The 143,951-nt window shown below is 37.2% G+C and overlaps 4 protein-coding genes across 4 annotated transcripts in view; 2 read left to right on the forward strand and 2 right to left on the reverse strand.

Moving 5' to 3' along the window:
* Nucleotides 1–2,023, reverse strand: part of LOC127627349 (proteinase-activated receptor 1-like) — an 8,924-nt gene extending 6,901 nt beyond the window's left edge. Inside the window, exon 1 of the mRNA XM_052103695.1 lies at nt 1,895–2,023. Coding sequence (XP_051959655.1) covers nt 1,895–2,023 — 129 coding nt within the window. The remainder of the gene's footprint in view (nt 1–1,894) is intronic.
* A 49,503-nt stretch (nt 2,024–51,526) lies between these two features.
* On the reverse strand, nt 51,527–80,133 carry LOC127627626 (olfactomedin-like protein 2A). Its single transcript, XM_052104087.1, has 8 exons — nt 80,014–80,133; nt 73,923–74,183; nt 67,808–67,915; nt 64,866–65,054; nt 63,192–63,444; nt 56,723–56,965; nt 54,312–54,497; nt 51,527–53,813 (listed from the first exon to the last, which is right to left on the reverse strand). The coding sequence occupies exons 1-8, from the start codon at nt 80,071–80,073 to the stop codon at nt 53,191–53,193; spliced, it is 1,923 nt and encodes a 640-aa protein (XP_051960047.1). The 5' UTR covers nt 80,074–80,133; the 3' UTR covers nt 51,527–53,190.
* Nucleotides 80,134–82,388: 2,255 nt separating this feature from the next.
* nr6a1b (nuclear receptor subfamily 6, group A, member 1b) lies at nt 82,389–121,612 on the forward strand. Its single transcript, XM_052104099.1, has 10 exons — nt 82,389–82,496; nt 95,155–95,190; nt 110,542–110,772; nt 112,832–112,887; nt 114,808–114,968; nt 115,783–115,989; nt 118,876–119,130; nt 119,335–119,456; nt 119,603–119,755; nt 120,640–121,612. Exons 1-10 carry the CDS (start codon nt 82,433–82,435, stop codon nt 120,753–120,755), a joined length of 1,401 nt encoding a protein of 466 aa, XP_051960059.1. The 5' UTR covers nt 82,389–82,432; the 3' UTR covers nt 120,756–121,612.
* An 11,911-nt stretch (nt 121,613–133,523) lies between these two features.
* The window catches only part of nr5a1b (nuclear receptor subfamily 5, group A, member 1b), an 18,413-nt gene continuing 7,985 nt past the window's right edge, over nt 133,524–143,951 (forward strand). The window contains exons 1-4 of the mRNA XM_052104097.1: nt 133,524–133,634; nt 134,569–134,698; nt 135,108–135,249; nt 136,479–137,221. Of these exons, the coding sequence (XP_051960057.1) occupies nt 134,597–134,698; nt 135,108–135,249; nt 136,479–137,221 (987 nt within the window). The 5' untranslated portion in view covers nt 133,524–133,634; nt 134,569–134,596. The remainder of the gene's footprint in view (nt 133,635–134,568; nt 134,699–135,107; nt 135,250–136,478; nt 137,222–143,951) is intronic.

Raw genomic sequence — 143,951 nt, forward strand, 5'->3', positions numbered from 1 at the left:
AACAGTGTATTTGAATGACTTTATAATCCAGTTTTGTTAATGTCCATGAGTCCATTACATTACTGAATGACCTGTAAGAAAAAGAGTTTAAATTTGTCTTTGTATTTATATGTGATAGTTTGTTGTACTGTTTGTATTCAAATATTGTCACCATTGATCATGTTGTCTAATGAGATCGGCATAGTACACACTGTAAAAAATAAATAAAAACAAAAACAATATATGGGAGAGTGCAAATGTCATTAGCAATAGTACAAAGTGGAAATTTGTTGTAGTTTTGTCTGCCATTCTCACAATGCAATGCAGGGTTTTATGGTCTGATTTTCAGTCCATACAGTGATAAATATGGTTAGGGTGCATATAATGTTTCCTCCGAAGGGAATGTGTGGGGGGAGGATATCCGTACTCAGTCACCACAGAAAGTGGAGGTGTGATTTCTTGGCTTGTGAGGTGGCAATGAGGTACAAGGTGTGGTCATCTGTGATGTGCAGACCAAGACACATTGTACTCCTGACTGTCTTTACAAATCAATATATGTGTAGTGGGAGAAGAATAGTGTGGGACCACTGTCAGCAAGTGTGACAGAAGGTCAGGTTTGCTGAGTTGAGGCACTTTTACTTCACTACATTATATATATATATACCACAGTTAGTTCCGGTCCTCGAATCTGATTGGACGAGAGACGTTCCATGAGCACTGATGGTGTGACAGCATCAGTACTCAGACGCTTCACTGTGTGTATCACTCCACTTGTGTTCTTACCTTTCTAAACTAAAGTGTAGCGCATATGTGTCAAGAGTCTTTATTTTTTAAATTACATATGTTCAACATATGTACATATGGCAAAAGATCATTTTTGTGTGTAATATGAGCCAGTTGGTGACGTAAAGTGAATCCGTTTGTCATTGTTTACATAGAACAGTACTCTGTGAGTTTCCACATTGGATTCACACTTTTTAAAATGGACATCACTGTTTCTATAGTGAATGACATTTGCACAACGGCTACACACAAAATAGAGAGGAATACCCCGCTTGGTCGTCTATATTCCACTGAGAAAGCTGACCTTCAGAAAGCTGTAAGCATCTCTTATTGGGTGTGGCAACAAGTGATCGCACACGCTCCATCTCTCTCTCTCTCTCTCTCTCTCTCTCTCTCTCTCTCTACACACACACACACACACACACACACACACACACACACACACACACACACACACACACATATATATATATATAAATAAAAAAATTCAGATAATTAAAATGCTTTACATTCTTGTGGCAGAAGAGTTAATCATTGATAAGACAATACAAAAAGTGGCTTTAGAATACAATGTATTGTTTACTACCATATTATTTATCATAAGTCAATCATTGGCATACAGTTCACAGCAATCCATTTCACAAGTGAATTTGTCAATCAGTTTGAGATTTATTATGAGGGCTTGTTTAAGAGTCCGTCAATTTACACCTGAATCAGACATGCTTGTGTAGCATCTCGGGTGCGTTGCATCATGTACATAAAATGTTTAGTTTTCTGTTTCAAGTTAAATATAGTTTAATACTCAATCTTTAAACACATCTTGAGATCCCTTAGTTTGCATTTGTTTTGAACACAAGTAAGTAAAGCATATCTGATTTGTGGGTTGTTTTCTACACTTTATAAACTGTGCGTTGCTCATACAGCTGAAATTTCACTTACTGCCCTCTGGAGTAAACAGGTGGTACTACAAGCTTGCATTTCTCAGGAATCTTCCTTATTATGGTGCGATTAATTGCGTAATTTTTTTTTTAATTGACAGCCCTAATATATATATATTTCATACATTGGTCTGTCTGTTTGTTGGTCTCTTTTGCTTTCTACAGTTTCAGCTTCGGTCCCTCAGATTACTCACCTGCTGCCTGATTACTCTTGGTGCTCCGCTGATTTCTTCTGCTTCAAGCTCAATTTCACACTGCCAGTCAACTTCATCCTTACACTGCCAGTCAGGCTCATCCTTGCTCCAGGTCAAGTTCTTTCCCATGCTCCTGGTCAAGTTCTTTCCCACGCTCCTGGTCAAGTTCAACTTCACCCCATTGCAGTTTGTTACCACCACTGACTTCCAGTTTTACAGTTTCATGGACCGGTTATCATATTATTAATTAACTGTTTTGGTCTCCCCACATCTTGGGTCCTCAATCATTACCAGTGATACTTCCATTGTAAGTACACAAAATCTGTTGATTGAGCTCAACTTGTAATGAACCTGGAAAATTCTTTTAAGTTGAGCTAACAGATATGAAATAAATTGATATATATATATATATATATTATTCCTTTTCACACAAATTATGTTGATTCATCAATATTCATTAATAATACAAAAAAAAATAGCAAAATGTTCTTGTAGCCTACAATAATGTACTTTTCACTTAATATTTTTCAGTCAGTAAGCTACATTATTCACATATGTGTAATCCTATTATTGCATAGTTCTACAAATTATTACGGAAATAGTCATAATAAAGAATGAAGGTGTATACAGACTTTTGACTGGTATATTGGCAGAAAGATCACCATTCTAAAAAACTAACAAACACACAAGAATCAATTTTAAAGCATTGAGCAGTGGCATATAATATACAGCACTAGCACTAACTTTGATTACTGTAATAATATTTATTAAATTACAGCAGTACCTAATACCATTATATATTAGCCGGTTAATCTTATAATACAACTTGAAAAAATATTGAATTCACTTTGTATTAAGTTTATGCGAATCGGCAAAATACAGTGACATGTAAAAAATAATGACATCACTTTTCATATTGTTTAATTTCCGTTAAAAGCGCCAGTGCATGTATTCCCAACTATAAGTGAAAGGATGATCGTTTTAACCCCCACGAGTAGCTTTTACAACTTTCGAAAACAATAAATTTTAGTAAGACATCAAATCGACAACCATGCAGTGCCCATGAGAAAGTATGCGACAGACAGACAGACAGATAGATAGATGGATAGATAGATAGATCATATTTATATTCAATAACATTAGATCTAAATTAATTTGGTAATGATGAATAACTAATGATGAATAACTACTACTCTGCAAGGCTAGTCACATATATAGGGGAATATAGTTTAAGAATCAGCCACTGGGAAAACTACATCAACATCTATAACAGTTATGGCCCTGATACTTTGGGCCTGAGGTGGGCAAATAAGTTTTCAAAGTTCAGCAGTAAAGAAATTATAAATTGCAAAGCATTAGTTTGCTGAGAATGCCCCATATACACTAAAGTATTGCAATATAAAGACATATGCTCAGAGATGTATTGCATGGTTGAACAACAGAATAAAATGGACAGAATTAATACAAGGACAAATATAAATCGTATATATATTTGAGAACATTTAGGGTTGGCTGGTTTGGGCGTGTGCCCAAAAGCCTGGCAATTTTTCATAACATGATTTCCTGACCTGTTTTACAGCTCTGCTTTATCTACTGTTTTCACTTTCTCCAAGATAAACAAGAGTGCATATTTGCTTGTACATGTTTCTGTGGATCTCTGACTGCTCACTTATTAAGATAACACAAATACACACAAGCACACACACACACACACACACACACACACACACACACACACACACACACACACACACACACACACACACACACACACACACACACACACACACACACCATGGCTGTTTCCTACTTCTATACAGGAAATCAGTGCTGGACAGGCAATTTCATTTTGCAAAGGGCTGTGAAAAAAGGAAAAAAGATTGCCTAACTCTGTTATCTCTGTGTGTTTAGATCAAGTTTGAAATTGCTGCCTACTTCCAGTAAACTACCTAACTTCTAATTCTGTAAATAGAGCTATTTTATGTGCTGTGCTTAATCCTCTAAATTTGAGACTTTCATCAAGTTCAAAATGCTGAGAAAGGTAACTGGAATGACAGTCAAAAAGGTCCCAATTTTCCTGATTTCATCTTTTCTGCTTGTTTTTGCTGACATTTTTGTTTTGTTTTGGAACTCTTTGTACTTAATGACAAATTGAAAGGAAACCCAGCTAAAACCAGCTTCTAAGATGTTTTTTCTTGGTTTCAAGCTGGTCAATTCGGTGCCAGGTGGGACTCAAGTTGACCTGGTAGACCACCTTGGTCAAATTAGCTAAGCCTTGTAGACTGCCTTGGCCCAATAAGTCAAGTCATTTTTATTTGTATAGTGCCTTTCATAACACACATTGTTTCAAAGCAGCTTTACAGAGGATCAGGCATTAACAGACGCTAAAACTTTAATGTCTATAATGTCGATGAATCATCATTGTGTAATTAGATAAAATACGATTGTTAATCATGTTTAAAAATAAGTAATTAAATAATAATTGTATTAGTAACCCCAGTGAGCAAGCTGAAGGCGACTGTGGCAATGAACACAAAACTCCATAAGATTAATGGAGAAAAATAACCTTGGGAGAAACCAGACTCACTATGGGGGCCAGTTCCCTTTCTGGCTAACATCATGAATATAATGTAAATATTACTTATATATAGTTAAAGTCATGGTTTAAAATGATTAAACTAAATAAATGTTAAGGGTCAGTGTTTAAACATCGATTTTGTTTGAACTGTAAGATTAATAACTAATGTCTTTGAAGTCCATCTTGATTAACTGCAGAAGTTCACATAGATGCAATTGTCCTTGTTAATTGGCTGATGAAGGCTTTTGATGGCACTTGTTAGTCTATGCATTCCATTTCAAGATCGTAGTCCATCAATAGGTGATGCAGGCAGAGATCAGGGACTAACTTGAACGCCTTAAAGGGATAGTTCACCCAAAATGAAAATTCTCTCATCTTTTACTCACCCTCATGACATCCCAGATGTGTATGACTTTCTTTCATCTGCTGAACACAAATTAAGATTTTTAGAAGAATATCTCAACTCTGTTAAACTATACAATGCAAGTGAATAGGTAGAATCATTTTGAAGCTCCAAAATGCACACAAAGTCAGCATAAAAGTGATCCATAAGACTCCAGTGATTAAATCCATATCTTTAGAAGTGATATGATAAGTGTGAATGAGAAACAGATCAATATTTAAGACAGTTGTTACCATAAATTCTCCTTTCTGCCCAGTAAGTGGTGAATGCATGAAGTATTCAAATATCTAAAAACAAAAGAAGATAAATGTTAAAGTAAAAGTGGAGATTTATAGGAAAAACAGTAGTAAATACTAAGATTTAGTATCTATTCATGTGCTTTTTTTCTCACAAACTTGGCTTAATTGGACCCACATTTAATCACCTACCATCTGTCCAGGGTTATACTAGTCTTATTTGAAGATTAAATAGTCACATTCCACACGTCACATACATAGTTCCTACAATATTACCCTCAAAGAAACTGTTGAGATTATTAGAATAATGAGAATAAAATGTATAATAATATGGAATAATGCAAATAAAAGGAACATTTCTTATTAACATTATACAAAAAAAATGATATGGTAGAAAAATAATACAATTGATATCAAAATTATATTGAAATCAGAGTAGGTAATGTGTCAGCAGAAAAACAAGTTAAAGACTACTGTTGAGCATATGAAATACATTTACCACTGATGCTTTACAAAGTGCCTAAGATAATATGAACCAATAACACGATGATGCAAAACATGCCATTTCTTATCATTATTCTGAATCTGAACAGAAAACAGTATGTTTTATGACAACACTCAAGCTTAACTGAACATGTAAATGAAGCATATGTATAAGCTCATTCAGTAATGCTTAAAGAAACAGAAACATGAATCCTAATATAAATTAAATACCTTTTAGGGTCACTTTTAAAGATCACACATGGAGATCTGCACACACTCACATTTGAGGCATTTTATTTGCCATACTTGCTTTAGATATCCACAAGAGGACAGTGTATCTCTATTCCAGAACTGAAGGCTTTACAATTCATCTAGATTAGAATGATAGGATTACAGTAGGACAAAAGAAACATTTACTGACTGTACCTTATACTGTAATTGTGTATGCCATTTGATAAATGTTTGGTTGATTCCCTTGTCATCAGAAAATTATTTTTTAACCAGATGCATATGTATTCACAAAGGACAATGTGAGAGAAATGGTTTTCGAAAGCATAGCAGTATGTTTAAACCTGGGGACATGAAACTGATTCATAAAACACTAAACCAAAATGGCAACATAATTAAAATATATATATATATTTGTAGGGGGCCTGGGTAGCTCAGCGAGTATTGACTCTGACTACCACCCCTGGAGTCGCGAGGTCGAATCCAGGGTATGCTGAGTGATTCCAGCCAGGTCTCCTAAGCAACCAAATTGGCCCATTTGCTAGGGAGGGTAGAGTCACATGGGGTAATCTATTCGTGGTCGCGATTAGTGGTTCTCACACTCAATGGGTCGCATGGTAAGTTGTGTGTGGATCGCAGAGAGTAGCATGAGCCTCCACATGCTGTGAGTCTCTGCGGTGTCATGCACAATGAGTCACGTGATAAGATGCGCGGATTGACTGTCTCAGAAGCGGAGTCAACCGAGACTTGTCCTCCGCCACCCGGATTGAGGTGAGTAACCATACCACCACAAGGACCTACTAAGTAGTGGGAATTGGGCATGCCAAATAGGGGAGAAAAGGAGATAAAAATAAATAAACAAAATGATTTGTAAAACAAAAGAAGCATTCTAATGAATTAATTTAATAAATATAGTTGAATCTTAGGGCAGTTGTATATTATTGAATTGTTTACTCAAGAGCTGTTACAACATTGGATGATATTAGATTTTTGATTTGGAGGATAAAATTCACAAATATGTAATAATTTAAGACAGTTTTGAACTACATGTTTGAAATCCACATTCAAAACCACATCTAGAGAAAATATCCAAACAATTTATGCAATTGGACTTTTGACTCAAAACATTATAGTTAATGAGATACAGTTCTTTGTAGAACTTCCCCGTGTGACAACATGCCCTGTTTGTCTTACATATCTGTTACATACAGATATCATGAAACAAAATCCCCCAAGTGTTCTTGTAGAGAGATACAGAATCTGTTTGATGTTTGGTGACAAATTAGACTGCTTTGTTCCAATGTTCAGCATAAGCATTTGTGTTTATCACATTTTGTCTAATATCAATTTGGTTGAGAGCAGAACTGCTTAGAGCTTGGAGATAGAACTAGTAAATAATTGCCAAAGCTGACCTCATGTGTTCATAAAGCATTTAAATAAAGTGTACCAGATAAACTTGTTCTTATATTTCAGGGCTGCTCTTCTTCTTCATAAAAATGTGTTGTGTGTACTGTGCACATTTTAGGCTTGTTAGTTTTTTTATGTCTCATTCTGAGATGTCTGACTCTTGAACTTTGCTGAGATTTTCTGTTTCTTCAGTAAAGTTACTGACAGACTAAGGCTTTCAATTTAATTGTGAATGTGTCAAGTTCCATTAGTCATACTGAATTAGAGCGCAAGTCATACAATATTCTGTGATTCAATAAACCATAAAAATTACATTGAACCAATTTAACAAAAGCCTCAAATTATTTTCTTGCTTGCAGGTCCTTTGAAGTGTAAAATATTGTTCAGTTCTGCTTAGATTTCAGTGATAATGAATAGATCTATTACTCTGCTAACAGAATTTGTATACCTCATTTGAAAATTAAATTATTGGATGTTCAATGTAAATGTAAGGATGTTGTTTGTTTTGGATTGCTGTAGAGATATCTAAAATACCTTTCCATACTTTTTTATAATCCTAATGCAAATAAAAGTACTCCACAATTAAATCTAAGCCAACAACCCCTTAGAACAGTGTTTCTCAACTGGACCCAAATTTTACATTGGATATTAATTACTGTTTATCTTGTAAAGAGGGAAAAATGAGCATAAAATCAAACATTGAAATACATTAATATTACCATTAAGTGCATAGGTCTAATTACTATAGCACACACCACATAGAAAATAATGACAATTTTGTTTACTTATTGTCTCTTGAATTTCGATGGTTTGCTCACTGCAGCCAATGATTCGCCTCACTGCAAGTCTACCAAGGCGCAGATGCATTTGTGCCAATATACCGTAAAGTTTGACTGGACGCACAGCTTTAGGAAGTGGTTACTCCTCCCATATAACACCTGATAAGTCTATTTATTTCACTATCTTAACTAACCACAAATAATTGCATTTTATTATTTGCGTGTAGTATTGTTTTTTGTCTGTGGTCTGCCACTTACAAAAATGGGTCACACCACTGATATATAATATATACTGGATTGCTCAAGACATCATATTATTGCCACTGCGCTGCCATCTTGCAATTGCCATATAACTTCATTAGCGAAAAGATCAGCTGAATGTAAACAAGTTCACTGAAACTGAGGTAAGATACAAACAGACATTTTCAGACTTATTTATTTTGAACATTGTGGTGTTTGATCAGAGTTACTTGTTTATGTTTTCATAAAAAGTGCCTTTTTCTCGCAGCCACTTGAATAACAGTCCACACTCTCTCTCCCTCATATGCACAAAGGTGGTTCAAATTAAACTGATACGCTAGATTAAAATGGCAAACAAATGCATATTTATGACATTGTGACAAGGAGACTGGGGCCGGGCCGTGAGTGCGCATGACCGGCCCCCAATCAGTCTTGTACGGAGGCAGGAATATTATCACCCTAAACAAGCAGATACTTTTCTTACTTACAAAACTTTTGGACAGTTTTGCCGCTTCCTTTGCTGATCGTTGTGCTGCACTGATAGGCTGAACACCAGGATAGATGAATGCTCTGGCATCGCGATCTGTGTACACTGGCAGCCAAAAGTTTGGAATAATGTACAGATTATGCTGTTTTGGAAGGAAATTTGTACTTTAATTCACCATAGTGGCATTCAACTGATCACAAAGTATAGTCAGGACATTACTGATATAAAACAGCACCATCACTATTTTAAAAAGTGATTTTTTTTTTATCAAATCTAGACAGGCCCCATTTCCAGTAGCCATCACTCCAACACTTATCCTTGAGTAATCATGCTAAATTGGTAATTTAGAATACTAGAAAATCACTAGCCATTATATCAAACACAGTTGAAATCTATTCGGTTTGTTAAATGAAGCTAAACATTGTCTTTGGGTTTGTTTTTGAGTTGCAACAGTATGCAATAGACTGGCATGTCTTAAGGTCAATATTAGGTCAAAAATGGCAAATAAATAAAATAAAAAGAGACTGCTTTCTCTAGAAACTCATCAGTCAATCATTGTTTTGAGAAATGAAGTCGACACAATGCTTGAAATTGCACTGAAGATTTCATACAAAGGTGTAACTACAGTCTTCAACAAAGGACAACTGGCTCTAACAAGGACAGAAAGAGATGTGGAAGACCAGATGTGCAACTAAACAAGAGGATAAGTACATCAGAGTCTCTTGTTTGAGAAATAGATGCCTCACATGTGCTCAGCTGACAGCTTCATTGAATTCTACCTGCTCAACACCAGTTTCATGTACAACAGTAAAGAGAAGACTCAGGAGTGCAGACCTTATGGGAAGAACTGCAAAGAAAAACCCACTTTTAATATAGAAAAACAAAAACAGAATGTAAGAGAGGGCAAAGAAACACAGACATTGGACAACAGTTAATTGGAAGAATGTTATGGATCTTAACCGCATTGCGCTTTTGTGGGATCAGCTAGACTGTAAGGTCTAGGTTTTTCTCACCTTTCTCCCCAATTTGGAATTCCCAATGCGCTGTAGGCCCCCGTGATGGCATAGTGACTCACCTCAATCCGGGTGGCAGAGGACGAATTTTATCACGTGGCTTGTTGAGCGAGTTACCATGGCGCTTTTGGAGGCTTCACGCTGTTCTGCGACATCCACACACAACTCACCCACGCCCAACCGAGAGCGAGAACCACATTATAGTGACAACGTGGAGGTTAACCTATGTGACTCTACCCTCCCTACAATGGGCCAATTTGGTTGTTTAGGAGATCTGGCTGGAGTCACTCAGCACACCCTGGATTCTAACTCGTGACTCCAGGGATGGTAGTAAGCGTCAATACTCGCTGAGCTACTCCGGCCCCCTACATGAAGGATTTTTTGAAGAGAACTCTGATGAGAAGTAGTTTAAAAAGTTCAGATTTTTTATTTTTTTTTAATTGTAATGGTAATTGTTCACGTTATTAATGTCCTGACTACATATAGTGATCAGTTGAATGCCACTTTGGTGAATAAAGTACCAATTTCTTTTCATATGACAAAAATCTGTACATTATTCCAAACTTTTGGCCACCACAGTATATCTTCTCCCTCATAAAGAATATTATCCATAACAAGCTAATTAAACATAAACATGATTGCTAAAGGGTGAAATGGGACTGTCCTATCTGCAGCTCAGAGATGGTGAAACGGGTGTTTTTGCCTATTAGTCATTGATGCTCTATGACAGTTTGGACATACCAAGATGGCCGCTCGAACAGTTACCGTGGCTTCAACTCCTGCTGGCAGTTTACCGTTGCATCAGCGATCCAGTTCTATATCAGTGGTCGCTACCCACCAGTTAAGACTCACTGCCATAGCCTAACTTATAAAACTCAAATCAATACATTTTACTGAACTCAATTTATAGTCTCTTTGTTGTCAGCATTTAACACCAGCACAAGTGACACACAGATGTGCAGGAAGCCCACACATCCTGATTTCTAACAAACAGACATTCAGTTCTTTTGATGGTGCTCAGACATTCAGATGGAGCTCACTGTTATGATCAAATTTAAAGTGATGTGTTTGCATGTGCATGGGAGAGCATAAAGCTCGCAAGTGGTGGTTTTATTTTCTACATGGATAGCAAAACCTGAATTCACCTACACTGAGGTGACCAGCCAACGAATGCCATGAGGAAAACAGCTTAATAAACAGAAAAAAATTATGTCTTAATCAAATATAAAAATGCAAAAATGTTTACGTAAGGGACAGATAATTAATTAGGCTCAGTATAAAAACAATAGAAGTCAACTGAAACAGTTGTGTGGGTGTGTTTGATTATTAGCACAAAAGAGAGACCTGTTTGTGGCTTCATTTATTAATTTTAAATACATTATCATGAGTGTGATTGATGTTCACAGAGCCTGTTTGTAGTCTCTGAACAAAATGCAACCTTTATTGAGACCATTTTCTGGTTTTGAACTGATACCCCACAGAATTTTGTATTTGTTTTCACATAATAATCAGGGCATTACGTTTTACAAATCTTAAACTTTTTGTGTCTTCTGCTGGTCATCTCTTTGTTTATGTTGTCTCTAATTAGATGTTGTTATCTCACAGTCTGGAAACATTATCTTTGCTAAATTGCTTCCTGAGAAATTGACTGTAATACTATCCAACCATATCCCCCCTGCATGGCAATTTAGTGCACGCCCTGGGCAGAACATTTCACCGGAATAATTAGCTGTCGAGTTCAGAGTGCTAAAACCGGTCATTCGAAGATAAGCTAGCGTTTGCTTCCTATTAACCTATCAACCTGGTGCACAAAACGACCAGAGCTCAGAGTGCCTTATGAAGCCATCTTTATGACATCATAATGAGCTTTTCCTGTTTCCAAACTCTTTTAATGCCCAACAAACAAACACACACACACACACACCCTGAAAACACACTCCTGGGTCAATCTGTGTAACCACTACAGATAGGGAAACCATTATATGAGTATAGCCAATTCAATGGTCATTTCTTATACTATTAAAAGGTATTTGGGAGGACAGCAGGGGGTGCTCACCCTGCGGTCTTTGTGGGTCCTAATACCCCAGTATAGTAACAGGGACACTATACAATCTATACACAATCATAAAAAAGGCACTGTTCTTTGGATGAGACCTTAAACCAAGGTCCTGACACTCTGTGGTCTTTAAAAATCCCAGGGCACTTCTCGTAAAGCGTATTGGTTCAAGCCAAATTTCCCCCATCGGCCCTTCTCAGTCATGGCCTCCTAATAATCCCCTTCCATTTATTGGCTCTATAACTCTACTCTCTCCTCTCCATAAATAGCTGGTATGTGGTGAGCATATTGGTTCACTATGGCTGCTGTCGCATCATCCAGGTGGAGCTGAGGAGAGTTCCTTGTTCACTGTTAAAAGCACTTAGAGTTTAGTGTCAGAAAAGCGCTATATAAATATAACATTCAACATTCATATTTAGAGTTGGGCTATTCGAGTTCGGACTCTGACTTTTTCCGAGTTCAGCCGAGTCCATGGCATTTGATTTGTGATGCAATGAACAAAATAAATAAATAAAAATAATGAAACAGAAATCAATGGACACTCTGTCTGCAAGCAGTTGTAGCACCCCTTGATGTCGTAGACGTAGCCAGAGTTTGTTTCACCATGTTGAGCAAACACACAGCAGAGCAGCACACTCAGTCAACCAATACCCTTGAATGTTACTATGGAGATTGCTGTATAACATCGATTACTGAGGTGCCTGGCACGACAAACACATAAAGACAATTTATTGATTTTTCTATGTTAAAAGCATTGACAAGCTGCTTAAAATATGTACTTATATAGTTTTTTTTTCACAATAAAATGCACAATGAAATATGAAGTTACTTTGGGCAGCTAAATGTTTTGTTCATAATTTATTTATAGATTGGTGGCCAGACGTCCTGGTTTATTACACAGGACAGTCCCGGTTTTTGGTAGGGTCACTGTTTGTTTTCTTCTTAAATTAAATCTCGACATTGTCCTTCTTGCTATTGACTCTGAATCATTTGCAGAGAAGAAAATAAATTTTGTTGCGTTGCACGTTGATTTGCAGATACAATCATACAGCAAATCAGCTGATGTGTCTGGTTACTGTGGCAATGATGTCATGTGATCTTTGTCATCATGTCAGTCAGCCCAAATGCCCAAAATAATGCAAAAAAGAGTTTTCAACAATGAGCTGAAAGAAGCCAATCCATGTCTTGTCCAACATGTGAAAATGTAAGTGGGGTGTTTTCTGAATGTTAATTTTCCCCACCAGCACCAAGGTACATCAGACAAGTGTCACATTCAGACAGATGCACTGCACTTTTTACATAGTATAAGTACTTAAAGGAATATTCCGGGCTCAATACAAGTTAAGCTCAATCTACAGCATTTGTGGCATAATGTTTATGACACACAAAATACTTTTTGACTTATCCCTCCTTTTCTTTAAAAAAAAGCAAAAATCGAGGTTACAGTGAGAAAGTGAATGGGGGGCCAATTTGTGAACGTTAAAATACTCACTGTTTCAAAAATATAGACTTCAAACGTAAACAGTATGGGGCGGTTCCCAAGGTAGGGATTAAATTAAATCAGAATTGAGCTAATTCAATTTAAATTAATCCAGACTAAAAAAAATGGCTTTTTGAGACATTTCTTAATTTGAGGTTAGTTACTTCTAGACTAGGGAGTCACAGACTAAGATAAAAAAGTACTAATCAGCTACTCTTTGAAGCCTGATTAGTTTAATGATGTGCACATAGTGCTGCCGTGAGGACACTTGAAAAACCAGGGATGGAACCCAAACAAACAGTAGCGTTGTGTGGAACTGGAGTAAATCACCCAACCAAACCATGGACAAAGGTAAAAGAAAACTATCAAAGAATTTCTGTGAATTTGAAAAAAATATCTTGAAGCAAATTGTGTCAAAACACCCAATTATTGAGGAAAAACAGCATGACTCATCAATTGATAACAAGAAAAAGAATGCCTAGAGTAAAATTTGCAATGAATTTAACTCAAATGAAAAAGTAAGCGAAAGGACAGTCCAACAACTTCAGGTAAGATACTGTATTTACTATGTTGGCCCACTTTTACAAATCAGTCACCTTGAAAAGTTTGTTTTGTGTAACACATCACGGAACCTAAATATATTTGTGCTCCATAAATGTAACAAACAGTATAATAAGTACTAACATGATTTCAAAATTGTCATCTTTTTAAGATCCTCTGGAAAAACATAAAAATACAGTCAAAGAAGACAAATGCTGTTGCTCGTAGGGAGCATTTCAAGACTGGTGGTGGACCTCCAGAAAGACCAGAGACTGATGACCTAGGAGACTTGTTGACTGTGCACATCGATTGCCAGCAACCCCTGAAAGGTATCCACGATGGTGGCCATCTGGACAGTTCAGATGGGGCGACTGTCCAGTCCTCATTTGGTAGGCAACATTAATTCAACATGTGCCATCCTCACACTTCAGGGAATATGTAATGCTCTCCATTATCTCTTATACTCCCATAGCAAAAATATGTAATAAACACAACTTAAATATTGTTCTTTAATGCATCAATACAATGGTTTCCAGTTGATCACCAGAGCATGGATGGCCTGAGTCAGGATGGTCTGCACTTAAATGGTCTGCACTTACATAGCACTTTTTTTAACCTTAGAGGTTACCAAAGCGCTTTACACTGTGTCCCAATCACCCATTCACACACACACTCATACACCAATGACGGCAGAGCTGCCATGCAAGGCGCTAGCCTGCCATTGGGAGCAACTTGGGGTTCAGTGTCTTGCCCAAGGACACTTCGGCATGTGGAGTCATGTGGGCTGCGATTGGCAGCCGACCCGCTCTACCAACTGAGCCACAGCCGCCCCTACACTACATCTGAAGCAGCCAGAGGGAAGATGGGGTCACTAATCCAGGCTAAAGGACCAAGATGCTGACCATACATGAGAAACTGGCCAACTGGAGGACAAATTAAAGTATTTAAAAGAAGAACTTTAAATGAAGATGAAAATACTTCATTTTGAGTTAGCTATGAAGGAGGAGGAGAGAAACATGAAGCAGCACCAGTGTCAATGCGGTTTCTGAAATAAGAAATACAACATCTTTTTTTTTCAATTATTTGAGTTCTTTAGTGAGAAATGCTGTAAAGCAAAAGGATCTCTGCAGGCAAGTCCATATCTGTCATTGTTGGCCTCAACTATGGGAATCTCTGGGTCATTGTCATCTTCTACTTCAGGATCTGGCCAGCCACGCTGTTTGATGTAATTTTGAAGCACTGCTGTTGCAATTATCACAATACAGCATCTTCTTGGTTCAAAGCGCAATGTGTTTCTGAGACATTGGAAACGGCTCTTCCATACACCAAACATGCGCTCCATTAGACCTCTAGTGTGAATGTGAGCTTGGTTGTACCGCTGTTGCTCTGGTGTGACTGCATGAAGATAGGGGGTGAACAAGAAGTTGGTCTGTGCATACCCACTGTCACCAAGTATGATTCCATTATATTGGCCTCCTTTCAACTGAGCATACAAAGAGGAGTTTTGTAAAATCCTTGAGTCATGAGTTGCACCTAATCCAACATGCAACAATGTTGAACAACTGCATAGTGGGAGTGCACACACCTTAAACATTTATTGAGAACCAGTTTTTACGATTTCTGTACTCTTCAGCATCTGGTGTAGAGGGACACTTTATGGGAACAAGACATCCCTCAATACAGCCAATGACTCCAGGGAATTTACCATATTCATAGAACTCCACCTTGTAGACTTTGTGGACTATTTTGCACACAGTTGGTTCACTTATGCCACACAAATCTCCTGTTTCACGATGGAATGCTCCACATGCCAAATACCTCAAGGTGATCAGTACTTGCAGGGAAGGAGGAATAGGCCTTCCCCTAAAAGAGTGAGATGAAACATTTGGTTCAAGCAAACAAATTATATCAGCTGCATTTTGTTTGTACATACGATAACGGTCACAAAAGTTGATTTCCTCAAAATCATTCAGTGGGTTGATCCTGTCTTTGGTGGTGCTCTTTCATCATCATTGAAATAGTACAGATAATCCATTTTCCTCTGTTGCCAAGGTCAACCTGGAGGCCAACATCAGTTAATCTGGCCAGAGGCAGGTTTAAATTATTCCTTCACTTAGACCTAGACTAGCTCTGATCCTCCTTCTGGAAATCAGACTTTAAAAATCAAGATTAGGGAAATTCTGAGACTATTTTAAACCATGTCTGAGAAATGCTTTTTTAATTAGTCCAGTTTAAATGCGCATTTTTGTCTAAGACTAATGTTAATCCCTGTCCGGAAAACTGCAAACTGCCCCTATGTGTGTAAACATGATTTCAGAGTGATACAATCACTTACAAACCTTTTCTGTGAAAGGTTATAGCCAATTTTACAACTTCTTTGTTGCACGTAAACCGTAAAACGACTGTAAATATGACTATTTAAACAGCTTTACAGCTCAAATAATACATATGTTTTAACAGAAGAATTAACGAAAGTGCTTTATAAAATTATAAACTCCACATTTCTTTGTTTAAACCCTCCAAAAATTGGCTACATTCACTTTCATTTTCCCCATTGACTTCCATTGTAAGTGCCTCACTGTAACCTCGATTTCTTTTCTTTTTTTAAAGTAAAGGAGGTACGAGTCGAAATACATTTTTGTGATAATCAATATTATACCACAAATGCTGCTGATTGAGATTAACTTGTATTGAACCTGGAACATTCCTTTAAATGTTGAGATGTGGGGATTGTATTTAGAATTTTATGTTCCAGTGTTGTGAATTTTGTTAAAATGTGTACCTGACATGACAAGTCTACTCATAATTACACATGCTGTATGAAATTATATGGATAGAATAGGCTATGTGGAATTTCTTAATTAAAGAAAGCTAAGAGATGAGATCATATATTTTATGTAGTTCAGCCCTTCAAAAGCTACATTACACAAAATGTACTGTAATTTACACAAATCCTCCTGTTCAAAAGTTTTCATCCCCTTGGTTCTTGTGTTGCCTTCTTGAGCATCAATGAGCATTTACACCTTTTGTGTCCATCAATTGTCCTAAGTGTGAAAAGCTGGATGTCTATATCATTTATTCACTGTTGGGAAGAAATTAAATTTGCAGAAGATGCTGGGAAACCAAAGAATGTACAGAAATTTTTCTTAAGAAAAGAGGGCAGCTTCACAGCTCAGGACAAACCAGGGACTTATGAACAATTATAACACAAACAGTCATTAATCATATAGAAGGCAACACACCATATTAAAGGGGTTGCTCTCGTGCCATTAGCTCCAAAGCTCGCGTGCAGTCTGTCTCATGAACGCAAGGCCGCTGCTAGTGGGGTGAAAAGTGGTAACGATTCTAGGGGCCCAAAGGTACAGAAGGTCCCACCAAAAATTCAAAACTGTGTTTTTTAATATGAAATGGGCCCAGAGCAATATACACTCAGGGGCCCCAGATTACCTTGCTACGGCCATGCATGAACGGTCGGTGATGAGTTTCACTTAATAACACATCAGATTTCAGTTTGTGTCTCAAAAAACCTTACCACATTCCTTCAGAACAAGACATGAGTCACATACAAGAATTTGATAGACTTCTGAATTATACTTTTGTGTCCTTTTGAAGCTTGAAGAAGTGGTCACCATAAACTGCCATTGTGTGACATGACTGAGCACCATTTTTTGATTTTCACAATTTCTCCCTTTGTGTTAAGAAAATCATATGGAGTTATAACAACACAGGGATGAGTAAACAATGACAAAAATTTCTTTTTTGGGTGAACTAATCCTTTTCAAGTTTCAAGTTTTATTTGTCACAAACATAACCATACACAGTACGACATATAGTGAAATTTGTGATACGACTTTTCTCCCCTCAGTTTACGATAAAGATATATATATATATATATATTAGGGCTGTCGATTTAACGCATTAATTCAGTGCGATTAATTTGACAAAAAATAACTCGTTAAAATAATTTACGCATTTAATCGCACCGTAATAAGGAAGATTCCTGAGAAATGCACGCTTGTAGTACCACCTGTTTACTCCAGATGGCAGTAAGTGAAATTTCAGCTGTATGAGCAACGTGCAGTTTATACAGTGAAGAAAACACTTCAGTAGGCAGAACAACGCAAATATATGTTACATTCTTGCATTCAAAACACAACGCAAATGCGAACTAATGGATCTCAAGATGTGTTTAAAGATTAAAGATGAGAGGGAAAGAGAAATATACTATATGTACAAAGTATGCTGTGGCAGCGGGGGCGTGGTCAAGCGCCCGTCCGGGAGAGGAAAGCGGTAAGGGCGCTTACACCTGCGCTAAATTATGCCTAACACCTGTCTCTAATTCCAGTGAGCACGAGGAGAGCGGCATAAAAGCAGAGACAGAGCCTCCAGTCGGGGAGACGACAAGCCAACTCAGTGCGCTTGTGTTACATTGTGCGTTGTAAATAAAGAGAATTTAAAGCTTACCTTGTGCTGAACACGTGTTTCCTGTCCTCCTTCCTGTGGGAAGTGTTACACTGGTGCCGAAACCCGGGATTTGTTCAGCACAAGGTAAGCTTTAAATTCTCTTTATTTACAACGCACAATGTAACACAAGCGCACTGAGTTGGCTTGTCGCCTCCCGACTGGAGGCTCTGTCTCTGCTTTTATGCCGCTCCTCGTGCTCACTGGAATTAGAGACAGGTGTTAGGCATAATTTAGCTCAGGTGTAGCGCCCTTACCGCTCTCTCCCGGACGGCGCTTGACTGCCCGCTGCCACATATGCATATGAATATGAAATAGTGCATTGTGACAGATGTAGAGTAGCAGCAACAGTTTGACTTACAATATATATATATATATATATATATATATATATATATATATATATATATATATATATATACACTCACCTAAAGGATTATTAGGAACACCATACTAATACTGTGTTTGACCCCTTTCAGCCTTCAGAACTGCCTTAATTCTACCTGGCACTGATTCAACAAGGTGCTGAAAGCATTCTTTAGAAATGTTGGCCCATATTGATAGGATAGCATCTTGCAGTTGATGGAGATTTGTGGGATGCACATCCAGGGCACGAAGCTCCAGTTCCACCACATCCCAAAGATGCTCTATTGGGTTGAGATCTGGTGACTGTGGGGGCCATTTTAGTACAGTGAACTCATTGTCATGTTCAAGAAACCAATTTGAAATGATTCGAGCTTTGTGACATGGTGCATTATCCTGCTGGAAGTAGCCATCAAAGGATGGGTACATGGTGGCCATAAAGGGATGGACATGGTCAGAAACAATGCCCAGGTAGGCCGTGGCATTTAAACGATGCCCAATTGGCACTAAGGGGCCTAAAGTGTGCCAAGAAAACATCCCCCACACCATTACACCACCACCAACAGCTTGCACAGTGGTAACAAGGCATGATGGATCCATGTTCTCATTCTGTTTACGCCAAATTCTGACTCTACCATCTGAATGTCTCAACAGAAATCGAGACTCATCAGACCAGGCAACATTTTTCCAGTCTTCAACTGTCCAATTTTGGTGAGCTCTTGCAAATTGTAGCCTCTTTTTCCTATTTGTAGTGGAGATGAGTGGTACCCGGTGGGGTCTTCTGCTGTTGTAGCCCATCCGCCTCAAGGTTGTGCATGTTGTGGCTTCACAAATGCTTTGCTGCATACCTCGGTTGTAACGAGTGGTTATTTCAGGCAAAGTTGCTCTTCTATCAGCTTGAATCAGTCGGCCCATTCTCCTCTGACCTCTAGCATCAACAAGGCATTTTCGGCCACAGGACTGCCGCATACTGGATGTTTTTTCCTTTTCACACCATTCTTTGTAAACCCTAGAAATGGTTGTGTGTGAAAATCCCAGTAACTGAGCAGATTGTGAAATACTCAGACCGGCCCGTCTGGCACCAACAACCATGCCACGCTCAAAATTGCTTAAATCACCTTTCTTTCCCATTCTGACATTCAGTTTGGAGTTCAGGAGATTGTCTTGACCAGGACCACACCCCTAAATGCATTGAAGCAACTGCCATGTGATTGGTTGATTAGATAATTGCATTAATGAGAAATTGAACAGGTGTTCCTAATAATCCTTTAGGTGAGTGTATATATATTGTGCAGGGTAAAGTGCAATTTGTGTGCTGTAATGTTCAGTATGTAGTAATGTAGACCTGCAACAGGTCAAAATATTGCTGAAGAATATTGCTTCAAAACCAAGGGAATGTAAATTTTTGAACTGGATCATTTGTTTAAATCCAGTTACCATTTTGTCTTGTGGAATATACAGTATTTGAATATCTGTTGTCAAATATAGCTTCTTCAAGGTAGCACTAAATTTATCTTTATGATTCCTCTTTAAAATTATAATACATGGACGCATCAGGGTTTTAGGTGCACAAGCAGAGCGTAGAACTGCCCCAAGTTTTCCACAAATTAACAATCATGTCCGTGTTAAATGGCACTAATATTAGCAGTGGGCTTAACCAGTGTTTTAGGATGTAGCATCTGCAGTCAAGTGGTGAGATGTAACTTCTCAGCGAGTGCTAATTACTACTGTGTTAACACATTATTTTCCGAACCAGTCGGCAGATAGTGACAAAAAGAAATCTCAGTATATATTATTTCTTTAGATAGGGGTCATTTTAAGTAGAAATTCAAAACTAAATTAAAATAGTAATTGAAATAATAATAACTTGGGTTGTAATGACTATGCTGTCACTTCCATTACCGTGCATTCAGACGAGAGGCTGTGAGAGCTGCAAAATTTGCTCTGGCTGCCCTTCCAACAGCGCTGACGAAGATTCGTGGACGCTCTGACGTAGTTGATATAGGCGGCAACGTTCGTTCAGAATGTTTGGTTTTGTGAACTATATTTAAAGGGCTACAAACATCCAGACATGTCGACCGGTATCTTTTTGCCGACCTATCACAAGTAGCGTATATCCTCATGAAATTTACATTTTTACATTTACATTTATGAATTTGGCAGACGCTTTTATCCAAAGTGAATTACAGAGCACTTATTACAGGGACAATCCCCTGGAGCAACCTGGAGTTAAGTGCCATGCTCAAGGACACAATGGTGGTGGCTGTGGGGATCTTTTAAATGTGAAAGTAAGAAATTGATTGATGGCAGAAAGTAATTAAAATGATGGTTGTTTATAAAATAAACAAAATAAAATACATATATCCCTGTAAGCAAACAGGGACAGATCGTATATTACAGGGGAACCCGCCACGGCAGTAATCAGTTTCTCCTCCATTTTGTCTATGGTGGGAATCAAAGTTTACACTGTTGTGTTCTCTAGACTTTGCTAGAGTGGAGCACTTCTATATTCCAATAGGTTGCTTCCAAATCGCATCAAAGCTCATTACCATAATGTTGCACGCACTTTAAATTTACTCTGACGCCCACAACGCCCAAGATGCACTGGCCATATTGATTTGACGCTCTCGATGCCTCTGGTCTGAACGCACCATTAGTCTATGTTTGAGAGGAGGTCTATGTTTTACTGTGTTCTGAAATGTCAACAGAACACAGTAAGTGTGAAGGACAGTTTTGTCTTCAAAATTTGTTCAGCAGAAAACTAATCATAAGATATATATAGTATATGGAATGCAACGGAGGTGTTTTTGTTACATTTATATTGACAATTGTTTTTCTTAGTTGTGAAAGTAAAAATACACTTAAAATATTGATGTTGAGTTTGCGGTTACAATCTGAATTCAGATACATGAACAGATTCATTCGGACACCGAATCATACTCGGCCTGTTATAGACTCGGTCTTGAGTCCAACTCGGCCCCTTTTGGAGTCCCTGGTCTCTAAAGACCCAAGGTATGTGTTTAAGAGTTAATATTTATAATTTTATATATATTAATATCATTACAATAAACAAACAAATAAATAATTGAGTCTGAGTCAATATATATATATATATATATATATATATATATATATTAGTAAATTGCATTAATGAACATGCATGGTATTTTACCGTGGGCACTTAAAAATACTGTGAATACTTCTAAATATCATTCAGATGTATAACATTACATGTATGCTGTGTAAAAATGTGGTCAGATTTTTACATTGATCTACCAAAAACGTCAGACGGGCTGAATGAAAATGCAAATTCGCTCTCTGACAGTAGGTGGAGCTTATGGAACAGCAGAAATGTAGCTGTTACCCTGGTAACGCCTGTACACAAAGCAGCCCTGTGGTTATAAACAATACTTTATCAGGCATTATACAGAGGTAAGATGAAAAGAAAATGCCATCAAAGCTTTTCTGAAGACAGTCAGTTCCCTTCAGAGATACATTTATATAAAATAGTCATAAAGATTTTGCATTCAAGGGCTTTAGTTAAAGTCTTCAGAAGTGATAATCACTATCGAGAGCCATTCTAAATATTTTATACTACTTGTCATGTTTTAAAATAAAGTGTTGTGACTGCAAATCTGCATGTAATCTGCAAGAATCTTTCTGGATAATGAAATGATAACGAAATTATTTACTTACCTTTCCTTGTGGTTATTGAAATTCTTGGTTGTGGTGGTTGTGTTGGATATTTTTGCATTGCATATTTTCATACTTTTTTTATTCACATGGTCCAATTTGAAATATTTATATCCAAAGGAGATTTTTTGGGGAACTCGACAATCATCTATCATTTTGGCACGTTGTGAGAGCAGCGCTAACTGTGCAGACGCAGATCAGTGGTGCTGGCTGGCTTACATTTTTGCATATTTTTTAAAACACATTTCATTACTGTTTACAATAAGTTATTGAAAATAAAAAAAAAATCAAGTCAAGTCTCGAGTCGCTGGTTCTCGAGTCAAAGTCAAGTCAAGTCATTTTCTTAATTTAGTCAAGCAAGGCACAAGTCCATATATTTGTGTTCAGACTGGAGTCAAGTCATGTAACTCGAGTCCCCCACCTCTGGTGTGTAGGTGGTTAGTTGTGGAGTTCTTGAGTGTTTAAATGACTGGCAGAGAAGCAGTGTAGCAGATCACACAGTGACTGTTATGTGGAAAGATGAGAGTTGGCCTTTGTGGAATGTGTTGACATTAAAGTCTCTGTTTTGCTGATCAGCGCTATACAGCACTACAAGAGTGGCCTTATTCAACAGGACATTCTAGAATTCCATTCGAGATAATTATACACAGTACAAGATTAAATAATATATACAACACTTATAAAAACAATAGTCATTTTCCACTCCTGCACGCTCAAAATACAACCTGATGCAATAAGAGCACCATTTTCACATTTTCCAATATTTTTCTTCAGGTCTTTTGAAAACCATTTGTTTTTTTGTTGCTGTTGTTGTTGCTGTTGTTTGTCTTTTCTCCCCAATTTGGAATGCTCAATTCCTACTACTTAATAGGTCCCCGTGGTGGCTTGGTTACTCACTGCAATCTGGGTGGCGGAAGACAAGTCTCTGTTGTCTCCGCTTCTGAGACTGTCAATCTGCTCATCTTATCATGTGACTCGCTGTGCATGACACCGCGGAGACTCACAGCATGTGGAGGCTCATACTATTCTCCATGAGGAGGTTACCCTATGTGACTCTACCCTTCCTAGCAACCAGGCCAATTTAGTTGCTTAGGAGACCTGTCTGGAGCACACCCTGGATTCAAACTCGTGACTCCAGGGGTTATTTTAAAGTTTAAAATTTAATTATTAGTTAATTCTTTCATTACTTGTTTAAATTCACTTCTATTAAAACGTAATCATGACAGTTTGCCTGAGAGAACACAACACATTTGGATTTACAAGTGGTAGGGACCAGATGTACATTTCGTTTATACCTGCTAACATTTTGAAAACTTTCATGAATCTGAGAATTTACATCAGAACAGCTATACGAAGAATTTACACAAATATTCAATCTGCTCATGTTTCATGAATGATGCCGATTGCATGGAAAAATATGCCATGAAATTGAATGGTGACTGAGGCTAACATACTGCCTAACATCTCTTTTTGTGTTCCACAAAAGAAAGTCATACAGGTTTGGAAACACATTGGGAGTATGACAGTTTTTAAAACATTTTATGATATCAATACACATTTAGTGCATGACTTGTCAGGCAATCATTTTTTACTTTTCACATAATCTACTTCATTTACTTGAAGAGTACTTGAAGAACACACAAGTCGAAAGTCACTTTCCTGTACATAAATCCCTCAAACTTCTTGTACTGCTACATGGAAATAATTCTTGCTCCTGTGGAAAACATGGCCTGCCATCCAAAAACCTGTGCTAAATAAAGTGTCTTTCAACCATAGCACATCCTAGTGTGTGTAACTGCGATGACAGTTTGCCAGCAGGGCCTAAACTTTCATACATTTACAATTTAATGGCATGGCAACTGTTCTTTTATTGTGTTTATATTCCATCACACTTGCAAGTGATTGTTCCTTTTGAAAAAATCTTTCAACAGAACTGACCACAGATGTGAATCTTAAGCTCACACTGCTAAACCAGCCATTAAAAAAAACTTAATTTAATTGCATGTTCTACATATAATCCTGTAACTCTGCAGTACACTGTCTGTACACAGATAGCAGAATTCCTTGGTAATCCAGTGGTTAAGAGTCAAGTCTATAGGTTAATGGGATTGACACACACTCTCTCTCTCTCTCTCTGTCTGTCTCTGTGTGTGGGAGAATATCTGACCTTTCTATTTCTTTGAAGACTGGAAAATTCAAAAATAATTCAATGGAAGAATGAGCGGGAGAGGAACATTGTGGGGGTGGAATGTCAGTTGAATCCCATGAACCCAGTTTATACACCATTTCTTGGAAGTTTTTTACTCTAATAAACCATGTAAAGGTCATTCCTGGTCATCTGATTTTGATGCTCATGTTTTCCCAGTATGCTGTCTGTCTGGAGTGCATCAGGTGAATGACCTGTAACCTCAGAATCAGCAGGTTTATGGGGTAATGATCATCACCACCTGTTTGTTTTCTCAGTCTCTTACACACACAGCTGGTCATGTGTTTGTTGGTATATCATGTCTCTCAGTAGAGATTCTTGATGTGCTTTATATATTTAACACTAACAGCCAATAAACTGTGTATAGGCTTGCAGATCTTAACTGTCCGACTGATTCAGGATGATTCACAATAAAATAAGGCAATTTTTAATTTGATTCAACTGGTTCATTGAGAAGAATCAACTCAAAAGAGTGATTCTTTCATGAATTAAGGCCTATTCACACCAAATCCAAGATGATTTCAGACCAAAGGTCTATTCATACAAAGACAGAGATGATTTTTTCTCATGCTATATGAAAAGCAAATTCATTCTGATCAATAAGTGGCACGTAAGTTTCTCCATTTTAATTTAATTTTCTCCACTGCACAGCACACAAACGTTATTGAAAGTGTTTGTTAAAAGCCTTCTAACAAATGAATAATTATGAGACTACTAAAAATAAATTACATTTAATAAAAAGTCACCACTGATTCCAAATGTTTCTGTAATTCCTTGCCATAATAACTCTTGATCGGCCATGGCGTTTGTCAAATAACGCCTTGTGCTAAAGCCCCGTACAAACATGAGTGACCTCATCTCAATCATTGCCAATGAGATCTGGTGACTTCCGGCGACACAAGTGGCAGTGATCTCTGGCGACTAGATGTGGCCGTGGCGAGCGACACAACAAAAATGAGAAAAGTTTCACTTTATGCAAATGAGGAGCGACTTTCAGGAGTGGCAACCAATAGGAATGAAGACGGTGTCAGTGGAGCTCACGTCATCCTTTGAGATAACAGAGTCGAGTGCAGGCAAGACAGAGGAGAATTTTAGTGTTTCTGTGATCTATTTCACTGTTATTTATGATTTATGATGTTATTTATGATACCACATACATGGATGTCATTTAAAAATGATGCGTTAAAAATACATTTTTGGCAGACTGAGTGAGATTGTTTCGTACATTGATAGTTCATAGAAACTCTGCAATAGATCGGGTCACTTCACACGACTCATAGAAGAGGTGCTGACAGCACACATAAATGCCAGTTTCAGAGTTTGTACTTAATTACATGACCTGCTTCCTTATTATTTGGTCTTTAATAAAGGATGCGCTATGATGCCAAATCTACACCCTTGTGCACTGCTTTTCTCGCTCACCTGCATTAGTTTCATTAGTCATCATCCCATATTACATTAAATGATATCAAAGACTATTCGACAACTTAAATTTTGTTGATAACATTGACTAATCGTTTCAGCCCTACTGCCATTCAATGCAAAAAAATATTTTCTTACTCAGTACTTTTGTCTTGTTATCCAACATATGTCCTTGTTAAAACAAGATAATTATACTTTGTGACAAATCACTAGCTCTCTTCTGAAGGAGGAAGCGGGAGCCGGGTAAACAATCCAACGTAAGTCTATTTATTCAAACAGTTTTCAGCGTAACACAAAAGGTTTGCTTTTCAGCATGACAAAAATGCACACTAAGAAACACTGCTGTGTGCTTCTCTCTATCCCCCCTCCGGCGGTATGAACTGCCCTTTTATCCCTCACCAGCTCTCACTGCAACACAAAAATGCTGTTAGAGATAATTTGCCACAGGTGTTAATCCTTACAGCTCTTCCTCTCCCGGCCTCGCTTTCCACAGATGTCGCTCGCCCACGCCCCCATCTCCACATAATAGTTGACATATGATACTATGATTATATATTATATATATATTATAAGTTATTCAGAAAAAAATAAAAACGTTATAAAATAACGTTATAAACGTTATAAAATAAAAACGTTATTCAATAAAAACCTTCCAACAAAATGTAAAAAATTAAAAATTAAAATGCACCATGTGGATAAGAAAAATAAATGTTGTTCAAAGGGAAAACTGTTTTTTTCTTAGCCCACTGGCCTAACATCTTTTTGTGTTACACGGTAGAAGGTAAGTCATACTGGTGTGGAGCAACATGAAGATGAGTAAATGATGATGGGTAAACTATCCCTTTAATCTCATTTCTATGCTCTTCTTTCAGTAACTCATTTAACAGTTTCCTTCTACAATGTCTGTTCTTTAGTGTTTTTTTAGTGGATGACATAACTTTTGCCTTAAAAAATGATGTGCTGTCCAGTGCACTTGGACACATCATGTCTGGCAATAAATACACAAGATTTCAGTGAAGGAAATCCCCATCACACACACATGCACTTTTACAGTCGTCTGCTTTGGAAATTTCCCTATGCTGCCATAGAACAATGAAGTATCTCACATATCCTAAATAAAGAGTCTTTATTGTGCCAGAACACGCACATAAAATTGATTTGGAGTGTTGGCAAATGACACAGTCCATTCAGTGTGACATGATTCATGATCGCTGCCCTTTCCAAGATCACTATGCAACTCACAGCAAAATAATTATTTTTTTGCTGGAAAGGTTTTCTTTGGCTGATTAGGTAATTGATAGATTGATCTAACACTATTTAGACCAGCCAATTACTTAGAATGTGTGCACAGTCCTACATACAGTGTTGTACATACTCATACCTAATGCTCTCATGTAACAGCACACACCCATGTCAGAAACAAAAAGCCCTGACAGTGCCAAGAATCTGAAGTGTATAGAATATGGTCATATATGACTATAGTGTAAACAGAGTCAAGTGCTTTTTATTGTTTTGTTTTATGACAAACATATCAAGGAAATTAAGATACTGTTCAGTGCCTTCGAATCCAAACAATGTTTTGCTGATATGTGTTTGAGAAAGGAAGGGAGGGAAGGAGGAAGAGAGAGGAAGTGGTACAGACAGAGGGAAGTGACTACTTATTGTAGAGTACATGAAAAATCACACTAAAGTACAGAGCTGGACTAGGAATAGAATTCGGCCCGGGATTTTACATATCAACTGTCCCAACACTGAGTTGTTGAGTGTGGGGTGGGGGGGGGGTGTCCTTGTCCTTATCTGCATATTGCAAAAATCTGTGTTATGAATTCAAAGTTGTAGACAAATAGTCACAAATGTGTCAAATGACATTGACATAAATACAATGAAAAAACACAAACTTGTATGACATATTTACTGCTTTTGTGCACTTACAACCTCTCAAATCTGGCACGGCAACTTCAAATCTTCCCGCTTTGACTTTGGCAACTACTTTTGCAATAAACCTGTAGCAAAACTCTCTTGTGCACTTGCAAATACTGATGCGAGAGAGCAGGCTACCAGTGTTGGGGGGAAGGCCCGACAAAGTTGTGACCAATCGCAAGAGCTGGAACAACTGAGTCCCAACCAATACAACTGATTCCCGACCAATCAAAATGGATCATTGTACTTACATGATGGCTGAATCTATTGTCTCTCTGCATCTGAACTAGAGATATAGAAATTAGCATTTTCTGGTGTTTTACTATTTGCTAATTTCCCTTATTTAGATGGTAATCTCAAATAATCATGATTAAAGCAAGTAATTGCTGTCAGGAAATTATATATTTTATTCTTAAGGCCTCAAGGTTTACTTTCTTACTGCTTGATTTTAAGGATTGATCAGGTTGATAAAACAGTTTAAACAGACTTTTAACTAGAACTAAGTAATGAATTACTTTAATGTAAAAGACATTTAAAAATTACCTGTTTTATTATGAATGGATAAATATAGGAACAGAGACTCATTTCAAACAGAATGCACACTGTGTACTATATAATCTTTATTTCATAAGTGGATTTCTTACTGTAATTACAGTACCATTACAATTCAGCTAAATTTGCAACGATGCAATTTTACAGCATTCGCTCCAAATGGAATAAATCGCACTCCGAAGAAACAATTGTGATAGTCATGTTGGAAGAAAAAACATGGCAGGATAGATCATGCCCTACACGTGCTGCCTGGCGAGGTAATGAGGCTGACACGAATCACCTATGTGAGAGTACCAGATTAAAACGCTTAGGGGGTTGATCCGAGTCACTTGCATGGGTCTATTCATGGGCAATGGCAGAGCTGAAAGCATTACCTCTCAATGCTTCATAGAGGTAAGCAGCTGTTTTTATACTCTTACTCTGGCTGTGTGATTGGCCAGATTAAATTAACTTGCTCCTCCCGAACCTTGTTAATAAAACTACATTATGAGTTCTTCAACACATGGCTAGTTGTGAAAAGCCAATCTATAGAATCCACAAAAAATTATTTTGCCCCGCTTTTATAGAAAAAGAAGCAAAAATTGCTGTTACAGTGAGGCATGTTAACATGTTAATATGATATTAGTGTGATACAATCACTTACTAACCTTATCTGTGTAAAGTTGTTTCTCATAACAGAATGACAGGGTTTCACTGTTGTGACAACAAAGCTGTATTATTTGACATAACTTTACACATATTTACACATAATATAATGTTTATGTCTTGTGGCTATACTTTTGAAACAATGGGTATTTAACGTTTATGAACTGGACCCATTCACTTCCATTGTAAGTGCCTCACTGTAATCAGCTTTTTCTTTAATAAAAGAGGGGTGAGTCAAATAATTTTTTTGCTTATCAATATTAGGCCACAAGTGCTTTTGATAGAGCTTAACATGTACAGAAGATTCCTTTAATTGGAAAATGATGTGCATGTAAATGTTGTCAATGATGTTGAGTTGTAAAATGTTTTATGCACTGCTTGAATATATACCAAAGAAAGAGTAATACTAAGACTGGCTAATTCTGACTGTGTATTTTAAAATAAATGGTCAGCAGTACAGATGTAAATCTTTAGATGCATGTCTGCTTATTGGTGCATGTGTTTAGCAGCTTTATGACGTGTGTGTGTGTGTGTGGTGTGTGTCTGTCTATCAGCTTTTGTTCCAGAATCTTAAGTGACTTCTTAATAAAGAAATTATATATCATGTTGTCAATCAAGTATGTTCATTTCCTGTAAAGCAGGAAGTGATGAGATAGAGAGAGGGTTTTTATTGGCTCTGTGTGGAAAATGCTGCAGATGGACTCCAGGCGATGCAGAAATGCAGTAACAGGAATCATCTGCAACGGAAATAACTTCTCTCGCTCTCTCTCTCTCTCTCTCTCTCATCCTCAAAGCTTTACTTTTTTTTTTTCACCGGTTCTTTCTCTGTCAGACAGGTTGCTTTGATTATCTGTTTATTAATTAATTGTCCAGGAAAATAAGTGGTCTTGCTAGACAACCCTGGCAAATTTGAATATAATCTATTTTACCATTAAGGTAAAAATTGCACTAATGTATCCCACTTTTGGAATTATGTTTTGGTATATGTTTGGTACCTAATGGACCCTAATGTTTGGGATTCCAATTCCAGATTTATGATTTGGGGTCCCAATGTAGGAATTACAAATAGAGTTTGGGATCCTGATGATACCTAGGGTCTAAAAAGAGATTCAGATGTTGGTTACAGAGGGCAACAGTGGGAAGTGTAGTTCTTCTGTAGAAATTCCATTTTTAAAAATTGATAGCTTTAATATAAGCATATATCATATACCACAACCTCAGAGCTCACGGTAGGTTTGTTTATAAAAGTTTTATTTAAGATATAATTTATTTAAAGAAAATAAATGCTTGTTGCGCTCTTTTGTGTATCGCATAAAAATGTGTTCTATTTACATATCCTATTTATCAAGTCAGGACAATCTAGAATTCAAACTAAATTACATCTAGGGCCCTATGAAATAAGATTTATTTAATAAAAAAAAAAAAATCAAAATTCTTTCCCATTTCCAAATTTTATTTTTTGTTTTCTCTTTTATTTTTTCTGAATTTCATGTTTTAATGTTTAATTACATTTTATCATCAATAGGTTCAAATTAAAAAATCAAAAGAATTTACAAAACTTGAATCACTTAAACCAATTACTAAAATTACTTTGCATTATTTTCATCAAAAGACGTGCTTCTATAGATTATCCAAAACACAACATTTAAGTCACAAAATAATATAATATATTGCTTAAATATAATGTCATTATTACTGATTTATAAAATTATTACTAGAATTGTTGTTGTAACACTTTACAATAAGGTTCCATTCTTTAACATTTGTTAATTCATAAGGTGCCATGAACTAACAATAAACGATATATATATATATATATATATATATATATATATATATATATATATAATTTATTTATTTATTTGTTATATATATATTATTAAGAAGTGCGTTGAAGGACAGTTTTTTTTCACCAAAAGCATATGCTTTCATTCTGAAACCACTTTGAAATCTGTTCAGTCGGATACTAAATTTTTTTTTTTTTTTTTTTGGGCATTTATACTAACAAAATGTAGCTTAAAACATTTCTGTTTAGTTTATGGTTACAATTTCAATACAGATTCATAAATAGATTAATTCGGACTCGACTCAGACTCAGCCTGTTATGGACTTGGTCTTGAGTCTGACTTGGCCTCTTTTGGACTCAGACTCGATTGTTTAAAGACTCGGACGTGACTCAGACTTGACTAAGGTGGTCACAAACCCAACTATGTTAATTTACCCCAACGTATAATTATATGACATTCCACGTTTTATAGTTAATTCCATTTTTATGACTGGATCAATCAAATCCCTTTATTGTCACTCAACCATATACACAAGTGCAACAGTGAGTGAAAGTCTTGGGTGCAGTTCCAAGCAACATAGCAGTCATTACAGTGATGAGACAGATTTACACATCTAATATACACATAATTACACACAACACAATATACAAATAATAATATACAATGTACAGTATACAATACACACAACATAGAACACACATACACAATAAAAATAGAATAGTATATATTCAATAATAATCGTATATATCAAATATATAGTAGGTTGTATTGTGCTGTATTGATATTCAGGCTGTAGGTTGATAGTCAGTTGTCAGTGTGTTGTTAAGAGAGAATATAATTTATGACAGTCCAGTGTAAGATTAATAAAGTGCAGTGCTGATGTATATAGATCATGAGAGATCAAGAGTTCAAAAGTCTTATTGCTTGGGGGAAGAATCTGTCATGGAGTCAGGGGTCCTGATGCTGCGATACCGCCTGCCTGATGGTAGCAGTGAGAGCAGCCCATGGCTCGGGTGGCTGGAGTTTCTGATGATCCTCAAAGCTTTTTTTCACACACCGCCTGGTATATATGTCCTGGAGGTAGGGAAGCTCATCTCCAATGATGTGACTAGCAGTTCGCACCACCCTTTGCAGGGCTTAGCGGTTGAGGGCAGTGCTGTTGCTGTACCAGGCGGTGATGCAGCCAGTCAGGATGCTCTCTACAGTGCTGGTGTAGAACCGTGTGAGGATGTGGTGGTTCATTCCAAATTTCCTCAGCCATCTCAGGAAGAAGCGGCACTAGTGAGCCTTCTTCACAATGGCATCAGTGTGGATGGACCATGTGAGTTCCTCAGTGATGTGGACACTGAGGAGCTTGAAGCTGCTGACTCTCTCCACCGGTGCTCCAATGATGGTGATGGGGCTGTGTTCTCCTGAAGTCCACCACAAGTTTTTTGGTCTTGCTGATGTTGATGTAGAGGTTGTGCACCTGACACCAGCATGTCAGAGTGTGCACCTCCTCATTGTCAGTGATCAGTCCTACCACCATATTAATTCCCTGTACTGGCGTTTGGATGCTCTGATTTGTTTATGCTCCTCCGCGTTCCCTGAATTAAAAGCGGAGGTCCGAACATCAAGTGCCACACGAACATCGCTATTAATCCTTGGTTTCTGGCTAGGGTAGATCCGTATTGTTTTGGTCAGTATAACATCCTCTATGCACTTCCAAAAAGAATGCGGCCACAGGGTGCGCGGTCTCCTACTTGCTTATACTCCCGTACAGTTCCTTGAGTGCCCGGTCTGTGTCGGCTTGTGGGAGGATGTACACAGCAGTGATAATGGCTGATGTGAATTCCCTCAGTAGCCACAATGGTCGACACAGAAGCATGAGAAATTCCAGATCAGGAGACCAGAAACACTTGATAGAATTTTCGTTCCTCTGATCACACCAGGATTTGTTGATCATAAAACACACACCACCTCTGTTTTTACCTGAGAGGTCTTTCGCTCTATCCGCTCAGTGCATTGGCGATGGTTGAGTCTGGAATCTCCGCAGACATCCAAGTTTCTGCAGATAATGGCTATAATAGCAGATAATGCAGCAGTCCCTGGTCTCTAGTTGGAAAGAGATCTGCACTCTCAGCTCACAGAGCTTGTTGTCCAGAGTCTGAACATTTGCCAGTAGAATACTGGTAGCGGGGGTCGATTTGCACAACGTCTTAGTCTGATGAGAACGCCGGCTCTCCTTCCCCTTTTCCGGCTGCGTTACCGTGGCTGGGCTGCCCAGACAAAGGGCTCCGCTGTCATGTTTGTAAACAGCAGGTCAGCATTTAGGTATTTAAAGTCCGGTTTTCATTGTGCTATTGTCCAAACGTGTTTGTCTGTCATAGACAATAAGGCAGACAACATCCAAGACAAAAATGTAAGAATTGTAGACAAAACAAACTAAATCTGCAACACTGAGTCAGAGCTCGCAACGCAGAAGCCATACTCGGCGCCATCTTGAGCCAAAATAAAACGTGTTTTCTGCATCATGGAAATCATAGGCCCTGCATCAACACAAGTAAAATGTTGAATGAATGAATGTTGCATGTATATAGTGCTTTTCTGACACAGCACTCAAAACACTTTACCCAGTGAACAGGGGACTCTCCTAAACCACCACCAGTTGAACATTTTTACTATTTTCAGATTAATTTAGTAGTTCATATTGTTTATTGACTTTTTTTTTTTTAGTGTGCCAGGTCTCAAATAAGGGCAAAGTAAAATAAAAAGAGAAAGAGAGAGACTCTATAATGTTACATTGATGATGTTGGTGGTTTTGGAGATGCAGAAGGCAGGGATCTATTTGGTGAGTTTGACATGGTGTTATACAGGACAGCAGGCTGGGCAGTGTTTCTTTGTATTAAATGGGCTCAACTTCTATCTCTGAAGACAACAGCTGGCACACAGGAGGGAAAATGTTTAACATCCATCCACTCACTCACTCACTCACTCACTCACTCACTCACTCACTCACTCACTCACTCACTCACTCACTCACTCACTCACTCACACACACACACACACACACACACACACACACACACACACACACAATCTCTCTTGCTAAGAAAACCGATTGCTAATATAAAGCACAATTGTGTGGGAGTTATCACTCCCAAAATGTTTTAGTGTCAGCGGAGATTCATCAAAGTCACTGATCTTTAACAATACGCCCGTATTAAAACTCTGAAATTGCATTTGCCAGTTTGTGTATTTGGCAACAGCTCGTCAAGCCTGTGTTCAGTCTGAAAGAGAGATAGAGAATGAGTGGATAAATATGTTGAGTTTGAAAGAGTGTATGCATTGATCTACACTGTAAAGAGCTCTTTGTTCCCGGTAACAAAGAGGATAGTGTGACACAAGCTAATTAATCACATAACCTTTAACAAGCCACAGCCTGATCAAGATGAATTGAGTGAGATATCGAGCGATTGCAGGAAAAAATGAAAGACATTGGAATGTGACAGAGAGATAAAGAGAAAAGAGTGAATATGGAAGAAAGTGATACTAAAAGAAAACAGATACAACAGTGCAAATAAGTGACAGTACCAGCTGCATAGTTGCCCAGGACACCCAGTAAACATTAAATAACAGCTAATAATCAGATAATAGACCCATTTTAAAGTAAATAAACAGTTCATAAATTGGTGAAGATGAAACCCTTACTCATTCTTTCTCTTTTTCTCAGTGAGACCCTATTTTGTGTTCACTGGCATAAGCTGGCATAACTTATTGCTTTCACTATGAATTAAAGGCAAAGTCTGGCAGGATCTGAACATTCTGTAATGTCAATAATAATGTCAATTTTACTTGTTTGCACCTTGAAGTATGCCACTGAATGAAACGTTGTTGAGAAGACTTAAGAAATTCATTATTTTGCTAAATAAAACAAATGTGTTCGTATGCATTGCCATACAATTTTGCATAAAATCTAGAGACTTTTCAAAGAAACAGTGCATGTGAAAATCTAAACAGTGTACATATATTTTGTGCATAAAATAATTTAATGTGAACTATAGCACCACCATATGAAATAACAAGATTTTTACATTCACAACAGCCTACAAATATCCTCTTTTTTCTACATTCAAAAGCATTCCATGATTCATAAGGATCACCAGTTTTAGTTTTCTGGTCTCCAGTGTGTTTTATTTTTATAATTTTTTTTATCTCGCAGCGGCGCATGTTCTTAGACAATAATGCGATGTGTGGCCAAAAAAAGCATGTGGCCTTATAATGCCAATACTGTAGAGAGTTGCAATGTCTGTTGAGTGGGTGGATGATGTGTAGTAATGAAGTAATGAAGATTAATTATGTTGATATCATTTTACTATAAATACTTACTTTCACTTTCACTTCCACATTAGTGTACTTTTGTTTTTGGCGATTGGCCTTCTTCATGCATATCGCCACCTATTGGGTGGAGAGAAGAATTAATAGTAAAATTAGGATTAAATATGAATCTGTTTCTCACCCACACCTATCCTATATTAACCACTTGAGTCATGTGGATTACTTTTATGCTGCCTTCATGTGCTTTGTTTTTAAGCTTCTAAGTTTTGGATCCTGTTGACTTGCATTGTATGGACCTACATACCTGAGAATTTATTTTTAAAATATTTGTTTGTGTTCAGCAGAAGAAAGTAAGTCATGCACATCTGGGATGGCATGAGTGTGAGTAAATTATAATATATATTTTTTTGGTGAACTATGCCTTTTAGATACTTTAAGTTATTATGACAGCGGACAACTGCAAAAGTTAAGGCTGAAATAATTTTTTGACTCCATGTTATGACACCATAAAATGATTTTTGTTTTCTGTCCTGAACGTTCAAATTGGTAGTTTCTCATGGAGACTGGAACTAGAAAAATGTCCAGCGGAAATTATAATCAAGTGTTTGGTTAGTCAGGAAAACTGTGGATATTTTATCATACTCAAAAAATACTCATTACTTTTAGCTGTTCTACCTCAAAAGTCTATATTTTCAGCATAGCTGTATTTCTACAACCAAATAAACAGCTGTCTCTTTCTGCACAGTAATGCAAGTGCTGGTATTAATTACAGCTTAATCACTAAATTGAACAATTATCTGTTTCTGATCAAGCCTGCAGTTACTTACAAACTGAATTAGTCCTCATTTTTAAGTACACATGTTTCACAGTGAGATCCAGTGTCCCAAAACAATCCTGGAACAGTAAATTATAAACAGTCAGCCCTGTCCAATCACAGCACTCACTGCATGAGCTAGAATATGTGGTGACTGATATCATGGATAAAAAAGCTTAGACCAGGTTGGCAGAGAAGTATGCTCTTTGGCTCCAAATACTGTCAATTTCATTCCATCATACACCTATGTCATTCTTTCATCAGCTAATGGATGCCCAGGAGCGAAGGTGGTGACCAGCGTCTGAATGTGTAAAAAGGATAATGCATCTACAGAACTGTACCAATTGGTGTGTGAATGTAGCACATCTTAATTGAGTCTTGTTATTTTATGGCCCTGTATTGAGTGAGAAATTAATACATTAAATGGATGGCAAATTCTCTAGAGATCTGAATAGATTGTCTGACATTGATCAAGGGGAGGGGCTAAAACCAGTTTGTTCCTCTTGGGTACAGTACATGGGTACATGTTTATGCATTCAAGTCACACTTAAAAATGTATGAATTTCACTGGATTAGATTAGATGTACATTCTGTATTAAACAATACAAGGGCAGAGAAAAGGCAGACCAATTTATCAAGAAAACACAATTTATCACTGTTGCGCTCAAACATGGTTAAGAACCAAAACCAACTGATCTCAGTTCTCAAAGCCAGTTCATCTGTGAGCCAGTACATACAGTGCATCCGGAAAGTATCCACAGCGCTTCAATTTTTCCACATTTTGTTGTTACAGCCTTATTCCAAAATTGATTAAATTCATTATTTTCCTCAAAATTCTACAAACAATACCCCATAATGTCAATGTGAAAGAAGTTTGTTTGAAATCTTTGCAAATTAATTAAAAATAAAAAACGAAAAAATCACATGTACATAAGTATTCACAGCCTTTGCCATGACACACAAAATTGAGCTCAGGTGCATCCTGTTTACACTGATCATCCTTGAGATGTTTCTACAACTTGATTGGAGTCCACCTGTGGTAAATTCAGCTGATTGGACATGATTTGGAAAGGCACACACCTGTCTATATAAGGTTCCATAGTTAACAGTGCATGTCAGAGCACAAACCAAGCCATGAAGTCCAAGGAATTGTCTGTAGACCTCCGATACAGGATTGTATCAAGGCACAGATCTGGGGAAGGGTAGAGAAACAATTCTGCAGCATTGAAGGTCCCAATGAGCACAGTGGCCTCCATCATCCGTAAATGGAAGAAGTTTGGAACCACCAGGACTCCTCCTAAAGCTGGCCACCCGGCCAAACTGAGCTATTGGGGGAGAAGGGCCTTAGTCAGGGAGGTGGCGAAGAACCCAATGGTCACTCTGACAGAGCTCCAGAGTTTCTCTGTGGAGAAAGGAGAAACTTCCAGAAGAACAACCATCTCTGCAGCACTCTACCAATCAGGCCTATGGTAGAGTGGCCAGACGGAAGCCACTCCTCAGTAAAAGGCAAATGACAGCCAGCCTGGAGTTTGCCAAAGGCACCTGAAGGACTCTCAGACCATGAGAAACAAAAGATTGTATTCTTTGGCCTGAATGGCAAGAGTCATGTCTGGAGGAAACCAGGTACCGCTCATCACCTGGCCAATACCTTCCCTACAGTGAAGCATGGTGGTGGCAGCATCATGCTGTGGGGATGTTTTTCAGCGGCAGGAACTGGGAGACTAGTCAGGATCGAGGGAAAGATGAATGCAACAATGTACAGAGACATCCTTGATGAAAACCAGCTCCAGAGTGCTCTGGACCTCAGACTGGGCTGAAGGTTAATCTTCCAACAGGACAACAACACTAAGCACACAGCCAAGATAACAAAGGAGTGGCTACGGGACAACTCTGAGAATGTCCTTGAGTGGCCCAGCCAGAGCCCAGACTTGAACCCAATTGCACATCTCTGGAAAATGGCTGTGCCACTTTCAGATGGAGCTTGAGAGGTCCTGCAAAGAAGAATGGGAGAAACTGCCTAAAAATAGGTGTCCCAAGCTTGTAGGATCATACACAAAAAGACTTGAGGCTGTAATTGGTACCAAAGGTGCTTCAACAAAGTATTGAGCAATGGCTGTGAATACTTATGTACATGTTATTTTTTTATTTTTAATAAGTTTGCAAAGATTTCAAACAAACTTATTTCACGTAGTCATTATGGGGTATTGTTTATAGAATTTTGAGGAAAATAATGAATTTAATAAATTTTGGAATAAGGCTGTAACATAACAAAATGTGGATGCACTGTAGTTCCTTTTTTAACCTTAGAGGTTACCAAAGCGCTTCACACTGTCTCATTCACCCATTCACACACACATTCACACACCAATGGCAGCAGAGCTGCGATTAGTGGCCGACCCGCTCTAACACCTGAGCCACAGCCACCCCACGCCTTCTATTGTAGTAAATGTAGAGAGCACATCAATATGAAGACAAAGCCAAATCCCGGACATTTAGTGCAATTTTGAAATCCTGTCAAGACGCTTTTTTCAGGTCTGAAAAAGAGGACATGTCTGGGGAAAAGAAGACGTATGGAAAATTGGACTCCTGACATGGACTCGAGTCAGAACTCGAGTACTCCAACTCTAGAAATCCATTACATTGGATTTGTTTTATGCCCTTGGGTTCTACAGCAATGTGAGCTACAGGCTCAAGATTTCTCCAGATCCTTTCCAACAATGTGAAAAGAATGGCCTAAAATACAAACCAACATGCTGTAGACCCAATTGAAGAGTTGCCAATCAGACAACTTGTTAAACAAACAAACAAAAGATTGGAAAGATAAGGCTCTTAAAGTCTTTCTGTTTTTCATCAAAAATATAAATAGTTCAACTTGGTTATGGGAAAAAGGTTATGGGAAATTCAACTTGGTTTTGAGACATTTTTTTCAGATTTCTAAACTGTTAAACATCATTTGGCAAAGATTAAAAGCTCTAGGTTGCTAAAGGAGTATCAAGGGTTTGTTTGTATAGGGTATTCCGGTTTACTGCATGTAGTTGTGTTCTGTAATGTATATGTATGTGATTTTTTTAAAAGTGAATGATACACACTCAATTGAAAGAGTATGGTTGTAATATGTTGCTTGATTCAGATCAAGATCAAGATTCTCCAGAGATTAAAATAGAAATTGAGAAAGAGAGAGAGAGAGAGAGAGAGAGAGAGAGAGAGAGAGAGTCTCGTTTTTTTTTAATTCCCTTAAGAGCAAAGAAATGTCATGGAAATTCTCATTTTGTCATACTTATTTTAATGTTTCTTCAATTTAAGAGAATCTTTGAGCAAACACTGTGATAGAGATCAGTTCCAAACCAAAATCAGCTAAATTCCTTGTTTTTGGCTTGGATTGTGCAAATTAAAACATTGAGACAATAATGCCAAACTATGGCTTGTGAGCTTTTTTTTTTATAGATTGCCATTCAGTGTCAGAGTCAGTCCATTTAAGCGCTCTTGTCTGCCACCTGGGGGTGCGATGCCTTCAACCACACCCTCTTTCCAATCTTTCCTGGTTTTTAACTATTCGTTTATTAGTTATCCTCGTTTATTCTGGTGAGTGTTTATATTCCTCCACACGCGTGCGGGAACGCAGCACTGCAATAGCTGGCTGATCACATCACAGACATGGATCAACAACACCTGGACTCACTTATTATTATTCTGGGAGATTTTAACAAAGCAAACCTCAAATGTTAACTGCTCAAATACTGTATAGTAGATGTAGGCTGAGTAGAATCCATAAGCGGGTCTTTATTAAGGATCTGTGCAAAGAATCCAAACAACAGTCACAATTCGAGGTCAGGTCACAGGCATAGGTCAGAGCACATGTAAAACAATCCAAAGGCAGACAACTCCAGAAAACAGCAATCCAAAAGCATGAGACAGGAAACAAAACAATGATCATAACAGTAACTCAAACAGGATAGTAGGATGCTTAGTAAGGCAGAGAACTGGCAATACTACGCAATAAGGCAGTGATAGCACAAGGCTTAAATACAGAGTAACAGGAAATGACAAGACAGGAACTGATGTGGCAGGAACAGGAAGTAACAGAGTTCAAAATTCAGGTGATGGTTCCCTCTGGTGGACTGGTGCCTGATTAAACGTTACAGATTCCCCTCCCCTAGGAACACCTCCAGGTGTTCCTCTTCTAGGACGACCCCTTGGTCTGGGTGCTGGACGATTCGGGTGGGCTTGGTGGAAGTCTATGATGAGTGATGGATCCAAGATGCCCTTAGTTGCTACCCACGATCTCTCCTCCGAGCCATATCCCTCCCAATCTACAAGGTATTGCATCTGACCCCTTCTCCTGCGAGAATCTAGGATCTCCCGAACTAGGTAGGCAGGAGCTCCATCGATCTCGAGCGGTGGAGGAGGTTCTTCGATCAGTGGTCCTGGGGCTCGATGAGCCATGGGCCGGTTTCAGGAGGGACACATGAAAGGAAGGAGAGATGCGGTAGTTATTGGGCAACTGTAAACGGTATGTGACAGGATTAACTTGACGTATAATCTTAAAAGGGCCAACATACCTTGGACTTAATTTCTTGCAAGGGAGTTTCAGGCGTAGGGTTGCGAGTGGAAAGCCACACCATTTGACCTGGCTGGTACGCCGGATGCGGACGTCTGTGTTGATCAGCTTGGATCTTTTGAGATCGAACAGCTCGCTGGAGATGGACATGAGCATTGTCCCAGACCTGTTCACTTCTCCTAATCCAATCATCCACAGCAGGTACTTCAGATGGTTCCCCAGACCAGGGGAACAGGGAGGCTGGTATCCCAGGACACATTGGAAGGGGGTCAGACCAGTTGAAGAGTGCTTGAGGGAATTTTGAGCATACTCTGCCCATGGAAGGTATATGCTCCATTTTTCCTGTTCCTGGCTACAGTATGATCTCAAGAATCTACCAATCTCCTGATTAAGACGTTCTACTTGTCCATTAGCTTGAGGATGGTAGCCCGATGTAAGACTGACATTGATGTTTAAATGTTTGCAAAAGGCTCTCCAAACCCGTGAAGTAAACTGTGGCCCTCGATCCGTTACTGATATCATCAGGTAATCCATAAATTCTAAAAACCTGATTAAACAGAACTTGGGCAGTTTCCATGGCAGTGGGCAACCCTTTCAATGGAATGAGACGACAAGACTTAGAGAAGCGGTCTATGGAGACCATGATGGTGGTGAATCCTTGAGAGCATGGAAGGTCAGTGACAAAGTCAATAGAAAGGTGGGACCAGGGTCGTTGAGGAATGGGTAGTGGTTCTAGTAGTCCTGCAGGCAGTTGTCGAGATGCACGTGACTGAGCACAGATTAGACAAGCAGTTACATACCTATTAACATCTGCAGATAATGTAGACCACCAAAATGAATTTCTGACCAAAGCGATGGTGCGATTAATTCCAGGATGTCCAGAAGCTAGGGATGTGTGGACCCATTGAATGATTCTGTTGCGAAGACTGGTTGGAACATAGATTTTCCCAGCTGGACACTCTGGAGGGGATGGTTTCCCCTGTTGGACTTGCTGTATCTCATCCATAATATCCCACTGAATGGGTGCGATGATGACGGAACGTGGTAAGATAGTTTCTGGTCTCATGTGTGAATCAACAGAGTCGTGAATACGTGACAATGCATCTGCCTTGCTATTTTTGCTCCCTGGACGGTATGTGACTGAAAAATTGAAACGTGTAAAAAAGAGTGCCCATCTTGCCTGGCGAGGATTCAAACGCTTGGCTTCCTTGATATACTCCAGGTTTTTGTGGTCAGTAATGACTTGAAAGGGATGAAGGGCACCTTCTAGCCAGTGTCTCCATTCTTCTATTGCGGCCTTGATAGATAATAATTCCTTGTTACCAATATCGTAATTAGCTTCTGCTGGAGTTAACTTTCGTGAGAAGAATGCACAGGGGTGTAACTTGCCTGGTGTTCCATGACGCTGGGAGAGGACAGCACCAATTCCACAGTCCGAGGCATCAACCTCTACGATAAAAGGAAGTCTTGGATCAGGATGCTTAAGAATAGGAGCTGTGGTGAAACTGGACTTGAGTTTGTTGAATGCTGAAGCAGCTACTTCTGACCACACTAACCTCCTGGGTTTTCCTTGAAGAAGTGAGGTGATAGGTGCAACTATGGTACTGAAGCCACGGATGAATCTACGGTAAAAATTTGCAAATCCTAGAAATCGTTGTAACCCCTTGACAGTGCTGGGTATGGGCCAGTCCATGACAGCTTTTACTTTGGTGTTGTCCATTTCAACTCCAGAATAACTAATATTGTATCCCAGGAATTTGGTTGAGGTAACATGAAACTCACACTTTTCGGCCTTGACAAACAGGTCATTCTGAAGCAAACGTGACAAAATAGTTCTTACATGACAGATATGTTCTTCCATGGAACGTGAATAGATCAGGATATCATCTATGTAGACGATCACATACTGATTCAAGAGATCTTTGAATACTTCATTAACGAAGGACTGGAAAACTGAAGGAGCATTAGCAAGCCCATAAGGCATAACCAAATACTCGTAATGCCCCCTAGTGGTGAGAAAAGCCGTCTTCCACTCGTCACCCTCACGGATTCTGATGAGATTGTAGGCAGACCTGAGGTCCAACTTGGTGAAATACTGGGCCTCTCGTAATTGTTCCAGAGAAGAAGGAATAAGAGGTAGGGGATGGCGATTCTTAACCGTGATTAGCGTTAAGAGCTCGATAGTCAATACAAGGTCTTAAGCTACCATCTTTCTTGTCAACAAAGAAAAACCCAGATGCTGCAGGAGAGGTGGATGGTCTAATAAATCCATAAGATAATGCTTCTTCAACATATTCTTCCATGGCCTTCGTTTCTGGTATGGACAATGGGTAAACCCGGCTTTTAGGTGGAGATGTGTTAGGAAGAAGATCGATTGCACAGTCTGAGAGGCGATGAGGTGGCAGCTTGGTGGCCCTGTCTTTACTAAAAACCTCAGCCAAGTCAGCATACTCCTTGGGAACATTATCTGGCAATGGAAAAGGATTCTTGGCTAGATGAGTGGTGCAGACAGTAAGTTTTGTGGGCAGTTCCAGACAGTGAGCGTAACAATGAGGTGACCAACGGACCAATTCCTTTTCCTTCCATGAAAATTGTGGATCGTGAGAAGACAACCAAGGATATCCAAGGATGACAGGGTTTCGTGGTGATGATATGACGTAGAAAGTGATTTCTTCAGTGTGAAGCAGGCCAACTCTGAGTTTTATGGGGAGAGTTTGATGAGTGATATGACCGGTACCGATGGGACCATCATCAACGGCAGTGACAGCAATAGGTGATTCACATTTGGTCGTAGGAATGTTCAGCTGCTTCACTAAATCTTCATGAATCACATTAGCAGCTGCTCCAGAATCTACTAACGCTGAGAAATGATGGTCTAGATTAGCAATGGACAAAATGATGGGAAGTGACAAACATAAACTGATTTGTAAAGTATTAAACATGTGACTCACTCGATCACTTGGAGAGGGGTTGGTCGTGGGTTTAACAGGACAGTTAGCACAACGATGACCTGATTCACCACAGTAGAAGCAGAGTTGATTGAGAAATCTTCTTCTCCGTTCATCAGGTGGTAAGTGAGTACGTCCTATTTGCATGGGTTCAGGTGGACAAGACTGATATGGCATCTGAGCAGTAGTTGCAGGCAGATAATAACCAGACTTGGGACTTGGTTGTGTTCAGTAAGAGATTGTCAATTTTGATAGCAAGGGTAACAAACTGGGAGAAGTCAAGAGAATCATCTTTACATAGCAATTCTGCTTGTAATTTAGCAGACAGACTTGAACGAAAAATGTGCTTCAAAGCAACATCATTAAACCCGCTCTGGGCTGCAAGGGTGCGAAACTGGATAGCGTAGTCTGAAGCAGATTTGTAACCTTGACGTATCTGAGTTAGTTGTGAAGCTGCGTCCATGCCCCCAGCAGGATATTGGAAGACATCACGAATCAATTGAACAAAGTAATTGTATGACTGTTTGATACGGGTGTCGTGATCCCAAACAGCTGTGGCCCACTCTAAGGCCTTCCCGGTAAGCAAAGTCATAATAAAGGAACACTTTGTATGATCTTGGCTAAATTTTTCAGTTTGATTGGAAAATATATAGAACACTGTCGTAAAAAACCAGTGCAGGTGTCTGGAGAGCCATCAAACTTATCGGGTAAAGCGAATCTTACCGGGTCAGGATGTGGGGAAGGAAGAGAATGAATATACTGTGTCAGATGTTCGTTTGAAGCTTGCAGTGTCCGTAGCTGGTGTTGAAAACCATTGAGCAGATCCTTTTGATACTCTATGGTAGAGAGGAGTTGAGCGACTTCCGCTGGATTCGCACGGGCGTAGTATTCTGTATAGTAGATGTAGGCTGAGTAGAATCCATAAGCTGGTCTTTATTAAGGATCTGTGCAAAGAATCCAAACAACAGTCACAATTCGAGGTCAGGTCACAGGCATAGGTCAGAGCACATGTAAAACAATCCAAAGGCAGACAACTCCAGAAAACAGCAATCCAAAAGCATGAGACAGGAAACAAAACAATGATCATAACAGTAACTCAAACAGGATAGTAGGATGCTTAGTAAGGCAGAGAACTGGCAATACTACGCAATAAGGCAGTGATAGCACAAGGCTTAAATACAGAGTAACAGGAAATGACAAGACAGGAACTGATGTGGCAGGAACAGGAAGTAACAGAGTTCAAAATTCAGGTGATGGTTCCCTCTGGTGGACTGGTGCCTGATTAAACGTTACAAATACAAACAGCACATGGCCAACCAGAGTCAGAAATATACTGGATCATTACTAAACAACAATAAAGGATGCATATCGCTCTGTCCCTAGAGGAGCTTTGGGAATCTCTGGTCACTGTCTGGTTCATCTTCTTCCAACCTATAGGCAGAAACTAAAATCTGCTAAACCTGTAGTAAAGACTAAAAAGAGATGGACCAGTGAAGTAGAGCTGGAACTACAAGCCTGTTTTGACTGGACTGATTGGAGTGTATTTGAGGCAGCAGATACCAATCTGGACGAGCTCACAGATAATGTGACATCATATATCAGTTTTTGTGATTATATGTGCATTTCAACTAGGACTTATTTAACATACAACAATTAACTCAGGCAGCTTCGTCAGGCAAAACAGGAAGCTTACAGAAGTGGGGATAAAATCTGTTACAATCAGGCAGGAACACACTGAATTATGAAATTCGAGTGGCTAAAAGAAGTTATTCAGATAAGCTGAAAAACAAGTTTTAAGCTAACGACCCTGCATCAGTGTGGAGTGGCCTGAAACAATTTACTAACTACAAGACTCCATCCCCCAACACTGTAGGGAACTAACAACTGACTGACGACCTGCATGTGTTCTACTGTAGATTTAAAAGGCTAAAATCTCACACCCCACACCCGCTCTGACCTTCACTTCACACATACATCAACACATCCTGCAACCCCCTCCTCCCCCCTCCTGCAACTCAACCTGCACTTAATATCTGTGAATTGGAGGTGTGCCGTGTCTTCCGAAAGAAAAAGACAAGGAAAGCACAGGGCCCAGATGGTTTTTCACCCACTTGTCTAAAATCCTGTGTTAACCAGCTGGTCCCCATCCTCACAATGATCTTCAATAGATCACTGGAGCAGGGTGTAGTAGGTGGCCAGCTGGTTAACACAGGATTTTAGCCCACCTGAAGGACATCACTGGACCCTTTCTAGATCACCTTTAATTTTCTTATTGAGCAAACAGGTCTGTGGATGATGCAGTCAACATGGGATTGCATTATAATTCTGCAACATCTGGACATACCAGGGACATATGCAAGGATCCATTTCGTGGACTTGAGTTCAGCTTTCAACATCATAATCCAAGCTATTCTCCAGACTAAATTACACCAACTCTCTGTTCCCATGATTATCAGTCAGTGGAACACCAGCTTTCTGGCGGACAGGCAGCAGCTAGTGAGGCAGGGTAAATTCACTTCCAGCACATGTACAATCAGTACTGGTGCCCTCCAGGGATGTGTGACACAACTCTTCTCCCTGTATACAAATGACTGCACCACCAAGGACCCCTATGTCAAGCTCCTGAAATTTGCAGATGACACTACTGTCATCTAACTACTACTACATCAAACTACTGTTTATTGTTTATTTCTATATATACTTTATTTTCTATCCACTTTTTATATTTATTCATTTATTTTTATTATCTATGTCTTGTTGCTGTATTGGTTGTGCACTGGAAGCTTCTGTCACCAAGACAAATTCCTTGTATGTGTAAGCATAATTGGCTATAATGTTCTGATTCTGATTTCCAGTCCTCATGGCCTGTTTTGGTCAGTGCAAGTTTACATGCAGTGACATAAAGATGCTTCCAGTTTTTAGAACTGTAGCCCTGGCTGTTAAACCCCAGCAAGTTTATTTGTTACGTAACCACTGTTGGCTGCTTTGGCGTGGTCTAATGAGCCACATTTTCCTGGTGGGCTGGTTGACATGCTGAAGTGTTTCCTCTGTCTAGAGTTGCAGGGTTCACCTTCTGTTGGATATTGCTGTTTTGTTCCTATTGTTTTGTTTTCGATTTAATTTAGCCCTGTTCTGTAGTTTTGTTCTGATTTGTTAGTATTTTCTTTTTGTTTGTACTTCTCCGAGTTATTCTGAAACCCAATCGCACAATATATAATACATGTTTTGTGTTGGTACTAAATTGTGCTGCGCTCTAATTTGTGTATGGCCCTGTTTCATGGAAACGGACCTGAGTGACCTATTTTGTGCATAGATTTAATTCCACATCTGTGTATATTCCCAGGGTGGCGTAGTTTGCTACATTCTTCTATCTACCATTACAAAACCTTAATTTAGGCTTTGTTGCTATACGTTTCTTCTTACCACGCCCTACTCGCCACAGTGTGCTACATCAGTTAATTCAGATGGTCTAGTAGGCTTATATTTAAACGCATATTTAAAAGGACCTACAAATATTTGTTGTCAAATAATTTTTGTTAAATTATCTATCGACCAAACGTATTGGTCAAAACAAACGATTCTGTTTTATACCCAACTAGAAATGCTTATCTGGACGCCACCCAAGAGGCCTATGAAACATTTTTAAACTTCTTTCCTCACAAAATGTATCAGATTAAAGGCGCTATTATACCTTCAAAATTTGATCAACCAATAATAGCTCCCTGACTCACTTTCAACCAATTACGTCAGCACAGTTAGCAGATGTAGTCTCCAAGATGGAGTGTTCCAGTTACAAGCTGGATATTCTTCCGCCACACCTTCTTAAAGAAGTTTTCATTATGACCAGTTCCTGTGTTACAGCTATAATTAACAGCTCCTCTGCAAGTGGAGTTTTTCTGAGTAGTTTTAAACATGCAATTCTGCATCCTTTGTTAAAAAATGTTTTTGGGATCCTGCAGTACACAACAATTACAGACCTGTTTCCAAGATTTTGGAGATAGTTGTTTATTCACAGCTCTACCATCTAATCATCTTTATTATGACGTTAAACTAATCCGATAGGGTCTAGTTGGATAGTCTACCAGAAAATCTCTGATCAGTATAGTTATGGGGACTGATAGCTAGAGAAGCTATTGTGAGTACTACTTGGACGAAGCGGTAATACCTAACCCTCATTAAGGCAAGTACAGGGTTTAACACTAGAAAGGCTTTTTGAGGGTAGGGCTAGGCAAGTACAAGGAGACCTTGGAAAGGCAAACCCTCAATTCAAAACCATCCTGAGATCACCCAGACCGAAAGTGAAGTTTAAGATGCGGCTTTTCAATGCAGCATACATATCTGTGCTGCTTTACGGATGCGAGTCTTGGGCGCTCACTAGGGCGCTGGAGCACAAACTCGACATCTTTGGCAGAAAGTGTTATCAGATCATGCTGGGCATCAATCAAGCTGAAGCTCATATGACTAATCAAGAACTTTACAAGAAAACAGGCCAAATTCCAATCAGCTCAAGTATTAGATCAAGACAGCTGCAGTTTATCGGACACTGTCTACAAATGAACGAGTGTGAACCGGCGAACATCTATGCCCTCTACAAGTCAGAAGTAACATTGAACCCACGTTGTAGACAGCGCTTTTCATATCGAGAAAAAGTGTTCAAAGATCTTAAACACTTAAATGGATAAATACATGATGCTGTATTTAAAGTATTATGTTTTATATTTAACACTATAGCAATCATTCTGTCTGATCTGTAAAGCACTTTGGGTCAACTTCTGATGTTTTTAAATGTGCTTTATAAATAAAGGTTGACTTGACTTGAGTTTTTAATTGTCTATTGCAATTGATCCTGCCTCAGTGGAAAAACTTTCCAACTTTCTTGAGCTTGTGTTAAATGTTATGTGAGTGATTGACTATGACTATGGACTGTATGCAGGCAGTAGGTAAGTGCATAGTCTGCAGAATGAAGGTGCACAATAATCTGGTGCTCTGTTTTAAGCCCTGGGACCTCTGGTTCTATAGCAAATGCACAAACACGTGTGTGCCCTGAATGCATGTGTCAGCAGGAAATGCTGGAAAATTCAGCGTAAGTAAGGGGGTCAAAGTTTGGCTACTAGTTTGTTTCGGCAGTGCTTCTCTATTGACAGCCATTTAAAAATTACCCCTGTATTCTGATAAAATAAATGTTTTGTAAGCAACATTACAAAAAACAAAGTCATTATAGTATAGATGTTTCACTAGTGACAGATTGTTTTGGAGAACTCCTAACAGTGTGAAATAAAGTTTTACACACTCAATAAATTAAGTCATTACCCTTACTTACAGTTACATCTTAGACTTTTACTTTTAGGTGATCATGTGATTCTAACATGGCAGCCCCCATGTGCGGACCCTCTCTTTGTAGAATAAAACCACTTTTATAAGGTTACTGATATGACTGGAGTCTTCATTTTAATGTGAGTGTACATGATTTCCTACATAGCAAAATTATAATTCATGTCTGTAAAAGTTAAAAGTTTTTAATTAGGAAAAAATTACTGAGTGCACCTTTAGTTGAATTTGAGAAAGTGTCTATCATTTCGGATTTAGTCACTTTCATTGAGCCAACATAATTTGTTCGATTAGGCCAAATCAATGTAGTTTTAACTGAATTTCATTAGGTTTATCAAACTCAATTTACAAAAGTTTTATTTAATTTTCTTATGTTTCTTATGTTCATCTTCTCATCTTGCTAAAAAATGCATATAAAATGCATTCTCCCTATCCAGTCCCATGCAAAGCATACTGGGAAATGGAAATCCCAACCCAGTTTTGTCAATGATCACAATAAAAAGTATTCATGTAGTTCCAACTCAAATGGATTAAGTAAACTTCAGTTATACAAATCGAAATGGATAGAACATAATAAAATACTGTTGTGACTAAATGCTGTAGAATCGTGTTGCTTTAGTTAATCCTTGCCTATCTAAGCAGGATTAGGTGGTTACTTGGGCTGGTTACTATGGTAGACCACCCTGGACCAAAAACAGACCATTTACATCCCAGTGTTCCAGCTAGACAACCTTAATTTGTTTGACCTGTTTTGTTCAGCAGGGTCAAAAAATTTGACCAACTTGTTGGCTGAAAACAACGTGCAATGTAGTAACGTGTGAAGTGTGAATTTACAGTCAGTTATTTGCTCCGACCTTCAGCAAAGCCCAAACTTCCTCACATCATAAGTTAAATATGCTCACTGATTCTCTGAGGAACATGACAAATTAGCCTCTTTTCCCTTAAAATTATCAGTAGCTGTAGCCAAAACCATAAACCACTTTTTAGCAGGCTTCTCCTCCAGTGCCTTATGTCTCCATTAAAAGTGTGATTAATTGCAGATTACGCATTTTACTGTCTCATTCCTCTTAAAGCTACACTAAGTACTTTTTAGTTAAAAAATAACATAATGTTATTAATAACAAAAATCCATCTTCCAAAGCATTTCTTTACTTTACCCAAATTCACTTTGATAAACCTATAATAATGATTTATATTTCAGAGCTGTCAGGGTGGATTTAGTGGGAAATTACATACATAGGTCATTTGCCCATGCGTGTTGACGTCATATCCATACACAGAGAAAATAAGCTGCGCCTACTGTAACACACGTGTAGGAATAGCGTGAACCTGAAAGTTTGTTGTTACAACAAACGAGAAAAATTGACCATGTATCAAACAAAGCAACAAACCTCCATGGAAACACTTTGTAAAAACAAAGAAACCCAGAACAGAGCAGAGTCTACAAGCAAAAAGGGAAAGTGACAGAGTCCGTAAAAAACCCGAATCGACATCGGCTTGGCTTTTCAGAGGTGGCGAAAAATCTGAGATCTGAAAGGATTTAAAAGTGGCCCAGAAATGGCTTTTTTCTTACTCAACAGGTAAGATATTTTATTGATATGGGTTATGTATAGTTGTGTAATCACACACACACACACACACACACACACACACACACACACACACACATTTGTGTCGGTGTGGAACTTTTCACTTGCTAACACACGTTTATATTTTTCTTTATAACTGCAATAATTTACATAAAATATCCTTTAGTCTTTGGCTTGCCAAGAACATGTGAGTCTTGAAATGATGTTGACCACTGGTTGGTAACAATTTTGACTAACTTGTGTAACGTTATTTATTTCAACAAATCAATGTTTCCAATAAGTCAAAACAACAGCATAAGATATGGCACTTACCAGCTCAGATGACATGTTTTCAGATATCCATCTTTTCGTTTCTTTCGTTATTTACGTGTTCATTCGCTCTCATAAGATGTTCTGTATCCAGTGCACACCGGTGCCTCGAACCACATAGCAGAGGAGCAGAGCCGAAGCACAATTTACGTCATTACCAAAACAACGTTCTTCCGCAAGACACATGCAGTTTTATTTTTTTTATTTTAACCCTCTAGAGGGCCAAAAGTTTCATAGTTTCAAGTTGCCAAAAACACAAAACTACTGGATAGAACCACCAATTGTGTGTGGAAATCCGCTCAAAAACGACAATGACAAAACAAATGCACATTATCTGACCAATCATCTACAGACAATACTGACTACTGGAGCAAAAAGGACTCACATCACACTCCAAAAAATACATCACAGAACTTTGACTGTTTCATAATGCAAGACAGTTTCAGAACGCAATCATTCACACACTCCCGAAAACCAAAAATTGTTCCCACTTCCATTTCAGAAGTCTTTTGAATATCTTTCTAGAAGTGCAGTGGTGTCCAAAAGTCTCAGACCAAATAGAAAACATGGGATTTTTTCTTTTTAACCGGTAAATACTGTGTATAATATATATATATATATATATATATATATATATATATATATATATATATATATATATATATATTATTATTATTATTTAAAAAAAAAAAAATTATGTCAACAATCAAATTTAAGCAAGTTCCTAAAATTGCCCATGTGCACTGTACAAAGATTTCACAATACCAAACACACATTAAACATGTAACCAAATCAAATTAAAGTTTATTAAAATCAGACATGATGCATTAACAGAGTACGAAAAATCTCTTCCTCTTGGGAACATTGTATTTTTAAAACCCAATACTCAAAACAAAATACAAATATCCCACTATTTACATTGAGCACACAGACAAAAAACTATTTTATAACAATAACAACAATATTCTAAACACAGTTGAACTGTTTATACATTACGTACTTACCTCTACCCATGCATTACAGAGGTTTTTCTTGCATGACCCTTACTGTTTGTTATAAACATTCTATACATAACCCTGCCCAGACATTACAGAGACATCCCAAACATAATCATGCCCTCTCATTAGCAGAAAAAACATTCTTTCTCCTTTGTGATGTCATGCTTTACCAGTCCACTGAGGCTTTATTGGCTAAAACGCAAGGAAACAATGTTCTGGAACATTTTTGAGACGAAAGCAGACAATATTTCTGCAGGTGTGTCTTGAATGCTTGTTATGTTTATATCAGGTACATGAAGCATACTTGTGTTACTTTATTGCTGTGGCTTTGTAAGTGATTACAACAAACATTTATTATTTCCAGAGATACTAGAGGGGAGCAGATGCATCAGAGGAAGCAGTCAAAAAACTCTTAAACTGCTTGGGCAACTCATGGCAAGGATGCAGTTTCCGTAAAGAAAGAAAACATTAGGGTTTGGAACGATACGAAGGAAGCGTGTTACAGGTTATAAAGACCCCTCAGTCATTTGTTCTGCATAAATAAATATGGAATGAGAAACCAAACCTGTCCACTGATATTTCCCATCTTAAAAATGTTGGATAGAAGGCTAGCTAATATATATATATATATTTATAGTATATATTTATGTATATTGATTTGAAATTTTGTTGGGGGTATATGCCCTATGGAGAGTTCCAGGTGGACAGGGGGTGGTTCACATCATATGAGCGTGAAGCGGCTGACCGGGATGGGCGGGGGCAGCCAGCCAGCCAGCCAGCCAGCCAGCCAGCCAGCCAGTGGACTTTCTAGTGCCCTCCAAGGGTAAGATGGTGCCCTCCTAGGGAGTTGGTGCCCTACACAGACTGCTTAGTCTGCTAATAGGGAGTGGCGTTACTGAAGTCAATTCATACAATATCTTACAATTTCGCCATCTTGTACGAATTATTACAAGACTATGTTGGCCCGTAAGTAATGGCATGGGGTCTTTTATGCCCTTTCAAACAAAACGCATCAAGGATTTATCACACTACTCAACAAGTAACTCAACGTTTGAAAAGCTATACCTTTGACATTGTGACAATATGTCATGCGAATTGTCTGGTAATCCTTGGATGCATTTCGAAATGGATAGCTGCAAATTGGGTCAAAATGTAAACAGTTTGAACTTTTTGTGTTTTGGCTGTGCTTTGAAAGTTCAGTGACAAACATGGGCAAAGTTAAAATCGTTTAAACTTTGAGTGTCACATTACAACAGTTGACCTTAACAAGGCACCAGGGGTAATGCTGTAGCCTGACTTCAATGCATTGCAGAATGTTGACTCAAAATGTGTGAAAGGGGCATTCCATTTGTTTGAGTTCTAGAACTGGCAGTGAATTCTAGAACTTTAGAGCTGCACTCAACTACTGAGTTTTATGTAATGCCTTTGTCTTTATATAACCTCAAGAAATGTCATCTTAGTAAGTAAATTTCTCTTCTTGCTCTATGAAATTGATGTTGTAGGTGAGTTGGTGCCCATTGTCCCAAGCATACAGAACCTTCTCCTTAGGGTTGTAATCAACTTGTGTTGTTAACCCATATTCATTAATAAAAAGTAACCGTGGAGATGCCTCAGCCCCCGTAAGCGTATCGTATGCGTATGAAACCTCCCCTTCCCTCTTATTGTAAACATCCACTGCATATAGGACACCACATACTATGAAGCAGTTCCCGAACGTATTTCGCCTCAGTCTCGTCCTCCATGTTGTCTCTTTTTTGACCGACAGGTCGTTAGCATCTAGTTTACTGACTACAATGACCTCAGCCTGAATGTAGTCGTAGTCAACAGATGGGTAAATGACCCAAAGACCGCTCTCATCTACAGCAAAGTCAATATCAGAATGGCCTTTCCATTTCCAAGGTGTGGTGTCTTCATAGACCACATCATGCAGTTGAGACCAGGCTGCTACGTATCGTTGCTTGAGATCATATTTAATAATGTTCTTAGTGAAGGCACGGTTATAGTAAAACCCTCCTCTGTACACAACATGACCTGTTCCTATCCAATTGTAGGGGAGCTTGTACAGATTACTCCAGCGACCTGCAGGAAATCATCGAGAAAATTAGGTAAAACATTGCTATATTTGTCCTCTCTATTTTTCTATCTGTCTGTCTGTCTGTCTATATAGGTATCTATCTATACACAGTCTCTTGTGTCTGTCTGTCTGGCTATCTAGGTATCTATCTATATACAGTCTCAATGTCTGTCTGTCTGTCTGTCTGTCTGTCTGTCTGTCTGTCTGTCTGTCTCTATCTATCTATCTATCTATCTATCTATCTATCTATCTATCTATCTATCTATCTATCTATCTATCTATCTATCTATCTATCTATCTATCTATCTATCTATCTATCTATCTATCTATCTATCTCCTGTCTGTTCTACCAATCCTCTTGTTTCATCATTGAGTTTCAGTATGACAGCTGTGGTCAATAAATAAGTGCAACATTAATTTGCTCATGGAGCTGCATGCCTTATGGCTCATGGGGAAATACTGTTTGTGTATATGTCTCCAAAGAGCAGAACTATGATACACACCCTGTTTGAAGTTGTCCAAGTTCCGGAATTCCACAAGGTTGTTGCCATAGTAATAGTTGGTGACATAAATCTTGGAATCCTTGGCGACGGGATCCTTCATCCACGCCCCCTCGTTTCTGCCATAACTGTGCTGTTTGACCGGCAGATCTACCGAAGCCAGTGTCCCTTCACAGCTCTGCTCTTTCACTGCCAATAAAACATTAACTTCAGCTTAACAGCAGTCACACTAGTTTATCCCTAATTATAGAACAGATATTATAGAACTGACTCAGATATCTGATAGGATAAGCCATGTTCAAGGTTTTTGTAAAGTTGCAAAATATATGCACACATGTGACCGCATATCAATTAATATCTATTTGAATGGTGCAAGTCTATAAAAGGGGCACTGGGGCTAGTTGTCATACTCCAGTGAATATTTATCAGTTTATGTTTTCATTTATTTCTGGATAGCCACATACCTTGTACATTTTCACCATTATTGTAGGGATAAAAAAGATACAGTTCACTTAGCACATGTATAGCTTTTGTGACAACTTGCTCCAATAGCAGGGAAATATATAAAATATATCAAAACATTGTTTTGGCCAACAAATATTGCAATTGATAAATTATACATTATACATGTATTACATTGAAAACACATGGGACAACCTGCCCTGATAAAAATGTGACAACGTGCCCCAACCTGACTTTTATGAAAAATACCTTTCTCCTTAGAACACATCTAAATCTTTCAGTAAAAATCTGCCGGCATAATATAATTGACCCTTGCCTGTATGTATAATGAATGTATACCAGTGTGATTTGATTATGTTCACTTGTTTAGCCAAGAGCTAGAATAAAAATAAGATACAAAACCTCTGCTAGAGAAAGCACACATTTGAACAATTGGACTGTTATCTTTTTTATCATTAATGAGATATCACCCATGTGACAACTAGCCCCAGTCTCCCCTATCTCACATATCAATAAATAAACATCAATTGGTTCAAAATGCAGCTGTCAGAATGCTGACTAAAACCAAGAAATATGATCATATTAGCCCCATTTGGCTACCTGTTAAATTTCATATTCATTTTAAAATTCTGTTAACTGTATACAAAGCATTGAAATGGTCTAGCTCCACAGTACTTAAGTGACCTTCTACCACTCTATATTCCAACATGTTCAAAATCCACAAAAGGATCCTTTTCCTATTTGGCTCCTAAACTATGGAATAGTCTCCCTAACACTGTTCGGGATGCAGACACACTCACTCAGTTTAAGTCTAGACTAAAGACTCATCTATTTAGCCAGGCATACAGCTAATTTATCCTTCAACTCACAATTTAGTTTCTGTAAATATTTCTGGTTCACAATTCTGGAACCAGAAATATTTCTCAGAAACATTTCTCATAATTTATAACTCTGCAATACATTAATCTATGCTAATATTATTCTATTTGTTTCCATGTGTCAACCTCTGGATTTATTTCCTGAGGTTCCCAGAGCTGGCCAGATCCAGCACCGTTCCTGCTTGGTGTCGGACTCCACTGCTATGTGTTGCTGAGTGATCACGACAAATTACAGCTGGTACTAGACAGACATAACTTCAGTCTTTTAGGATGTACTGATGCCAACTCCAACTGTAAGACATTGGATACTTCATATGCCACTGTCTGAACCTTGGATTTTGGATGGACCCCACCGAATTTCACCAAAATTACTTGCCGGTTGAACTGCGATGCACCTCATTGATCCTTAACACTTACATACAAATCACTAATATTGGCATTATATTCATTCTGGTTAGCCAGAGCGGAACTGGCCCCACAGTGAGCCTGGTTTCTTCCAAGGTTATTTTTCTCCATTAGCCAATATCTTTTGAAGTTTTGTGTTCTTTGCCACAGTCGCATTCAGCTTGCTCACTGGGGTTACAAATACAATTATTATTTAATTATTTATTTTTATACTCAATTTACGATCATATTTAATAAAATTGCACAATGATGACTCTACGACTTGATAGATAGATATTACAGTTTTAATTTCCTGTAAAGCTGCTTTGAAACAATGTGTGTTTTGAAAATCGCTATACAAATAAATATGACTTGACTTAACTTGACTATCTACAATATCACCTATTATTGTAATAATCTTAATTACTTGTCGTAAGTTGTTTAGTGTGATCATTATTATTTACAAATGAAACTGTTTATTGAACATGGGTGTATTTATAATATTGCAGTTACCGCCATTTTATAGAAGTCACTCACTGTCATCATTAACAGTGATTTTACCACTGCTTACTGTCATGCCAAACAACACCTAACCATGATAGAATCACTATAACTTTGTATGTACAAATTCATATCCATAATGTGTCTTATTGTGCTACTCTATTGGTATTGTGTTATTGCATTCTGCACCTGCAATGTATGTGTTATTGCTTGTATTATCCAGCACTAGTGCAATAGTTGGGGCCGGTCGCTCCTCTCTATATATTGTTCTGCTAGTTGTTGTGCTCTGGGTTGTTGTTGTTGTTGTGGGAGCAGTGGTTGTTGTTGTTGTGGGTATGGTTGCCATGGTAGTCTCTGTTGCTGTGGTGACCACAGGTGTGGTACTTTCCTCTACCTCCAGCAACGTGTCGATTTCATCAGGCTTTTCTTCACCTGACAGAGAAAGAGAGAGAGATTTAAAACAACACGTTCATATCAGAGACACTGTTTGTATGGCACATGGAGATTCTGCTTAATTGAGGCAATTATGAGTTTCCATGATGGCCAGGTCGCTGCCTTACAAGGCAGCTTCCTATTTAGACAGTAACAGCAAGGCAGCTCACTAGTTTTTGGAACAGTGCTAATATAAATTAAGTTTGTGAATGCTGAAAGGATTAGTTGACAGACAAATTCTAGTCAAGTGCAGGCATTTATTCACCATACCTGTTCTATATGAGTACACACAGTAAGGTCTATGGAAATATTGTAATTCTTTTACCGTAATGCAAAAAAAAAAAAGCATTGTCAACTCTTTTAAATATACAGCTACACTATTGATACAACCTTTTATAAAACAATAAAAAATTAACCACACTTACATGATAAAATGTCTTACCGTACATCCAAAACAATAAAAAGATCAGATTTCTTGGGTGTGTAGTCTGACGTTAGGAAAAAAAAAAAAAGAATGTAAAAGCCTTGTTTCTGAACACGTGCTGCAGTATGTTTTCCTGGAAACAGCTGTTTCTGTGAATGTTATTTTCAGTTTATTTATTTTGTGTTTAATTGGGTAGATTGCGCTCCAAGCATTTGTATACTCCCGGCTTGCAACCACCATTTTCATGGTAGGCTCATATCACTACGATTTGTCACTTTTATTGTGGCAGTCCAGTGCACCTGTTAGGATGGTAAGGGATTGCGGGAAATCTATATTTAATGAGAGAATGGATTAGATTATGTTACATTAGATCACAGGGTGGGACCCTTGAGTCAGACATTTGACGATGAAAACAACCCCCATTTAATAGAAATATACTTTATGTTTTTTTACACATTTACATTCGTGACCTATGCATGGTTCAGTGGCTTTTGTTTTAGCTTTGCATTCTTGTCAGGACAGATCATACTGAATTAGGATTCCAGCTCTGTTGTACATTATCTTAAACCATTCAAACGAATCCAGTCCTATAGCCAAGACACGCTAACAAAGTTAAGTGCAGTAGAAAATAGACTTTAGTCAAAGCAGATGCCATGTTCATGTTCAGACAGATACAGTTTGTTGAATATGTTGTACTATTGTGTACCCGGGTGTCAATCAATCAGCTGATGAAATGTTGAAAATATTTCGTTCTATGAATATTTTAGTGGACAGAAAAATTGGATGCAAATAATTTAACATGACATGACCAGAAATTTGAAGAGCGTATAAAGTAATAATAATAATAATAATATAATATGTATGTATATATATATATATATATATATATATATATATACTGTATATAAATAATATATACAAAATTCTGTCAAATCTAAGTTTGTTACATTTTTGCCATTAATCATCACTGAAAAGACGTTTTCCTTATCTGAAAACAGAGCATTTAGAAAGAAACACTCTCTATTACCGCGTGTTTTGATAAAAGATGACGATATTCTTTTATCGTCAAAGAAAAAACACTTTTTCAAACAAAAACAGATTAGTGTGATTGTGGCCTGAAGTGTATGGTTAAAAATATTTTGAAAAAAATAAAAAGCATTTAAAAATAAAAATTGATTTTTTTTATACTTTAATAAATAAAAATAAATAAATAAATAACACTTTGACAAAGTCCAATGGTTTTGAAGATGTGCTCTAGTGGCATTTATTTTGAGCACTGTACTAACATGCACATCTTACAAAAATGTTATCACTGGATGTTTTTTTTTTTGTTTTGTTTTTTTGGCACCATTCTGAGTAAATTCTAGAGACTGTTGTGTGTGAAAATCCCAGGAGATCAGCAGTCAAATCAAATCAGCCCACCTAGCACCAACAATCATGCCACGTTCGAAATCAGTGAGATTAGATTTTTTCCCATTCTGATGGTTGATATGAACATTAACTGAAGGGCCATATCTGCATGGTTTTATGAATTGTACTGCTGCCACACGATTGGCTGATAATCGCATGAATAAGTAGGTGTACAGATGTAACCTACGTTTAAATAGTCAATACCAAATTATGCATTGCTATGCAGTGTTAAGGTTACGCTTGGATGAGATAAAATTAGATCAGATTATATTATATCCTATTTGACCAAAGATTGCATTGATTGTGGTGGCTGTCTTTGCTGCCATAATCACACACACTGTTAAGCAACTGGGAAGTAGCCATGCAGACCGTCAAGCAAGAGGATCATATCTAACACTGTCTAAAAAAAGAGTCTGACGGAAAAGGAAACACAATGAAAGGATTTGTGGAAGTACTAAAGCTGATATGAATGTCAAGGGTACTTCAGAAAGTGAAACTAATTCGTTTGTGTATGTTGGCAGTCATTTTAGACTCTAAAGGCTCTCTTTGGCCAGGATGCTGGCATCTTACACCGGTATCCTCTAAACTTTAATGAGTGCTGGATCATCCAGTCCTAAGATCCTGAGATCGTATCTCTTATTTCTAAGAGATGTGTGTGTATGTTAATGTGTGTTGAAAAGAAGAGATGTTTATTGTAGCTGTTTTGAATATGATAAGTCTACATGATTGCACGTTGTGTGTTCACGTGAGCAAGAGAGATACTGTATACAAAGGAATGGTCGACAGCAATCGACAGCATTTGTGGCATATTGTTGTTCACCAAATAACTATTTTCAATCTATCCCTCGTTTATAAACGAATAAATCCAAATTGAGGTTACAGAAAAGTCACTTACAATGGAAGTGAATGGGCCAGTCCATAAATATTAAAATACACACCGTTTCCGGCACAAGATTTAAACATTATTTGTGTTAGCATTAATTAGAGTGATAAAATTGCTTACTGACCTAATCAGTGTAAAGTTTTATCCAACAATTCAACATTGCTGCCATGACGACGCAACACCAGTAAACCCTTTAAATTCTTTTATCAGACTAAAATCATGTTAACATAATTAATGTTTATGTCTTGTGGCTAAGCTTTTGAAACAGTGAGTATTTTATTGTTTATAGAGCGGCCTCATTCACTTCTATTGTAAGTGCCTCACTGTAACCACAGCTTTTTTCTTTTTCTTTTTTCTTTTTAAAATAAACAAGGGATGGGTATTACATTCATTTTATAGCTCTACTCTCGCTGTATGTCAGCTTTTGCCTAATTTGTGTCTAATGTTATTTCTCCTAAGCAATTTTAGGAGAAACATCTGAGACAAACTCTTTCAAGTCCCCAGAGCAATGCATGTGTGTGTGTGTGTGTGTGTGTGTGTGTTAGAAACTTGGCTGAAGCTCTAGTGCATGTTTGTGCTTGTGCACTTCATTGTGTGTGTGTGTGTGTGTGTGTGTGTGTGTGTGTGTGTGTGTGTGTGTGTGTGTGTGTGTGTGTGTGTGTGTGTGTGTGTGTGTTAGACACTTGGCTGAAACTCTAGTGCATGTTTGAGCTTGTGCACTTCATTGTGTGTGTGTGTGTGTGTGTGTGTGTGTGGGTTTGGGTGGTTTACAATGACGTTTTTGTTGTAACTGGTAATTACAAGGGTATTATGCTATAAATGTGGTTTATGAGGACTTTTTTTAGTGTCCCCATAATTCAAATTGCTTAAAAAAACATACTAAACAATTTTCTTTTGAAAATGTAAAAATGCAGAAAAGTTTTTGTGAGGGTTAGGTTTAGGGGTAGGGGATAGAATCTACAGTATAAAAATAATTATGTCTATGGAGAGTCCTTATTAGGATAACCACACTAACAAGTGTGTATGTGTGTGTGTGTGTGTGTGTGTGTGTGTGTGTGTGTGTGTGTGTGTGTGTGTGTGTTTAATATTTCATTTTTCATTAGTACATCTGCAGATTTATGTGTGGCGAGGGAAATGGGAATTCCTGGTCTCTATCTCCATGTTAGTGTGGTTGAGAGTAATGTGATACAGACGACGTTTTGCATTTTATTCTACACTTACTTAACATGGAAAAATTCTACTGACACATCATTATATAAGTGCAGGTGTTTGCAAATGTTTTATAGTATTATACCAGACTGTTTCCATATTAGATATGTTTTTAGCACACTGACTCTCAGTATTTTTCATTATAAGACAATACTGTAAAAAATGTTTGTCTCTGTATTAGTATTTTAGGTTATGTGTGTAGGTTTATGTGGGTCTGTATCAATGTTGAAGAGAAAGAGAAGAGTGCATTCAGCAATATGTGTGAGTTTGTCTGGATTGGCTTGGATACAAACAGCTGTGCTTCTATGGTAAACAAAAGAAAACAGTTCTGTCCCTATAAGAATGTTTGTTTTTCACTTTCTGGTCCAAGATGGCGGTGCGGTAGCACTCATCGGCCACTCTGGATCCAAAATGGTGCTATTTTTGTTGCTATTTTTGTTTCTTAGCCCGACTTTTACAGCACATGCACATTGGAGCAACCAGTGTTCATGTTTACCATCGCCAGACACTGCTCAAATATAAGATTCATGCAACAACCAAGCTGCATGATATTCTGCAGGAGAAGCTACGCGACCTCGGCTTGCTGCGGAGACCAGGCCTCCATTCCTCGGCGTCGCCTGATGCCGGTGGCTGGGGGAGGGGATGTCCTAAGCGGTGTGTGAGAAAGCAGAAGCACGGCAAGAGGGCGGGTGCCCATGCTAGGCTAATAACAAACCCTAGCCTGAGTTTAGAGACTGCTGCGTCTTTGTTTTCACGGAGACGTGGCTCATCGACAGAGATACGGACGGCGCCTTTCAGCTAGACGGGCTCGCCACGTTTCGTGCCGACAGAAATGCAGCTCTGTGCGGTAAGACTCGCAGTGGTGGAATGGTGCAAGAACTCTATGCTAGTCTCTAGCTACTGCTCATCGCTGGTGGAGCTTGTGACTGTTAGATGCAGACATTTTTATTTACCACAGGAATTCACCACTGTCATTATAACCGGAGTTTACATTCCCCCCAGTGCTAATGCTAAGAAAACACTCTGTGAACTGTATGGGCTATTAGAGAACTGCAGAACGCTCACCCTGACGGACTGTTTATTGTCGCCGGAGATTTCAACCATGCAAATCTCAAGACAGTGCTCCCTAAATTCAATCAGTATGTGGACTTTTCAACGAGAGGGGCGAACACACTAGATCTTGTTTACACAAACTTCCTAGGTGCATACCAGCCCCACCACCTCGGCTACTTAGACCACATCTCTGTTATGCTAATCCCAGCATACAGACTGCTCGTCAGAAGCTGGTGAAAACCTCGCCAGAAGGAGCCATCTCTGCTCTTCAGGACTGTTTTGAGTGTACTGACTGGCACATGTTCAGGGAGGCAGCAACATATGGCGACTCTACCAACTTCGAGGAATACACAGCATCAGTGATCAGCTACATCAGCAAGTGCATTGATGATGTCATTTTCTCCAAGACCATCACACACAAACTCTTCACCCTCCTGCCGTCTGGCAGGAGGTACCGAAGCATTCGGGCCCTCACGGCCAGACTGTGTAACAGCTTCTTCCCCAAGCCATCAGAATCCTCAATACTCAGAGACTGGACTGACACACAGACACACACACACCTGTACACCATCCAACTTTTGCACATGTCCAGAGTTGCACTTAATTCATTGTCACTTTATACCTGGCTGCTACCTCAATAACTGCTATGTCCATAGAACACTAGTTCATAGTATGTTATGTTTACATTTGGCATTTTTAGAAAGTGTCATTTTTTTGCACTACTCGATTACAAATGTGTACTGGTCTCTCACTGTGGCTATTGTCCTGTTCCTTTTAGTAATTATTGTACTGTCCTGTACTTTTTGCACACGTTTGCGTGAGCACTTCATGTAGAAATGTTATTTAGTCTGTGTAGTCTCATGTGGTTCTGTGTTTGTCCAATATTGTTTTATGTAGCACCATGGTCCTGGAGGAACGTTGTCTCATTTCGCTATGTACTGTACTAAATGTATATGGTTGAATGACAATAAAAACAACTTGACTTGACTTGACTTGTTTGTGTCTAATTCTGACCAAGCTAATCTTTTGTAGACAGACTGATGAAAAATTTCCCCAGAAGTTAGCTAAATCTGAAAATATCTTATTTTGGGAATAAATGCTAAAGGAACAAAATTGACTTTTATCAATTTATGGTCAGCACTTGGGTGTTAGGATTTATCTGTAGAAGTTAAAATGAGACAGAACAATTGAAATAAACTGAGACTTACATTTAGATTACAAGGAAAATGTTTGTGTGTATGTCTCACCTCTGCTGTTCTGATTGCCCGACTCATCAGTTAAGGTCACTTTGTAGTATGTGATGCCCCGGATGACTCCTGGCTGGTTCTGTGATGGTTTGGTTTTGCCAGGCAGTTCAGTTTGATCTGGTTTACTGGGTTTAGTGGTCTCTTTCTTTGGTTTCGCTGGCTTCTCCTTCACTGTTTTAGGTGAAGGCTTTGCTTTCTCTGGTTTCTTTGTTGGAATCTTGGAAGCATCTTTGATATTTGTCCTTATTGTTTCCTACACACAAAAACAAATCTAATTCAACAAACACTTCACATATTATTCTAAACTCCTGACAAATCGAATACAGAGAGTGTCATAATATAACAAAAAAAAATTCATGACTGAGTTAAATTGAACTGCACACTCTAAAAGGCAAATTCAGGGTTCAAAACAATTTAAGCTTAATTAACAGCATTTGTGGCATTATGTCTATTACCACAAAAAACTATTTCCACTTATCTCACATTTATTAATATATACTGTATTGTGGAGGGGAGGGGGGCGGGGCCGGGCTAGAATGTTGCACGCCCGGCGGTCCCCAATCGGCCTGATGGGGCGCGCGAGGAATAAAGGCGGCCGGTGACGACGGTTCAAGAGAGAGAGGATTACGGCATGTCCGTCATGTTTGTGTGTTATGTTTGTGTGTTTTGGTTTTAGTTTTCATTCAATTATTATTTATATTGACAAGCCGCTTCTCGCCTTCTCCTTGCCCATCTTAACCCCCTTACATGTATATATTCTCTCTCTCTCTCTCTCTCTCTCTCTCTCTCTCTCGCTCTCTATGTGTATATGTATATATATCACAGTAACAGTAAGGTACTGACAATGGAAGTGAATGTGTCCAGTCCATAAACATTAAATAAATACACATTGTTGCAAAAGTATAGCAACAATACATAAACATTATATGTCAATGCATAAAATCAGTGATTTACCGGGGTTACATAATTTGACCAGATTTCAGGGTTTACCAGCATTATGTCATCATGACAACTGAGTTGTAATATTGGATATAACTTTACACAGATAAGTTTAGTAAGCAATTTTGTAACATTAAAATCATGTAATTTAATTCAGGACACAGGGACACATATAATATTTACATCTTGTATCTAAACTTTAGAAACTATGAGTTTTAACATTTACAGATTGGCCCCATTCACTTCCATTGTAAGTGCCTCATTTTAACTGCAATTTTTGCTTCTTTTTTTTAATAAATGAAGGACAAGTCTAAATGATTTTTGTGGTAATCAACATTATGCCACCAATGCTGTCGACTGAGCTTAACTTGTATTGAACCTGGAACATTCCTTTAAAATAAAGGTCCCAGTTAGAACCAAAAGGGGTTTTGCAGTCTGTTACCATAGGAGAAACTTTTTAAGTTCCTCTTAGAATGTTTTGCTCTTTAATTCATTAGAAACCCATCTATGCACTGGTACTTTTAAAATCCCAGAAATCTAAAAATGAAACATAAAACAACTTTTAATCTCCAAAGAACCATATTATAACCCAGTCATAAAACTCTGTATAGTGAAAATTGCATATAGACAAAGAGAGGATTCTTTGTTGAAACTAAGAACAATTGAGGGAACATGTGGGTTTTCATTGCACCAGTTGTAACATCAGGGTTAGAATTGGAAGATCATGACCTTTACCTGTGCTTTGCTGTTAGGACCCGAGGGAGTGGAGTCTTTTTTTAGCAACTGAAGTCCCAGATTGGAAAGTTCCTTCTTTATACTCATCATGATGTCAGAATGGTTATCGTACTGGCGAATCTGATTGGTCAGAGTCGCCACACTGTCTCTCACAAAGTCATTTTCCCGAGAGAGATTCATCTTAATCATCTAAATGAGACATACACAGTATTTTAAACAGATGCACAGGTAGCTGTAATTATTGCCGCCCTCACCACATATCACCCAGGTTCCCTTTCTTTTCTTACTTCCCCCCACTTTTTGTCCCTCCTTAATAACTATAGCCAGAAACTCCCTTTCATAGCTTCCTCTGCCAATTCCTACAAATACTTTTTTCAAGCTGCTCCTACAATGCCAATGTCTCTAAATAAGAATTCCTTAAATGTATATAGCTAGTGCTTTTCTAAACACTCAAAGTGCTTTACATAGTATAGGGGAACGCTCCTCAACCACCACCAGTGTGCAGTATCCACCTGGATGATGTGTCGGCAGCCATAGTGTGCCAGTACTCTCACCACACACCAGCTATTGGTGGAGAGAAGATAGTACAGTGATGTAGACAATTCAGGGTTGGGGATTATTAGGAGGCCATGATAGATAAGGGCCAATGGGAGGAATTTGGCCAGGACACCGGGGTTACACCCCTACTCTTTATGAGAAGTGCCCTGGGATTTTTAATGAACACATTTGATGTGATGGTAGAGTGTAAATTGGTAACAACAAACCTTGAATTTGCTTGGGAGATCTTATCCAGGCCCTCTTTCAGTTACTTCAGGACCAACTTTGCCATGTGTTTATCTGAAACGATCTGCTGTGTATTCACTCCCTAAACTTTGAATAGGCTGCTCTGCCACAATCGGGATTCTTTCCCCTCCACCTCAAACAAAATCCAATCGTCCATCACCCCCTGTATAATACAAAGACTACATAATTTTGATGGCTTAATTTTCATTCTGGCCTATGCCAATAGCTCTTCCAGCCTTTTCAAGAGCGGGTTTGTACATGCAGCAGTTTGGATGATGCTTGTGACATCATCCATATAAATGTGCAGAGCTGGCAATCTCACCCCAGTTTGTGCACGATTCCTCTGACCATTTGTCTTGCACCAATTCGGATGGTCTCAAATGCAGCCATGAACAGGATGGGAGAGATTGCGTTGTGTAGTCCTGTGTTGCATGACATATCTTCTGGTCCCCATAGTAGCTGTCTACCAGGCTCATTATGCACTCTGGTACATGGAAAACTCCAGTACATAGTAAACTGGTGTGGAACAGATCCATAGGCATTTGCCAAGTCCAGCCAGACTATGTGGATATCTTTCTTATCTCTCTTGGCAGACTGGCTCCCATATTACAGATGCATGTTCCACGCAACCAGGAAAACCTGGTAAGTCTGCCTTCTGGCAGCTTGTGTCTATGTATTCATTCTTCAGGAGGTAGTCAGACATCCTCCTTGCTACCACCAAAAAGAAAAACTTTCCCTCCATGTTCAATAGAGCAATGCTCCTAAGCTGACTAATGTTGGTGGATCCCTGCTCTTTGCGTATGAAAATGGCCACCACCCTTCGCCACTCCACGGGTATGCACTGCTTCTTGCATGCAACCCTCAACCGTCTCCAAAACAGTTTAAGAACCATGGGGCGCTTCTTATACAGCTTGAATTGTATCCCATTCGGGCCTGAGGCTGAAGATGCCCTGGATTGTTTAAGGCGGATCTATGTCAAATTCCACTAATGGCTGACAGTGGAACATATCCAGGGGAGCCAAGTGGGTTGACTTTGTAGGGGTCACCATGTTTCTTTTCCATGTGGTCTTCTAGTTCCTCTTTTGCCATCACCAGCTTCCCACTCCTCTTTTCTTCCAGCAGGTTTCTGGCTAACTTAAAAGGATCCTTGATGAGTTTTGACCTTTCATGCTCCTTTTTTCATGCTCCAGGTTCTCTGTGCCCTCCTCAAGACTGCTAATCTAGCCCTTATGCCATTCCACTATACCTTCAAGCCCTCCTTTTCCTGCTCCTCTGCCTTCCTCCAAGCCTTACAAAGCTGCTTCTGCTCTTTTACAAGATGCAGTATAACCACTCTTCCTTACAACTAAATTTCAACTTATGTACAATTGTACTTCTGTGTAGATGTTCTTTAGCCAGAAAAATAACACATACTTATAGAACAACTAAGGTATTTGATAATGAGCCACAACGTACATGCTGTAAATCTTTTGCAGTGCTCATTTGATAATTAACTAAATTTAATTGGAAATAAAAACAGAGTGGATTAGTGTGGCTATTACATTACTGTTGTTGTTTTTTTCTTTGGACACTTCCACTTTCTCTTCATTTCTCTCTTTAACACACATATTATTTTCCCATCACACAAGCCAAACCTGAGCGGTTGACTATAATGGATATTAACTGGAGCATTGAGGGTAACCACAGAATGTCCCCAGTCCAGTTAAATCCAGCCACGGCTCATTAATGCTCACATATGCATGCTCAAACTCCCATATACCACTCTATAATAAAACCCACAGTCTCTTTTTCACACACACACACACATACACACAAACACACACACACACACACATGTTGTGTTTCCATGTTTTATGGGGACTTTCCATAGACATAATGGTTTTTATACTGCACAAACTTTATATTCTATCCCCTAAACCTAACCCTCACAGAAAACATTCTGCATTTTTACATTTTCAAAAAACATAATTTAGTATGATTTATAAGCTGTTTTCCTCATGGGGACCGACAAAATGTCCCCACAAGGTCAAAAATTTTGGGTTTTACTATCCTTATTGGGACATTTGGTCCCCACAAAGTGATAAATACACGCTACACACACACACACACACACACACACACACACACACACACACACACACACACACACACACACTCACCTCTTCCAGGCTGTTCATTTGTGAAACCACCTTGTTAATGTATGAATGAACTTTAAGCAAGTCCATACTAAAGAGGGTTCCCTCCAGAAGGTCCACCATGGACTGCAGCTACACACAAAGAAAGAGTCAGTTCACTTTCAAACATGGTTTCTTCAATCTTAAAAATAAGGTTTTACACACTGATATGCCATAGGAGAACCTTTTAAAGCTCTCTAAGGCAGCATAAACATTAAACACAAAAAAACATTCACTCATCTGTACTGTTTTTCTACATAAATATTTGCTATACGGATACCTTTGACCATTGTGCAGCTTCTAGTGCAGGAGCGCTGTGTTTTAGAGGACATGTCAGGTTAAAAGGAATGTTAATTTTTAAAAGCATGTCACGAGACATACGTGTTGTATTATATTTTGTGAACAACAAGAGTGCAAGAACATGTTTTGTATGAACAACCTCATTTAGTCTTGAGAAAACCTAGTGTATGTGCTGGTGCTTCAAATAATTCAGGCCTCTTAGGCCTTCTTTAAAGCACCAGTATACAGATGATTCACTTGTCCTCTGTAACATATCATATGATATTTAGAACCAATACGGTAATCTGAAATTCTCCAAAGAACCATTTAACCAACTCAAGAACCCTATACAGCAAAAAAAATTCTAGATTTAGTGTTCAGTGAAAATTTACATATAATTTTCAGTATGCAATAATGTTTGCTTGTTGCTTAAAAGTTGATTTGGCAGTTTGTTTAGAAGATGCTACATCATTTTGAATTAATTGTGGACTTGAACAAGAAATTAGTGTGCAAACGCTAATTGTCCCTAGTGGCAATAAAGAAACCACCTGCAACCTGCATGTAAACATCTATACTGATAGCTGGATAACTTTATTTATTATGATTTATTTATTTAGTATTTACTGTACCAGTATAAACCAGCCTGGAAAATCATACTATGAAACTGTTACATTTTTTTCTTTTTTCTTTACGTAAAAAAAACTTCTACATTTTTTAATTATATAGATTATGATCAATTCTGAGACTCTCAACCTTCTTAGGAAAAATAAGATAAAAAAAAAAATAAGAATAAAAATAATCAGAAAAATAAGAAACAAAAGTTTTTTTGTGATTTAGATTTTTTGTGATTTAGCTACAATTAAGGAATCACCAAAAATCTAAATCACAAAAAAACTTTTGTTTCTTATTTTTCTGATTTGACATTATGTATCTCAGGGTGTAATTAAGGTGGATCAGAAAAAACTGCTTTTATTTTGTTCCCAATCATGCCAACTGTAACTAAGTACAATTTTGTGTTGATACGACAAAGCAATTACAAATATAATTTATCATAGTATCCAAAAATGTCTCCAACTGTCCAAACGCCTCTCCAAACAAATAAAACATAATAATTGTACATAAGAACTTATTACACATGTAAACATAATAATGACTTGAATAAAAAAACACTTGACTTGACTTAAGGTTTTCATAGCATGTAGACATGATTTTAGTAATGATATTTCAGAGAATGAGTTTCATTCTGTGCCATTTGAGTCAACATTGAATCTGTGTGATGTATTTGGCACCATATCCTGATGGTCTGGTGGTGTATATGTAACAGTCACCAATCACATGTCTCTATGCCCAAATATGGATGACCTTTTGCACCAATCTGAACCCTATCCAATTGGTTTAGCGCTCCATGACGCTACATCATTTCTGATGACGTCATCTGATCCAGGAAAGCTAACGTTATCATATATATATATATATATATATATATATATATATATATATATATATATATATATATATATATATATTACGTATATTTTATGTTCTGTTTATTTTTCATGAAGTTATAAGCAAAAATGTGGCATATGAGCAACATCTGTTCACATGAAACATAAATGTCAAAGACATATACTTAGCTATACTTGCTTTATTTTTGTCTGTGAGTAAAACAAATAAGCTGGTTGTATTCTAAATCTTTGAGAATTTTCCAACAAAATATGACACATGGCAATTTGATGAGTTTGATGTTTTACTTCTTAAAATAATATGTACAGTGCAAAATAGTTAAAACATTATCAAAACGGAGCACTTCTGATTTATCAGCCAATTTCAAAGCTTGTGTTCAGTATGGGTCATCATGCCTATATGCATTGTGAAGTAGAGGTTCCATACTTTAAAATGATACATATTTTGTGTTGGTCAAGAATGTATTTATTAATATTTTGATATTTTTTCTTTTTTCTCATGGGTCCATCCAAGCTTAAAGGGTTAATGAAAGCATTTATGAAAAATGTATTTAGTACAACAGCAATTTTGCTTGAGAAATATTGCTTAAATATAATGTAATTATATTATATTATTTATTATATATATATTATAATTATAATTATTATAATTTATAACTACATTGAATATTACATTTTATTATAACGTAGTAGTACTGTATATTTCTTTTGCAGTTTCTTCAATTTCACACATCTAGTTAAATTGAGCTTTTATTTTGTTGAAATTATAGATTCATTTAGCATTAATACATCCATTTTATCCTTAATATGTCAAATTCTGTGAAATTCTGTGTTTAATAGTTCATTCCGTTTTTATGACTGGATTCTCCGCATCGTGGAATTCATATGGCCCTAGTCATACTGCTCAAGTTTTTTTTCAGTAGAGAAAAAAGACTAAGTGCCTATGACTTTCCACTTTTTTTTTTCTGTATGATAGTGAGAATTCCTCATATGCTTATTGTTGATGCATGCTGCAGAGTGTTCAGTCATGTAGCTAGCAGCTTGGCTGTGTCTTGATTTACGGCTCATATGGCATCAACAGAAGAAACTGCAGTGAGTTCAAAACAGAGCCACATGTTTGGAGCTAAACAGCACAAAGTCAGCAACCGTTTGGGGTATAAGTATTAAAACATCCTGTTTAACTACTTACAAAAGGCTGCTAACTGATATTAAAGGGATAATTCTCACATAAATGGAAATTCTGTCATCATTTACTCACCCTCATGTATGTTCCAAAATCAAATGACTTTCTTTCTTCAGTGGAACACAAAAGAAGACATGAGGGTGAGTAACTGATGACTGGTGAACTATCCCTTTAAGGCCTTTTCAAAGGTGTATTAATACAACACCAATCTTGAACAGCAAGATTCTCATGTGGCTCTGTGTGTGTATGTGTAATGTGGGAAGAGACTGATGAGGAAGAGATATTGATGGAAAGACTGACGTAAAACAGGATTTTACCATAACACTAACTGTTGTAACTGTTTTTTTTTTTGTAGTAGTAGGTTCATACAAAATCATATTCATCATACATGTTCATATTACAATTGTAGCAGTTGTATAGTTTATAAATTTGATTAGGTTACTATTTTTCATAAAAAATACAGTTTGTGTTAGAGATGTCCCATTACCATTTTTTATTTATTTATTTTTTGAGACAGAGTACAAGTACCGATACTTCTATTTTGGGACTCGCTTATACAGAATCCGATCCTTTTTAAATTTTTTGCAAATCAACAGTTTATTTCAATTTTATCATCGAAATGGTGTTTGAATAAATAAATTCATTAAAACTTGAATCAAATAAAAGTATAACAATTAATGTTCTACATTGTATTATTTTTATCAAATTAAGTGCTTTTATTGAGAACCTCACAGCACAATCGAAAATACATTGGAGTTATATAAACTCTTTTTATTTTCAACAAACGTGCCAGAAAAGCGGAGGGGCGTTCTGTCCACTGGGGGTCGGAGATTTGACTCCGGTTTGCCCGGAGAGGAGCGGCTGTCATCCGCCGGAGAGTGTGGCGTAGTATTCGAGGATCACGTGACGGTACATCAGAGAACCGGTGAGTGAGCTTCTTCTCTCTCCTCTCTCTCTCTCTGTTGCACCATATTGGCCTTTTCCCTCGCCTATTTTTTGTTGTTGTTTTCCCCTCCTTTCTCCTCCCAGGTCGAGTAAGGCGGGGATGACCTGACGGGGCGCAAAGCACGATCCTCCCCAGGGAAAGAGGGGGGCGGGGGTATAGGTTATGCCGGTGGCACCCTGGCCTAAGGTAACGCCGGGAGGAATGTGGAGCGGAGGGGGGCGGGGCCGGGCTGGAGTGTCGCACGCCCGGTCCCCAATCGGCCTGATGGGGCGTGCGAGGGATAAAGGCGGCCGGTGACGATGGTTCGAGAGAGAGAGAATTACGGGCATGTCCGTCATGTGTGTGTGTTTATGTTTATGTTTGTGTGTTTTGGTTTTGAGTTTAATTAAATATTATTTATATTGACAAGCAGGTTCTCGCCTCCTCCTTTCCCATCTTAACCCCCTTACAAACTAAGACATAAACTGAACAAGTTTCACCAACATGTGACTAACAGAAATTGAATAATGTGTCCCTGAACAAGATCAAAAGTAACAGTCAGTATCTGGTGTGGCCACCAGCTGCATTAAGCACTGCAGGGCATCTCCTCCTCATGGACTTAACCAGATTTGACAGTTCTTGCTGTGAGATGTTACCCCACTCTTCCACCAAGACACTTGCAAGTTCCTGGACATTTCAGGGAGGAATGGCCCTGGTCCTAGCCCTCACCCTCCGATCCAACAGGTCGTGCTCAATGGGATTGAGATCTGGGCCATGGCAGAACACTGACATTCCCGTCTTGCAGGAAATCACACACAGAACGAGCAATATGGCTGGTGCCATTGTCATGCTGGAGGGTCATGTCAGGATGAGCCTGCAGGAAGGGTACCACGTGAGGGAGGAGGATGTCTTCCCTGTAACGCACAGTGTTGAGTTTGCCTGCAATGACAACAAGCTCAGTCCGATGATGCTGACACATCGCCCCAGACCATGACGGACCCACAACCTCAAATCTGATCCCACTCCAGAGTACAGGCCTCGGTGAAACCCTCCTTCCTTCGATGATAAACGTGAGTCTGACCATCACCCCTGGTGAGACAAAACCACTCCTCAGTGAAGAGCAGTATTTGCCAGTCCTGTCTGGTCCGTAGGCGACGTTATTGCCAGTGATGTCTGGTAAGGACCTGCCTTACAACAGGCCAACAAGCCCTTAGTCCAGCCTCTCTCAGCCTATTGCGGACAGTCAGAGCACTGATGGAGGGATTGTGCGTTCCTGGTGTAACTCAGGCAGTTGTTGTTACCATCCTGTACCTGTAACGCAGGTGTGATATTCGGATGTAACGATCCTGTGCAGGTGTTGTTACATGTGGTCTACCACTGCGAGGATGATCAGCTGTCCTTCCTGCCTCCCTGTAGCGCTGTCTAAGGTGTCTCACTGTATGGACATTGAAATGTATTGCCCTGGCCACATCTGCAGTCCTCATGCCTCCATGCAGCATGCCTAAGGCACGTTCACGCAGATTATTATTATTAGTTGTAGTAGTAGTAGTAGTAGTAGTAGTAGTATGACAGTGTATATTAACAGTGAATACAAAATTTCTGTCATAATGTTTTTGGCGGAGCTTTTATTTTGAAGTGTTTCTGTCTTGTTATGACCAAGGAGCTCTGACGTTATGATGAGCTTCCCACTCCGGAAAAGTCAGTCTCTACATGACTCAAAGTGAACATTAAATCGCAAAAGAATACGTATGTAATCTCTTTGTGCCTCATGCTACAAAGTGAATTTGCACTCTGTTCTCTGTCATCTGCTTCAAACAGAGCGTTCGATGCTCATGACGGTGTTCCCTGTATGAGCCAAGGAGGATTAAAAGGTACGTGCAGCTGGTGTCGCACAACAATTTCTCCACACATTCACAAGTGCTCATATTTGCAGCATGCTACTCATGCAAATTATATATTTATATAATTAAATCATAAAATAGTCTCACTTGAACATAACGTGATTTTAATTTGTGCACTGAATGTTTACGTAATGACATACGTACGTCAGATGGAATCAGTTATTGTATCGGAGCATTTTTACGAGTACAAGTACCAGTAGATGAGTGCGGTATCAGACCAGATACCAATTCCAGTATCGGAATCGGGTCTTCCCTAGTTTGTGTAATCACCCATGGTTTTATCTTTGGCCTGATCACAAATACTACAGTTCAATTATTGTTAGTGTGCAATATAGTAAATGTAGTGTACCTTGAGCAGTTCTGGTGCCTGTTTCTTAAGTTTCTCCATCTTCCATTCGTTCTCGCAGGGGTTAAGCGAGGAGGGTGGAGCAGTGCAGGAACACTTACAGTCGGTTCCGGAACTCACCGTCTCCACCGTGTAAAAATCCTCCACACGCACACTTCCTGTTCGTAAGCGAGCGCATGCATCCCGAGTCAAAGGTCGCATGATACACTTACAGCGGCAGTCGGAGCCCTCAGATGTCATTCGGACTTGTTCTTCCCCAAAGATCTTTAAAGGAAATAGAAAGAAAAGCGAAGGAGATGATTTCATGACCTGATACTGTGACCAAATGATCTAATTGAATGTCATTCTGGAAAATAGAGAATTAATGTTTAACTCTCAGAATTCCCAGAAGAAAATGTTTGGTTTCTCGAAGACTTAATTTAGTTCTTACTTGGGGTCTTTTCTCAGGAGAACAATCTAAGAAGCAAGAGGACATGTAGTTTGCTAAATTAAATCTAATTTCTGTCTAGGAGAAACAACTGAAATATTAAAGAGATCTCTTTTGGGATTTTTCTTTCCAATGGGTTAGTATATTTTGCATCTTCCAGTCTCTTTGCAAACCTATGTTCACTTTGTCCAGTGCTCTGCAGTGACATAAAGCAAGTCTCAAGTCAACCTTTGACCTGTTTATTGATCAGTGCTATTAACTCAAGAGCTCTCATCTTGAAATCCCATGATATGAAAATTAAAGGTCAGGAGGTCACCAATCTGTGTTCTACTAAGAGACCATACTGAGTAGACTCACTAAAGACCACAGAATTCAGCTATATTAGGCTGATGACCTGTGACCTCTTTAAATGACTTGTACAAACCGGCTCTTTTTAGTAAATCAAAAACAAACAGAACAAACAATAAAGTCAGATTCCCAAATTTATGAAACTTTTATTTTAACCTCTTCAAATAAAATTGATGAAAAAGTCTCTTTTATGCACCGATCACTGCTGCTATAAGCCCCAAATAGCTAAAAACGTTATATCTTCTTTTACCTTAGGCAGTTTTCCTTAGATGTATCTTAGATTTCCAGAACAAAATATGTGGTCCAGCAGGAAAAGCATGCTAAACAAATCGTGGGAAATATATGTTATCAACTACTGATGATAGAATGTTATACATCTTTGTAAAGGGGAGGGTCTCAACTTTCTAATGACACCTAGATTGAGCTTATAGTCCACTCAGAGGCCGAGATGTTCAATGAAACAATAGGGGTGGTGTCTGAACTGAAAATTAGACTGAATGTCTATGGACGAGCACAATCTTTTAAAATCTTTTAGAACGCCACCTACATTTCAGATCGGCATTTTGTGATGGAAGGTGATAGAGGGAAATATAATTCTAGTACTTGCTGCCATATAGTGGAATAAAATAAGACATTTGCAAGGGAGAAGAGGTCAACTGAACCAGAATAACGTGCTTACAAAGTTAGGATTTTTTTTTTATTCTATTCATCAGAAGATTGTAAACATATACAATATTATTTATGAATAATTGGAGTCTTTTTTTATTTGTGCGTCTGAAAAATGGAACCCTCCCCCACATATTAGTCCATATTATGTGTAATCCAAATTCAAATTGAGTGTGAAAAATTGCAGGCGGCAGTCCAGAAATGTTGAAGTTAAGTGGAGCAAAAACATATAGCACCAGTGTAGTCCAAGTTTTAGTGAATCAAAAACATACAGCGTTACCATTGTAGACCGATACTTGTGAATCAGTCAGTGTAATTATTATACAGGGCTACTTTAAGATCGACAAGTCAGACAACCCATCAACTTGTTGATTTTGAACATATGTTGTTTTGCACATCCCTAGTGGTAATGATGTAAAGATGGCTAAACAAACATTTATGCCAAAAATTAGACGAAGAAACTTTATCAACCACCCAACTTCAACAAATCAGTCCAAAACCAATCTGTCAAAATCAACACATGAGTACACACAAGTAAATTAGTCACATGAACTGTTCCTTGTGTACACTACTTGAGATCCAGTTCATCAGTCTCCTGGACAGTTATCATCAATGGCTTGTGCTCTGTGTAACCTTTGACCACTGAGAACTTAAAAAGATCCTTTTTGATCCAGTGCAAAGGAAGTGTTTCAATGCAATTAGTCACATTTTTCCAGGTGAGTGTGGGAAGGCTTAACAGCTTGTATTACGTATATCCTCTTTGGTAATTCTGAGACCTTCTCAATCTTTCAAGGGAAACACACAGATCTTCACTCCCTGCCAACCTTGGTAACTCAAAGCGTGAGAAAGATATCTTTTCTTGATCTGTATGTCTAATAATGAGTGTGTGCATCTCATAGCCGTCTACTAAGTGTGTGTGGGATTGCACAAACTGACATGCTGGTGTGTGATTTATGTGCATTTAGCATAACGTAATGAATTATTACAGCAATTCCTTTCATACTAGCTGTACAAACATGCCCTCATTTCAAACTTCAAGCCACAATTTCTTGTGTATGTGCGTTTCTTTCTGTTTGAGGGTTAAGTTCATTGACATACTGTATATTGGCAACGGAATATTCTAAATAAATCGACACGTCGCTGTGGATGTACTGTTGAATGTTTTCCAATTATTATTTGAAATGTTTAGGATAGCAACCAATGTCTCCAAGGTAAACAAACAAAGAGCAAGTGTCAGCTGTGTAGTGCTAAAATAAGCAAATCCACTCTGATTTCCACAGCAGGGATACATTTCTTCCACTAAAATGTTGGCAGCATGACAAAAATAATTCCCAAAGAAATAATATCAGTGTTAAGTTTTAGGATTTAAGGATTCAGAAACAAGTTCAGGAAACACTATTTTGAGATATAAAAGTAATGCCTTTAAATTTGAACTTGTATCTAGTTTTTTGCTGGTGGTTGGTTATCTGTCTATCCTTCCACCCATCCATCTATCCATATGTTTATTCAACTATATATATATAGTATCAAAGATATAGTATATTTGATGCATCACTGTGCAGTTGCTATGATACGGTGGGATATGTCTATTATGCCCATGCTAAATTGTATAATCTGTTTCTCAGAAACTTGTTGATGCATAGTTGACTGCTACCATAGTGACCAACCTCCCATCGCAGGTGCAGGATCATGGCGATCAACCCTGACAAGCGGAGCCAATCAGTCGGTGCTTTAAACTTGCCTTAGTGTACACAAACACAGAAAGACACACTGATTCACACAGCAGCTGACAAAAAAGTGGTATTTCTAGTGCTACTGTACTACTCAGAGAGGAGAAGAGACACAGCTATTGCTTGTCAGTGGCAGGAGGTACACTCAAAAAATTATTTTAGCCTATTTAAGATTGATGCATTTCAATTGCATAACAAAATTACATCAAATTTAATTGTCTTAATAAAACTTAAAATGTTTATTTTGTAAATAAATAATGCAAGACGAGACATCAATATTTTTTGCACTAATGAGAACAGAAGAGAAGAGAAGTGGAACAGAAGCGAAGAGCAGAGAAGAGAAGATGAGAGAAAGAAGAGAAAAGGAAAGAAGAGAAGACAAGAAAAAGAGAAGTGGAAGAGAAGAGAAGATGAGAGAAAGAAGAGAAGAGGAAAAAAGAATAAGACCAGAGAAAGGAGAAGTGGAAGAGATGAGAGAAAGAAGAGAAGAATAAGACAAGAGAAGTGGAAGAGAAGAGAAAAGAAGAGAACATGAGAGAAGATGAGAGAAAGAGAGAAGAGGAAAGAAGAAGAATACAAGATTAAAGAGAAGTGGAAGAGATGAGAGAGAGAAGAGAAGAGAAGAGAAGAGAAGAGAAGAGAAGAGAAGAGAAGAGAAGAGAAGAGAAGAGAAGAGAAGAGAAGAGAAGGACACAAGTAATCCTTGTTTTAGCTCTTATTTAAGGTCAAATCCTCTGAAATCCCTTGTGAGGACAGCATAGCTTTTTATCTCAGATTCAACCCAGATAGTTATTAGCTACATATCAATGTAGAGATTTGAGTCGCAGCCAAGAAGTTGTTATAAACCATGAGCATGTGAACATCTCTCTCAAGACCACTATATCTCTGTATATAGATATCCATCGTTCTCTTACAAAATCTCACTCTCTCTCTCTCTTTCTTTGAGACCTTCTGAATCAAACTGACCTTTGGATTTGAACAAACCCCTTACCCTATTTATTAAACTTTGTTATGTAAACTCATCCTGTACCATTTATGCTACAGATATGAATGATACCTCAAACCATGTGGCTCATTGAAGAGATGAGTGCTAATACTTTTCTAAGCAATCTGACTTGTGATTTTTGCCAAGTGTATGATAAAATGTTATGTTCAGTGTAGGTAACAATTCAGCGGAATGAACAAAGAAAAGGAATGGGGCCCTCTGTGGGGTAAATTCCGGTGAGCCATGACCTGTGATAAGTACAGGTCCTGATGTGTCGTGACGTCTCCGTGTCGTTTTCTCATGTGCGGCTTTATTCATGGCAAATCAACCGTTTTAGCTGAAGTGACTTTCACCGTGGATGCATCAGCCTGCCGGGCTTTTATCCATCCGACACAGCTGGAGGGCTCAAAGTGTGGTGTAAAGTGTTAAACACTTTGCATGAGGCACACCATGAAAGTTTGTGGGGAATTATTGAAAACTTGCCTGTTTTAACCTGTCATTATAAAATAAATACAGTTTGGATTTGTGATGATTATTGGAGGATACTGCAAATCTAAATGATGGCTTTGAAGGCTGTTGTCAAGTGCAGTGTGCCAGTCGCTGGAAACCTTTTGGCATGTAAAGTTGCTGAAGAGTTTATTTCCAGTTCTAATAAACCACACCTGAACCAGCTGCTCGAGGTCTTCTAGTTTGCCTGAAAATGGCATTCATACAGAAGAAAATCCCAAGTGTGATCTCTTTAATATTTAAATTGATTCAATTGACAGCAATTAAACAGCGAGCAAATGAAGACTTGCTTTAGTCTCCTGCATCTCAGATTTTTCTCCTAAAAAAGAAAAGACCCCAATAACCTGTCATGTGTTTCCCCTGGAGCTTCAGAGGAGATCTCAACAATGTCACAAACTGTGTCTGCAATAAACGTTCTGATATTTCACTATGAACTCACACATTTCTCATCAAATTCTTCCAAGACCATATTGTGTGCTATCCACATTCATTTAGCTTTTCGTGACAGTTGTCTCACTTGTGTACATTTTAATATTGTCCTAAAGACTTTAGGAGAAACCTCTGAAGTTACTCATTTGAAATGAATATCTCTTTAACCCTCAGAGACCCAGTCATAAAGACTGATGATACATTTTCCTCTTTGAACATGTTTTTAGGAAGCCATTGATTATAAAACTCTTTCTCTTTGCATATATTTATGTATATATATTTCAATATGTATACTGAATGTAGGCTATAATATAGTGACGCGAAGTCGACATTAAGCATATTAGTAATCGGCCTCAACATCGATATATCGGCAATCGGCCAAAATGTCTGTATCGCAGCCTGCATCACTTCTAAGTCTCTTTAGCTATTTGAAAAAGCAAACTCTATAAAGCAGGTGCACTCACTAAGCAGGTGTGTTACAGATGTTGAAAAAAACACTGCAGAATTGTAGGTTTTCAGGTGCAGGATTAAGCAGCTTTGATTTTAGGCAGTTTTATGATTTTGTTTTTTCTTTCCAAACTGAAATCCTTTGAACTCGTGCCAGTGGTGAGCTCGCTCTGTGAGATGCGCGTAATGCGCAGTGTGTGTGTACTTAACTAAAGAGTTTAATCCCGGCACATTCACCCGTGCCAATAATCATTTTAACTAAAAAAAAAAGCACCCATCAAATCCTACATAGCCTAATCAAATATATCCGCTTTTATCTCCTGGGCAACGTCATTCTCGAAAACAACCCGTTTTTATTGAATAAACCTATTACCAACTGAAAATAAAACAATTATCTTTCATCTTTTCATGCATTGATTAATTCATGCAATAACAATCATACATGCAATAAATCATTAAAGAGATTTAACAAGAGCATGTTCAGCCCCCTGATCTTAATATCCAAACATGCCTTTTATTAAATGCACACAAACACAAACTTTCACTATTACTTACCTTGTTATGAGATGAAACACGACTGGATATCATGAGTAAACACGCCACTATCCTCCACATCTTGCCGGTATCTCACTATAGCTGCTCTGTGAGTGAAACTGTGATGTGCGCTGATTCAACTACACATCCATCATCATCATCATCATCATCATCATCATCATCATCTCTCTCTCTCTCTCTCTCTCTCTCTCAACGCCTCCACCTACTGGACTCGCAAATCCATTCCTGCAACGCTGGAAAATAACAAAGACAAATGTCCCTAATACTTTTAGCACAACTGTATTCTAATTAGCCTACTAAAATTATTCTAGGCTTAAATATATTTTGATTTTGCATAATTTAACTATACGACTATATACGCCAATTTATTATATCCCATATGCCTACTGTAGCTTATCCTTTTCATTTGTATTCCTTTGAATATATTTTTATACTATTTAAAATATTATTTATTATCCTTAATTCTTGTTCTTAATTGGTTTTAAAATGTATTTTTTTTTACGTGTCTTGTATTTTATTTTTTTATTTTTATGTAAAGTACTTTGAATTTCCATTGTGTATGTAATGTGCTATATAAATAAACTTGCCTTGCCTAGTGTAAAATTAAAAATGCTGCTATATATCAAATAATTTTATAAGGGTCTTATATACTTAGGCTTAATATATGTTATAAAAGAAATATTTATCATTTAGTTTTCATATTTAGATTATAGGCGTAATTAAGATTTCAAACATAGCTTAGTTTGAGAGACACTATGGAGGATTCAGTGTGTTTTAAAGGAATATTCCAGAAAATACAAGTTAAGCATTTGTAGTATGTTGTCGATTACCAGTGGCGGAGATAGGGGGTGACCAGGGGTGGCCGTGGCCACTATGGACGAAAGCATGGCCACCCCATTGGCCACCCCACTCTCAATTGCTGTTTTAGTCATTTTTTTTTTTTGGTCGTTTGTTTTGGCACAATGTAGTTCTTTAGGGTGGAAAACATCTCTGTGCAAATGTACACACTTAACATGTGCACTCACCAAGGTCACCGCACCTCTCCGTCCCGGGTGTCATTGTATCACACACATACACTCACACACAAACACACACACACACACACACACACACACACACACACACACACACACACACACACACACACACACACACACACACACACACACACACACACAGCCCAACAATATAAAAATCCTGCCCAATCATTTCTGTGCCACCACACACTAATTTCTTGCCCCTGCCTGGCCACCCCTTTGAAAAACTCCTGGCTCCGCCCCTGTCGATTACCACACAAACATTCACTAATTGAAAAGTATAGCCACAAGACATAAACAATATGTGCATTGACGTGATTTTAGTTAGGCTACTAATCTCTGTTGTGTTTCACAAAAACATTTGTCTTAAGATGGTTATTTATATCTGCTATTTTAGTGTGTAAATAGGAAATATACATTTCAGACTCCAAAACATTCCTTTTGCAACAGCATGGTTCTCACAAACCCCCCCACTGCACATTGGGTCAGTCTGGGATTACACGAAAAGTCAGAAGTAATTGAGACAGCCTAAATAAATAAAATAATTGTGGCAAATTCTCCAAGAAGTTTGGAACATCCTATCTGTCAACAACCAAGAAAAACTGTGTCCAGATGTAAGTAGGATAATTGGTGTTGTTTTGAAGGCAAAAGTGTTCACACCAAATATTGATTTAGCTTTTTTATGTTTACTGGACTTTGTATGAAATTAATTGATTAATGAAAACTATTTATGTCATTATTTTTTTTTAAAGAAATCCTATTAAAAAAAGTAAATCGTGAAATGTTTCTGTCAATAAATTATAAATATGTAAATAAATAAATCATATGTGTCAATAATACATGAAAATCCAATAAAAAATACATTTTTATTGAATTATTTTTTGGCACATTTATTGGTTTTACACACACGCACGCACGCACGCACGCAAACGCACGCACACGCACGCACACACTTAGCTTTAGTTAAATATTTATTTAATTAATGTATTACTTTATTAATGTATTGTTTCATATTTATTACTTATGATATTATAATTATTTATTTATTGCACACTGAGTCCTCCATAAGAAACAACACTTCGTAAGCACGATGAAAATGCATCAGGTGTATTGATATTTATGACCGCAAGGTAGCAGCAGAAGGCCTTAAAGGACAATCTCTACTGCAGGATTGTAGCTACATGTATCTCTACCCAAACTTGTTGGACTTCAAGTCCCAGAAGGAGGGCGTGACTTCACGTGACCACAACAATGCGTTTTCACGCGGAGGGCTTGACATGAGCGCGCGGACGCTTCGAAGGGAAGAGTTGAGGGCTCGCAGAGGTCAGAGCGCAGAGTGCAGGCGGACCAGAGAGAGACACTCAAAACTCATCTACAGGAGGATGGAGGTGGAGAACCGACCCAACGGATTTGACTTCTCCAAACGGGGCAAGTTACTTACCAGCGGTGAGTTTTTGTTTCACATGCCCAGATAAAATGATAAGTGCTTTCATTCAAAAACAGTATACTGTTTTCACATGCATTAAGTGAGAATTTAGGTAACGTGTGTTTATTATTATTTTTTCATCTTTTTAAATTAACTTCTAAATGTCTTCTTAATGCAACTAGTGAAATGTAATCTGTAATTTAGTATGTTACGCCTGTTTGCCTCTTGCATGAAATGTTCATGTAGAGTATGAATGGTGCCATAGAGCTGGATGATGTTGGGGACAGTGAGGGCTTTTAAAGCGTTTGTGAGGAATGTTTTTATATGCACGTCCGCGAAGAATCGTAAAAGATGAACTTTTGAACTTGAGCTGGTCACTCTCGAGCGCCACAAAAACACGTCAATGACAACAAACAATGAGCTGTAACATTTATAATCAACTGTGTTTCTGTAAATTAAATCAATAGAGTCAATCTTCCATTTTTTCTTTTTTTATTTCAGCATGAAAAATGTAGTAAAATGAGTGGTATAATCACAGCACATCACAGTGTAATTTAGGGTTTCAAGGGAAGTGCTGGTGATGTTGCTTCATTAATGTTATATGCATCCCAATGTGAAGTTACAATAAAGAGTAGAGCGGGCTCATGTCCTGACACTCCGGACAGAGGTGGATCAGATGTACTGGTCATCAGGGAATGATTTAACATTTTGCTTATAATAGAAATGAATGATTGCTAATGGCTTATATGAGTCTAAATACAATTATTTACATAAAATAACAAGCATATTTGGTAATTGACATGGAGATTGTATTGGAAAGTTGTAAAGTATTATTATTATTATTTATTTGTTGTTTAAATGAGTCATTTTTACCTTCATTTTAAATTAAATATAAAGATGATGCACTAAAGAAGAATGGCTTTATGTTGCATTCTGATTGTCTTCTTGTTTGAATATATTGCATCAATAAGCTTATATAATTCAGTGTTTAAGCTTTACCTCTTAATCATTTTGGTTTGTTATTTCTGATTGTGGGTTGCCCAAAGTAAGAGACATTTCTGGAATCAAACAGTTTTTACTGTACTTTTAAGTCAGGGCCGTTATGGTTATACAGTGTAGTACACTGTGCATGACATATTCATATGTCATAGATTTGCTGATAAGCTCGTCAATTCAACAGTTACATTAAGTCTAACTGATCTTCATCGCTATAGTAACACTGCCTGCCACAGGATTTGTCACATACCAGAATACAACTGTAGTAAACAGCCTTGACCTTTCACTTCTGTATGACCTCTCTCCTCTCACTGACCTTACTGAGCGGAAAGAGAGAGATGCCAAAGTGTGTTTATGTGTGTGTTTTATATTTAGGGGCAGTTAACTGTTAATATTCTTACTAGATAATTATATTTTAGTGATTAAGAAAGACTTTAACCAAGTCTTAAATGTCAAGCTAAAAACCAGCAAAATCATCCAATTTTATAGGGGCACACTCATAAACACACTCTCAAATTCCTCCACACTAATTTCACTATCAGGTTTGTGTGTGTGTGTGTGTTTGATTTGAGATTTTGTCTTTAAGGTTATTTATCCCATCCCCCACTAATAAACAAACAAACACAAGTCATAAACATACTGATGATAAACTTCCTGTCCAACCCCCACCCACACACACACACACACACACACACACACAGGGATCGTAAACCCTCCCTTGCCCCTGGCCATTCAATGACCCCTTGTTTTGACCCTGTTGTTGTCATAGAAACCTTGACAGACATGTCAAACAGGTAGATTCCCCATAAATTACTTTTCTAAAATACTTTATAATATAGATATATTACAGGCTGTCTAGATAATGTAGATACTTTATAATAAAATTTGCAATATGTCAATTTATGTATAGGAAAACTTTTCCTGAGATGTTCTTTATACATTACATTATATATATTCTTTAAATTGTATTTTTTTTATCATTAATGGGCCCTTTGTTTGTTCACAGTTTTGACCCTTGCATCGATACCTTACAAAATGGAGTTAGCACTTCATCCTGTATTTAATTAAATGTCCAAAAAAAAGAGTGCTACCTCCTCCACATACATGGAGGCGAGTGGGGAAGCGATAACAACCAACTCAGTCACACAATATAAAAGGAAACAAAAAGAAATATAAGTGGAGCGCAGCTATCTCCTCACATCCTCCATCTTACACATCCGTCTCCCTACGCACTCTCAGTGCTCTCTCCCCATTCTTTTTTCCTTGGTACACAACATATATTTTCATGAAAGCCTAAACTTAACAATAATGTGTAATGGGGACCTGGGTAGCTCAGCTCGTGAGTTTGAATCCAAGGTGTGCTGAGTGACTCCAGCCAGGTCTCCTAAGCAACCAAATTGGCCCGGTTTCTAGGGAGGGTAGAGTCACATGGGGTAACCTTTTCGTGGTCTCTATAATGTGGTTCTCGCTCTCGGTTGGGTGCGTGGTGAGTTGGGCGTGGATGCCATTGAGCTTCCACACGCACTATGTCTCCGCACAAGCCACGTGATAAAATGTGTGGATTTACAGTCACAGATACGGAGGCAACTGAGATTTGTCCTCCGCCACCTGGATTGAAGAGAGTCACTATGTCACCATGAGGTCTTAGAGTGCATTGGGAATTAGGCATTCCAAATTGTGGAGAAAAGGGGAGGGAAAAAATCAATAATCTGTAAAAACTTATGTGATGTTGCCCTGCAAAATGGAAAATAAATGGATATTCAGGTTACATATAACTACTACATCTGTACGCCCCCCCCCCCCCCATCCCTCTGTCCTTCTATCAGCCAAGTGGAACACAAGACATCTGGCCAGCCTTCCTTTCTTGAAGGGTGGGGGTTGGGGTGCTGAAGTTGGTATGTGTGTGGCATATTTTCGTAAAGTACCAAGTTCCCAACAGTAGTGGGTGGAATCTAAATACAAAATTGTTAGTTATTGTAAATTAAGTTTTTAGTCAAAAGTAGTGTAATATATTACATTTTAAAGCCTTGAATGCAGTTCTTAACTCTCAGTTTGGTCAATTTTAAGTACAATACTTGGGTTGCATATTTCTAAAATAATGTTATTTTTGTAGAATACATTTAAGATATGAATAATGTAATATACACCCACTGAGCACTTTTTTAGGAACACCTGTATACATATGTATGCATGCGATTATCTAATCAGCCAATCGTGTGGCAGCAATGCAAAAAAATCGTGCAGACACGGATCAGGAAAAAATATGATCTCGGTGATTTTGACCATGGCAAATGGTTTGAGTATTGCAGTAACAGCTGATCTCCTGGGATTTTCACTCACAAAAGTCTCTAGAATTTACTCAGAAAGGTACCAAAAACAAAAAACATCCAATGATCGGTAGTTCTGTGGCCGGAAACACCTTGTTGATGAGAGAGGTCAACAGAGCATGGCCAGACTGGTTCGAGCTGACAGAAAGGCTACGGTAACTCATATAACTGCTCTGTACAATTGTAGTGTGCAGAATAGCATCTCAGAAAGTATAACAGTTCAACCTTGAGGCGGATGAGCTACAACAGCAGAAGACCATGTCAAGCACTTTATTAGAGTGCTCAGTGAGTGTATGTATGTCTGGTTGACTTTTTTGTGATAACCGAAGGACATGCGAGTCATGTAAGGGAACAAATTATGATGCTAAGTGCAGACCCAGCGTGCGACAATGAACGGGGGAAATATATCAATGTTCTTGAATTTGTTAAATGAAAAAACAAACTTTTCCCTGAAACGTTTTAGAAAGTAACTTAAAAGAAAAGTTATTTGTGATGTGATTACTTTTTAAATGAAGTAATCAGCATGGTAATCTGATTACAGTTTTTATAGAAGAAAGTAGTCATTTGTTTCAGATTACTTTTTTGGGGAACGTACTCAACACTGGTTTCCAGCCTAGTTGACAGCATTAATTGAAATAGAATTTCTATGGAAGCAAAAAAGGACATTAGAATTCAAATTTAATCCAAAATGAATCAGAAGCAAATCAAACCATATCAGAATTGAATCAAATAGAGAGCTTGTGAATCAGAATTAAATCACATCTGGAAATCTGTATCGAAAGCAAAAAAAAAAGGTTAACACAAGTCTGAAATTTAGAGTGCACATTTTCAGTTTTCAAATATTTTCATATTATTAAATTGTATAATATATAAACAGTGCTGGGCAGTAATGCATTACACATAATCTGGATTACGTAATACAATTACAAATATCAAGTATTTGTAATTTGATTAAATTTGATTAAATCTTGTAATCAGACTACTGTTACTTTTTTTATAGATTACTTGATTACATATTAACAAGGCAACAGCATTAAATTGCTAATAGTTTTTTGACAATTTTCATATCAATATCAATATCATCATATTCTTACCCTGATAATAGTCAATAGTCTCACAGATGTACATTTTGAGCATGTGCTCCTTTTACGTTACAACAATAAGATATGCCCCTCATCTAAGGAATAGGAGATGGACTATTAATAAGTAGTAAGGATTAAAAGTGTGTGAGAGTTTTAATCTGTTAGCTCTGATCTAGCAATGTCATTGCTGTTGATTTCAGATTCAGTACTGTTTGTTCATGTAACATTTCTATTGTTTTATCCACTTAAAATGAACTTGATGTCTCAGTGTTTTGAATGATAAACTTTGGCAACGTCATTGCTTGTAGATTAAATGTTTATTTCATTCATGTAATTTTTAATACACGAAATGTCATAAGGAACTCTTTTTGTGAGTTTTATTTTTGTTTGTAACAATGTAATAAATGTTCTTCCTCTTTGTACTTTTATGTTAAAATGATTATCTTACTCAAATGCATGTGACATAAAATAAAATAGGATTAGGTTGAAAGTAATCCAGAAGTAATCAGATTATATTACTCCAAAATATGTCATCTACGAGATTTCGTTACTGGTTGCATTTTTTTGTCATGTAATTTGTAATCAGTACCTGATTCTACATAATGTTTATTTACTTGTCAAGCAAAATGGGATAAGATATTAAGTATTTTTTTAAGATAAATCTATCAAAATTTTTAAACTTTAGACTTAAAACAAGAAAATAATTATTTTGCTTATCCCACTGGCAGATTATTTTTCTTGTTTTTAAGTCTAAAGTTCACTAAATTTGATTAGATTTATCTTACTTAAAATCTTATGCCAGTTTGCTTGTCAAGTAAATAAATCACATTTTAAGAATGATTAGATATTTTTACTGGAAAACAAGACAAAAATCCTTTTTTCCAGTGTATAACTGGCTAAATATACAAGTCTTTAGTCTAGACTTAAACTGAGTGAGTGTGTCTGCATCCCGAAAATTGTTAGGGTGACTATTCCATAGTTTAGGAGCCAAACAGGAAAATTATCTACCTCCTTTTGTGGATTTCGATATTCTAGGAACTGTTAACAAGCCAGAATTTGGTGATCGTAATGAATGTGATGGAATATAGGGTTTCAGAAGGTCACTTAAGTACTGCAGAGCTAGACCATTCAAAGATTTGTAGTTAATAGAATTGTAAAAAAGGTAGCCAACATAACAACGATAAAATGGGGCTAATATGATCATATTTCTTGGTTCTAGTTAGCACTCTGGCAGCTGCATTTTGAACCAATTGAAGTTTATTTGTTGAACTTGCTGGACATCCTCCCAGTAATGCATTACAATAATCTAGTCTTGAGGTCATGAACGCATTAATTCGTTTTTCAGCATCAGCGACAGAGATCATGTGTAGTAACTTAGCAATATTTCTGAGGTGGAAGAATGCTGTTCTACAAACATTGGAAATCAAATATTGGTATCAATACACCCAAGTTCTTCACTGTTGAAGATGATGTAACCGTACATCCATCAAGAATTTAGCAGCTTATTTTTAGAGGTTTCTGGTCCAATAATTTGTACCTCTGTTTTGTCGGAATTGAGTTGAAGGAAATGTCTGGCCATACAATCTTTGATTTCATTGATATACTCTGCTAATTTGGAGAATTGTGAATTTTTGTTGGGTTTAGAAGAAATTTAAATTTGGGTATCGTCGTCATAACAGTAGTAACTTGTTCCATGATCCCTGATAATATCTCCCAGGGGTAGCATGTATAAGGAGATAAGCTGAGGCCCTAAATCTGAATCCTGTGGCACTCCATACTAAACTTTTGTTTGATTTGACAATTCCTTGTTTTCACATACAAATGGTAGCGGCCTGATAAATAGGACCCAAACTATGCTAATACAAGTCCACTAATGCCAACATTATTCTCCAGCCTATTCAAGAGGATGTCGTGATCTATCTTGTCGAAGGCAGCACTAAGATCTAAAACCACTCGAAGAGAAATGCAGCCATGATCAAATGAAAAGAGCAAGTTATTTACTCTGATAAGTGCTGTCTCTGTACTGTGATTGGGCCTAAATCCTGACTGAAATTGTTCATATATACCATTTCTCTGTAGAAATGAACAGAGTTGGGAGGACATTACCCTTTGTAGTATTTTCAACATAAAAGGTAGATTTGAAATTGATCTGTAATTAGCCAGTTCTCCAGGATCCAGCTGTGACTTCTTAATAACTGGTTTGATAACTGCCATTTTAAAGTTTCTTGGGACATGTCCTAAGGATAGTGAGAAGTATTAAGAAGAGCATCTGAGATTAATGGGAATACCTCTTTTAAGAGCTTAGTTGGTATTGGATCTAACATACATATTGTGGCTTTTGATTTTTTACAAGTTTTATTAGCTCTTTGTGAACTATGAATGCAAAGAATTGAAGTTGCTCATGAGGATTTCATTTTGAGACTCTTTTCTGAGGTGCTGTGACAGTTGAGTGCATAGTTCAAATTTTATTTCTTATTATTTACATTTTATCAGTAAAGAAATTCATAAAGACGCCTCAAGACGTTCGGATTAACCAGGTTGTCTGCTTCCTGACCTGGGCCCCAGTTAGACAAATACTATCACTATTAAGACTATGAGCCAAATTACTAGAGAGGAGAGCGGCACTTTCCCTGGTGGGATGGAGTATGTCTCTCTTTAGCCAGTCAGGTCTGCCCCAATAACTCTTCCAATGTCTATAAATCCTATGCTATTCTCCGGACATCCAGCCATTCAGTGACAATAATCTACTATAAACCTGATGAGTAGGGAGAGAGCCAGAGCATATTACATTGTCTGACATAATTTTTGCAAGTTCACACACATCTTTAACATTATCTTTAGTGATCTCCAATTCACGAAGCCGGATATCGTTAGTGCCGACATGAATAATAATTTTAGAAAATCTACATTTGTAAACGTGATCAGATGTCAGATGCTCAAGCCCCGGAAATGCATTTAACAATGGTGGCTGGAGTCTCTATTTCCACATTCCTTACAATAGAATCACCAATTATTAAGGCTCTTTTAACATAATTTTCTGTGGGTGCATCACTGAGTGGGGAGAATTGATTGGAAACCCTAACAGGAATGGGAGAGTTGTGTCGCTTTGCTGAGCGAGTATACCGCTGAGATGTCAACCAAGCATACTGATGCAGTGGCTCTTCAGCCAGAACCAAAGTGTGTGTGTTGCTTGCTGTACTACCTGCATCTGAAACAGAATCTACCGGCTTCTCTTTCTCACTGACCTCCACTAGCATTCGGTTGCGTGTCTCTAACTCATTCATCTTCTCTGCCAGCGTGACTAATTCCTTACATTTATCACATGTGAGTAATGCAATGCAGGAAGAAATAACATGAGCAGATACCATGACTTACTGCAATTTTTTGTTGTTGTTATGGTTGTTCTTATGTGGTGAGGGTTTGAGATCGATGTGGTTCGATGTGGATCCTGATCAGCAGATGTTTGAGATTGATGCAATAATAAGTGTAAAATACAATTGAGAAAACTAATGCACAGTCTAGATGTGAGATGTAGACAAGCTGAAAAAGAAAAAAGATAAAAAATGGGTGCTCGTGGTAAAATACACAGTTGAAACAGTAGCGGAAAAAACAGAAGTACATGGTAAAAGGTCAAAGAATAAAACAATGAACGTATAATAATAAGAAAAAGCAATGATAAGCAGGCTAGCAAGCTGCAAACACTCGTGCAGCATGCCGGCAGCAACCGGAACAGGAAGTCAACCACCGGAACAGGAAGTTATATCTGATATTAGTTGTATTGAGACCAACATTAATCTGATTTAAATTGGGATCCTCACAGAATAGCGCTGAGATGAGTGACTGATGAGATATTGAGAGCACCTGGAGAGCATCCATGTTTGATTGACACGAGAGGGCTCATATTGAAGGGAGTGAATCTAAAAGCGCTCATGATCACTCTCTATCGCTCCACACAATGTCTGATTGTCACGACTCACGTTACATCACGTGTACTCAGATTTGTAATCGCATGTTTTGTAATCGCATGTTTATTTGTTTATTCTAGGCATGATCGGCTGATCGCCGATCATAGATTTAATTCCCAAGTTAGACTCAGTCCCCAATCACTTTCACCATTATAAATAATGACAGAATTTTCAATTTTGGATGAACAATACTTTTTACTTATTCAATGCTAGCTATAATTTGCATTTCTTAATGTAACAATAAATGACATCAAAATCACAGATTGGTCAACTATTATTGGTTCCTCAATGGACTATGTCAAGATCAACAAACGCTGACTGAATTGTATTATTATTATTTTTTTTTTTTTTTTTTTTGAGAGTTACAGTGGAATGGAATGAGAAAGTCTGTGTGTGTGTGTGTGTGTGTGTGTGTGTGTGTGTGTGTGTGAGCGTGTATTTATCACTTTGTGGGGACCAAATGTCCCCATAAGGATAGTAAAACCCGAAATGTTTGACCTTGTGGGGACATTTTGTCGGTCCCCATGAGGAAAACAGCTTATAAATCATACTAAATTATGTTTTTTGAAAATGTAAAAATGCAGAAAGTTTTCTGTGAGGGTTAGGTTTAGGGGTAGGGTTAGGTTTAGGGGATAGAATATAAAGTTTGTACAGTATAAAAACCATTATGTCTATGGAAAGTCCCCATAAAACATGGAAACACAACATGTGTGTGTGTGTGTGTGTGTGTGTGTGTGTGTGTGTGTGTGTGTGTGGCCACAGGGTGAATATTTGCCACTGTAGTTCAATACCAACGGTCTACCATCAATGATATTAGATTATCTTTGAGTAGGCTGTGGTTGGCGGAGTGCGTGTGTGTGTTGCGGTGAACCATATGCCATGGATTGCTGGAGTGTGTGTGGGGTGCCCTGCGTGTGGCAGATCAAAAATCGGCAGCTGTCAGCGATCCGAAGAGATCACACTCATACACACACACGTGGCAGCTTCTAAAGAGGTCACGGAGGTTGCGTCCTGAGGGATAGAAGTGAGATGACTGGGCAGATGGGTGTGTGAGTATAAGAAATATAGATAGAGAAAGTGTTTTTTAAGAAAGAGTAGAGGCTTTGTGTTAAAACTCTCTTGATGATCTGAATGGTTGAATAAACTACTGTGAAAAGCACATTTGAATGAATGAAACTCATTACAGTGGGAAAAAGATAATGATAATGGCTGAAATGCTTGCACAACCTTCTACCAAAGGAATTTAAAGATATAACTCACCCAAAAATGAAAGGTTTGTCATTATCAACTCCTATTACAAACCCATATTATTTTCATGTGCCAAACCAAAATTACATTCTGTCCTCTGTGGAACACTAAAAGAGATGTTTGGCAGAATGTTTAAGTTGCTTATTTCCATGGTGCACTTTTGGCCTTTTTGGGGCTCGAAAGCCCTTGATCACTGTAGGTGTTCATTGTAAGGAAAAGAGCAGCATTTTTTAATATCTCCTTTTGTGTTCGATGAAAGAAAGAAAGTCAAACAGGTTTGGAATGACTTGAGGGTGAGTAAATGAAATTTCACTTCACTAACCCATTCAATTTACTGATATTTCTCTCTTCGCGCTGATAGTTTTGCATGAATACATCACTTCCGGTCATTTTAACGCAGCCGAGGCTCAAATCGGATCCGAAAATGTTGCATCCAGAGACGGTAGGTACCCCACGCAGCCCCCGTACGACACTCCATTGGAAATTAATTAGAGGTTGACCGATAGTGGATTTGACCGATACGATAACTAAGTTGGGCAGTACCTGCCAATAACCGATTCATCAACTTATAGATTTTCAAATTGATACTGAATGAAAAAAAATTTAACACTCAAACTAAAATAGTGCTAAACTTTATTACAAAAATAAACAGTACTGACTGAACCATGAATTGTAATTAAAAAATATATATATATATATATGAAATATGATGCTTTTCTGATTTGTTTATACACACATCACTAACTTTAAATATGCAACTTCGCTAAAACATGACCAGTTGGATATAACTAATGCAAAAGATGGTAATAGATGTTAACATTCGTGACTTTTAAACATTTGGGTAGGACTTGTGTGTATTTTTGACACATTGTTCTAACCGCTTGAGGTTATCTTTAATCTTTAACATACTGCTGTTCTCTACTAATGCAGAATCTAGTCAACAAATGAATTACTTTTTAACGATATGACAATGTGTACTGTATACATACCTTTTCGTTGTTGATGTTTTAAATCTGCATTTGAAGTGTTCTGCTCCATGCAGAGTGTAGTCTCACGAGTCAAAGAATGACTTCTGGTCTATCGCCTGTCATTTGTCGAAGCAGTGAAAAGGCGGCTTTAGACAATTGGTTCATACACGTAGTGGAGGAGACGCACGCTTACTCTATTTCTGTGGAGTGATGAAATGTAGAAACTAAATCTCAAAGGTTTTGCTTCATGACAAATAAGGGCTCGGGGGTTTAATCAGAGCATTAAAATAACGTGTGAAAGTGAAGAAATTAGGACAGAAATATTTTACTTTTGCATAATATAATAAAATAGTATATAAATATCATAATTATATAAATAAATTGGGTATTTTTTATTTAAAAAATATATTCTAAAATGTATGTTCAAAAAACAGCAATGTAAATGTAAAACTGACCAAAACTAAAGTGGACATATTTTAATTAAATATTTCATGTCATTCATATGTTTTTAAAGCCTTAAAAGGAATTTTGTATTTTATTATTTGATTTATATATTTATATATAAGTTAAATATGTAACAATGACTTCTTAAAGTGTATGAAGCACACGTTCAAAAAGTACACCTTTACGAAATATGAGAAGTTATATGACAATTAATCGTGAAAGCCATTAAAACACAATTAATCGCCATAATCGCAATTAGTTGTTTGACAAATAATCATCAGCCAAATTTCATAATCGTGACAGCCTTATATGCTATATATGACTTTCTTTCTTTTTCTTAACGCAATAATACAAAAATAATAATTAATTAATTCATTCATTTCTTAAATAATAATAACAAAAAATTGTTTTGCTCAATTATGTCATACAATGGTAGTTTATGGTGACCATCTCTTAAACCTTCAAAAGAATGCAAAAGTATAATTCAGAAGTCTAATGAATTATTCCATGATTTTTATGAAAGCATAAAATAAGGTTTGGTGAGAAACAAACCAAAATCTAATGTATTAGTTAGTGAAAATGTTCTCTGGCCGTTGATCTCCAGTGCATCTCACGAGTCTGCACAAGAACAGTTATCAATTTTTTTTTAATCTATAAACAGGTCCTCCACAGCGATCAAAGAAACTTTTCAGTAAATAATACATACGATTTTGGTTTGTTTGTCAACAAACCAAAATCGTATGCTTTCATAACAATCATGAATCTCTTGGAATAATTTATTAGAGTTCTGAATTATATATTTGAAGCTTGAAGAGGTGGTCACCATAAACTGCCATTGTATGACATCACTGAGCACAACATTTTTCTCAATTTCTCCCTTTGTGTTAAGATAAAGAAAGAAAACAATTACTATAATGTCATTTTTTAGTAAACTATCCCTTTAATTTATACTGCGAGATTGGGTGAGAGATTCAGAGGTAAAGTACAGGATAATTCGGCGTTGCCCACTCCTGGCCAATGCTCGAATCAATCAAGGAATATCAATTTGCGATACATCAAATAGTGTTTTTAATTATCGACTAGCTGGTGCAGAATGAGTACTTGATTAGTCGATTACTCATGCACATCACTAACGTTTAGCATATTACATTAGTAAAAATTGCCTAGTTGCAAAAACATGTGACGAAATAATGCCGATACTTTACAGAGTCGTGATGACCATCTTTTGACAATGCCTCAATTGAGTGAGTAGATGACTTTATACGATGCCCCGAGCTTAGTTACTTTGGCTTTTAACTACTTTGAGTTGTTGACTGTCAACAACTGCACAAGTTGAGCCTGAACTAATATTTACTCCAACTAACAATTCAAAATTGTTGTTTTTCTTTGTCTGGATTGCTCGTTTTGGTAGTTTTTACATGGCTTATTGTGGAGATCTGAACCAGAAAACAGTCCAATGGCAATCAGAATCATCATAGCCACCCAGTGGTTGGTCAGAAAAACTGTGGATAGACTAATTCATATTGCTCTTAAATTTGAACTTTTAGGAGATTTGAATTGTTTCTATGAGCTTTCTAATGTCTTCTCTTTCTCTCTCCCTCACTGTCTCTATCTCTCTCTATTCTCTCACTCTTTCCCTCATCTGCAGGTTTTTATGAAGAAAACTCTCTCCACGATGATACAGGTGACTCCACTTTGCTATCTATTGGCCATATACAGTAACATCAGAATCAGAATGAGCTTTATTGTCAAGTGTTCTCACATACACAAGGAGAAACAAGTGCACACAGAACATTACAGTGAGACACAGAATATAAAACAAGGTAAGAGTATAAATAGATGTACATATGCCGTAACAGAATGGCCATACATAGCCCACTTATTCCTTTGCTCTATTTTGGTTGTCTCACACATTCATGTGAGAGGATGTAGAGTTTTAAAAATGTAGGATGTGGGACAGACAAAGGGAAAGTGAATTTCAGGGAAGTTGTTATAACACATCCCTGAGTTTATCTCACTAAAATCATGTTAGCATGTATAATGTTTACATCTTGTGGCTATACTTTAGAAACAGTCTGCATTATGGACTGGCCCCATGCACTTCCATTGTAAGAGCTTTACTGTAACGTCAATTGTTTCTTCTTTTAAATAAACGTGGGACAAGACAAAAATATTTTTGGTGGTTATCAACACTGTCAAAAAATTCTGTTAATTAATCTTAGTTAGTTTTCAAACATTCCTCATGCTCAGTACCGATAATCTGAACTCTATTGCAGTACTTGGCTTCACCAGCAGAGTATGTTACAGAGCTCTCTCTATTTTTTGTCTCTTTTTCCAAAGCTCTGATGAAAGTGCAAGTTTTAGGGGTCAGAATTAGTTTAGTTGCTTCAGCTCTTACATTGCTAGCCAGTCATGCTGTGACACACACACACACACACACACACACATATGCAGTTGTAAAGCTGTACAATTCAGGGTCGTACATTGTTAGTGAAAGCAGCTGATTTATGTGAGAAACCAATTAAGCTGTAAAGTGGCAGAAGAGTGCACTCTCTCTCTCTCTCTCACTCTCTCTCTCTCTATCTCCCTCTCTCTCACACACACACACACACATACACTGATGACATCACCTTCACTCATTGTCCAGTGGAGTCAAAGTTTGGACAGAGTTCATGACTAATATGTAAACAAATCAGGAAAATCAGACTTTTTTAGTGTTTTAGTGACTTTTAGTATATTGTTTTGTGTGTCTAATATTACAAAATCTGTCCCTAAATATGATACATTTCAAGGTATATAATATTGCTAAAAACTGTAACTGCAGTAGTGTGCAATGCTGTCAAATTCTCCACTACGTCAACAGAATTTGATGCATGAATTGGAAAGTATAGAAATTCAGAATACAAATAGCAGTAAAAAAAATGAAGCATAATGTACACTCGGCTGGTTATTATTGCAAAATAAACTATAAAATGAAGGGATCTTTTATCACTTTGAAGGGGTCTATTTTGACCAGTTGATTGTAAATTATTTCGCTTTTTACACTGCTACAAAAAACAAGTAAAGAGACATGAAATATGGATTTGAGTTGAAATGATTTTATTATGTGAGAAGAAAGAGACCGTGGAGTGATATACGAGAAACGTGGGTTGTGGCAATGGGTTTTGCGGCCCCCTTCGGCATGTCCTGGCACCTTTTCGTGGCCCTCTTCAGCTTATTGTGGCCCCCTTCATTGTAGCATGGCCCACTTTGGCATATTGTGGCACCGTTTTGCGACCGGCTCACCGGGAAAAGTTCCGGTTCTGCTGATGACTGTCCACCTCTGCTTTTGTGCATTAACTGCATTCTTGAATGTCAGGCATATTTCTATAACAGTGATATGCTACTTTAATATGCTTGGAAAATGTGGTTCTCATCATTTAATGGATTTGGGCTCCATTAAATTATAAAGACTGTATGTATTATTAATCATTTTCATCTACTGACACACAACTAATGGCTTGTATTAACAGTGATTGTATCTGATTCACTTCTACCGGCCGATTTTGAAAATAAAATTCAGTTATTGAAATGAAAAAATTAAACCAAAAATATTTCTAAATTCAAATTAGACTTAAAACGAAATAAAAATATAATCACAATAACAAAGTGGTCAAAAAAATAATACCAAATCCAAACATTTCACTCTCTGCAACTTCTTCCGCCGGCCCCTTTTGCAGTGACATAAAAATCACTCTACGACAACAGGTGGAAAAATACCAATATAAATTAAATCATAAATACAATTGTAAATTTAGCCTAAGCATAATAATAATAATAATAAATGAAAAATAATCCATGACCTAAAGATATTTTAACACAAATCTCATAAATATTTGTTTCATAAACGGCTACAAAAGTGACATAATTTGACGTTCTACTATATTTGGACATGAACTTCATTCCCACATGCTGGTGGACTCTCCAAACCGCTAATGTAGGAACTGAGTTTAGACTTTGTGCTGAAAACAGACGTTCTCTGAAGCGTCTTCGCACAATTACCTATTTCTCTGGAAAATAGCAAATTACAATTTGCGCCATTTTGTTGCCCTACAATACACCCATAGTGTGCGCGCATACACCCACAGATACCGTAAAAACTCCCAGCCACTTGCGCATGGCGTTGGCACAAAAATTGTGCTTAGAATTAGCGTTCTCTCTAAGACATAGCCAAGGTCATAGCGTGTAGCTACTAAAATAAAGCCCCGTATGTTTGACATATTCCTGTGCTTGACAGTGAAGCTGAGAGGTTTGCTGTGTTCATACAGTGTCAGTAGTTTTTTACGTCTGAAGGTCACAAATGTAGTGTCTGAAACGTCTACAAGCTTACCAGAAGTTGTTCCAGTGTTCCTACTGCAGTTTGCACTCATTGGTCAGTGAGTCGCTCTCATCTTAAACCCAACGACAACAATGAATGTTTATCGCAGCCGTAATCGCGAGGAAACTTCCAGTCATTTTGCTTGTAGAGTGTGTTTTCATGTGTTTGCATGTGCATGTGTGTAGAATGTGGTCGTTTCTGGGCACAGCCAACGGCCGATGGTTTCTTATACACAACCAAACTCACCGACAGCGTTGAATGTTCCCAGAATGCACCAGACGAATTAGTTCAGATGTGTGACCATCTTTCAATGCCTATAACTCGGGCACTTCTCACTTTTTAATGCGCTTTGCTTTTAACAAGATTTGCTCTTTTGATTAAAGAAGATTTTGATTTGTTCAGTAATTGACAGTTTTACAAATGACAAGAAACAGTTGGTGTACTTGAAAAGGAGGACATTTTTATAAATTCATGAAGATTATTATCTTCAAGAGCTATATTCATGAGATGAAGTATGTGATTGTAATCATTTACTATTGTATTGTGGTCATTCAAATAATCTGCTGTTGTATAATTGCTTTTAATGATGTTCAGTTGAACAATGCAAAAGGGTACCTAGCTGTATGTCAAGGATTTGTGTTAGTTTATCTGAAAATGGAAACAGTTTGGCTTTAGTTTACATTTCAAAGAAATAAGACATTTGCTTGTGACATGTTTAAAATTTGAGGTGAATGATTGAGGTGACTTTTATACATCTAGTTTGCTATGTAAAAGTAGCAATGTTTCAATGGTATTACCATGATTTAAAAAATATATATATATTTTTTTATATGTATTATGTTAGTCCCACGGTATTTTGGAAGTACCTAGAAGTACTAAATATGTATATAAATATGGTGTCATTCAGAAACAAAGCATTTATCAAAGTTACGTATTACATTCTCAAATGTAATTGCAGTCTATAAAATAATTGCAGTCATATACATATGCAAAATCTATTTGAGTAGAACTGGGTCAGTGCCAGAATGCATAAAGAAAAATATATATATATATATATAAAATTATTATTATTTTTTATATATATATTTTACAATATCTGATGTCATTTGCTTTGCATTTTTTTTTATGTTGGTATACATTATATACTGTAATTATATGGCTTATGCTGTTTCGTGTTCTACATATTATTTATGAAAATACTTTACAATAAGGTTTTATTCATTAATATCAGTTTACGCAATAGTTACTATGAACTAACAATGAACAATACTTTCACAGCTATTTTTAATCATGGCTAATGTTAATTTCTACACATTATTTACATTAAACATTGTATATATTAACATGAGTTAATGCATTATGAACTTACACATGGAAAATTAACATTTAAGATCATTAAATGCTGTAAAAAAAGAATATGTAAAATGTATTTATGTAAAAGGTATACATAAATAATTAGAATAATTAGATGTAGCTATCACTTGACTTTAGAGAGCTAAAAATATTCACTTAAAGAAATCTAGACAATCTTACCTTGAAATAAGAAGAGGACACTCCTGCCATGTTGACACTAATCAGGAAAATAGAAGACAAGCAGACAGCCACCTATAAAAGAGAATGAAAATAACAGTAATGAGTGCTTTCTCTCTCTCTCTCTCTCTCTCTCTCTCTCTCTCTCTCTCTCTCTCTCTCTCTCTCTCTCTCCCAACACAAATATACACCCATTGCTGCATGAGTCACACTACTGAGCTGTCAGCCCCTCTGTTAGTTTGCCTTATTCGAGATGAACTATATATGACCCAAGTGATGTGCTGCGATGAATTTGGACATGTGTATTATGTGATGAATTCTGATTGGCTGAGATTTCTGATGCTCTGGATTAGAGCTCTCTGATTGGTTAAAGCTGAGTTAATTTGCATAGTCAAGAGACAGAGAGATAGCCAAAAAAAATAAAAAATAAAATAAAAAAAGATGTAGTCAAGGAAAGATGTTTAGAAAAAGAGTCTAGGGAATACATAATGAAAAAGATATAATGATGAAAGAGGGAGAGATCTTGTAGATGGATAAAAAAATTTAAATCACATGCTTTTGTATGCAATTCCTGTGGCTGGTAGCAAATACACACCTAAACACCTATTCACATATTCAGTAGTAGAACTTCACAATTATCTGTCAATCACTCCTGTTCAAAATGCAATAAATATCTTACTAGTTGAAATTACAATTTCACATATCAATAATCACTGTAACAAGTTCAAAAGTCCAATCATGATATCAACAATAGAATTTCAACCAGCAAGAAAATCTAATTTGTTTTTCAGTAGTGGCAATGTTAATTTCAGATATCTATAATATTATTATAACTACTAAGAAAGCCTTTAAAGATATATTGAATTACTCTTCAATTTTTTATATATATCTGAAGTTCATTTCCAGATATCAGAAATGCCAAATCTAACATGTTGAAATTAGGGCTGTCGATTTAACACTAATTAATTCAGTGCGATTTACGCAATTAATCGCATGCCCCCGGACCATAATAAGGAAGATTCCTGAGAAATGCAAGCTTGTAGTACCAACTGTTTACTCCAGAGGTCAGTAAGTGAAATTTCCGCTGTGTTGCAACGTGCAGTTTATACAGTGAAGAAAACACTTCAGTATCAAGATGTGTTTAAAGATTGAGTATTAAACTATATTTAACTTGACACAGTGACCTAAACATTTAATGTTACATTGTATTCTAAAGCCACTTTTTGTATGGCCTTATCAATGATTAACTCTTCTGCCACAAGAATGTAATGCATTTTAATTATCTGAATATTTTGTATTATATATTGATATAAATATGTATAATCATTATATATTGAATTATTGTTATATGAGGGGCTTTCTCTGCAAATATTTGTATATGCGATTAAATGCGATTAATTAATTGGGACACCATGTAATTAATTAGATTAAAAAATTTTATCGATTGACAGTCCTAGTTGAAATACATTCACAGCTATTTAAAAATATAGCATTATATAACTATATTTTTTACTAGTTGTAATTAAATTGTTGATTTCAGGAATGGATATTTGCACCTGTAAAATTGTAATTATTGAAAATAAATAAATATATATATATATATATATATATATATATATATATATATATATACACTGCCCAAAAAACAAAAGTTTGGAATAATGTACAGATTATGCTGTTTTGGAAGGATAATGGTACTTTAATTTACCAAAGTGGCATTCAACTGATCACAAAGTATAGTCAGGACATTACTGATGTAAAAAACAGCACCATCACTATTTGGAAAAGTCATTTTTGATCAAGTCTAGACAGCAGCATCACTCCAACACCTTATCCTTGAGTAATCATGCTAAATTGCTAATTTGGTACTAGAAAATCACTTGCCATTATATGAAACACAGTTGAAAGCTATTTGGTTCATTAAATGAAGCTTAACGTTGTCTTTGTGTTTTTGAATTGCCACAGTATGTAATAGACTGGCATGTCTTAAGGTAAATATTAGATCAAAAATGGAAAAAGAAACAGCTTTCCCTAGAAACTTCATTGTTTTGAGGAATGAAGGTTACACAATGCTTGAAATTGCTAAAAAACTGAAGATTTTATACAAAGGTGTACTCTACAGTCTTCAAAGTCAAAGGACAACTGGCTCTAACAAGGACAGAAAGAGATGTGGAAGGCCAGATGTACAACTAAACAAGAGGATAAGTACATCAGTAGTTTGACAAATAGACGCCTCACATGTCCTCCGCTGACAGCTTCATTGAATTCTACCCGCTCAACACCAGTTTCATGTACAACAATAAAGAGAAGACTCAGAAGTGCAGACCTTATGGGAAGAACTGCAAAGAAAAAGCCACTTTTGAAACAGAAACCATAAAGAAAAGGATAGAGTGGGCAAAGAAACACAGACTTTGGACAACAGATAATTGGAAAAGAGTGTTATGGATCTGAACCCCCATTGAGCTTTTGTGGGATCAGCTAGACTGTAAGGTGCGTGAGAAGTGCGCGACAAGATCACAGTGTGTGTGGTGTATGGTCTGGCATGGGCTCCTCTTATCGCTCTGGCTGAATTACTGCAACAAGAAACAGTTGTTAGGCCTAATTATCATCCAGGGATGAATCCTTACTGAATCCCCTCTCCCTAGAAGGACACTCAACCATGCCCTCACCACACACAGATTAATTGAATCCTTATTAAGTCATGTCATTTTTATTTGTATAGAGCTTTTCACAACACACATCATGTCAAAGCAGCTTTACAGAAGATCATCCATTAACAGAAAACTAAACTGTATGAGTGAAAACTGAAAGAAAAGCAAAAAATGAAATATAAAGGACAGTTCTTGCTTTATTTGTGTGCAAGTGGTTTGACTTATTGTGTGTGTGTGTGTTTGTGTTTGTGTGTGTGTGTGTGTGTGTGTGTGTGTGTGTGTGTCTGTGTGTGTGTGTGTGTGTGTGTGTGTGTGTGTGTGTGTGTGTGTGTGTGTGTTATCATCTGGGTTTGTAAGTCCTTCCTATGTTACAGTGCCATGACAATATTGCCCCTAATCACTCTAGACACTGGGGGAGCAATTCCCACTATCCTCTTTGCCTATGGCGATTTTCTCTCGCACAACATGTGTTAACTGGGTCAACATGCATACATAGGAACATATGCACTAAACTTGCATTTCTAATACCAACCCCCCTCAAAAATGTGACCAGGGCTTACAGAGCAATGATATACTGATGCTGCTGCAGGTCACATCCTGTTCCTAAACAGATTAAAATGACCTCATACCTCTCATAGGCATGATAAATGAAGTCCACTCTTCGGTGACATAACAAAATGTACAGTACGGATGGCTGAAATTTCAATGTTCATAAATATAATAATATCTCAGTGTCCAAAGGTGTTGTGGTGTTTTAGCTATTAAAAAATTGCTCATCAAAATGAATGCGAAGAAGTGTGAATCGGGCTACACTGGTCGTGCAGTAGGTTTCATGCTAGATTTAAAAGAACTGGCTCTTAAGAGTCATTTGTTTGGGAATCAGACTACACTAGTCACACTGTAGGTTTCATGCTAGATTTAAAAGAACCGTCTCTTAAGAGTCATTTGTTTGGGAATCAGACTACATTGGTCACACTGTAGATTTCATGCTAGATTTAAAAGAACCGGCTCTTAAGAGTCATTTGTTTGGGAATCAGACTACACTGGTCACACTGTAGGTTTCATGCTAGATTTAAAAGAACCGTCTCTTAAGAATCATTTGTTTGGGAATCAGACTACATTGGTCACACTGTAGATTTCATGCTAGATTTAAAAGAACTGTTTCTTAAGAGTCATTTGTTTGGGAAATTGACTATACTGGTCGTGCTGTATGTTTTACGCTGTAGATTCAAAAGAACCAGCTCTTAAGTTTCATTCGTTCAGGAATCAGACTACAATGGTGCGCCATATATTGTTGCACAATAGATTCAAAAGAACGAGCTTACAAGAGCAATTTGTTCGGGTATTGGACTACACTGGACGCGCTGTGTGTTTCACGCTGTAGATTCAGTAAAGAGGCAGCACTGCGACTGAATAGTGCAACAGGAAACATTGTCAATGTATTTTAGTACGGTGTTCTTTCCGCATCGGCAGAAAATTGCACATTCAAGAACCGTTAACGGAACGTGGATGTCAAGAAAATCAAACGTTTCAGGTTTATTCATTTTTTTTAAATATGGGATAAAAGCTTGGTTCCCATCCCAACCCTAAAAAAAAGTAGCAACTGCCTAGTAAAGCCCCTTGTAACCACCCAGAACACCCAAGTAACCATTTAGCAATATCCTTAGCAACAACATAACACCCAAACATACATTATGGAAAAGAGTTTTGTACAGGCATGCACCACTTCAGAAAATGTAAACATTTTGTTTTGTGTAGCTCTTTGGCAGTTTTTTGAGCAAGGACTTCATGAAGCCCTTCTTATTTAATGTATACGAATGCTTCCTCTTGATTAGTTAGTTCAGAAGCATTATCGCTCAGACGTAAAACCATGCATGTGTTTGTCCTTATTCGTAGTGGTTTAATACAATGTGAGATAAACAAGTAAACAAGCTAAAGAGCAAGGCAGTTACACAGAATGCCTGTGATTTTCATTGCCTTTAAATGCAGGAGGTGGTAATACACACTGACAGATCTAGAACAGCATTAGCAGGGCATACAGAGATACAGATTGAGACTGACAGAGGGATGTAGGGAAATGAAGGAAGGAATATTTTACAGCTGTTTCCTCTAGTGCTGCTACTGATGAAGACGAGACTGTGAAGTGAATTATATAAGCTGCATAGACTATAAAATGGCTATGCATTCTGTTCTGATCGGTAGACTAAAAGGCTATTTTCACAATGGAAAACTAGCCTTTTACTTACTGAATCATATGCAGTATAGTGTATATTGCCTACTATTTTGTTTTAAAATAGTAAGTGAAACATAAATATTATGCAACACAGTATTTCAGAAAGTAGTATACTGAGTGTTTCTTCAACTCAAATACTTGTCAGTTTTTCACTCTCACTATACACTAAACAAATTGGAGTGGGGTTTACTTAAAAATAAAACCTGTAGGAAACAATTTCTGCACAGAAATTGCTAGTAAATTTAACAGACCAGTCTTCCTCAGGGAAGTTATGATATGTAGTCCATTAGACAACATCACCTTGCTTTAATGGCGCATGCATAATGGCGTTAACAATCAGTAGATCCATTTGTTTATCATGAATGGGTATTTTTAAGTAGAAAATGAACTTCAGACTTCACAACGCAAGAAGTTGCCAAATGTAAAAACAAAATAAACAATAAAACAGCATTAAAAACATTGTAAATCAACTTGCAAACAGTGCAACCATGGAAGCTCATTAATTACTCAAGCCGGTGCATGTTGGGAACACCTGTTTCGAAAAGTTAAGTAAAACGTACATTTACTTTTATTTACCTGTACTCAAATTTACAAATAAATATGACAAGGTGTATTACTTTAGGTCTGATACATGATGACTCATTGGAAAGATAATAAACGATTATAAATAATATTTACGTGTAATCTAGACAGAGCATTAATTGTTACTTGTTAGAATTGAGTGCAAATGTAGAATTTCATGTTTAAACTCACTTATTCAAAGTAGAAAGTGCTTAATATGTTCTGCTATATTTATTTAACCACAAAAGTGTACTAACTTGATAGAAAAAAAATTCAGATTTCAGAAATACATACATTTTAATACTGTAAATTACATATACATACTACATACTGCAGAGTAAAGTAAATAGTAAAAGTACTATGTTAGTACACTATTGTGAAAATAACTAGAGTCTTTTCAACAACCATATCTCCAAAACGGTTTGCCAAGCTTGTCAAATGACTAATAAAATCTGACTAAAATTGAATGATTTTATTTTAATTTTAGCCTATTTTCTGAAATCTAATGAATATAATAAAGCTAATAAATGTTATTTTTTTAGGTTGGTCCTGTGCAAACACATTCTAGAGTAAGTATTGTTTTAAAGACCAGGCAATGCCTGTGCCTCTAAAATGATTGGATCTTTTGTAGCATGATGATAGCTGGTTGTTTTTTTATTTTATGAATTATTATTTCGCTTTTTTCTAACCTACAGTTGCTTTTATTAGGCACACTGATAGACACTGGGCAGACTTGTGTGTGTATGTGTGTCACCCTGTTCAATTTTGAAAATGTGTGTTCTACAGTTCTTGTTTGCTATTAAGTTTGACCTGTGTTTGACCTGCTCCTCAACAATACTCTGCCCTTACTACCAGGGCCTTCTTGAGGGTTGTAAAATGGATCAAGAGTTCAGGGTTAGGTTGAGTGCTTACCGTACCTTTTACAACACTCATGCTATTTGAAGACCTCTCTGTGACCCTGATGCTCACCTGCTCCCCCTACAGTGTACCAGAACGTTGAATAAATGGCAATGTCCATCAGTGTAGCCTTAGGAAGTCCAATTTATTTTATTAAATTGATTCATTTGAATACTTTGTTTTAATGAATAATTTTAAATAAACGATTTACCAATGGAACTCATCACGGTAACGGCATCTTTAAATTTTGACGGGAATTCAAACAAAGCTGTGATGGATAGACTTACAGTACAGGCTCTTAAGTAGGTTGTTCGGTTGTTTAAGGTTTTCTTAATCATCCCGCTATGTATATATATATATATACACACATACACTACTGGTCAAAAGTTTTAAAAACTTACTCATTCTTTATTATAATTAATTTAATTTTTTTCACATTTTAGAATAATAGTAAAGTCATCAAAACTATAGAATAATATAAATGGAACAATGGGAATTATGTTGTGACGAAAATAAATCAAAACTGTGTTATATTTTAGCATCTTCAAAGTAGTCACCCTTTGCCTAGAATTTGCAGACATCAACTCTAGACATTTTCTCAAAATTGTGTTTATTTTTAAACAGTATTGAAGGAGTTCCCATCTATGTTGGGCACTTATTGGCTGCTTTTCTTTATTATTTTGTCCAAGTCATCAATTTCTAAAACTTTTTTTTAATAAAATGTTAGTTTTTTTTTATTTTTAAATAAATTAATATGTTGGCACAATTATATTTTTGTCTACATATATATTATTAGTATTATTATTATTGTTATTATTATTAGGTACACCTGCACATCTACTGATTCATGGGATTATATAATCAACCAATCATGTGGATTGGATAAAATCATGCAGATATGGGTCAGAAGCTTCAGTTAATGTTTACAGCAACCATCAGAATGTGGAAAAAAAACTCACTGAGTTAGACTGTGGTATGATTACGGGTGCCAGACTGGCTGGTTTGAGTATTTCTGTAACTGCTGATCTCCTGTGATTTTCACGCACAACAGTTTCTAGGGTGTAAAGAGAATGGTGAGGAAAAACAAACAGTATGCGAAATAATACATTTTCGTCCACAGAACTGCTGCTCACTGGTTGTTTTTTTGTTTTTCACATCATTCTCTATGTACTCTAGAGACTGTTGTGTGTGAAAATCCCAGGAGAACTGCAGTTACTGAAATACTCAAACCAACCCTTATGGCACCAACAATCACACCACAGTTCAAATCATTGAGATCACATTTGTTTTCCAATTCTGATTGTTGATGTGAAAATTAACTGAAGCTCCTGACCCGTATCTGCATGATTTTATCCATTCCACTGCTGCCATACAATTGGCTGATTAGATAATCGCATGATCAAATAGATGTTCAGGTGTACCTAATAAAGTGGCCGGTAAGTAAATGTGTGTGTGTGTGTGTGTGTGTGTGTGTGTGTGTGTGTGTGTGTGTGTGTGTATGTGTGAGCGTGTATTTATCACTTTGTGGGGACCAAATGTCTCCATAAGGATAGTAAAACCCGAAATATTTGACCTTGTGGGGACATTTTGTCAGTCCCCATGAGGAAAACAGCTTATAAATCATACTAAATGATGTTTTTTGAAAATGTAAAAATGCAGAAAGTTTTCTGTGAGGGTTAGGTTTAGGGGTAGGGTTAGGTTTAGGGGATAGAATATAAAGTTTGTACAGTATAAAAACCATTATGTCTATGGAAAGTCCCCATAAAACATGGAAACACAACATGCGTGTGTGTGTGTGTGTGTGTGTGTGTGTGTGTGTGTGTGTGTGTGTATTTATCACTTTGTGGGGACCAAATGTCCCCATAAGGATAGTAAAACCCGAAATATTTGACCTTGTGGGGACATTTTGTCAGTCCCCATGAGGAAAACAGCTTATAAATCATACTAAATTCTGTTTTTTGAAAATGTAAAAATGCAGAAAGTTTTCTGTGAGGGTTAGGTTTAGGGGTAGGGTTAGGTTTAGGGGATAGAATATAAAGTTTGTACAGTATAAAAACCATTATGTCTATGGAAAGTCCCCATAAAACATGGAAACACAACATGTGTGTGTGTGTGATATTAACATCTTTCGAAGATATTTCAGTTGACAGTACTTTAATATTTAGGAGCATTAGCTTTATACATTGTGCGGTACTGAAATGACTGTAACCTCACAGCCCCCTTTCCTTTCATGTCAAAAATTTAAGGAAAAGTTTACCCAAAAATTTAAATTCTCTCATTATTTACTCACCCTCATGCCATCCCAGATGTGTAAGATTTATTCTCATCTGCTGAACACATTCAAAGATTTTTAAAAGAATATCTCAGCTGTAGGTCCATACAAAGTCAACAACCCTTAAGGCCGGTTCATCCATAGTATTGGAGGGCAACACTGCTGGTCTTTGCTTTTGACAAACCGATCACAAATGGGATGTATTGCTGGTTAAAATAAAATGACGTTCTATTTTGACAAGGAATCAGTTTTCTTAGATTTTGTAAATGTTAAAATTGGGGAAAGCATTTTATGTAGTGCAGTGCATAATGCTTCTTACAGTATAATGAACAAGAAAAATGATTATCAATGCATGAATTTCCACAATTACTGAGATGGTTTTCCCACTATTTATATATATATATATATATATATATAAAACCCTATATATATTTGAATCATATAGGGTTTTATATATATATAAAACCCTATATTTTTGCTTTTGAATCACCGCACACCTCCAAGAAATGACTCATCCTTGGGGAATAGGGCCTGAGGAGTGGCAGAAATATCTCCAAACTTAACTTAAGATTTCAGATAAGACACACAACTGAGACACAACCTCGGGCCTTTCTTACCTAGAATACTCTGAGTGAGTCTTGTGACATCAGTTGAACCTGAAGGAACTCTTCAATATTCTTCTGTACTGAGGTAAACTATGATATGTTATCTGAATAGGAGCGAAAAGAGCTGGAGGGAGATGAGCTATAGATTCTCTATCTTTCTTTCTATGTTCCCACCCACAAGCTCTCTCTGTAGTTTCTGTAGTTTGTAGTAAAATCTGGGTCACGCTGCTTGATGCTTTAAATCATTTCAAAGCTAGATCATGAAACCCACCGTGAGATCTGGAAGAGACTGCAGAAAGTACCTGGGATGTGTGTGTGTATGTTACAGATTAGGGTAATCCTGATCTCTTCTGCACCGGGATTTAAATAAGAACTTCTGCAACTTTATTTAACTTTATAAGTGTAAGATCAGAATGAATTCAGCACCCTCTCGGTGTCTATAAACTCAGGTTAACCTACTAACAGATGTCACAGAGACACTTGGGTGTGTGTATGTGTTCCTTGTGTCTAATGGGACCTCATTCTTTATGTCAACTTCATGTCATAATGATAATGTATATACTATATGTATGATATTTGACACCAGGAACTTGCATTTAAAAGGAATATTCCTGGTTCAATACAAGTTAAGCTCAATTGACAGCATTTGTGGCATAATGTTGATTACTACAAAAATGTATTTTGGCTCGTCCCTCCTTTTCTTAAAAAAACAAAAGCAAAAATCAGGGTTACAAATCGCTTGCTAACCATTTTGTTGTTATATTCCTTAAGTTATGTCCAGTTTTACAACTTCATTGACGATGTAACACAGCTAAACAATTATTTAAACCATTTTACAGCTGAAATAATACACAAGTTTTAACAGAAGTATTAATGTATGTGCTTTTATAAAATTATAATCTTCATATTTCTGCCTTTGAACCTTCCAAAAATTGGCCCCAAAAATATAAACTCGATTTTTGCTTTTTCTTTTTTAAAGAAAAGGAGAGATGTGTCAAAATGTATATTTGTGGCAATCAACAGAATGCCGCAAATGCTGTCGATTGAGCTAAACTTCTATTGAACCCGGAGTATACCTTTAACATAATGTCCTAATTATTAATTACAATAACATTTTGCAATAAGGTTGTATGACTTTCTTTCTTTTGCTGGGCATAAATGAAGATTTTCTGAAGAATCTCTCAGCTCTGTAGGTCCATACAATGCAAGTGAATGGTGGTCAGAACGTTTAAGCTCCAAAAAGCACATAAATGCAGCATAAAAGTAATCCACACGACTCCAGTGGTTTAATCCATGTCTTCTGAAGCGATCCAGTTGGTTTTTGGTGAGAACAGACCAAAATACAAATCCTTTTTCATTATAAATCTTGACATCAGCAGTCTCTTTGGCGATCGTTATTTCAAGCTCGATTACACCTCCTTGCGCCAGAAGTGCAATCAAGCTTGAAATCATGATCGTGCCTAGATACCGCAATGACAAGATGTACAGTGAAAAAGGATGTATTTGTTGGTCTGTTTGCACCTAAAACTGACTGGATCATTTGAGAAGACATGGATTAAACAACTGAAGTCATGTGGATTACTTTTATGCTGCCTTTGTTTGCTTTTTGGAGCTTTGGAGTCTTGGTCACCATTCACTTGCATTGTATGGACCTACAAAGTTGAGATATTCTTCTAAAACTCTTCATTTTTGTTCTGCAGAAGAAAGAAAGTCAAACATCCGTGATGGCATGAGGGTGAGTAAATGAGATCATTTTCATTTTTGGGTGAACTATGCCTTTAAAAGTTGTATATGTTAACAGTAGTTTGGCATTTTTAGGTTTTAATTAAGATATGACTAAGTCCATATAAATGAATTAATGAATTAAATGTATGTTAATTTACATACATTTAATTCACATAGAATTAAATGGCATCTCTCTTTTTGTAGAGGACGTGGGTGAGCAGCGCTGGTGTTTGATCTGTGGTGACCGAGCGTCAGGGCTGCACTATGGCATCATCTCCTGCGAGGGGTGTAAGGGCTTCTTTAAACGTAGTATCTGCAACAAGCGCATCTACCGCTGCAACAGAGACAAGAATTGTCAGATGTCCCGCAAACAACGCAACCGCTGTCAGTACTGCAGACTGCACAAATGCCTTCAGATGGGGATGAACCGCAAGGGTGAGGGAAACACACACTCACACAAACACACTAAGCATACACCTATTATTAATAGACCTCATTTTTGGATTGTCCAAAATAAGGATGAAGTGTTTCGAATCACCGATCAATGTTCTTAAAATTCGGAAGATGACAGAAACATTTCTGGTTAATGCAACCTCTGATATCAGCCCGAGAAAGAGGCCATGAACACACAGGTGACAGTGATTTAAAGTAACAGATTTTGCCCTGTTTAAAACCAACACACTTAACACACATGGGCACCAATGCATACAGACGCATACTAAAGAAATGTGATGACGTAAACTTGTCTAAACTTTTTTTTTTTTTGAAGAATTAACACCCACCTACATGTCCTACATCCTTTTATCTTTTTTTCCTTGTCTTCTTTTATCTTCACCTGCCCTGTTTTTCTTCCTCACTTGTCTTTTTTAAGTATCCATTAAGAATTGTAATTTCACACTAATTATGCAGCACAATGTGTCTTTTGTGTAAACACAATTCTGCTTCTTAAAAATGTAATAATTATTTACCTAATCCTTAACATTAGGTCTGGTCTTTGATGTTGGTTCATTAGAGGCAGATATCTGATCTTCCTATGTAAATGTAGCGATATAGATCTGGGTTTGATTTGGGAATGCCTGAAGAGAAAACACGTAGATATCAGATTGTAGATCTGGGTTACGATGCTGCATGTATAATCATGAAAGATGCTCAGCTGGCGCTGAAAACAAAATTCTTGATCCAGAGCATGCTGTCTTGCTTTTCTGTTTCTTAGGGTGAGACACAAAAGCAGAAAACAAAAGAAAACATAACGAAAACATCCATAGTTAGATGTATTTATGGGGGAGACTCTTATACTAATTGTATATTGTAATTTCAGGCAGCGTGCAACAGAGGGAGCCGTTGTTCTTTATTGTTTTCTCTTCATTATGTTCATAATGGCATGCTAGTGTACAGCTTACTGTATACCATACAGAATATACTGTATACTTCAAATGAGTGACACAAATAACATTTTTTAATAAGGGGCAATATTTGCCCCATGAAGTTAATTTTCATGGGCATTTTTACTTTTATGAGGACATTTTTTATAACCATATAAAAACACGCTTCATCCTTTCAGATACAATATTTTTAAATACTTTTAGGTTGTTACCTATAAAATTAAATCAATATCAATTCATATTTTGTATGATAATGTATCTAATTAAGCCTAGAATAAAATCTCAGATGATACAAACAGAACTGAAGAACTTATTTCGAGGGCAGTGTTTGAATTTTTCATATATTTATCAAGTTGTAATCAAATGTGCCAATGGCTAATTTTCATCTGTTATCCCTGGGCAGGTTGATGTCAAAGGACACAATTGCACTCAAAATACATCATTTTAAATACACAAAATACACACTATACATAAATAAAATAAATAAATAAATAAATAGAAACCACCATAACAATCAAAACCAATCAATAACAAATCCTTTAAAAACTTTAAATACAAAAACAAAGTCATCCGTAAGACAATACTATTAATACTATAACACTAAAGTACCATTTTGCCAATTCTAGTTTTACAATAACCAGACATTTAATTGTTTAGAGAAAACACCACAACTTCTTATATTTCAAATCAGCTGGATTCCAGTCATGGGTTGCTTTAAAAGCAAAAAGCTATATATATATATTATGTGAATTTGTGCACAGTATGCAATGATAAACATTTTTGGCATTCCATTCAAAGTCAAGTGTCAATGAGTCAAGACAGATATGTTAACAATCACAGCTGATTTTACAACAGATTCATTCATCACACTGAAAATGTAGGGTCAAATCGAGTGCTTTGCATTGTGGCATACAGTATCTCCCGCAGGGTGCGCTGTTGTTTACTGCATGTTTTTTTAGCAAATGTTGCAGGTCAGCTAGGTACCCCATAAGTAGAAAGAACATTTGCATATACCACACAGAGTAAATATACTGCATACTGCAAAAATACTACGTGTTGTATGATAATATGCAATTGTAAACATATCCTCTGTCTCTTTTTCTCTCTATCAGCTATCAGAGAGGACGGGATGCCTGGAGGGAGGAATAAAACAATCGGACCGGTACAGGTAAGTCAACGCTGCAGGAGACTTAAAGGAAATTTCCAGGTTCAATAAAAATGTTACGCACAATCAACAGCATTTGTAAAAAAAAAAAAGTGCACGGTACATATTATTGTAATCAGTAAAAACATCAAACTGCTCAAATAACCATTTGTCATATGTTGTTGGAAATCTCTCAAAGAGTAGAATACAACTAGCACATTTTCTTTACTTACAGATAGAAAATATAGTGAGTAAAGCTAAGTATACAGTATGTCTTTGACAATTGTGTTGGTATTGCTTATATGCTGCTTTTTCGCTTATAACTTCAAGAAAAATAAACGGAACATAAAATATCATATTCCACACATTACTTAGTGGAGGCGATTATCTTTCAAACAAGCCCTCACACAAGGTAATCTGATTCATAGATCATTAGATAAGCCACATGAAGCACAATGTTACAAATGACCACCAGGAGATGGCGCCAAGTAAATGACACAGACTAAACGATGCAGACGTATTGAGTCAAACGGCAGTCAGTCTGTGAAATCTCATTTCTAAAATCATGTATGCATGCTATGCAAACCTTCAGTCAGTAGCTGGTTTCCATCCAACATTTTTTATGTGCATTTTGAAAATACGCATAAGAAATACTGAATGGAAACGCTTGATATGCAAATAAACTCTCAAAATTCACATAACATTTAAGGCGCTAAGAGGGGGTGGATTTTCTAGAGTTTCGCATTAGTTAAAATGCACATTAAAGTGATGGAAAGGGCTTATTCACATGAACGATGATGTGCCATGACCATTTGTAAAGCGGGATTGCAATGCTCTCGTTGGATGGAATAGATGTGCGAGAGCTTGATGTGACTGGCAACAAACAAACGGTCCGACCGTGGCACACAATTCTTCAAACGTAGCCCTGGTTAGTCAGAATTGCTTCACCCACAAATCGTCGTTGAAGTGGGTCCTAACAATCCTCCAGAACAGCAGCTTGGAGCCACATTATTTACACCCTGAAGTAGATAATGCCAAATAAAACAAAAGTAAATTTTTGGCTCACATTTTTGGGATTTTTCTGCAGTTTCTTAGGCTGAGAATGTATCATAATCTAATCTAAATAATTTAGATCATTTATTTTGTAAAAGTTAGAAGCCTTTAATTTTGGGTATGCCACTGAAACAGGAAGTCTTTTAAAGTTTATAGTCTGTCCCCATTCACTTCCATTGTAAACTGATTATTGTAACTACCATCTTTGCTTTTTTTTTTTTTTAAAGAAACAAGGAGAACAAAATGAAGGGGATACATTCTGAAGGCCAAACATAGAGAAGATCAATTCTTCTTTGATACAAACAGAAACTCTCTCTCTCTCTCTCTCTCTCTCGTATATATACAGTGTAAAAATATATAGAGCACGAGAAATAGATGTGCACTGGGTGTTTTTGTGTCTTGGTGTCCTTGTTATCTGTGCTGAAGTGTTTGTGTTTGTTGGAGCAAATTAGTGCGTCCCCCGACTCTTTCTCATTCTAGTGCTCGAGTTCACTCGTTAGTTTACATCTCGCTCTGTTAAGGAAAGCAATGCATTGGATACATCGCTTTCAGTCCATAGAGCAGAGGACAATTTATGGAGGACTCAAGACAAAAAAGAGGCCATCCGCACCTGAGTGCCTACCTCGCCAACATGCTAGCACCCCCTCGTTATCGATTCTGTCCGTTATTGACAGAGAAAAAACATAAAGGTCAACATTGTCTCTCGTTAACACTTTAACCTGTTATAACGATAGGATAGCGCACATGGGCTTCACATTTATTACGTATTGACTGTTTTTCATTCTTTATTTTATACAGGCATACTTGCCCAAAGATGGAGCACAATCAATGGCATTACACAGACCGCATTCATCACTAATTCTCTTCATTTCTATCTCCCATTCTCCGTAGATCTCAGTGGAGGAGATCGAACGAATTATGTCTGGCCAGGAGTTTCAGGAAAACATGGAACTGTCAGATACGTGGAGCCATGGCTACAGTAACCACAGTTCACCTGGCAACAGTATCTCCGAGGGCGGCCAGACCTTATCTTTCTCCACGATATCCACCAGGTGTGACTCGAATGAGAACGAGCTGTTCGAACGCAATCACACTCGGACACTCTGACCTGAGCCTGTACTTATGTGCAGGGGCATATGGCTTTTTTAAATTCAATTATTAGATGTTTGTGTTCTGGAATGAACCCCGAAAGGCAAATGCAAACAAACAATCGAAACAAAATTAAGATGAAATGTTCAAGATGAAAAATGTCATTTAAACTGGTGCGATTTACTTTATTAATACACAGACCTGGTATTATTATGCATGATTCACCAATGAGCAGAGAGAATATATAGAATAGAATAGAGAATAGAATCCTTTATTTTGGTCACACATTATACACACAGTTTTTTTGCATATACATACAGTGAAATATATTAGTTTGCACATATCCCATCTAAGCTGGGGTCAGAGTGCAGCCATGGTACAGTTCCCCTGGAGCAGATAGGGTTAAGGGCCTTGCTCAAGGGCCCAACAGTGGCATCTTGGTGGTGCTGTGGCTTGAACCCCCAACCTTCTGGTCAGTAACCCTGAGCCTCAACCACATAGCCACCACTGCCCCTATATGTTTGTATTCATAATGAAAATGACTGTCCTACTACTTCAATAAGCTCTTTATACAATATAATGAATACCAGTGAATAAAACCAATTCAAGCCTTACACTGAATATTTTGCTTCACTTTGAAAAGCATCACATTATTGAAGTGAAATAGGTTGTGAACGCTATTACATGTTGACTTGAAATTTTATACTGAATTACTTTTATATATAGTGAGATGTATGACATATGTATTACTTTCTCAATCTCTCCCTCTCTCTGCAGCCATTCAGTGAATATGAACACATACTCAATGTCCCATAAAGATCCATGCAGCAGTCCACAACTGACTCATGCTTTCCTGTTGGGCAAATGCCCTTTACCACCCCCTACTGGTGGCAGCCTGAAGACACAATCACACATGTTATCAGCCCAGCTTGTCGCTGCCGAAGACCTGACACCTCTCAGTACACCCATGGTCATAGAGGAAGGGTAAGTCTCATGCACAATATGTGCATACAAACGTATCCTACATATTTATACATAAGTGTTACTTTTATGTTTGTTTTTGTAGTATTATTATTAAATTTTAATGAAGAAAGAAAGAATTAGATGTACTGTGTAATCATATTTGGATTGATATGTCAAACTGATTGCACGATCTGATCTGGTATATGCAACTGCATTTGTTTTTGTTCCAGACTGGGCAACTGTCCACTATCCATATGATTGTCTGTATGATTTTTTTGTTACTGTTCTTTATTGTGAAGCGTCCTTGAGCTCTGAAAAGGCGCTATATTATTATTATTATTAAGTGTCAGACTCAATGTGCTGACTTTTTTTGCATTTTCTAAGCTGATTTTGGGGGGAAATTGTATGGATCTATGGATTTAAACCCATAGATACAGTATGTTTAATATTCAATCAAATATAGAAAATGTTTTTACATATTTAATTAAGAAAATTAAAAGTATTTAAAATATAAAAAATAAAAAAAACAGCTGCAAAAACCGATCATTTAGAAATCGTTAAAGGTATGGTTCACCCAAAAAAATGTATTCTGTATTTGTTTACTCACCTTCATGTTGTTCCAAACCTAAATTACTTTCTTTCATGGACCACAAAAAAGGTGTTACTTTGCATGCTGACTAAGGCCACGTCCACACTATTAAGTTTTCTTTTGAAACGCATCTTTTTCTATACGTTTTGGCCTTCCTAAAGTCATTTGCAGACCAAACACAAACGTTCGTCACGATTTCTCACCGCGATCAACATTTTTATTCTAATCAATGGATTCCTTCTGAGACAGCCAATCCTTATCACGTGGCTCATTGTGCATGACACCGCGGAGACTCACAGCGTGTGGAGGCTCATGCTACACTCCGCGATCCCTGCACAACTTACCACACACCCCATTGAGATTGAGAACCACTAATCATGGCCAAGAGGAGGTTACCCCATGTGACTCTACCCTCCCTAGCAACCAGGCCAATTGTTTTTCTTCGCCAAATATTAATAATATTAATACTATTGCTGTGACTTGCAGTGCCTTCTGTGTGTCTTTGAATACCAATAACATAATCATTATTGCTGTGCAATTTTTAATAGTCGTTAACAGTATTAAAGTATCTAATAATGGGTCAGTTTGAAGAGGAGGTTTGTTGGGTGAGATCTGTGTTTTATTCTTGCGCTCTTGGAGAATTTACATTTTATTACGTTTATTTAGTACCATGCAGGGTTTTGAGCAAATATAACACAAGTAAATGTGCATGGGAGTCGTTTAACAGTCATTATGAGTGGGGGCCTGGTTAGCTCAGCAAGCAAAGACGCTGATTATCACACATGGAGTCGCAAGTTTGAATCCAGGGCGTGCTGAGTGACTCAAGTCAGGCTTCCTAAGCAACCAATTGGCCCGGTTGCTATGGTGGGTAGAGTCACATTGGGTTAACCTCCTCGTGGTCGCTATAATGTGGTTCTTGCTCTTGGTGGGGCACGTGGTTAGTTGCGAGGATGCCGTGGAGAATAGCGTGAGCCACCACACACACACTACGTCTCAGCGGTAACGTGCTCAACAAGCCACGTGATAAGCTGAGATTCAACCTCCACCACTCGGATTGAGGCGAGTCACTACACCACCATGAGGACTTAGAGCACATCTTTGCCACTGTCACGCACATGTATGCGTGACAGTGGCAAATAATTAATAGTGTTCCAAATGATAACAAATTTTAACCGTTACACCATTTCTTACACTCGATGTAATCACCCACAGACTTTGTATTCATGATAATACTGTCATGTTGTCCAGCAGGTGAACTGAAATAGTCTGTGAAGTGTCTCGAAAGTTTTCTTTCTCGTTAAGCAAATCAACAACACACTCGTCATAGCTGCTTCAGCTGGTAGAGAGATGCGTTTAATTTTTTCGATCTGCTCTCTAGAGAATTGTTTACCTTTCAAGTGTTATTTTTCTAACCTGGTGATGACCGGAGGGCGGAGCAGCTCAAAGGTGTTTTGATTGCTTTACGATTAGCCTTACCTATTGTAAAGTCGTGAATATCGCTTAGCTTTCTATGGAAAGGGCCATTCGTCAGTCGCCTCTCATAATCGTGACGTGTTTGGTGTGAGAAGGCCTTCACACTGTATTTTTTACAGCGAAAACTGAACTTTTCGAAAATGCTCTCCCAAGTGGATACATTTAAAAACAGCATCTTTGCATCATAGTGTTGGAAGGAAAACAGAGATATTTTAAAAACGATGACGTATTTGTTGTCATGTGACGCAGTCATGTTATCCATTCAACCCAAAACAATCAAGATGTCGGCCCATGTTGTAGCGCCGTTGTTGTGCCTACTATTGACTTTGATAGCGTTGTTAAAGACAAATGTTATTTTGTACAACCTACAAATTGCACTAATTCAAAGGCAAAATGAAGTTTACTCGGAATTGCTGTCCAGCGACAAAACACGAGGATAATTGCATTTCAGACCATACATGAAATGGCGATTTTTCAGGAAAAGGAATTAAAAGTTTCCAACCTTTGGAAAATGCCTGAAAAAGGCAGTGGATGGAGAGCATTTCGAAAACAAAAACACAGTTTTTAAATATATCTAGATCATTGTGGACATAACCTGAAATGTACATATCCGTTTGCGGAAGAAAGAACGTCATGTGGGGTTTGGAACAACATGAGGGTGAGTAAATTATGACAAAAATTACATTTTTGAATAAACTGTCCCTTTAAGAAATTACATCTAGTCATGAGCACATTAACATATGACTGCTCATACTTCCTGCCTTTTACATAAAAAAAATCTTAAAGGTACAGTTGCTAATTCTGCCTTTTTTCATTTTAAGGGTATATCTCTCTGTTTCTCTCAGATGTAGTGTGGCTCAATCGGAGCTGTTGACTCTGCTGTGCCGTCTAGCTGATGAGCTGTTATTCAGACAGATCGTCTGGATAAAGCAGTTACCGTTCTACAGTGATCTGTCCATTAAAGACTGCACTTGTTTACTGGGGGCTTCATGGCATCAGCTCATCCTCCTCTCCTTGCTCACTGTGCACAGCAAACAGATACTGGGAGAACTGGCCAATGTCGCACACCATTATACACCCTCAAGTCTGACACTACAGGGGTGAGCTATTTGTTTGCTTTCAATGTGGAAAGACCAATTACATGATGCCGGAGACTGGTTGAGTAATACAATGTATTATAAGATATGTTTGTCTTTGCCTGGTTATAAATATTACTGTATATATACAGTATATTATATTTAAGAATATATGTGTGTGTGTGTGTGTGCGTGTGCGTGTGTGTTTGTGCGGGTGCGGTTATGCAGGTTCGGTGAAGATGCTATGGTGGTTATGGAGAGTTTAAATTTTATTTTTCGTAAGTTTCATCAACTAAACATCAGCAATGAGGAGTACAGCTGTTTAAAGACCATCACCCTGCTCAATCAAGGTAATATACAGTACACATTGACAAACATACATGCTATCATAAGCACATGCATATACACACTAACCATTGTTAGCCATGAAGCCTCTGACTACTGTGGACAAGGCAGATGTGTAATATGAGTGTGTGTGTGTGTGTGTGTATTGAAGATACAGCAGGATTATGTAACACGCCCACGCTGGAACAGTTGAGTGAACGTTACTGGCGTGTGTGTCGGGACCTGACAGAGCAACTCCACCCTCATCGGCCCAAACGCTACTCTGACATCATCACGTGCCTCTCTGAAATACGCCACACCTCAGGTGTGTAAATCAATGTATGTTTGTGTTTGTCAGGCAAGATAGAGTAAAACTGAATAATTTTGTATTTATTTTTAAAAAGGTACATTTTCTCAATGTTTAACTTTCTGTCAGAGTTTGACATGCCCCATGTTGAATGAAATTGGAGTCTGGACTGGATTGCTTCTTATAATTAAAGATCAAATCTAAATTCTCTCATCATTTACTCACCCTCATGCCATCCCAGATGTGTATGACTTTCTTTCTGCAGAACACAAATAAATATTTTTGAAGAATATCTCAGCTCTGTAGGCCCATACAATGCAAGTGAATGGTGACCAGAACTTCTAAGCAAAATAAATAAATAAAGGCAGCATAAAAGTAATCAGCAATATGATATTTGTTGGTGAGAAACAGATCAATATTTAATCCTTTTTTAATATAAATTATCCTCCCTGCCTAGTAGGTGGCGATATGCACAAAGAATGTGAATCACCAAAACAAAAGAAGAACTATAGTAGTAAAAATAGGAATTAAATATTTCTCACCCACACCTATCATATCGCTTCAGAATATATGGATTTAAAAACTTAGAGATTACTTTTATGATGCCTTTATGTGCTTTTTAAGCTTCAAAGTTTTGGACGCTGTTGACTTGCATTGTATGGACCTACAGAGCTGAGATATTTTCTAAAAATCACTGCTTGTGTTCAGCAGAAGACAGGAAGTCATACACATCTGGGATGGCATAAGTGTGAGTAAGTAATGAGAGAAATACATTTTTGGGTGAACCATTTCTTTAATTGCCAAAAATTTGTGTCAATATTGTGTTTTGTAATGCATTTTTTTTTAAACATAGCTCTGTTGTAAAGGGTGTTAATTATGCAGTTATTGCTTATTGGTTGCAGGGAAGATGATGGCCATTCCTCTGGAGCAGCTTCCACTGCTGTTAAAGGCGGTACTATACTCTTGCACAACCAATCAAAACCCCTGGCCAGCCAACAGATACGTCTCCAGGATATAAACCACGCCTCCAGCCATGCCAACCTATGCATAGCTATTTTAATTTTAATTTACAATGTTTCCCAATGTATTTATTTCATGACAAGGTTGAATGTAAAACTCTTGACAGGTATGGCTGTAACAAATGTAGCAATCTACCAAATTACATTTCAAGATGTCTGAAAGGAAAATAAACATTTCCAATGACACCAGGAACACGACTAGAGAAGGAAAGACCATTCCGAATTCTTCCGGGGAAAAAGCCAAAGACAGTGTTCATTATATAAAATGTTACCTAAAAATGGATTTACTGTAATCAGTTTGTTGTTGAACATTTAAAGTATGCAACTACTACAGCATGATGATATTAAATATCCTTGTATTATGGGATGTCGTCGATAAAATCTAACTGATGATGTTGAATGAATAATGAATGAAGAAGCCAGTGGTGTGCAGCTCAAATTTCAGCACATACTCTGTTGAGTACCAAAGTTGAGCATGACTTAATACACCTGTTGTAGACTAGTTTGTGATTGTTTTTGTTTACTTTTGAGGACTTTTTCTTTTGGATGGGGACTTTGGTAATGTTTGAGCCAGTCGCCGGGGTAACAAGCAATGCAATAAGCACACTCTTTAGCCCAGGTGTGTGTGTGTGTTACATGTGTGATTTCTCGCAAACTTCATTTCACACGTCTTTAATGAGGTGTGAATGCTTGAACAGGGTTCAATTTGTTCATATTTTGGCGTAGCTGTAGTTTTGTTGGAAATGCTACTCCTTGTTTAGTGTGCATTGGTTTCTTGATCATTTTCTTTCGAGAATTTGAGAAATAATTTTTCATTATTATTTTCTTAAACATGCTTATATGTGTTTTAAGCCATTTCTCGGGAAGCCCATCTGATCTGATGAGGTTTGGGTTTGATAAAACTTCTCCATCAAATTGTACAGAGGAACATTCCAAAAATTACTAAACATTGCAGGAATTCTATGTGGTAATAACCTTCCATTCCTTCAAAGTCTTTGAAAGTTTACCTTTCTGTTTTCGCCACAGCAACAGACAATGAGAGAGTAAAGAATAGCGGCATGCTCGCGGATAGCATGTGAGGGTCGCGCGCTGACAGATAGTGAGTGGGTGGTGGGCTGTTTGTAATCATTTTCTTTGTGCTTGCTTTTCTCTGTATTTTTTATGGTCTAAGGCCTTGAAGTGCCTCGGTAGTTGATGACATATGAAGACGGGGCAGCAAACGGACTGTATGATACAGTCTGTATCACTCAGCTGTCTGTATTTCCATTTATTTTTATTGTTCATCTGTTTATCATTGTATTTTTTTTCTTCGCAGTTTGAATATTTACAACGTTAAAAATGACATTGTAAAAAATGTTCATCTGATAAAGAAATGCTTGATAAACCTGCCTGTGTTTTGATTTACTGCCGTTGTCTGTTTGGACTTCTTCTCTACATTCTGTATTGTGTTTTCCAGGTTCTGTGGCCTTGCAGATCTAGACTAACATGCCCCACAACAGCCTGGAGCCATAGTAATCTATTCCAGCTCAGGAATTAATGATGGCTATGGAATGAAATACAGTAAACAGTACTCATGCCGAATGAACGTTACATTTACATACACACTATATAAATGTAACGTTCATCATTCATACTCTTGCTAAAGAGCACAATGGCTTCTTCCATTTGACATTGTGGTAATGTATCTTGGCTGTTAGTAGGTTGTAAGTTTACTCTCACACATAGGATTGACCCAGTATTGCTGATGTTTTGCAACTCCTGTTTACTTTAACCAACATCTGAATTAAAGAAATATTAAAGTGGTGATGTATGACAGGATGCAGGAAGGAACCTCAGCTATAATTCATGTCCAGTCAGTAAAAATCAGCAAGGATCAACATTTGCAAGCTCAGCGTTTGTTGGTCATCCTTCAGGTGATGTTTCTAAATTAGCACAGTGCTTTTCTCACATTTTAGAAGCAACTCGCAGTTCACTAGCCCACATTGGTCTGTCATTATGTTTCTTAAGTGAAGCCAGGTGGCTTTAAACAATTAATTCACATTTTTAGTCACTCAAGTGAGGATTCAGGAACTGGTCATCATCACTCCATTCAAAAACAACTGATATTCTAAAAAAAATAATTTTTCAAGCAATGTTTAAATTGCAAGTATTTCTGTTCATGTGTTACACTTGCTATAGTTTACTTCCACGTTGCTTCTTTGAAAAACAACTATGTCAAATGTAAATCAAGTCAATCACTGACTCATTATCACCACCTGCAGTATGAAATAGTATGTATAATATGTATGTGTATGGCATACTGATAATTCACCATTGTCACACAGATCAACGTGGTATATATATATATATATATATATATATATATATATATATATATATATATATATATATATATATATACTGTGATTGTAAACTTAAATATGATTTATGGAATCACAAAATGTAAATTTTTGGTAAGTAAGCAGTTATAAAACATTTATAGTTTAAATATTTTGCCTCCTTTTTTAACTATTCAGAAGAGAGAGAGGTTGAGGAATGCTAAAGAGATGTGGGCATAACAAATGGATGAATAAATGAATGAATGAATGAGGTCCCGGGTCACCAAAGACATGCATACCAAATGCCAAATGGGTTCAAAGAAATTAAACTTAAAAAAAAAAGTGTTTCAAGAAACTACAACTTTCATTTGTTGTGGTGCGTTTTGCTTTTTTAATGCAAGAACGTTTTACGTGTGAACGGCCCCCTAGGCTGTCGAGAGTAAAATTTCAGTTTATCAATACATAAAACTTGCAGAGTTCCCTTTGTTAATGGGTTAGTTCTGCCAAAACTGACCCTCATGTTGTTATAAACGCTTATGACTTTTCTTTCAGAAAAGGAGACTTAGAGGCACTTCACTTTCAATGTATGGAACAAAGATTCTGCCTAACATCTCCTTTTGACTGACACTCTTTTTCTAACTAACCCTTTAACAAAGGCATGTTTTGCTATTATTCAGTAAGTGCTGAATGCAGAAGAACTTCTCCATTTCTTTCATCTTTTTTTGTTATGTGAGCAGATTTTTGAGTGTCCACTTGAAACCAATTTAGATGCCCATGACCCTGTTTACTCTTCATTATGTCTCTTTCCCTTTCTCTGTTTCATTCTTTCTCCTTTTCTCTACTACAATCCATTATGATAAAGTTGTCCAGCTAATATGAACAATACAACATATTTAGTAAACTTAGAGAGCTTAGTGACAGATATCCTGAATCATTAGAAGGCAAAATGGAAGTCCTGTGTGATTTCTAAGTGAAGATCCTGTTTCCTGTGCCAGACCCCGCCCCTTCCTGTGGGAAGTACAGAAACTGTGACTGTTTTTAGCTTTAGACTGTTTTTAACCTTTCTCCTTCTTTTCCTTTGGCTATTTCGTTCACTCTCCATCTCTCCTATCATTCTTAAAAAGAAAACCTACTTCCTCCATCCTCTTTTGTGATTTTGTACACTCAAGACTGTTTAAAATTAGGATATTGGTATAAGGTATTGTACACTTGCTGGTTATCAAACATTAGTGGAAAATGCCCATAATGAACTGTGGTTACTCTGCTAGGACACCAGGTTGAACTTGAGGGGTACTGACTTCATTCACTAAAATCACCTTGGTTGGATAACAAATAATTGCACATAATCAAAGTTAGTTCTTGGAAAAGATCTAGCATTATGTTTTGCAGATGCCTCTTCATTTGATATTTTGTTGTCTAATGTAATGACATTCACCACCAATTCCCTAAATGCTTCAAAATCAATTGTAAATCATTAAAATAGTTTCTTGTAACTATGCTTGCCTTGTTTTGCTCTAGAAACAAGAAAATCTAGAAAATCTTTTCTAGTGGGAATGCTGTGTATAATGTAGATTTTTCTTTCTTAGCCCTCTGCAATGCTCTTTTACTGATTCCATTAATAACTTTAAAGTTATATTCCAGGTTCAATACAAGTTAAGCTCAATCAACAGCATTTGTGGCATAATGTTGATTACCACAAACGTCAATATCGACATGCCCCTCCTTTTATTTAAAAAAAAAAAAAAAAAATCTGGGATACATTGAAGCACTTACAATGGAAGTGAATGGGGCCAATCCATAAACGTTAAATTACTCACCGCTTCAAAAGTATAGCCAAAGACATAAACAATATGCATGTTAACAAGATTACTTACTAACCTGTTCTGTTTAAGTTTTATCCAATTTTGTTGACATGACAACTTAATGCATTAAACACTGTAATCCTGCAAAAATGACGATTTAAACGGCTTTATAGCTCAAATAATACACACGTTTTGACAGAAGACTTAATGTAAGTGCTTTTATAAAATGTTAAGCTTCAAATGTCTGTATTTAAACCCTCTATTTAAAAAATGGACCACATTCACTTCCACTGTAAGTGCTCAAGTAAATTGTTTGCTTTTTTTTTTTTTGAGAAAAGGATGGACAAGCATAAAGTCAGAATAATTTTTGTGGAAATCAACATTATGCCACAAATGCTGTCGATTGATCTTAACTTGTACCATTATTATATTATCCTAAACTAGTGTTAGCCTAGTTTCATAGTTACATTTGTTTATTGATTATTTAATGCTCTTTAGAATCAATTGAATTAACAAAAGATGGTATAAGAGGTTGTTTCTTTAGACCAATGCATTTTATCCACATTTATAAATATACTTAATGTAAGTATATATATATATATATTCATACGTATGTGTTTTTACTCAAAAATGTATGTAATTTACTCATTTGTGGACAGTGGTTCCACATGTTTGAAATTAGTTTAACTTAAAATTACTATGTAATTTCAAGACAAAAACTTTGTGTAGAAAGAATCTAGATTAACTGGGTAAACCCAACAAAATTAGATCTGTCAGTGTAACTCAAATGTACTAACTATTGAAATTGAATGTTGGCATGCTAAATGCATGCTGGTTGAAAGCACTACAAAGTGTAGTTGAGTAACTATGCTATAGTTAAAATAGCATTTGCTCAGCAAAGCAAGCAATCAGTTCCATGTGCGATAGTTATGTGATGTAATTCTTGAATGAATCGTTCTTTTGAGCCAATTCTCAGCAAGTAACCGGTCAAGCTGATTCACAAAATCAACAGAAGAGGAGGCAACTGAGACTTGTCTTCCGCAACCCGGATTGAGGTGAGTAACCGCGCCACAATGAGGTAGTGGTGTAATAAGTTGTGGGCATTCCAAATTGGGAGAAAAGGGGATAAAAATAAAGAATTGTGTACTGGTGATGACGTAAAAGAACAGCTGAAATGTTTTGTTAGATTTAAGTTTAAGATGAAGTTAATTGAAAGGAACATCTGAAAGAACCAGTTCACAGAAATAAATCAGACTTCCCATTGCTAATGTGTGACATCAAGTGTCCACTTTTCACAATAATGGTAACCCCTAAAACTCCAACACAACAGAAACTCTTCTAAATCTCACCATAACTAAACATTAAACACTAACAAGTATCCCCCTTTAAATTCATTTTGCACAAAAACATTTGCTACATTACCACCACAAAAAGTTTTAATGGATTCCCATGGTGGATTAAGTAAACTTTTATTTTACAAATTTAAAGCGATAGAATTGAACACAATGAAATCAAGCTGTAGCTAAATGTTCTAGAATTGTGCTGCTTTTAGTTCATTTTAATTAAGTAATTGAACAAGCAGCAAAAATCCTTTTTGTAGTCACACAGGTTCACTCTGACATGAGTAATCTTATCTGTGCTGAATGTTCAAAATCCTCTTGATGACCAAGATAAGAAACCAAAACACAAGGAGACCTTCACACTCTTAACTCTCTCGACGCACGCACACGTGGCTGTTTTAATAAGGCCCCGGTCAGAGTTATGTGCTTGCGCTTTGTTTGTATGTGAATTACAGGGTTTGAAATATTCTGTGTAACTGGCTCAAGGTTTTGAGGTGCTTGGGGTGACACTTGCTTACATCATTATAGCACAGAGCTCAGGGCTAGGGCAATGCCCAATGCCATACTTACAAGCACACACAGACATATTACATACAAATGCATCATGGGTCTGTGGTTGTGGTTGACTTTGGTTAATTTCAAGTGCAAAATATTAACTGTACCCGGGGGACTGGGTAACTCAGCGAGTATTGACGCTGACTACCAACCCTGGAGTCGCAAGTTCGAATAGACTCCAGCCAGGTCTCCTAAGCAAACAAATTGGCCCAGTTGCTAGGGAGGGTAGAGTCACATGGGGTAACCTCCTCATGGTCGCTATATCGGGGTTCTAGCTCTCGAGGGGGCGCATGGTGAGTTGTGCATGGATGCCACAGAGAATAGCATGGGCCTCCACATGCACTATGTCTCCGCGGTAATGCGCTCAACAAGCCACGTGATAAGATGTAGGAATTGGTGGTCTCAGACGTGGAGGTAACTGAGATTCGTCCTCCGCCACCTGGATTGAGGCGAGTAACAACACCACCACAAGGACTTAGAGCACATTGGGAATTGGGCATTCCAAATTGGGGAGGAAAACAAATATGACTAACTGTACCTGACTGCATTAGGTCACTCCAACAAAAATAATTTTAAGGGTCAGATCAGGTAGAAATAATTATCTTTTCACTTTTTAAAGTGTTCTATACTTTACAAAAATGGGTTACCTTTGCAGTGAATGAAAAAGAAAACAGTTGAGTGCTTTCAACTTATTTGAAATATTCATGATGGAGTGACAAGATCCTGAGGTTCTTGACCTTCGTACTTAAAACACTTGACATGTAGAGTATGAGTGAGTGTACCTTTTGAAAAACAATCTTTAGAAGTGTGGCCTAGAGAAAGTGTGTGCTGTTGAAGAACAGATACGATGAGAGACCACAATGTTTAGATACATTTACACACAAACACGCTAAGAGTGTTGAGACCTATAGCTTATAGACAAGGTTTGAAAACATTTTAAACAACAAGCTGTCAATTATTCATTTTTATTAAACTGGGTGAATATAAGATGTAATATGCAAAGTGTGGCCAGTAAAAACTGACTTTTTTATTTTTTTGGCAACTTTTTTTCTCAGTTCTCCTCATCTTTTTATTCTGCAATATTTAATCTTCTATCAAGGAAGATGTTAATTCAAGTATAACAGAGTCATGTTAATGGAAAGGCCATGGAGGTCACAGGTAACAAAGACTCTTTTGAATATCTTACAGACATCCAGCCGTTCGGTGTTGCAACCTTGCCAGAGAGCCAGTTTGTCTCCTTTCATCGGGGCGAACAAAATGTTTCTTTGTTGTGCCAAGCATTGTTTCGTTTCTTTATAAAAATAGAAGCCTAATAGAAAATTTGTGAATTTTGATGGATAGCCATCATGTCATTGAGTGGGAAACGTACGGGCAATACTTGTGACAATGAACGTGCAAGCACAATACATGAAAGAACAAAAAAATTACTTTTTGCTATCTTTGAGACCATACATTTTTTAACCTTTTTGTGGTGTGTGTTATGTGTTATCTAGTGTTGTGTTCCCAGTCAAAAATTGTTTAGAAGTCTCTCATTATGCATACACTCACTGACCACTTTATTAAGTACAGCTGTACACCTACTTATTCATGAGATTATCTAATCAGCCAATTGTGTGGCAGCAGTCAACGCATAAATCATGCAGATAAAGATGAGGACCTTCAGTTAGTGTTCACATCAACCATCAGTATGGGGGGAAAATTAGATCTCAGTGATTTCGACATGGCATGATTTTTGGTGCCAGATGGGCAGGTTTCAGTATTTCTGTAACTGCTGATCTCCTGGGATTCTCACGCTCAACGGTCTCTAGAGTTTACTCCTTATTACCTTATTGATGTGAGAGGTCAACAGAGAATGGCCTGATTGGTTCGAGCTGACAGAAAGGCTATTGTAACTCAGATAGCCACTCTGTACAATTGTAGTGGGCAGAATAGCATCTCAGAATGCACAACTCGTTGAACCTTGAGGTGAATGTGCTACAACAGTCGAAGACCAAATATGGTTCCACTTCTGTCAGCCAATAACAGAAACTGAGACTGCAGTGGGCAAAGGATCACCACAACTGGACATTTAAAGACTGAAAAATAGCCTGTTCATGGGTGCCATCACATTTTGTGCCAAATTTTCACAGCAAGGCTTATAATACTAAAATAAGTGGGCTACCTGCTGAAAAAAGCTTGTTGTTTAAAAATTAAAAAAAATAAAAATTTACTGTACGTAAGCATATATCACTGCATGCTTATATAATTATATATTTATTATTTTACTGTCTTTTATTTAAATCTCTTTGCATATACAAGTAATCAGGAGGCCTGCAGGATTTCATTTGTAGCTATGCACAGGAAATGTAAGTGCAGTGTAGTTCTAGCAGCTTTACATCATCACACCATTAGCTGGGCAATTCCTAGCCAATCACATGTAAGCCATTGCTTTATAAGTCTGCTCACAATCTATCACATTGCGTTTCAGTGTGCTAACACGGCATCCACCACCCCGCCACCGCCAGTTGAGTCCCGTCCTGCATGGGGAGTAGGCTCCTCGCCCCTGCCTCCTATCTCTGTCCGGATATTTCTTCGGACCGCCAGATGGGACTTACGCAAAAGAGAGACATTAATTTTCTGTTTTATATGCATCAAATAAATGTCATCTTAAATTCCACTCAAGTCTATGAGTCTTCCTGACAGAACTTTACCAATTAAAGAAATGTTCCCTCACTACCTAGGGGTGTCCGGGGGATGCACCCATGTGAGAAATTTTGGGCAAAAACTACATCAATGCGTTCAATTCTGGTGACTTTGAGAGAAGCATTTTTATATCTTCTTCAGTATGTGTATTGACATATGTAACTATTTGCTTAAAAGCATGTTTAAAAGACTTGTGCATGTGACACAGCACTGGTTGAAGTTTCTCAAAGTTACCCCTCAACGGTTTGTAGATTAATAGCCACTTCAACCAGAAACTGTTTTACTGTGTTTGAAACAATCTCACCTAAAGTGAGAACTATCCCTTTAACAGTCAATGCTCACAAGTTAAATGCACTGAACATGTTAACAGATGAAATCCTAAAAGGCCTTATTGCTAAATCAGTTATGATACTTACTGAAAGATAATATCATGTATATTAAAGATAGATTATAAAATTGTATTTTGAATATTATGCATGTATATTATAAGTATTAATATTAGAGTATTTGTATTATTAATATACTATTACCGGTACATGTGTCATACATACTGTATATTCAGGGGCGTAGATTCTGGGGATGGGGGGAGGTAACCCCCCAATAATCAAAACAAGCCAGTACAATCATTAGTTATAATTTCTCTGGGCCCCTGTCAGTCATCAGAGCATTATCACTCGATGATCATGCGCTACACTAACGGGATTATCCGTTGTGCACCCTCTCTATGTTTACATCAGTGTCTCCCAAAGAACACTTTTACATACGCCCTCCCGAGAATGTCAACAGGAAAATACCTCGACTGTAAAATAAAATGAAATAGCATTATTTATGGATTATTTTGACTATAATAAAAATAACCCCCCCAACGTATGCCTTGTTGAACTGAGTTTATACCGGGCCAGTGAGGGGTGCTCCCTCTTGAAAAAATGTAAATAAAATAAGTAACAACAGTAATAATGACTATGTAATAAATTAATAACCACTTTCTTGAGCTACACAAAATAGGTGTCATTCAAAACTTAGGATCTGGAATTTACTGTGATTATAAGCAATCCTACCAATTCTTAAATACTGATTTTTAATTTTCTGACATAGTAGAACTGTTCTGTTTTCATAATTTTCAAATTTCAGATTACAACAATCATGTTTAGATTTAGTAACAACATCAAAAAGATGAGAGAGCCATGTGTTATGCGGTATATAATTGGAAAGTTCTGAATTAGTAGAATACAATGAGAGTGCGTTTGTGTGCGTGTGTGTGCGTGTGTGCGTGTGCACGTCAGAGGATTTTGTCATACACTTATGTAGATGGATGGACAACATCCTGAAAGCTAAATTAGGCCCTACTTTCAATGTATTTATTTATTTATTTATTTATTATATGTCACCATTAATTTCCAGTTATGAACCGGGAACACCATGAATAAGGCAAAGTGAAATAAAACCCTTAAAAATTTATTGAAAATGATCTACATTTATTTGGTGTGTTCAGATGCTTTGTTTGAACAAAGTAATGGAATTATGTCAGCTTTTCTCTGATATCAACATTTTTAGGGGTGTGGCCAGTATGATACTATAGAGATATGGAAATATAATTACGTTAATGAGATAACTTATAAAAATGTAATGATAAAATGTGAACAAAATATGTATCAATATGTAAAATATGTAATGCAAAACCTTTTATACTGGTTTTCATTTTGATCTATAATACTAAATGTTTTCAGGTTGTGGCCAATAATTTTATAGGTTAATAAATATATGCTTTGTATTCAGACAATACTAATAATATAACATAATATTATAATGACAAATCATTAGCCTAGATAGCAACAAATATGAATTAATAAAACTGATAAAGGCTATAATGTAAATGTCATTATCCCATGATTAAGATATAACGTTTTATCATTATAATATAATATGAATCATATATATAAAATCTAGAATTTGTATTATTTTTCAATCATTGTTATTTTTAAAAGTATTATTAAAATATGATTTATTTGTGTATTTTTTAATGGGTGATAATAGTCTGCTTTACACAATCTTTATTATAAATGGTTATGTTTGATTAAATATATTTGTGTTGGGGCAGAGTGGGGGTTTAGACTTTGATTGACGTAAGTGAAGAACAGGAAACAAGGTGTATAAGATTTGCTGGTCTAATTGAATTTTTTTTTTTTTCCTGCATTCAGATAAATGTGATTATTTCCGGTGACACATATGACATATGTTTTAGTTCGCCTGTTATTCTGGCTGAAATTGTTTCCAGAAGTCTATTTGTTAATATGCTAATGAGAAACTAAAGTGTGCCCCACAACTATTGTATTTATTGTGCATGAACACATGTTCCATGTGTCTGAGGTTAAAAAATTTGAGAGAGAGAGAGAGAGAGAGAGAGCCTTCTTCAGCACCTCTGCACGTTGTCTTTAAAGCCCTTCATTGATTTGCTCGCACAATAAGTGATGGGAAATGCGCCATATGGACACACTCATGTACCGCAGTCGCAGAATGAAGAATCTTAAGAGAGTTTTTGTGGGTTTTGTTTCTTAGATCGTATGAATTGAAAACCAAAACAGATTGGTTTGCAAAAAAAATATTAAATAGCAAATATTGAAGAGAAAACCAGTCGTGCAAACCGATTTGATGCAGTACATAAAACAAATGTATATATATATATATATATATATAAAAAAAAAAAAAAAAATCACTGCACTCTGTAATTTGTAGCTGATTATGGGGAACTTGGTTGTTTTGCATAATAAATATAAATGCTGACATTATGACGCACTGACATTATGACGCTCTATCACAACAAAGCAATAATTCTGATTAATTCCATTGTCATTTTAATAGGATTGTATAGCCTACAACTTATATTAGTTGTCAACGGAAAAATACGCACCCGTCGATTAAATGGAAACATTAGCTGTTACAATTTGACTTATACTGGCAAAAAAAAAAAAAAAAAAAAAATCTGATATAAAATGTTGTATTCTTAGAATATGTCACTGACTAAAGTCTATAGGTTAAAGTTAGTATTTAACAATGGAGCATATTTTGTGTTATTTATTTGGAGATATATTCTTTTTTATTTTATATGATAATAAGCTAGTCGAGTCAAAATCGTTTTCATTTGTCTTTTATCTGAGCAATCAGAAAGTTCCAGTTCCAGAAAGTCACAATCATTTCTGCTATTACAGTAATATTGTAAATTGTCTGGATACAGCAAACATGAATATGCTGGTTCCTTAGATAGATTTATGAAAGTCTGACAAAATCTTAATGGTGGGTCTTGCAAAGTGGTCTACAGATATCACAAGAACAACTTTTGAATTATAGATGAAATATGAATTTAAATATGCTAACAGATCACTGATAGCTACTATTGGCCTGCCTTCATAGCTGCCTTTGAATATTCCTTATTTGGATTTACACGTATTCAGATTTCAGCTGTTCAGTAGCTCTACTCCTGCAAGAATAAAATATAACACCATTAACACATGATCATGTCTACTTATATAAGCAATTTATTAATTTTTGAAATAATAACAAACCATATAAAGGCCCAAAGAACGAGTTAAAGATTACATAAAGATGCAGTAGTGTGCTGTAGGCACATTTGTAAACATCTGACAATATTTTATATTTTCATATTGCATTAATTAGTAATTAAACACTTTTGCCTAAAAACAACAACAACAACAACTCCAAAAATCATGTTTTCACTCATTATTGAAAGTGTGGCTCAGTGTAGAGTTATTTTCCATCACAAAATGAGGATGAATTTATTCACTCATGATTTAATGAGGATCAGAGAGTTTATTTCTGGAAAGGGAATGGAGATTTTTCCCATGTCTCCTCCCTATCCTCAGTAACTGTTGCAGATAGGCGCTTCTTCCTGTCGCTCATTGACGCTTTTGTGAGTGTGCGTGCGTTTATGAATATGAGGGCATGTCCTACAGTGTGAACACGCGAGGCCAAAACTCTAGAGAGGCTGCCCACGCGCTGTCCCACTCCTTTTTTACCGGAGTGCACCACAGACACACACTGAACCGGCAGGATCGCGCAGGTTTTGCGGTATAACGACTTGTGAGGCGCTTTTTCAAGGAATAAATTCCCACCGCACAGATCAACACCCACTGAACCACCACAGAGGAGCAGAGAGTTACCCACAGGTAACAGTTTATCAACCATTAAATCTCCCTTCACATGCATTTATTTCATATTCATTTATTTATTTATTTATTTCAGTGAATTCGAATTTATCCCAACCAAATAGAAAGCGAATTTTAATATTTATAGGCTACTATATTTATCATTTCACTAAATGACATCATAATGTGCAAGACATCAGTTGTAATATATTTCAAATATACTAATTAAAATATAACAATCACTGCTTTATTATTAGTAGCCTATTATTATTGTTATTGATAATGCTTATTTGTTAATACTTTAACATTTTGGAGACAAATATGATACGAGAAAACGAGAATGTCGACAGTTTGCCTGTTTAGATTGATTGAAATATTTGGGAGGCTTATCAGAACCAGTACCAGAATCAGAATGAGCTTTATTGCCCAGGAATTTGTCTTGGTGACAGAAGCTTCCAGTGCACAAACAATGCAACAACAAGACAGAGATAATAATAAAAAATAGAATACAAATAAATAAAGTGTATAGAAAATATAAGTATATATAGAAATAAACAACAGGACACATATATACACATTGGCTTATATATATATATATATAGGCTACGTATTGACAAATACAAACGTGTATATATGTAGATGCAATGGAATGCATGGCAGAAGAGCACTTACATACCACTTCTTCAATGAGAAATTGTCGATAAAAGGAAATGCATGAAAACTAAAGGATTAGCTTTTCTAACTGAACACCCAATGCCTTTTTTCAAGGCCTGATTGTGCAACATGTGCTTACACTGGAGCTTACATACGCATCTCAAGTGTAAATAAACTTAATTACAATAATACCAAGTCTATTTTAAATAAACGAATTACACATTAAGTGCATGTATCTCATTAGTATTACTCTGTATTTATGTAACTACCCTGAACTATGAACGCTCGTGTAATTTCGCAGGTGTTTAGCAGGCGCTCGGCGGGGCGGGATGGACTACAGTTATGATACGGACTTGGAAGAGATGTGTCCGGTGTGTGGGGATAAAGTTTCTGGCTATCATTATGGTTTATTAACCTGCGAGAGCTGCAAGGTATTATATCAACTTATTTCTCTCTGTACTTATTTATTTATTTATTTTTGCAGCCATTAGGTAACATTGTAAATGTTATGCTTCATGTGGTAACATCTAAATTAAACGATTTTATTAAATAAATAAATATAGCTTAAAATAGCCTTTTAAAGACAACAACTGCACAGTTTTCTGTTTTTAAGTGCTACCAAAAGCTTAGATGTTAAATACTATTTGATATTTCGATTAGGCTTGTTGTGTACTTGCTCTAATTATATATCTAGATTGTTCCCTCATAAATAGCCACAATTTTTATAAAGCAGTAGGCCTATTTATTTTAGTTTATTTGCCTTTAACAAATAGAATGAAAAAAGGAACAACAATTCATAACTGTATTATTTTATTATTATTATTATATTTTTTTTTAAAGGGATTCTTTAAGAGGACCGTACAGAATAATAAACGGTACACGTGTGCGGAGAGTCAGGACTGTAAGATTGATAAAACCCAGCGGAAACGGTGTCCGTTCTGCCGTTTCCAGAAATGTCTGAACGTCGGGATGCGACTGGAGGGTAAGTGGTACATATTTAGTCTCATATTTAATCTCATATTCAATAGAGAGGATTGCATGAGATAGCTTATTCAATTAAAATCATAACATTAGCAATTATTCAATTGTTTAAATGTTTAATGTTGTTTAAAATGTTAAACTTACTGTCTAATTAATACATAACTTAATAAATAAGAATGACTAGACGTTTCATTTGATTATTTTAAAGTGCTTACTTTTATTTATTTAAATTGTATTATTATAATGATTATATTTAATGTAATTAAATGCCATACCATACTTTTCCATACTCATTGAAAAATCAATAAATTATAAGAATGTTGATTATAAATTAATATTTTTTTAGAAAGCCACTTTATAGTGAATTACATAAAACCTTGGTCTATTATAAGACAGAAACTGAATAGAATTACCATTGCATCCGTTTGAATAGTTTCAGAAATGTAGAATAAAACAAAAAAAGAGTCGAAAAGAATAAATCAACAGTGGAAAAATAAACTGCTGTGTTCTTGCAAGGTCGCTATTATCAGCAGGCACATTTGCACTTTGCTTTTCGGATCAAGGTTAAGTATTCATTTAATGACGGCTCTATTTTTAATCAGTCAGTCTATAGAGGTATTTTTAACTAGTTCGTGAGTTAATAGAAGGACGAATTTTCGAGAAACGGACAATAAGTAGGCTACTAGCACATATTTGCTTATAGAACAAGATTTCCTTTTGTTGTAAAAAATGTTTGACTAAATGACGTGGCGTGGCATATATATAATTTATTTTATTACTATTTATGTATTGTTAATATTAATATTATTATTTACAATTAAGCGATTTTTATATAGCCTAATTGTTATTACATAAATAGCCTACACACTTAAAAATAAATAAATAAATATAATAATTTATTTTTTATTTTTTTAAGATTTAAGCATTTCGGTTGTATGGCCTAACACATTTCCACCAAGCTGAATTGTGTTAAATCTTATAAAATTAAATAAATGAAACCTAAATATATATTTTAAAAGAAATTCTACAATTAAAATACGTAAATCTTAAAAAAAAAATAGACTGAAATAGTTTTGAGTGTGTCTTATAACATTTTCCTTTTTTATAAGTTTGATCAATTGTAATAGTAATAACATTATGCAGTTAATTAATTGTAATTAAAAAATTGCATATGGTATTCAATAGACTATGGGATTGTTTTTCATTTATTTCCCTGGTTTTTGCTCATAGCGGTGCGTGCGGATCGAATGCGAGGAGGGCGGAACAAATTCGGCCCCATGTACAAACGAGACCGGGCATTAAAGCAACAGAAGAAAGCCCTCATTCGGGCGAGTGGCTTAAAGATGGCAGCCACGCCCCCTTTGCTATCAACACCCCAGACTGACTACAGCTTCAACACCGCACTGTCTATCCAAACTCCTAAAAACCCCCATCCAAACATCGGCACATCTGTGGTCCCTTCCGAATACGAACGCAGCCTGTACGCATCCAGTTCCCTGAGCTTGTCTGTGCCCATACCCTCCCATACTTCTCTGCCAACTCAGTACCCATACCCACCCTTACCTGGCCGTGCCATCAAATCCGAGTACCCCGACCACTACACAAGCTCAGAGCACTACACCAGTGCCAGCTCGCCAGAATCTGTGCTAGGGTACACGTATGTCGACCAGACGCGAGTGTTGCCGAGCCCCACTGTGGCCCCACAAGGCCTGACGGTACCAGCGCTGGTTCTGGAATTTGTTCGCTGTGAGCAAGATGAGCAGCAGGTGCAAAGCAAGATAAGCGCCCACCTGGCCCACCTGCAACAGGAACAGAACTCTCTGAACGCCGCAGTCAATCAGGAACAGAAGACGCGTCATGCAGCCAAACCGGAACGGCTCTCCACCTTTGGCATGATGTGCCACATGGCCGATCAGACGCTCTTCTCCATCGTGGAGTGGGCACGTAGCTGCATCTTCTTTAAGGAGCTCAAGGTGAGTGTGAACTGAAGTGAAGAGAATTCATATGAATTAATAATCTGAACTGAATTTGAATGATAAGTGCAAACAAAGAGATCTGAATTGAGATGCACAAGGGAGGTAAATTGTGTCTCGTGCAATGCTGTTCAGTGAATAGACACACAAAAGCAATGTTTGCATGATGAAATGATGTTGACATGGATGAACAGGGATGAGAAGGGAATATGAGCAGCTTCCTTAACCTGTACCCGTGTATGTGTGTTTCCAGATCAACAGTCACAGCCTGCTGTGTTTGCTCAGGCCCACTGTTGCATTTATAATGGGTCTAGTATGCAGGCAGTCTCATCTGATGTAATCACTAAAAGTGTTCTTGCATTTGTTGTTGGGTGATATTTAAAAAAGACTAAACTGATATGGATGCATGTGTGGATTTAATTAGCTAAAGAGCGTATTTAACTGGAAGCATTACATTCTAATGTGGTTTAATGGTGCGAGTTGGTGTTGAAGGCAACAACAATCTTGTGAATGTTTTGTGTGTGCATGCATGGGAATGTCCAGTTGCATACGTATTTTATGCAATGCGGCGAGGTTCTATCTTTGTCGATGGTTTTAATCCTCGTAAAATGGTTAAAGGGTTAGTTCACCAAAAAATGAAAAATATTTCATAATTTACTCACCCTCATGTTGTTCCAACCCGTATCACTTTATGTTTTGCATGGAACACAAATGGAGATGTTAGGCCTCAGTCACCATTTGTTTTCATTGCATGGAAAAAAAGGTGCAATGTAAGTGAATGGTAACATACTGACTATACAATTTGTGATACTGGTTTGGAACAACAGGAGGGTGAGTATATGATGACAGAATATGATTTTTGAGTGAACTCTTAGGAATGCATTGATAGGCCACTGATATTTACCAAATTAAAGCCATCGGGGTATCGGTCATAAGCATGAAATGGGCAAAATAAAAAACGCATGGTTTATTTATAATTAATTGCATGAATGTATTATGTTGTAAAGTTTATAATAAGTTTTCTGTGTGCAATATAGAGAACCACCTACCAAAACAAATTAAATCAGAAAAAAATTAAGTATGTTGAATGCACAATGAATTTGTATAATGTTCTATCATAATATATAATACATATTATGTAAATATATATATTTATTTATTTAAAAAAATGTATAGAGAGAATTTTTATAGTTGAAACAATAAATTAGCATTGTACCTGTTTGTACACTTAGGAGCAAGTGTTCCTAAGCTAATTAGTAATCTGATGTCAAAATAAGGTAAGGAAAGTGGCAAAGTATTTGCCAAAAATGTTCATAGCGGTGCCTCCCTATGAAATATCCCAGTATAGTTTCATGAAAATATATTTTACTTTTTATAACACCAGTTTATGCACTTTTGTGTATACTGGAAATCTCTATTTTTGAGAATGCACCCTAGATTCTTTTGGTTCTCACCAGAGCCTAGACATCACAACAATATGGGGTTTCAGAGTCAATCGTGTAAGACAAAGACAGCTGCGTTTCTTATCAAATGAAAAAGTATCTGACATTTTTTGAAACTGTGTCATGACTGGCTTGCACAGTTTAGCGGCATTTTCACAATGTTACAAAATTTTGGGAGTTGAGGAATGTCAACATCTTGAGAGGCGTAGTTCTTTGCATGTTTACAGTTGTATTTATTCTGCAATTTTGGATTTTTGGATTAATTAGACATGCTTTGACAGATTTAGGTGAACGTCAGTACATGTACTTTCTCGGGAAGAAAATAACAGTCATAAAATAGAGTGCTCAGGTTATATTGTGTCCATTATAACCCATGGCATTGAATGATCTTTAAATAAAACTCTTGAGTTTTGGTGGTACTGAAGAGGTCTTTAAATAAACCCACAAGTGTATGTTGTCTTAAAGGAAACAGAGGATACACTCCTTTCTTTTGTCCATTCTAACTCCTGTTGCTCTCTGTAGTGTTTCCAAACCTTGCTGACAATGCAGCATACACACAATCATACATTACAGCATCCCGTACACACAATACATTGTAATGTTATTCTGGCTCATCCACATGGACAAGTGGACATAAATATACAGTGAAATCATAAACACACACACACACACACACACACACACACACACACACACACACACACACACACACACACACACACACACACACACACACACACACACGCACACAACCTCTTGCTTCCTTTCTCCCTCACATACATATTTACATAACTGTCCTAACACACACACACACACACACACACACACACACACACACACACACACACACACACACATACACTGCTAAATTTGAGACACTCCAAAAAAATAGGCGGGCATGATTATGTGGTTTATGTGATTAATTTTTTTAGGTTATAAACTGGTAATTACAAGGGTATTATGCTATAAATGTGGTTTAAGAGGGCATTTCTAGTGTCCCCATAATTTAAATAGCTTAAAAAAATTATTAATCAATGTTTTATTGAAAATGTGAAAATGCAGAATGTTTTCTGTGAGGGTTAGGTTTAGGGGATGGAATCTATAGTATGTAGTGTACAGTATAAAAATCATTATGTCTATGGAAAGTCCTCTTAATGATAGGTAGACCAACATGTGTGTGTGTGTGTGTGTGTGTTCGTGTGTGTGTAGTTTGTGTGTGTGCGTGGGGGGGTGTAGCAACAGCATTCCACTCCAGATAACGGGAGAATGCTGCAATGTCCATTTGCTCTATCTGGGCTCTGATTGTGAACGTTTTTATTTGACAAATCTCAATCATTTTAATACATCAGATTCCTCCTTCAGAAATTTGTAGTTGCTGCACATTGTTATACTACTATAGTAATAGTAATTGCAACTCTCACAAAAATTAAGTTTCCTATCACAAAACGTTTAACAGCATGATATCAGATTGGAGACTCAAAAACTCCATCAAGTTTTATATCAACAAAACCTACCTCCCTAAACTAAACCTAATGTATAGTCATAAGTGTCATTTGCAGGTGGGATGAGTGGGACATGTCCCCCACCACTTTTTGAAATAACTTTCGTCTGGGAAGTGTCTAATGCAGAAGAAACATCTCCAGTTCTTGACACACGTTCTGCTCGCACCCCAGTCTCCTATCCAGTTAAGCAAAGCAAAATGCAAAAAGATGCTCTCTTGGTTTATTCAAATAAAACGTTTTATGGTGGCGGATTGGAACCAGGAACTCCTTATACGTGAGGTGAAAACTTTACTATTAGACCAATCAGTCATGTTGGCTAAAATTGACTGATTCATGTATTTATCCACTGACTAACAAATGTACTGACAGTGGCAGATGTACGGATCAAGTTATCAAATTAATTATGTGAAATATTAAATTGCTCATCAAGACCAACTATTTACCAAACATTAAAAGATTTTTTTGAAATGAACTGCACCAAACCTAATTAATAATCATGAGTTTCGCCACTTCGTGACGCCACCCACCAACAACAGCCAAAACTGCTTTTTGTTATGTGCTGATCATAAGGCACTGTAAAGATCCATTTAAGGACTTTTATTATTAAGAGTGGATTATTTCTGATTTTACTGATTAGCAATGGCAAGTCAAATCAATCGATTCTAGACTAGTTAACAATACATTGTCCTTTGTTTGATTTAGTCCGCCACCCACATGTTTGAAGATATCTGAGTTACCTTAGAGTTGCATTATGAATAACAGAATGGTTCAGCTGCCTAAAATGCTTCCCCATAATTGTCATTTCGTAGTGTTTGTTTCTTATGTGATATACAGTATACTGCCATAGGTGGACAAAATCCTCGTTAATCCGCCCATCTTATCACGTGGCTTGTTGAGCATGTTACCGCAGAGACGTTGCGCGCTTGGAGGCCCCCGCTATTCCCCGCGGCATCCACGCACAACTCACCACGTGCTCCACCGAGAGTGAAAACCACATTATGGGTTACCCCATCTGACTCTACCCTCCCTAGCAACCGGGCCAATTTGGTTGCTTTGGAGACCTGGCTGGACTCTCTCAGCATGCCTAAAAGAGTGGTAGTTAGCGCTAATACTCATTGAGCTACCCAGGACCCTTGACAAGTCAAAATACATTTTTGTGTGTATGCCACAAATGCTATTGATTGAGCTTAACTTGTATTGAACCCGTAATCCCTTTCCTAGAGTGCAGTGATGGGTGATGTATCAGATGGTACCACTACCATGGTATTGTGATATAGCATTCATAAACCAGAGTAATTATGCAGTATTTCAAAGAATACTATGCTGCATGTTTAAAAACACGGTAATAATATTAGTTTTATGTCTAAAAAAAGTAACTAAGGTAATACCATGGCAATTTTTTGTAAGTGATATGGCACTGCGGACTACAGAGATACTCATATATCCACAAGACAGTACTAGGGCAGGATGCTACAGAGTTTACTAATTCAATCATCACTTCCTCTGTCTGTGCTGATGGATTGTTTCCACTTCACACTGTTACCTGGACAGGTGTGCTCACACACTCTCACACACCACACCCACATGTATTCCGGATGTGAACTGTTAGTTTATTTACCCTCTGAGGACAAAGATATTCAGTGCTTAGAGGAACAGAACTACACACTGGATTGCACACTCATTTAAGAAGTTGTTTTGGATAGGTTGTACATCCCAGTCTACAACCAACAGCACACTACAGAAACCTGTACTGTATTCTCTAAGTGTGAGGAATAAACCTCACAAGTAATGTTAGATATGATTTTCAACATCTCTTTCTTGACTTAATATTTGATTGAACTGCCAAAGACATTTCATACACAATGCAAAATAACCATTTTAAGATGATGACTTAATGCCACACTATGAATTAAACGAGATCATGTGACTACAATTCAGCATACTACAATTTAAAAATGTTTAACATTGTTCTGCATACTATTTTGTAAATAGTATACAGTTTATAATTAGCAGTGTGCAGTAAGCAATACATTTTAAGTGTCACAGTAGCTATTCTCCACAAATAATAAAAAAAATAAAATTGTCACAGACCTCGTTTTTATTGAATAACATTTTTGATAACATTTTGTATTATTATAATGTTTTTACTTTTGTCCATCCAATCAAATAATAAGTACAAAAAGAGGGATAATATTACTTCCTGTTCATTCATCACACTTTAAATGGAAGGTCAAGTAAAGCCAAAGTCTTTTTTAGCAAGTTAGGCCACTGGCAGCCATCTTTAGAATGCTCCGAGACAGCTATTTTTCTGTGTAAGCAAGCAACATGCAAGGGCAGCTCCTATCTCCTTAAAGGGGAAAAGACCGAAATCTCCAAAACGGTTAGTCAAGATTACGATCAAAGAACATATTTCAACTCAGTAGTAAAAACTGACAACAGTGGTAATATAAAGTATGCTTCTTTACCTCAGATTACGCTAAGAAACGCCATTTTCCTAGCTTGTATTGCTAATACGCTTTCTCGAGTTTATTGCCAGGCAATGTCTATATCTAAAGAGTGACTGGCTCTTTTACCGCTAAGGTAAAATGGTCTACACTTATATAGCGCCTTTTTAACCTTTTCGGTATACAAAGCACTTTACACTGTTGACTCGTTCACCCATTCACACACACATTAATACACCAATGGTGGCAGAGATGCTATGTAAGGTGCTAGCCTGCCATTGGGAGCAACTTGGGGTTCAGTGTCTTGCCCAAGGACACTTCAGCATGTGGAGTCGTGTGGGCCGGGATTCGAACCACCAACCCTGCTATTAGTGGCCGACCCGCTCTACTAACTGAGCCACAGCCCCAAGGTGGGACTTCATACACTACCTCCATTGACCGTTGGTCATTCCAATTTCACCCATTAATTTTAATAGAAGTGGCTTGTCTCTGCTAAATAGTCTCTGGTCAAGCACAATATATTGCAGAAAATGTCATGCAGTTCTGTTGAATACTGTATACATATTATATGCTGCAAAAAAGTAATAGGTTAGATATGTATTTATATTCACATATGTGGATATTTGTGTTCTACAACACAAAAATAGCCAAGACTACTCAGTTAAATTAAACAGAGGCTCATACAGAGAACGATATAGCTAGAAGAATAAAGGCTGTGTTGTGGAAGTCTGGGACAGCAGGCAGCTTTATCACTGATAAACCGAGGGTTACAAAATATACTGTATCAAGCACTGACAGGGAGTCGTTAGTGACTTTCAAGTGCAGAAATGAGTGTGTCTGCGAGCGATTTCGGAGTCAACAGCTATTGCTGAGAAATGGACAAGGGTCTTGTTTTACTTCTAATCTTTTCAGAGCAAACCACTCTCTCTGTCCCACATAATAGCCCACACTAAGGTGCCAAGGGCATTTGACACTCTCCAGAAGCGACTTGAAAATGCACTTAGACCGGCGCTGCGGAGGACAAACTGAAAAATGATAGTAAGTTGTAGGTCTAATATTCAAAAAAAGGATGTTTGCTATTCTGAAAGTTTTTTCTTTCGCACATGGAAACGTATTACATTCTGTAGACAAATGCTGTATGTTCATCATTTTAATTTGTTTGGGCTTTTTTCACTTTTATTGATAGAACAGTGGCGAGAGGACCAGATAAGTTCAGGATAAGTTCGGGATAAGGGGATGAGACTAGAAAATAACTTGAGCCAGATTCAAGCGCCCATATAAGCGCCACCATGCAACATGTCGTACCCTAACCCTAACCCAACATGAACTATGTCATCACAAC

Source organism: Xyrauchen texanus, chromosome 34 (assembly GCF_025860055.1).
Source record: "Xyrauchen texanus isolate HMW12.3.18 chromosome 34, RBS_HiC_50CHRs, whole genome shotgun sequence".
NCBI lineage: Eukaryota > Metazoa > Chordata > Actinopteri > Cypriniformes > Catostomidae > Xyrauchen > Xyrauchen texanus.

What these genes read in the sequence shown, in the direction of transcription:
- LOC127627626 (XM_052104087.1), bottom strand. Translation starts at nt 80,073, where the DNA reads ATGTGGAGGATAGTGGCGTGTTTACTCATGATATCCAGTCGTGTTTCA. An exon ending in GTCCTAACAGCAAAGCACAG is followed by an intron (nt 63,445 to 64,865) that starts GTAAAGGTCATG and finishes TTTTGTGTGTAG; the next exon opens with GAAACAATAAGGACAAATAT. An exon ending in CTTGGACAACTTCAAACAGG is followed by an intron (nt 53,814 to 54,311) that starts GTGTGTATCATA and finishes GATTTCCTGCAG; the next exon opens with GTCGCTGGAGTAATCTGTAC.
- nr6a1b (XM_052104099.1), top strand. Translation starts at nt 82,433, where the DNA reads ATGGAGGTGGAGAACCGACCCAACGGATTTGACTTCTCCAAACGGGGC. An exon ending in TTCTCCACGATATCCACCAG is followed by an intron (nt 114,969 to 115,782) that starts GTGTGACTCGAA and finishes CTCTCTCTGCAG; the next exon opens with CCATTCAGTGAATATGAACA. An exon ending in CCCATGGTCATAGAGGAAGG is followed by an intron (nt 115,990 to 118,875) that starts GTAAGTCTCATG and finishes TGTTTCTCTCAG; the next exon opens with ATGTAGTGTGGCTCAATCGG.